This window comes from Dysidea avara, chromosome 3 (genome assembly GCF_963678975.1).
Source record: "Dysidea avara chromosome 3, odDysAvar1.4, whole genome shotgun sequence".
Lineage (NCBI taxonomy): Eukaryota > Metazoa > Porifera > Demospongiae > Dictyoceratida > Dysideidae > Dysidea > Dysidea avara.
Window position 1 is genome coordinate 40,797,199 of NC_089274.1, and position 144,179 is coordinate 40,941,377.

Genomic DNA, 144,179 nt, shown 5'->3' on the forward strand with positions numbered 1-144,179 from the left:
CTGCGTTGCCTTTACAATTTTCAGTGCTAAATTTAGTAGTGATAACTGCTGACTACCAAATTTGATCTCAAAATCAAATTCATAAGGGGCAGCCCTGACAGACTCTCGTATAAGCTGACTCATAGTACCTGAGTGGTGCACAAGTATTCCAGTGCTGGTTCATACTGTACGTAGGCATAAGCATGCTAGTGTGACCCAAATTGATAGTGTATAATTTCTCATACTATTACTTTCACTGTCTGTATGAGTACACAACTGGTGTATAATAACCAAATTTGACAACATACTTAAAGCAGTGGAAAACTTAATTGTATGAAAGTATAATAGTTGCATCTGCTCAACAGTGATTCATTGTGTTTTGTATATAGGTAGTTGTACTGTTGGGATTGCATCAACGTCATTGAGTGAAGAAGATAAAACTGTTGAAATCATAACACGTGAAGGGAAAATCCAAGGTCACGTCTTCTTCCCACAAGTAGGATTCCAATGTGCAGTAAGAATCACAGCTCTGCATGGTATATTCATAATAAAGGATCCTTCACCTGTTTCACTGTACCTTCAATTATGGAGAGATGATGACCCCTGGACACTTGTATGGCAAATTGGACTAAACTTTACAGCAGATTATTCTACTTGTAATAACACACAATGTGTTGTCAACTATTGGTTACCTAATGATTTGCAAGTTATGACCAAGAAGGGAGATTTCTTTGGGTTCTTTACATTTCATAATTTTGAGAATATTGTAAAGTTTTATGCTAAGGGAAGCCAAACTCCATACTTGACACTTAATTCTGATTGTATACATAGAGAGATCCCAAGAGAAAAGGAAAATGTGTTTATTTATGGCGATTCATTTCCACTGATATCCTTTGATTTCGGTACATACATTTTCACTGTATGTGTGCATTGCATACTACAGTATCATACAGCACAATAGAATAGTACTGTATATTTCACTGCTTGAAACTTCTTTGTTTACTAGAGTGGTATATCCCCAGTATATGGAACAGTTAATTGTTTGGTATTTTAGTACTTTTTCAGTAAACCTGCATTCACTGATGTTTTACTGAGAGTTTAAAACTTAGTAAAACAATTATGTTCCATATACTTAAAGCTACTGACACTTTACTATGGGTACAACTACAGTAAAGCAGCTTAGCAAATTAGTAAACTAAGAACCTTCAAGCAGTGTTTGGGTCATGAAGGTTTGAGCTACTCAGGGCCATAATATCAACCCATATCCAGTCTCACAATACCTTTATGGTGCCTTGGCAGTATTGGTGTGGTATAATCAAGCCCAACAGTGTCTACAGAGTGGCAAAAATTGTGATAAGTTACTACAAAATTTTAATTTTTATATTTAGCAGAATTTTATACTGACTGACTAACTACAGTGGAACCTCAATTATCCAAACACCGATTAACCGAACTCTCGATTATCCGAACAACAAATGGACTGCTCAATTAGGGTATTTTGTCAAAAAGTGTATGCTTTATTAGAGTAGTTGAGCAAAGCTCAGTATATAAATGTATGGATATTCGATCTTACGTACTTTTGATTATCCGAGCACCCTTCCCCCCAATTAGTTCGGATAATCGAGGTTCTACTGTAACTGCCTACCTACCTGCCTACCTGATGCCTTTAGACAAGCATAATTTGACAACCACTAAAGCTACAGCCTGATTTTCTGTTAGACATCACTTTAGCCCAACTGGTGCCTTTTGGCATACCACAGTACATACAGTGTATGCTTGATGGACTTACCTGTGTGCTTCTTTGTGTCCCATTTATCTGTGCTGACAGTGCAAGGTGATTCATGGTATAGTGCAGTGCGATAGCTTCCGTATGTAATGAAAATCATCCAAGTTTTTTGTTGTGAGTGGATTGATTGCAAAGGTCCTTCTCATAGTGTTCTTCATTTGTAACACTGTACAACGGGCTGAATATAGTTGAAAACAAAGCATAATGACACTAGCTATTCAGTAATAATTGATGGTTGGAGCATGATGGTTGGTTAATTGATGGTTGGTTGGGGCATTCAGAAGCAATATTAATTTAATGGCATGCCTGGTATCATTCTTCATTTTGATGTGGTATTCATGCACAGATTCATTAGTATAAAAAAGTAGTGGAAGGAATTTTTAGTTTGATTAGGTATCATAGCCATAAAAAGTAGCGAAACAAGTGAGATTGCATACACCTGCAGATTTATTAGACTTAAGTGGACATTTAATCCCTAATTCAGGTATTGGCATAGACTGAAGTAGGGATTAAATGTCCACTAGTATATCTGCAGGTGTACCTAGTTTCACTGCTTTTTATGGGTGTGATCCCTAATCAAACTGAAATTTCCTCCTACTTGTGGTAATAGGGATCATGAATGTTTGGGCTTTCCCTATACCCAATACCATCCTCACTCTTCTTTGTTGACAGCTCAGCAATACTGGGTAGAAGACAATACACACTCGTCTGTCATGTATCCTTACTGCTTTCATTGCCATGGCTGCATAATACACTACCATGTGTCTTGATGCTTTGTAGATTTTGCAGTGAAGAAAAATGGAGTTCCTATTCAAGCTACTGCATGGAGTAAATTTTGTCAGACACATGAAGATACAGACTACTTACCAATTCTCATTGCAACTGTTGTTGCTCTTCTAAGTTGCTTTCTAATAACAGCTTTGATTGTATTAGCAGTAATGTATTGTAAGATTAGAATGAAAGGTGAGTGGTGGAGTATTATAATCCATGCTAAACAGCTAAGCTATGGACCCTTGGGTAAATGTGACATAATTTATTTTGCATACTGAGCTGGTAACAGCTTCTAAACAATATTCCAGGCATTATCTATCTCTTGTAATGCTGGAGACACCATTATCAAACTACAACTGCTGGTATTACTCTTCCTTACAAGTCACAAAAGTCGCACATGCATTAATTTATTAGAATGTTTACAAAATGTGTGCACTAGTAGTGATAGAGGCTATTGTTGTTGTGTAGATTTATTCCTTACTACTTCAGTATTTAGCACTAACATTTAGACTAAGTGGTGAGCCAAGTTTCGTGCCACCTGCCTGCTTAATATCAAAATTATAGTGTCACCAGTGTGACACTATTGAGTGAATACCAATCTGCAGGTGTGTATTCACTAAAAATTATGGCTAAACTGTGTAGGAATAGCCACAAAGCTACATAGCTCCACTACTGTCATAAATAATCTAATTATTTAGTGTAAGGTATATCTGGATACACTATAATGAAATATTATTGCTCTAACACTGTACTCACAAAGAGTTAACACAAACTCAAACATCCATAACCCTGTAAATATATTTGTATCAAGTTTAGTAAGTGAATTCACCCTTTGTGGTACCTATCTCTACCACATTTTAAGTCACTTCAGCTAAAGGAACCATTTAAGAAGAAAACATGAAGCAAAATCAAAAGTGTGGCTGTCCATATCTCAGAAATGACTGGAGCAATATTAGTCAATACCACAGTGTAATGTGCAGAGCACATACAGAAAATTTTAAGAATGCACACAGCCATTATTATCATTAACATCATTGTAGCCATTTCATGGCTGCCACCTTTGATTCCCAACTTCTTTTCACCCAGGATGTTTAAGGCTGCACCCTATTTATACAGTTTGGCTGTTTTTGTGTGGATTCACATACCGTATAGTCGGAAATTTTTGAGGGATGAAACTTTTGCGAATTTCGCGAGTGATCGTAGCTTCTTGAAAATATAATTGTGAAATGTTTCAGTTTATAAACATAGCCATTACCCACTTTCTAGACTTTCATGAATTAAAAAAACGTGAAAATTGTATTTTGCACTGTTTCGCAAAAGTTTCATCCCTTGAAAATTTCCCACTACACAGTATGTCAGATTTCTCATGTACATGTATCACTTGCCATTATACAATATATTAAGCAGAATATGATACTCCTCTCTGTAGCTTATGATGCAATGGCATCATCAGAACTACTGACTACATATCACAGAATGCAGGATTCCTATTCTTTTAGACATTACTATAGACTGCAGTCAGTAGACGAGATGAAACGGGTAAGCAACATAATGAGTTTGAATAACAGTAACATTTTATAATAAAAACTTTGACTTGTTCTTAACGGTCAGTGTATAAATGTATATAGTGTAACCCATATGACATCATTGTGAAAACTTCTTAAAAGCTAAGGTTATTACCATTGGGCATATGTAATTGATGCAATATCATGTCCTTTACAGAAACTGAACAAAGGTACATGATAGCATACAGTGTTTCTCTCAATAAAGACTAACATTATTGTGACCTAGTCTGGAAAAACTGTCCTATTTCCTATTTAAAAGTATCAAGAAATGCCAGTTTAAGTATTTAGTGCGTTGTAGCTCACCAATGGTTGAATCTATGTGTACCAAATTTTCACATGTTTTCTTATAATTCCTTACCTTCCAGAGAATTCACTGTACATGTAGCCAACAGCTAAGTGTCCCACCATTTTAGTAAACTGAGACTGACTCTATCAGGCGAGCTCCAAAAGAGGTGGGTGGGTGGCGGGGGCCTGGAGGAGGGAAGAGTTTGTTAAAATATTAAGGAGAAGGAGTAGGGATGAATATGGCCAAGTTATGGGCCACTCAGGTCTCAAACTGGCTAAAATGACAGGAAACGTACAGTGCAGGTCTTTAATCAACACCACAAAGCTGTACAGTTACATACAGCCATTCCCAGGCTGACCAGAGTTCCATTAAGACCCCAGACTGCACGTATAGACTGCCACCGTGCTGGGAAAAACAGCCAGCAAAAGAAGACCACTCAAGTCTAGCTGATTTTGATGTGCAATTTGATATATAGTTTATTCAAGTGTCTTTGTGTTCTTGATGAAAAATCAAATCTGCTATCATGGGTGATAAGACCGGTTTTCCCAGATCTAGTCACATATATTGAATAATCACTAACTCTGTGCATAGTGCAATTTTATAAAGGATGAATGCATATTAAAATCAGAAGTACTTAAGACTCAGTGAATGGGAATGTCTAAGTGCTGCCTTGGGTGATAACTACTATAGAGCTAGACAGAGCAGCTCTGCTACTCTGCCAAAAATTAGTTATCACCCATACGATGATAAGTAGCTTATCACCCTCTGGCACTCATGACATCATAACAACTGCCAATGGTATTGTTTACAAATGGGGCAAATAGCCAAATATGGAAATGTTATTACAAATAGTCCACCAATACAGTACTTAGACTTGCAAAGTTTACAACAAAATGGTTAATTTTACACAGTGACACCATACCCATACAATGGTTTAATAAATGTCAAAAATTATGTGTTGTTGATTTTTGCTCCAGCAATCAATTCCAGCAGTCACTACACTGAAGAACCTGACAGTCTCTGATGCCATCATTCTAATCATGGACTAATAGTTGTCAGTCTTTTTAGTCATTGCACACCACTCCACCAAACCCAAAACAAAGGCAAATCATACCTGGAAACTTAGGCTTCTCTGTAAAATCGTCCATTGCTGCTTTATAGCCTGTATATAGTGTTTCTCTAGTAGCTACAAAAAGTTAAATCTCTACACAATTCAGATGAAATATTCACAGGAACTTGAAACAGGAACTCACTTTAATATCTGTACACTCTCACACATTGGCATGATATCATTGTTATTAAACTTGTCCTCAGCTTCACCTTGGACTCGTGAACTGAGGTTTCATTAGGCTTTGATCATTGCCACAAAAGGTTGGGTATGCATGCAATCTTGCTAACCACCAAGCGATCATACATGGCATTACGCTCATTCAAACACTGATGTAAATGTCAGTAATGACAAAAATATCACCTTCATAATGGGATATAACTATAACTAGTAGAGATTATAATGAAGGCTTATTTCATGTGATCAATGCTAAAAAGGCAGTTTCACCAATGACTTGGCTAACCCAACAGTGCACTCAAAGCAGCTTGAAATTCTTTCAACAAGTCCATGGATGGATTTTATTAAATTGTGTATCTAATACTTAACTAATTGCCTTGTTAAGGACAATTTTTATTTTTATAGGGAAGCCATCATGTGCTATCTACCGCAAAGTGACACCTTGCGCTGTAAGCCAGAAGAAATGAGACACAATGGTAATTCCGTGATGCACACATTGTGCTGTATGCCAATAAGCACTTGTCAGGCTGAAGCAATCAGAAATCAAGCCTGTAGCCTTGGCTGTTATTGAGTTAATGCTTGTCGGAAGGCATCAGGCAGGCAGGCTAGTAGGCAGTTAGTTATTCAGTCAGTGGAAATACTTCTCATTGTTTTTTAAATTTCTGTGTTAACTTTTTGGAAGCATTCTGGCTGCTCTAAAGACACTTTTGGACTTGATTCTACCTAACCATGACAGCCAAAACACCATGAAGGTATTGTGAGGCTGGTTTCTGGTTAATATTTTCATGAGAAACTGCAAATCTCCATGATTCCTACTATACAGTTACTACCATACTGTATGATACATGTATGAGCTGTGAATTAAAATAATTCCTTTATATGTACAGTGTCAGGAATCAGCTACAACTAAATCTACAGTGAGTATATATTTGTGTACTGACAATCATTCATTGTGTGCGTTGTTGTTGTAGCATTTCTGTGGATCTTACCTGGCTATCAATGAAGGAGTAAGTTCAAAGTGATGTGGATTTACCATGTATGTAGCTATGTATTACGTTCATTGATGTCACTTTGTTGTGTAGTATGATCCTAATGAGGTCCCATTTAGAACACCCTGTACTGATTTGGATGAAATATCTACTCAATTATCTAATTTTGGAATATCTCCAACATCTGTTGAGTAAGACTCTTTGTAAATATGTTTTGTGTTCCATAAGAACTAGAGGTTACAGAAGCATATTTGACTTCTGCTAAGGTTGGGCAAGGAGATTGGGTCAGGACAGTTTGGAACAGTGTTCCATGGAGTATGGAATCATGATGATCAAGTTGAACAAGTTGCTGTTAAGATGTTACATGATGGAGCAACAAAAATGGACAGGATCAAATTACTAAAGGAGGCAGCCATTATTGAACAGTTTTCACATGCTAACATTGTTAAGTTGTGTGGAGTTGTGATCAATGAAGATCCAGTAAGTGTGGGGTACCCACATTTGTAAGTAGACTATGTATATGCTGGACGTATATGTGTTCTGTGCATTTATTTGTTTATACACCTACATGTGTACACATGCACATGTACATGCATAGGGCACACACATAGTAGCTTTCTGCTGCTGTTGGTTGTACCTATCCAGTGGAACACTGAGTCACCCATGCATCACTGCATTACTTGGGTGTTACATGTGAGTCCAAGCAAATTCTTCTGGGGTTTGGACTGGCATTCCCACAGAAGGCTGTTCCATGTCTCATGGGTATGGTTGATTGTGTGTGTGTGTGTGTGTGTGTGTGTGTGTGTGTGTGTGTGTGTGTGTGTGTGTGTGTGTGTGTGTGTGTGTGTGTGTGTGTGTGTGTGTGTGTGTGTGTGTGTGTGTGTGTGTGTGTGTGTGTGTGTGTGTGTGTGTGTGTGTAGATATCTGTGGCTTCTCTGGGCATAAAAATCTACCCAGTTGTGCTAATGGGTATCAAAGTGAAGCCATCCACTGGATGATGTGCTTCCCAGTCCCCACTATTGGTAGTAAACCAAACCATGGCTACCTCTTCCTCCCTCGTGGATGTGTCGTTTGACACTTGTGTCTGGTGATGTCCTGTTGCCTTCGAAATTCAGGGTGGCAAGTTTCACAAATAAATTGTGCAGAAAGAGTGATGTTCTGCACCTTGTTCAGTCCTTTCTGGCACACATCTCTCTACACGTTTCTGTCTTTGGAAAGGTGGTGCCAATCAGCCTCAGCACTACTGAACCTCTTCAAGTCCTGTCTCTCCAACAGAACTTGGCTCCATGTGCAGGCTGAGGCTGTAGCAACCACCCAAATAGCAGTCTCTTAGGGATCCCAACATCATCCATTCTTGTTGAAGATTGAATTGTTCCATAATCGGTGTATGCACTGTAGGACAGACATATAGCAGGCAAATACGAAATCTACTACAGCATGAGGCAAAGCTTAATATATGCTAAATAAAGCTCAAAACATTCCCCTCCAAGTTCTGTGTTTTCAGAGTACAGTTGATTTTGTTTGTATGAAACATTATATATTCTGCATAACTGTACTGTACTTGCCAAAGTGTACTGTATCTACCCATATAACTGTACTGTATGAATAGATACAATACAGTTTAATTGGCCATACAGTATAATGTATGGAAAATACAGCACACATCTGGCCATGGGCAATGGAAATGGGGGAAGGGTAGGGGGGCCATTCCCCCCGCCCACTTGGACAATGCTTGAAAGAAAAGATCGAGATACTCTAATAGAGCAGTCAACTACTCTAATAAAACAGTCACCTTTACATTTCCTTTTAAAACTGTAGGTAGCTAGCTACTTAAGTAGTAGCTAAAAACATAGTAAAATAGTCTAAAATGGGCTTTCTAGGATTCTAAAGTATGAAAATTTTCCTGGGAGCAAGCCCCCAGACCCCCCAAGAATAGCAACATATCTGTTGTATGGTTCAAATTGCATAGGGTAAATTTCATTGCCAAAGTTGGCCTCCTTGCTCTTTGGCCTGCTTCACCACCTCTGCATCTTGCACTTTTATCACCCCAAAACAAAATACACTTATAATGCAGCCCATGAAGCAATGGATGGGCTACTTTGACACAGAAGCTTAAAATAATAATTATTACTAAGAGCCAAGTACATTAACAGAGTAGAATAAAGATTTATTGGTTTTTGGATACCAGTGAATTCTACCCTATGTGCAAATAGTGTGTATGTGTGTGCATGCATACATGTATGCGTGTGTGTGTCTTGTGTGCAATGCAAACATCTAACATATACCAAATCTGTCTCCATTCCAAACACAGTTCTTATTTGGGCATTTTGTAAGGTGTCTAATTCTCTGCTCAGCTTGACCTGCACCCAGTACACTTTTATCACAAAAATGAAGAGAAATGGTAACAGGGTGAAATCCTCAGTCTTTGTGTTACTTAGAGTTACTCTGATAGAGTAGTTGGATAGTCTAACAGTCACTATATAAAGAATTACATAGCTATTGCTTGAATTCCATCATAAACTATTTGAAACATGCATACTGTTGTTATTTTAATTGCTGTATTCATAAGGTTATGATTTTGCTGGAGTATCTGTCTAAAGGAAACCTCTCTAACTTTTTGATTTCTATCAGACCAAAGTAAACTAAATACACTGAAACCTCTCTAATCCGACACCTCTATAATTCAGAATACCCCCATAATGTGGCATCGTTTTGTACATCAAAAAGACTTTTATCATGTAATACTACCTCACATCCTTGCTAATCTGACACGATTTTCTTATCCCAATGAGCATCGGATTATAGAGGTTTCACTCTACATATATACTCTACTTGTGGTTATATTTCTTATACTACCCCCTAGGGAAGGTGAGCCTGTTGGACAGCATATCCCTCAAATGTTGTTGGGATTTGCTCGTGATGTTGGATGTGGTATGAACTACCTCAGTAACAAGTGCTTCATCCACAGAGACCTTGCTGCCAGAAATATCCTCCTCACTGAAAATAATGTTTGCAAAGTGAGTGCATCAAGAGTATTTTATAGTAACCAGTCCAAGAGTATAATGTATTACCCTTTGATTAATGATATCGTAAAGTAACATGGATATTTCATTAATTATTAGTTTACACAAAATGATAATTTGAAATGCATGCATAGCAATGGGCCTTTATTCACCATTAATCACAACAATTGTTGTACAAGGAAAGTGGTATAAGGGCCCAAGATAACTCCAGCTCACTCTTGAAAGCAGTGACATGAATGAGCATGTTTCCACCCTTCAGGATTTACTTGGCAGTGCCAGGACTCAAACATTAGCTTTAACGTTATCATCTTTTCAGTTGGTTTAGCAGCTGAATTAGACTAAATACTAGGCCTGAGCCTATTATGCTCAAAATTTTACCTATTATTCTTTCAAGAATTTCCCAAAAAACTCTCCTATTATTCTTTTTGTTATTCTTGTATCCAACCTATTATTCCATAATTATTCTCATTCAGTATATATCTGTGGCTAGTCGCTTAGTTTTCAAGATGCTGCTATAAGTAGTTTTGTCCGAATTATTAATAACCATATATGAAGCATTCCACCTTACACATCATTTTTCTATCCATAATAGTTACAGCAGACTTAGAATAGCTACGTATCTACAGTAATAATTCAAGTGTACTTAATTATTAGTGTATTATAATAATATGCTGTAACTATTGTATAGCTAAGTTAGGTAGATAATAATGCTCAAAGACTTGAAGAAGATACACTGGTATAAGATGTACAAGTTTCAGAATTGCAGATAATCATGCAGTTAAATCCCTGATGCTGGCTGCAGATTGTTAACATGAAACGATCTGACTGCTCTATTAGAGTATTTGAGCGTTCTATTAGAGTATATCGATCTTTTAGAGGCCTTTCAGCTCCTTTCAGCCAGCACTCCTGTCAGCTTTATATCATTTGTAGTAGCTTAACTCTTTCTTCTAGGTAATCAAGAAGAGACACGCCCTCCAATTCCACCGATTATTCCCGTGGTCATCCGATTATTCTAAAATTATGCCTGTAACCATCCTATAATTCCGGAATTATTCTTACGAAATTGGTGACCTATTATTCTCAAGATTATGCCGGCATAATAGGCGCAGGCCTACTAAATACCGCAATATATAGGCAACTTAAATGAACAATTATTTAAATACCTGTGTTGCTCTACACAATCATTAATCATGGGTTACTACTTTATACTCTTGGTAGTGTGCAGATATACACACATGATACTACATGACAGGTTGCTGACTTTTGCATGTCAAGGGACTTAGAAAATGACCACTATTATGTAACACAAGGTGGATTTGTGCCTTTCAAGTGGACAGCTCCTGAGGTACATACACACCCTGTGATTACTGTCTTTATTTCATTACACCATATTATTAGGCACTTTTATATCGGACATACACAACAGCCAGTGATGTGTGGAGTTATGGTATCCTCTTGTATGAGATGTGGAGTCTTGGACAAAAGCCATATGAAGATCATGACAACACTGAAGTTAGTTGACTAATAATCCCAGTAATAACACGCAATATACAGGTATTGGATAAGCTAGAGAGTGGCTATAGACTACCACCACCCCCAGGGTGTCCACGACATATCTATCGTGTTATGATACAATGCTGGTAAGAGTGATACAGTTGCAACAATGTTTACTTACTGTATTTCCTTGTATAAAAACTGCATTCAAATTAACACCTGGTCCTAAATGAAGGCCAGAGCTTTAATATGAGGAAATATGGTATTTATATTGTCCAAAGCTTGCCATATAACAGAATACATACATACATGCATACATACATACATACATACATACATACATACATACATACATACATACATACATACATACATACATACATACATACATACATACATACATACATACATACATACAGACATACATGCATACATGCCTACATGCATACATACGTACATACATACATACATACATACATATAATGGAAAGTTTATTGTTATTTTAGGAATCCAGAGCATAAACTCAGGCCAACCTTCTCTAATGTATTGCGAGTAATATCACAACCATCCTATGTGTTATTCCACTGGTTTGAGGAGGACAAACAAGCTGCTGGATCTAAATGTGATGTTATAGGAGCTCCAATAGAGGCTGGTCATAGTTTATATCCTGACTTGCAGAATATATACAGATAAATGTTTTGAATGTCTATTTTATTATTCAAGTATGTAAAAAATAATACTATTGTATATGTTACATTAAAAGTATATTTTTAGTATTTATGATACCTCCTCTATCAATTATTATAATTATACGTCTATTGAGTTACCTTAGAGATTTACAAATACCCATGCGAATAGCTACATGAGATTAAGAAATTTAAGCTACGATGTCACAAGAAATGGTGCAAATAGATGTGTAGTAGGTACTGCTAAACAGTGTACTATTACACATGTACTCATGAACAGCACATTTTAAGTTTTTGGTAGGACCTGTAAATCAACTGTCTGATTCAGAGTGCCAGCTACACAAATAATACCTGTTGATATAGATATAAGGTTACTTCACTATCTACCATATATATCTGGCCAAACATACTGTACTTGTCAAAAGCAAGGTCATGAGTTTGCATTTGACAACCGGGACTTATGTAGATTAATTCCTGGTATATAAAAATTTATTTATATACTGACTGTCCCACTATATGCTGGTCCAGTAGAATCTCTCTCTCCCTCTCTAGATCTCTCTCCATACAAGTATACACAATGGATAACAATACATACACTGTGAAAAAAGCTCAGAATAATAAGGTATATAACAGTCTTATTATGTTAGTATTGGAATGAAATAGTACAGCATATATTATTAGATTAGGACTTTACTATAACAAGCTTATTGAATACATTTAAGACAGTCATATATTAGAGATTAAATCACTAGTATAGTGCGGTGTATTATCAGACTATACTAAGCCTATTTCAGCCATATATTGGCTACTATACTACTGTACTTTTTTACTTTCCTATAATCTGTGGCTACCTTAATTAAATAATTTCTACAATTATATTTGTAATGAATTTAATTCTGTAAATATGCTAAAACCACAATAGGTACAGCTAGTAAATCAATGTCTCCTTGGCTGGCCATGACAGTATCAAACATTTATCAGTCTTTATCCAACTGCAGCAGGTAAGACAGTAAATACAATTCACAAATTCCATTACAAATTACCTGTATTATCATCACTATGTAGAACTCTGTGACAATCTGTTAGTCGTCTGGTAGAACTGTCCCCCACAGCTCTAATACAAAGATGGTAAATATAATGTGTATTCTGGATAATCGTTGGACTTACAGTTTGTAACAATAAGAGTCTCATAAAACCACGACTTTGTCTGGAAACCTAGTATTACCAAGTAGAACAGCGGCTAGGTCCCACAACTCTATTAAAGATGGTAAATATAATGCGTATACTGAACAATCATTGTACTTACAGTTTGTAACAATCTTTTAAAACTGAGACCGACAATCCATGTACAACTAAGACAAGTCTGATAAGATCAGGTCTCACAACCCTAAACGGAGGCAAACATAATTCATATTCTGGATTACTTGGTGTACTTACAGGTGTTATCAGTGAGTCTAACCAGACATAAAACGGCCACTTAGTATGTGACTTTGTTGGGCTAACGTGTTACGTAAGCTCACAAGAAGCATCTGATACACTGATAACCAAGTCCAAGAATCTTGTAATCACTAAATACAACTGAAACAAGACTAAATATAATATAATTTGCATACTCTCAGTGAACTTACTTTTGTTAGCAATACGAGCATGGTTAGTGAAATAAGGACAAACAAGACAGAACAGGTTCTTGAAAGCACTCAACTCATTTACAGTGCCAGACGAGGTAGCAGCCATCAGCTGTTGATGAAAAACATGAAGAAATGAGATCGGTTCCCAGAAGAAATGAGACCAGTTTCCACAAACCTAAAGAAGGTAAATATAAATTGTATGCTGGACACTCTCAGTGTACTTACTTACAGATGTTAGCAATAAGAAGAATCTCCTAGAACTGAGACCAAGTCTGTAATTCCTACCCTATTGAAAAGAAAATGAATAAAAATACAATCAGGCTTAATGCACTTACAGCTGTAAGTAATTAGATGGCGTTGAACAACTCCGTGAAAAAAGAACAAAACTGTCCACATATGGTCACTACCAGATTATTTAAAGGAAGCAGCTGCCATTGAAAGAAACTAATACTGCAGATGTTGTACACTGACAGCCTGTAGAACTAAGAGGTTCGACAAGAAACTGTACCTCTGAAAAGATAATATACAAAATCGTAAGAGCAGACCATGCAAACTCTTACTGTTGATGGCTGATGAACTGTGTCCACTCGTCATCTGAGATAACAGGATATAAAACATGTAATAGCTACGTACACAGCAACACCAAAGTTGAATCATTTGCAGGCCATTGTCATGCAATACACAATAAACAATTTAATACGGCTAAACCTATCGTACGAGCTATCATTTTAGTCTAATACTTACTCATCTAGAGCTGTTTTTGATTGCTGCCATCGAAGGAATTGTCCACTTGGCCGCGCCACTTCACCACTACAGCCAGCAGAGATGTACAGTTGTGGTCCATAACTATCATCGTGGCTCATTGGACGATGGCGCCGATCGCGCACACTCTCTCCGCGAGATACGCCGTCGTATCACTCACATTTACAACCTCTGATACAACAATAGTGACAAAGATGGCGACTTAATTGCATCTGATACGCATGCGCACACCACTGACCCCTTCAATTTTAAACAAGCATTACTACGAACTTTTGCAGGTGTGCTAACTGTGCAAGAAAATCTAGATTTGTATGACTCTTAGATTGAATAATTAATTTTACTGGTATTATATGCTTTACCGTATGAAAATGTGTGCGTATGAAATTATCACAACAAACTGAAGCTAGTTAGCTAGCTATAGTGATTAACAGAAGTGTAGCTACTTATTGTAAAATCATCATGACTTTGGTACAGTAAAAAAATCTTACGTCACATGAGATGGTGAAGCTAAAAATGAGACAATAATGAGATCTGATGGTGAAGCTAAAAAGTTATCACATTTGTTAAGTAAACAAAGCCATACAAAGAATGTGTATTAAACTAAAGTATAATCTGTTTCCCATAATATAAGATGGGGTTTATACTAAAGTATAAGATAGTTAGTATAATGCAAGGCTATACTGAGATTATTTGTATAGTTTAAGCCATTAGATATACCATCTTATATTCCTCTTTTTTCAGTGATATTTCTGTGCTGGTCACTGTTAAAACCATAACAAAAGAATATAATAGTAATACAGCTAAAGAGAACACATAGTAGTTGACCAAGTATAGCTACGGATTTTGTCTAGAGTTCAGATTAAGAGCTTTATGCACAAGGTAAGTTTGGTTAGGGTTAGTTTATAACGTATGCTACTGGTATGCATGGTACACACAAGTATCAAGACACACGGTAGTGTGTCGTGCGGCCAAGAAAGCCAGCGACCACACCGTGAGTACACACGGTAGTGTGTCGTGCGGCCAAGAAAGCCGGCGACCACACCGTGAGTATATTTACAGGTTTACAGGAAGAAAGAAAACAGCTTTTTCACGCATGCATAGCTCCATGGCCTCTTCTCCAAAGCACACTAGTTTTGCATTATAGCTGTCCCCCAGGTAGGGTACGCCACACAGCAAATTAGATTAAATTTGCAACAGCCATTTGCGAGATATGGGCGTCCAAAATTTCATTTTAATTTCTTCGTTTTTTTCTTCTTATGCCATACGGGGGGCTACGGGGGCTTCAATTTCTTTTCGCACACTTTGCAAAAATTGCTATAAAATGCAAACGTGTAACTCGATTGCCTCGATCTTTGGCACAAATTAAGAACTTGTAACGGTGGATTCACATACCAAGTTTGTTGTAAGTCTGAGTAGTATTCAAGGAGTTATGGACGTTTATTCACGTAAAAACAGATCAAACTTTTGTCACGGCTACAGAGTAAACCAAGCATAGAAATAACTTGAAAATTGGTGTGTAGATAGGCTGATCATCGTAGCAGTGCCTTTTGATAGTTTGAATAGCAATAGAGTTACAGCGACAAAGTTATAAAGCAAAAACTAAGCAAGTGTAAAATCGCGGGATCGAGATACTTTAATAGAGCAGTCACTACGGGGTAAAAAAGGTGTGCAAAAAATGTCGAAAAAAACAACTTACCAGAGTTCGAACCATGGACCTCCATACCTAACACCTCCATCCTTAACCACTGAACCACTGCTACCTTGACTGATCACCTTACTTAATTTCTGCTTTATAAATGAAATTTCTAGTTGAAATCTGCTTATAGTCAAACGTTTGTAATTTCATAGATCTACCAATAGAAGTTCTAGACTGTTCTAGAACATTCTATGTATGTTCTATTAGAAGTCCTCAAAAAAATGTGCACTCTATTAGAGTATTACAATAATATTATCAAATATTGAATTAAATCATGCAATGAAATACATTTATAAGTCTGTCTTCAATAATCATCATTGTATCTACATAGAAAAGAAGAAATGTGAGTAAAGACAAACCTCAAAGTCAGCCATAGGCTGGTTTTGGGGCCTTGTAAAGTACAAAAAGGAGTGAAATCCACACAAAAACAGCCAAGCTGTGAAAAAATGGTGCGGCCTTAAAAAGCCTGGGTGAAAAGAGTTGTGAAATCAAAGGTGGCGGCCAAGAAATGGCTGCAATGATGTTAATGCTAAAAATTTTAATAATGGCTGTGTGCATTGTTAAAATTTATTAGCATTAACATCATTGCAGCCATTTCTTGGCCGCCACCTTTGATTTCACAACTTTTTTCACCCAGGCTTTTTAAGGCCGCACCATTTTTTCACAGCTTGGCTGTGTTTGTGTGGATATAGTATACAGGTATACACAGATATGCACATGAAAGCACTGCCTATGTACACTTGTGCATACTTGCAAATTGGTGTGTACATACTCATGTGTATATCTGGCGTGTACTTCTGTACTGTACTATACTGTTCTTAAACTTGTGTGTACCTATGTATACGTACCTGTACATGTGTACACCTGACCCTCCCTTTAGATGGGAGGTCTCTGCAGCTACTGCACAAAAGCAATCTAAAAGATTATCATGATCAGTGACTCTGCAGTATAGTCATGAAAAAGTAATAGGCAATAGTGCATCCATGTGCTCGTTCAGCAAGTTGTCAAGAAAAACACACATTTTTGAGCCATTCTTAGAAGAGTCATGGAATGATAGTTAAAGTTTCAAAGCCTCAGTCACTACCCGGCTTCAGTCAATCGTTTACAAAGTTATTTTAGAGCTATACAGCTACACACCTAACACAAATTTTACTGTTAAACTATACCGAATTAGTTAAATAGCTAGCTGTGGATTTTGCAATACTGTGAAAACCTCAAAAATGAAGATCATACACAGATATAACTAACTATGAAATCCACAGTAATAGTTTCGGTAATGATAATTTGAAATTAAAGATTCTGCTGTGGTGCATTCAACAATGTGGTGTGACAAAGAATTTCATTATCTTGATGATGACATCAAGGAGTACCTGTAGGTGCCTGTATTGCAGAACAGTTCAATTAATCCGAACATGTGGCTTAATTAATTATCTGGCCTGGTTGATGTCTGGGGGTGAAACTCTGGAATATATTGATGGTAGATCTGATCAAACTAAACTGTTCCCTAGTGATTCCTATTGGCATTGTACAGGATATTGTATTGACATGATTATGATCATGATTATGATCATGATTATGAATACTGAAAATACAGTTACAAACTGATATATTCACAGCAAATAACAAAACTGATATTAGGCATTCCAGACTGATTTTAAAATTTTGGAAAAACGGGCTTTTTATATGCTCAATAGATAGAGTATTGATTGCCGATCTCAGAAATATATAGTTTGTTGGGTTGGAATTAGCTACTTTGGCATGCACAGTGCTTAAAAACTGAAAAAAGGTACATTTTTTCTCCAGGGCTCCCCATACATTTTACAGGGGAAGATGGCACAATTGAATCAGGAAGCCATTTAGCAATCTGGACTATCTTGAAACTGCAGTTGCTTCTAGCTGCAAGTTTGTACATGTAATGAGAGTAACTTCAGGATCTCAGCGATCTTTGTATGCTTTGTGGTGAGCAAATATGTTTCACCTACTACACACTTCTCAATACAATGGTGTATGCCCATAGGCAAGTGGCTATCTCAAGTTGGTAAAAACATCAAGTTAACAACTTATAAAGGTAAACAACTAAAGTGGAGGTGCCACAATGATGCAACAATACTTAAGGTGGAGTTGTGGTTTCAATTATGGCATTGTTATGCCGACTTTGAAGTGGTTTATACTTTGAGCTGATGACACAACCATCAGAAAATTACTCTGGAGCTGAAAATCGCTAACCCAAGCGAAGTAATTACGCACTTTAAAGTAAGCACCAGTGACTACCTTCCACCCGACCGTGCGTTTTTTAAAGTATTCTACATACATTACAAGGCTTGAAAGATTACAAAACAACACAAAACTTACTTATATGTAACGCGCACGATAAAACTAAGATTTTCATGATGATCAGCGTGTGGAAAAACCCCACAGCGATTTTCACCCTCATTGGAGCTCGGACGACGGAGCAATCCCAAGTTCAACACGAGTTGTCATTTTGTGCCAGGGTTCTATTGGGGAATATACGGAGACTTTTTTTATTAAAAAATCTCGGATACTGGAATGCCTACTGATATGATGTAAATTATGGTGCTTAGGCCTGCCAGCTCGACACTAGCTAGCTGCTACAATTTCACATTCAGGGATTTCTCTGCTAACAAATTGATCATTACATGCAGAGAAGACTCCACCAAATTAAATAGCTGTTGGGAAACAGTATTATTGATCATATGGCTTCACGTGGCTGCTCATAACCATAGATAATTAACGAGATAACACGGAAATACACGGAATCCTATTGAAATGCAATTGTTACTAAAGACGCTCTTGCTTTTGATAACAACGATTTCTAATGGTTAGTACACTGTAGTTGTATAAGATACATAGTGGACATATTTATACTTGTAGCTAAGTGATTCATGTGGCTAGCTGCGAGGCTAGCTGCGAGGCTAGCTGCTAAATACGTACACGCATGGTTGACCCGCAACTCACCTCAGCCGAGTCCTATTAAAAGCGAGGCAATGCTCGACGGTGAGTTGTATCCGAGGTCGTAAATGCGTAGATATAATTCAAGCTACTTATAACTATTAGTCTATAACAGGCACTACAAAGACATGAAGTTTGTGTAGGCAGTGTCCCATAAGGTCATGTGCAATAATCTCGTCAGACCAGCCTGAACTGAAATTATTGGTATAGCCGTTGACTATATTTATTTATTTATTATTGCTTTACAACACCAGATGCAAGATTACAGAATTAAAATGATTGTATAAAAATAGTGTGGTGGTGTTGAGCTGGGTCAGATGGTAACATGTGCCATAACTACCCAAAGGAGTCAGCTATGTGTAAACTTATATTTTTATATGCATCATCACGGCCTTTCTCATTATCACAGTGATAAAAGCTGACAGTGTTTGCATTTATGGACTGCCTGAAAGCCTGTCACCATGGGAAGAAGATTCTATACCAAATGGAACTATAGCATTTGTTAATAATCAATTTACATGTAATGGAATAATCACTCATGTCTCTGTTGGCTATGAAGTTGTCGATGGTGGTTATCACAATAATGAAACAGGTGTGTATTTTGAGCTAAGAAGGGCAGCACAAAATGGCAGCTTTGATGTAGTCCAGTCAATACCATTACCAGTGGGAGAAACTTGGAATGAAACTGATGATCGTTTCATTCTTAATGACTATGAACTGTCTGATGCTATTCAGTTTCAAGAGAATGATTCTATCAGCATCTTTACACCAGTTAATTCTTCTGTTAAAATTCTAGTGGATGTAAACTCCACCAATACTAGCAGATATTTTGTTTGTACTGTTGATCAAACAAGGTGCACAAACTACAGTGGAGCTATGCAAGTAAAGATTAACACTAGTAAGAAACTATTGGATGTTATATAGCATACAACACATGGTGTAGCCAGTAATTTAGCCAAAGTGCATTGCTGCTGGATAGAGTAAATCATTAATGTGAGTAAGGTTGACCAGGTGGGAAATAGAAGGTCTAGGATACATAAGCCCTTCAGAAGTTGTAGCTGCTTTAGTTTTCATGATGATTAACAGGACCGGAGCCCAGAGATTTTGAGTGGTCAGGCCATTCATGGACTGCAGTGGAGGTCATAATAGCCTTGGTGAAAAAGTTGTGAAATCAAAGGTGGCACAAGAAATAATTGCAATGATGTTAATGCTAATGAATTTTAACAATGCACACAGCCATTATTAGCATTAACATCACTGCAGCTATTTCTTGGCCGCCACCTTTTTTCACCAAGGTTTTTTAAGGCCCACCATTTTTTCACAGCTTGGCTGTTTTTGTATGGATTGCACTTTTTATCAGACCCCAAAACCAGTCTATGGCTGACTTTAGGGTTTGATTTTTACTCACATTCTTTTTCTTTTCTATAGATGGGTTTAACAAGAAGGTGTGGCACTATATTACATCATTTTTGCATAACATAATCCAGATTTGTGTAGGGCAAAAACATTGGGAAAGTCAATGTAGGGCAAATGTTTTCGAAGTGTTTCTGAGTACTGTAATGCTGTATCAAGTAATCTCTAGCTGAAATACAAACCTTGTAGACATATTTTATCAATGTATACTTGTGATTTGCTGAAAAAGGATATGGGGTGACTTTTCTGTACAGCTAGTTTATGAACACAAAATTTTAAATTTTAAATTACCTCCTAAAAATTTACTCTAACATCTGAAAGGTAACTTATTTTACCCTGCCTGAGTTTATTAGTGGTTTTAGTCCTCAAACTATCCATTTTTATTGTTGCTTGATTCAGCTGACATCGCATTTCTTCTTTTGCCCTACAAAAATGGCTGATAATTTGCACATGTGGCGCATTTTATGACCACACCTCTTCATTAAACATGTCTATACAGACACAATGATGATTATTGAAGACAGACTTATAAATATATTGTATTGCATGATTTAGTTCAATATTTGGTAATATTATTGCAATACTCTAATAGAGTACACATTTTTGAGGGCTGAATATACATATAATGTCCTATGAAGTGATAAATGTTAATTTATAAGGTAGAATTTTTATTTATAAAGCAGAAATTAAGTGAGAAGATAGCAGTAGTTCAGTGGTTAAAAATGCATGTACTGGTGTGGAGGTCCCTTGTTCAAACTGTGGTAAGTTTTTCCCAACATGTTTTGTGCACCTTTTATTCCCCCCTGGTGACTTTTCTATTAGAGTATTTCAATCCCACAATTTTATGCTTGTTTGGTTTTTGCTTTATAACTTTGTAGCTGTACCATCACAAGGTGCTGCTACGATGATCAGCCTATGTCTACACCAATTTTCAAGTTATTCCCATACTCAGTTGTGGCAAGGATACTATATATCTACTGTACTACCATAGCCCAGAGGCAGATTTAGGGCATGTCTAGTACCCTTCCTCAAGTGTTTTAGTAGTGTTACAGACACACTCTTAAAATATAATTCAGTTTTTTATAAAATCTGTCCCTTGAGCAAATATCTACCAATATCAAGACACACAGTAATTTGTCGTGCATCCAAGGAAGCTGGCGTGTCACACCAGTGCATATATATATATATATAATATATATTGATAGGAAGAACAAAAAAAATGGCATAAGTAGCTCCATGATACCTTTACAAAATGAGATGATTTCTACTATGGAAATTCCCACCTTCAAATACCAAATTTGAGCTCAAGCATTCCCAATATTATATGAACCTTCAAAAATTGGTTTAATTTCTTTATTATTTTTTATCTTTTTGCACACTTGCAAAAGTTACCATAAAACAATAACGCATTATCTGATTGCCTTGAAATTTGGCACACAAAAGGGGGACATAAATGTAAATCTTGGTATTGAATGCGGTTTGAATATGATAATTAGTTACAGAGTTATAAACAATTGCTCACAAAAATAACACCAATATGTTGTCACACCTACAGGGTATACCGCTTATGGTAAGAAGCTACGTAAATAACTTAACTACCAAACCTTAAATGGAGAAAAATACTATGAAGATACAGCATGAAAGCCAACAGTGTGTGACAATCATGCAATCAAGTTTTCTTAATATTTACCACGCCTACCAGGCAAATTTCTTAAAATAATTAGCCAAAAACCAGTATATATGTAGAATAGACTCTTTCCAAAAACAACCGCTATTACAGTTACTATCACCAATTGCAATGCAGTACTAATGATCACCCAGACTAAAATGCTGTATAGTTTCTTCTTGTATGGGCTGGCAAGGAATTAGTGTTGTCGATGTTTTGCACCTTGTTCAGCCCTGATAACCACCTGCTTCTAACCAGAACACTAATTGGCAGCCTCGAAGACTTTCATGGCCTGTCCTTCAACAATACTACTCTGCTCCAGCTGTTTTCACCACCGTATTTCTACATAGTGCAATCATGATTATTGACAGTGGCCCCAATCAAAGTGTCGGAAAGGTTTTGCTAAGCAGTAATGTATTTTTGGAAAGAGTCTATTAACCATCATAGAAAGACCTTTCAGTGGTTCAGAAGAATCAATTTTAAAACCAACGAGTTATAATACAAAAATCAACTACCTGTATCAAGTGCATGATCAAGATACAGTAATAAAGCAGTCACCCTATTGGAGCAGTCAGCTACGCAGTAAGTCACTCTATTAAAGGAGTCAGACATGCTAATAAAAGTCACCATGCACAGAGATCAGCTAGGTAACAAGTCACCTTAGAGGGTCAGCTGTAAACAAGTCATCCTGTAGAGAGTGTAACTACCTTTCAAATCATGCTGCTAACGAGTTAAACTATGTTGCAATTCACCCTTTTATAGTTATGTTACAAGTTACCATGTAGAGAGTAGAGACTAGAGAGTTCAGCAGAGTTGCAAGTAACCCTGTAGAAAGTTCAGCTACATTGTAAGAGAGTACAGCTAGGTTGCAAGTAACCCTGTAAAAAATTACAAGTTACTCTGTGAAGAGTTCAGCTAAGTTACAAATCATCCTGTAGAGGTTTCAGCTGCAAACAAGTCACCATGTAGAGAGTTAAGCTACAAACTTAGAGAATTCAGCTAAGAAAGTTGCCGTGTAGATAGATAAGTTCAGTTACATTAGAATTCACTCTGTAGAAAGTTCAGCTATAAAAAGTCATTATGTAGAGAGTTCAGCTACAAACAAGTCACCCTGTAGAGAGTTCAACTGCAAACAATTGATTCACCCTGTAGAGAATTCAGCTACAAACAGGTCACCCTATAGATAGCTCAGCTACATTAGAATTCACTCTGTAGAGAGTTTAGCTACTGTATAAAGTTACCCTGGAGAGAACTCAGATATGCTAGGAATTATCCTGTAGAGAGTTCAGCTACATAATAGTTAGACGTCAAGAACCAGGGTTCTACGGGATTTAGAAAACTCGAAGGCCCTGGGCTGTAGCGCCCGAGCGCAGCGAGGGCGCTACTAAGGGCCTGAGGGTTTTCTAAATCCCGTAGAACCCAGTGGTTCTTGACGTCTAACTTATTTAGACTAAAACTCGTTATTGTACCTTGAGTTGACAGCTGCTTGTAAATGGGAAATGTATGGCTAATTACTAGAAACAAGCCCTCTACACCTCCCAACATGGCGGGACCTCAGTGTGGCTGTTGCTACCCGTTTAAACGCCCATGCGTTGCCAATGTTACAGGCGCGTGCTATGTATCGAAGTACTGGACTCAGCAAGTGGACTACAACTCATTGTTGCTGTTGCTGTGCCTCGACAGCTGCTTGTAAGCAAGTAATGTAGTGTTGATTAGTGCAAACAAGCCCATTACACCTCCCTCTAATTCAGTACGGCTGTTGCTAGCCATTTAAACGCCCAAGCGTTGCCAATGTTACAGGCACGTAATTATCGTGTTTCGTATCGCCTCAGAGCGTGGTCTCTATTGGACATGACCGTGGCTCTACGATATTTAGAGACCACGTTTTCAGCCAATCAAATTTCAGTATCAAACTTGTTGTAGTCTAAAAATAAGTCAACCTGTACAGTTCATGTGACAATTTCATACTGTATTAAATTTTTTAAACTATGATATTACCCACAAACAAAATGTCTGCTCTTTATCCCTTTCTCCTTTCTGCAGTAAAGAAGAAACATAAGTAAAAGAAGCTCCAAAGCTGGCCATAGGCTGGCTTTGGAGGATACAAATACAAAAAGTGATTTCTACTGTATACCAAAACAATCAAGCTGTAAAAAGGGTGTAGGCCCCAAAAATGCCAGGGCAAAAAAATATATAAAATCTAAACTGGTGGTCATAGGTTCATGGCAAACATTTCAATAAAGACAATTCAGGTGAATTTGGTGCCGAATCCTTGGAAAAGGAACACAAATTCACTTAAATTATTGTCGTTGTAGTTATTAACCTATTATCACAGCCATTTATTGGCTGCCACCTTAGATTTCACATCTTTTGTCAGCCTGGATTTTGTGGGGCCATACCCATTTTTGCAGATGTTGGTAGTCATAGCAAAGCACAAGAAGCTATGCACTTTTAAAAATTAGTTTAGATACACTAGAAGAGCAGTCATATGCTTTAATAAAGCGGTAATTACAAACAGCAAAATAAAATGCCAATTGTGTGTAAAAAGAGTTGCTAACTTCATCTCCATTTATGCAAGTTATCAAAGGATTAACTACAGTGATACATGCTGCTACAGACCACAATATTTTACAAACAAAATAGGCAAAAACATGGCAAATGGCATTTAACTTATCCAAATGTGAGCTACTGCACATTACAAACAAACAAAACCCCTGAAAATGTTGTTATTATATGAATGGTGAGGAGGTGAAGTCAGTGTCTAACGCAAAGTATTTGGGAGTTATTCTGGATGAGCATTTAAAATTTAATGAACATATTAAGAAAATTGTTAATAAAGCTAACCAAGTTAAAGGTTTTTTCCAAAGAAACATTGGTTCTTGCCCAGCTAGGGTGAAAGAAAAGTTATAAATCTATGGTAAGGCCAGTTGTGGAATATTCTAGTATTGTGTGGTCACCGTTTATGAATACAAACATTAATTTATTTGAATCGGTGCAGCGTAGGGCTGCAAGGTTTGTGACCGGTGATTATGGCTTTATGTCTAGTGTCACAGGGATGTTGAACTCACTTGGATGGACATCTTTGGAATGTAGGTGAGAAACTTCATGGGTTATCATGCTTTTTAAAGTTTGCGTAATGAAATTTTCATTCCCTTCCTATGCCAACAACTACATGTACAAGAGGGCACTCTCAAAGATTCAGACAGGTGTCAGCTCACTTAAACGTTTATTCTCACCCTGCCACTATTAAAATATAGAATAGCCTCCCAGCTACTGCAATTGAAGCAAGCAATATAGATGACTTTAAGAAAAAGATTGTAGACTATTATTTTTTGTATTAACCCAGCTATAGACTAAAATGTTGTATGCTTTGTGCTTATGTATGTTTTCTTGTGTGCATCTGTGCTTTATACTCCCTAATGGAAGTCTGCACAGTATCAATAATCAATAAATAAATAAATACAAATTATTTGAAAATGTAAGGTCATACACTGTGCACGCCATATGCCAGTAGTGGTAATTATAAAGTTTCTAATTCAGTGTCAAAATTGTATTTTAAAAGTCTGCATTGCCTTTACAATTTTCAGTGCTATAATTGCTGGCTACCAAATATAAACCAAAGTTTCAAATTTTCATAAGGAGGGCATCCCCCACAGGGCCCATTATAGAGCTCTCATACTTTGCACTTTGTTGAGAAATCCTAGATATGCCCTGTGCTGCCACCTCCCTTACTTTGTAGATGCAAATCTAGTAGGTGAAACTGTATGTGACTACAGGAAAAAGGAACAAACACAACTGGAGCTAAATTGATTCATGGTGCACAGGTGTTTCATAGATATATAGGCATGACCATGCTAGTATGGTAGCTGAAAGCCCTACAATTGCTAGTGTATTAGAAGGTTGTATAAAATTATAATAACTTTCACTGTCTGTATGAGTACAGTACTAATGTATAACAAGAAAATTTGACAACATACTTAAAATACAAGTATGAAAGTATAATAGTTGCATCTGCTCAACAGAGATTTATTATGTTTTGTATATAGGTAGTTGTACTGTTGGGATTGCATCAACGTCATTGAGTGAAGAAGATAAAACTGTTGAAGTCATCACAGGTGGAGGAAAAATCCAAAGTTACGTCTTCTTACCACAAGTAGGATTCCAGTGTGCAGTAAGAATCACAGATCTGCATGGTATATTCACAGTGAAGGCACGTTCTTCTATTTCATTGTATCTTCAATTGTGGAGAGGTGATGATCCCTGGATACTTGTATGGGAAATTGGACTAAACTTTACAGCAGATTATTCTACTTGTAATAACACACGATGTGTTGTCAACTATGAGTTACCTAGTGATATGGAAGTTGTGACTAAGAAGGGAGATTTCATTGGGTTCTTTGCATTTGGTAATCTTGGTAATATTCCAAGGGTTTATACTAAGGGAAGCCAAACTCCATACTTTAGACTTGATCATGAGTCTGATTGTATACATAGAGAGATCCCAAGACCCAATAATACTGAGTTTCTTTATGGTGATTCATTTCCACTGATATCCTTTGATTTCGGTACATACATATTACTCTGTGTGTACATTGCATACTACTGTATGGTCTGTATCACACAGTATGGAACTGTATAATAGGGATCATGAAGGTTTGGGCTTTCCTACCTCAAGCCATCCTCACTATTCCTTGTTGACAGCTTGGTAGAAGACATAATCAAACCCAAATGTACCTTCAGAGCAACCCAAAATGCTTCCAACGAGTTTCTGTAAACTTCTATTTAATTTTTACTCAGCTGATTTTTATATTAACTGACTGACCTGTCTGACTGGCTAACTAATGTCTTCAGTCAAGAACAACTTAACTATGGTTAAGGCTACCTTGATTTCTTCACTGTTCAATGTCACTCCAACCCAAGATATGCCTTATCACCAACTGTAGCAGCTACAATTCATGCATCACAAGCTTACCTTTGTCCTCCTTTTTGTCTCATTTCTTTCTCCACTACCACATGGTTAGCACATTGTAATGTATCATGATAAACAAATCATATAATTTCTTTATTGAGTGGATTGATTGTAGAGGCACTTCTTGCACTGTTCTTCATTTGTAATGCTATATTATAATTGGACTGAACATAGCTTAAAATGAAGCAGAATGGCCACGTTACTTTTCAGTAATTAGTAGTCGAGGCACATGATCAGTTGTGCTGTTAACTTTACCACACAAAAACAGCCAAGCTGTATAAAAAGCATGAAATGGCTGCCACCTTTGATTTCATAACTTTTTCACCCAGACTTTTTGAAGGCCATGCCCTTTTTATACAGCTTGGCTGTTTTTCCGTGGATTTCACTTTTTGTAGGTTAAATACACACAAAGCCAACCATAAATTAGCTTTGAAGTTTAATTTGTTTTTACACTAATCCAACAAGTGAATGTGTTACTCTCAATAGCAGCTTGACGTATGAAATACGTCAAGTGATTAGCCAATAGAATTAGTATCACACTTGTTTGCCAAGGTCCCTTGACAAAAATCTATAATACTTATTTGATTGGCTAAAATAGAAGTAAATGTCCGACTTGACAACTATTGTTACCATAGTGATAGATGCCCCATGGCATAGCAACAATATGGTTGCTTGGCAACAGTTGCTAGATAACCGTTGCTAAGATAACCGTCATTTTGCACCCTAGCAATAGTTGCTAGGCAACATTTGCTAAGTGTGATTACGCTTTTGCCATGATTAATTTCCAAATTTCTGTTGCTTGATAACAGTTGCTAGCACAAAAGGTGGTCGCTATGTGATTAGTAGGCAATCACACACATTAACATGCAATTAGGGTATAATTGTACTCGTAACAGCCAAAATTTCACCCAGCTTTGCCTCGTGTAATTTTGACTGTTACTTATACAATTATCCCCTAATTGCATTTAAATGTGTGTGATTACCTATACAAATTATTGTTCTTCTAATGCAATGAAGATGATATGATCAAACCAGTGTTCTACCAATACAGAAAAATACCTACTGATCTGATACCAAAGACAATTTATAGCTACTGATATTTAATTTATTTATTATTTATACTGAGCAGTCAGCCCTGTTGTTATGCTCAGGAAATAAAAAGAGTTACAATACACAAACCAATTTATCTAAGCAATAATATGATTGTAAAGTGATGCAGAGTCAGAGATTTTGATATAATTTTGTGCTTGCTTGTTCATAGCTATACAAAGTTGTAATGCATATGTAATGCCTGTGTTTATTTGCAATAGTGTTTTGTAACAAAGTAAATTCCTTCCAAGTTAATTAGGTATATAAATCATTCTTCTGGAAACATTTTATTGCTAACTTTAATCCAACCGACTCTCATAAACCTCTGTCCATGTGGTTCCTATATATCAATGAACTTTGATCATATCTATATAGTCCTCTCCCGATTGCAACTTATCACATCTTATTTCTTAACTATTATAAGCTAAGTAGTTATGTTACTGCAACTTTTTAAGTTAAGTAGTCATAATTTTACTTTAATTGTAATTTTAGATTAAGTATAATTACAAGTAATGTAGTTTTTGGGTACTGGCACAGGATGCCATGTAATTTTTACATAATATAGTTAGTTTATTACATGTACAACCTTTTTGTCTGTCACTGCTTTTTACAGTGTAAAGTCTTTAAATAAATAAATAACTGAACTCTCTACAGGGTGACTTGTAATGTAGCTAAACTCTCTACAGGGTGATTTGTTTGCAGCAAACGTATCTACAAATGTAACTGCAATCTCTGTAGGTTTACTTGTAATTTAGCTGAACTCTAGATCTCTACAGGGTAACTTGTGATGAAGCTGAACTCTATAGTGAGACTTAACAAAGCTGAACTCTCTACAGGGTCAATTGTTTCATAACTGAGCTCTAGCTCTCTGAACTCTCTACAGATGACTTGTAATGCAATAGAACTCTCTACAGGATGACTTGTTTATAGCTGAGCTCTAGCTCTCTGAAGTCTCTACAGAGTGACTTGTTTATGGCTGAGCTCTACAGGGTAACTTGTAACTGAGCTCACTACAGTGTGATCTCCCATCTCTCCAGTGGTACTTCACTGGAGATGGGCCATGTTGCTGGCTCTAGGGACTGCTAGATGTCTCCTTCCATTTTATATTCAGTTGTCCATCACTGACACCTGGTTTTTTGGTGCTAGGGATGTAGGAAAGGGCAGTCCATCCAGCCTGGGTAAGCTGAACACTCTACAGGGTGAATTGTTTGTAGTTGAACTCCCTAATAGTGTTATCTACGTAGCTGAACTCTCCAGAGGGTGACTTGTAACATAGCTTAAATCTCTACATGGTGACTTTTTTTTTTTGTTTATACAAGATGACTTTTAATATAGTTGAACTCTTTACAGGGTGACTTGTAGTGTAGCTGAACTCTGTACAGGGTAATTTGTATTTGTAGCTGAACTCTACAGGGTGACTTGTAGCAAAGCTGAACCCCTCTACGGTGAATTGTTTTGTAGCTGAGCTCTCTACAGGCCATGAATTGTTTGTGGTTGAACTCTCAGAGGGTGTTACATAGCAGAACTCTCCCAAGAGTGATTGGCTATCTCAATCACACACTTAGTTGAATTTTGCATTATAATTCAATGGTTTAAATTCTAATCTTTTAAACACTGGAAAGCTTTTCTACAATGATTAATCCACCTATAAACTGGTTTTTGGCTCATTCCTTTAAGTGGTTCATCTGGTAGGTGTGGCAATTAATCATTTTTGTTAGTAAATCTTGATTGCATAACAATAGGGGGAGAGACATGCCCATATGTACCTTTCTAGAACTGCCACTGTTACAAATGCATGAAAGCAACACTTTATATCCCTAACTGTAATACACACTTGTCTGTCATGCATCTTTACCAGCTTTCCATAGCCACATAATACATTACCATATTATATCTTGATAATTAATTTCTTTTTGCAGAAAATGTTGTTAAGAAAAATGAAACTCCTACTCAAGCTACCAGATGGAAAGAAATTTGTCGGTCAACAGATGAAGATACAGGGGACAGTCACTACTTACCAATTGTCATTACAGCTATTGTTGCCCTTCTAAGTTGCTTACTAATAACAGCTGTGATTGTATTGGCAGCAATTTATTATAAGACTAGAATGAAAGGTACATGGTGGTATATTATAATCCATACTAAATAGCTAAGCTGTAGAAAAACACTCAGTTTTCAAAATACTTGGATTTAAAAGGTGTGAAATCATAGGTAATTGATGATATGGCTAATAAATATTAACATTGCCCATCCATGATTAAGTATTAACATTGTTGTAATCATTCCATGGCTGCCACCTTTGATTTCACATTTTATTAACCCATTAATGCTGCTCCTTTTTACAATTTGATTTTTGCATGGATTTCACTTCTTTATCCAACTTGTTTTCACCTGCATATCTTCGTATTTACACGCACAATGTTGATTGTTGAAGACAGAAGTTGTATTGCATACTTTATTTCATTATAATCTTAATGTTTTTGTAAAACTCTAATTAACCACACATTACTGAGGGCTTCTAATACAACAAACATAAAAACAGCGGATTATTAAGGGTTTGGGTATTAGGTATGAAGCTCCCTGGTTTGAACCCTGGCAACTTTTGTTTGACATGTTTCTTGCACCTTTTCATCCTGTGGTGACTACTCTATTTGGAGTATCTCAGCCCCTGAGAATTTACACTTGTTTGATTTCTTTCAAACTACCCAAAGATGCTGCTATAATGGTTTACCTATCTGTATTTTATGACAGTTTTTACATCGTACCCATATGCAATTTACCATATAGCTATGATTTTTCACATAATTAAACATCCATATCATAACCTTGTAAATATATTTGTAGAGTGAATTCACCCTTATATGCCATCTGTCAATTTTGAAGGCAATCCAGCTAACAGTAATAGCAATTTTTGCAAAGTGTGTAAAAAATGGCTTCTATTTAAGATGAAAAAAATGAACCAAGATTCAAAACTTTGGCTGCCCATATCTGGTTCATTACTCTACTTGCATAGTGGGAAGTTATAATGCAAAAAATGGTATGTAGCTGCTCATGGGTGAAAATTGCAATTGAAGGGGTCAGCGGGAAAGGGGACATGTGCCATTTTAGATTTTTTCATCTCTTAAAAATGAAATGGATCATTTAAGGCATGTGAATAATGTTGTTAAGTAAACAACAGAATTAAAAGTTCAAGGCGGTCTCAAATTTATTTTTTGAAAAATTACAACAATTCAATTATGACCCAAAATGCTATTTAATGCCCACCACATGGTCACCTTATTTTTCAAATGGCACTTGTCCCCTTTTGCTGCTGACCCCTTCAATTATACCCACAGAGTGACGTACAAATACACACCACTATGTGTTTTGATATATATTTGTGTGTGTTGTGTGTGTGTGCGTGCGTGCGTGCGTGCGTGCATGCGTGCGTGCGTGCGTGTATGCGTACATGCATGTGTGCGTGCGTGCATGCGTACGTGTGTGTGTAGTGTGTGTGCGTGTGTGTGTGACATACATTCATGAGTGCATGTATGCGTGTGTGTGTGACATACATTCATGAGTGCATGCATGCATACATGTGTGCTTGCGTGTGTATGTGCGCAATTGTGTTATGAATGTGTGGGTGTGGACTGTTTCCCCAGTTTACGTCAAGTCATCATTTAAACAGCTAGGTAGATCAAGCCGTAACCTCAATAGGTACCTAGTGTTAACTGGGGAAGCTCTACATGTTTCAAAACCAGGTGAGGTTCAAGTGGGACTTCGGGTGCTCACACTTCACCTGTGAGCCATGTTACAGCCTCTTACTACTCCAGGATTTTCCAGCACTGACTCTTAGGCACCTGAGTAGTGCACAGGTTGCCCGGTCAACTGAGTAGGCTTGATTGTTTATACAGAAGCTGAAGCTTTGCTTTGTGTGTGCGTGTGTGATTTAAAATGATTATACAGGTGTATATATCTCTTACTTGCTAGTATTGTGTAATCAAATAATATGGTATCTATCTGTTGGCTTTTAAATTGCTATACAAACTATATTTTTACACCTTGCCAAATTGTCCATTGTTTGACATATGTACATATATGAATCATTTTGTTTGCCTGTTTAAAGCTGTTTTAGAACTTCCTTCCCTATTGTACCCCATTGTAGAGCTGTACCAAGCTGCAGCAATGTTCTTCACTATTCACTTCTCTATAAATCTGTAGCTATAACATATGTGAACAATAATTATTATAAAATGTTGAGGCTATACTGGAAAAGGTCACCATGTGTGGGGATGGGGAAGAGAAGGATAGGACATGTACATGATGAGTTAATAGTGCAACGCACAAGGTAATATTATCTACCCTCAGTAGTTCATCACTGGGTACTTTACATCGATGCATGACTTTCTCTGGGATCTGATCGCCTTCTCTTTATTGGCCAGGCTTCTCCAAGCAGCATAATGAAGTCAATGTAGTCCAGCTAACAGGTGCATCTCATTGTATCCTTCTCACCCTGTGACACCAAATAGCATCTAATTATACAACACAGAAAATCTCAGACTTCATTGCTAACTTATGCACACAATGTCAGATTCTCATGTACATGTATCACTTGCCAATATACAATGTATTAAGCAGAATATGATACTCTTCTCTGTAGCCTATGATGCAATGACATCATCAGAACTACTGACTACATATCACAGAATGCAGGATTCCTATCCTTATTACCATAGACTGCAGTCAGTAGACGAGATGAAATCGGTAAGCAACATAATGAGTTTGATTATATAGTAGGAACATTTGTAATAAAAACTCTGACTAGATCATAATAGTCAGTGTATAAATATATAATGTAATCCATATGATGCCATTGTGAAAACCTTTAAAGAGGGGTATTACCATTAAGTAATTGATGTAATATCATGAGAAAATCATGTAATATCATGAGAAAATCATGTAATATCATGACCTTTGTACAAAAACTGTACATGATAGTGTTTCACTCAATAAAAAACTTACATGCAGTAACATCTGTGAAAAATGGTGCGGTCAGATAGCCTAGTATGAAAAGATTTGATATGAAAGTTGGCTGCCAAGAAATGGCTGAAATGGCTGCATTTCTTGGCTGCCAAATTTGATTCACATCTTTTCAAATACCTTATTCAGCCACACCATTTTCACAGATTGGCTGTTTTAGATTAGATATCATTTCTTTTTGTATAGCTATGCTGATTTTTTTTCTACAGGTAAAGAGAGAAACTAGATTTTAAGAGACGTTTATACATTGCTGAACATTACATGTATATAGATCTAACTGCTCTCTTAAAATGCACTTGGTACATGCATTGGTTTTCACTTCATAACTCGTGGATATTAAACAGATTTCCATTACCAAAGGTGTTTATACCTTGATAGTTACCTAAAAAAATTCAACTAAGTGATTTAAGTAGTAAGTGTGACAACAAATTGCAGTGAGGTTGACTGCTCTATTAGAGTATCTCAATGATCACATGACTCTCATGTTACTCCATGTATAGTATAAAAGATGAACACATAATTATTTACAATCATATGTATAATATTTTTTCTGCCAATAATAATATGGTCAATGCTTTAAAAGGTCTCACCTTTCCTTCATGATGACTTATTACATGCCACTCAAGCAGCCTTAAATGCTTTCATCAAGTTCTTTCAATGGACTATTAAAATTCTTTGCTGTGATTGACTAATATTTACCTTCTGATGCCTTCAGACAAGTACAATTTAACCATTTAACCATGTTGTGTTAATTTCTTTACTATGTGATGTTGCCTAAACCCCAGATATATCTTTTCACATGTTCAAAATTGTTCTCTTCTTTTTTCTTATATAATAATTTGCTAATAGACTTGTTCTGTGTGTAGGAAAAGTATATTATTTCTATTCTGCGGATCATGTACAGTGTTAGGGAAGTTACGTTTTAAAAGAAACTAATTACATATTACATATTACTTGCAACTGAACTATTTAGTTACAGTTACATATTACCCAAAAAAATAAAGTAACTATAATAATATTACATATTATATTACTTTGTGTCCGCAGCCTTAAGCTGTCACTTGTGAAACTACCACCTTATCACGTGACATGATTGCGTTGTTGGACAATGTGCAAATCTTGGTTATAAGTAAAAAGCAGCTCAGTCAACAGGCTTCATTACTTCGTCGTGGCTAGGCATTATTCAGTGGATTACTAACGAGATAAGTAACTTCGTTACTTATAGTAATAATATTATGTAATATTAGACTAGCTACAGCAACTATATTACTTAGGTAACGTGTTACATTTGTAAGTAAAATAACTTGAGTTATATTACCTGTTTTTATAGCGTAGTTCATTATATTACTTAGTTACCACAACGCGTTACCCCCAACATTGATCATGTAATGTCCCTAACTTTCATAAAAAAGAGCTAAATTATATGTGCTCCATAAGAAAGTCAATATCTAAGTATCCACACATGTATGATAAAAAATTTTCATGTGCACAGTGTTCAGAGATCGGCTACAACTGAATCCTGTGTGCTGACAATCATTCACTGTGCTGTTATTATTGTAGCAATTCAGTGGATCTTATATGGCTATCAGTGAAGAAGTAAGTTTGTATATATGTATGTATGTATTAATTGATGTCACTTTGTTGTGCAGTATGATCCTATTGAGGTCCCATTTAGAACACCCTGTACTGATTTGGTTGAAATATCTGCTCAATTATCTAACTTGGAAATATCTCCTACATCTGTTGAGTAAGTCTCTTTGTACATGTGTTTTGTGTTCCATAAGAACTAACTATGACGTCTGCTAAGGTTGGGCAAGGAGATTGGGTCAGGACAGTTTGGAACAGTGTTCCATGGAGTATGGAATCATGATGATCAAGTTGAACAAGTTGCTGTTAAGATATTACATGATGGAGCAACAGAAATGGACAGGATCAAATTACTAAAGGAGGCAGCCATTATTGAACAGTTTTCACATGCTAACATTGTTAAGTTGTGTGGAGTTGTGATCAGTGAAGACCCAGTAAGTGTGGGGTACCCACATTTGTATGTAGGCTATGTACATATACACTGGATGTATATATGACCCGTGCATTAATTTATTCACCTACACGTGTACGCATGTTTACATGTTTATGCATGAGACACACAAAAACACAGAGTAGCTTTCTGCTGCTGTTGTCCAGTGGAACACTGAGTCACCTGTGCATCACTGCATTACTTGGGTGTTACAAGTCAGCCCAAGTAAATTCTTCTGGGGTTAAGACTAGCACCCCCACAGGAGGCTGTGCCATGTTTCAGGGTGGTCTATCACCTGTTATATGTGATACATAAACAGTTTGTAGCATTACGTAACACAAGGTATCCATTAGCACGACTGACAACTGCATAGGTTCTACCTCAGTTTATAAACAAGCCGGTATCTACACACACGCACGCACACACGCACATACACACGTGCACTCACTATATGCACCGCACTCACATAGGATATAGGATTTACTGGTTTCCGAAAATCAGTAAACATTTTAATAACAATTAAAGGTGTCATATTACTCTGTTAAAGCACTTGACCCTTATTATATTATTTCATAATTTCTGTCTCAAATCCCATCCATTGCTTCAAGGCCTGAATTATAAGTATGACCAGTACCTGCTATGTCTGCCCCAGTTATATTATCCTCAATCTTTGTGTTAAGGGTACTTTTACATGTATATCTGTCCTAAACTTAACTTTTACTTGCTATGGTGAAATCCTCATTCATAATTTTCCTTGTACTAGCCTGACATGCGCAGTCACTGGTTGCATTTGTAGAGTAAGTAGATGTCCTTTCATGTATACCTGTCCCTATACCTAAAAATTATCTTCTAACAGTGTAGCTGCAGGCCCGTATTGTTTGCCTTCCAATCACAAACCAACAAAGTAGAATTTCTAGAACTACTGATCACTGGCATTCAACATATCCTTGATACTGTTGTTATTTTAATTGCTGCATTCATAAGGTTATGATTTTGCTGGAGTATCTGTCTAAAGGAAACCTCTCTAACTTTTTGATTTCTATCAGACCAAAGTAAACCAAATATGTATACTCTACTTGTGGTTATATTTCTTATACTACCCCCTAGGGAAGGTGAACCTGTTGGACAGCACATCCCTCAAATGTTGTTAGGATTTGCTTGTGATGTTGGACGTGGTATGAACTACCTCAGTAACAAGTGCTTCATCCACAGAGACCTTGCTGCCAGAAATGTCATCCTCACTGAAAATAATGTTTGTAAAGTGAGTGATCATATATTAATAGTGTGCAGATATACACACATGATACTACATCACAGGTTGCCGACTTTGGCATGTCAAGGGACTTAGAAAATGACCACTATTATGTAACACAAGGTGGATTTGTGCCTTTCAAGTGGACAGCTCCTGAGGTACATACACACCCTGTGACTACTGTCATTATTTTGTTACATCATATTATTAGGCACTTTTATATCGGACATACACAACAGCCAGTGATGTGTGGAGTTATGGTATCCTCTTGTATGAGATGTGGAGTCTTGGACAAAAGCCATATGAAGATTATGATAACACTGAAGTTAGTTGACTAATAATCCCAGTAATAAGATTTGTACACACAATATACAGGTATTGGATAAGCTAGAGAAAGGCTATAGACTACCACCACCCCCAGGGTGTCCACGAGAAATCTATTGTGTTATGATACAATGCTGGTACGCATAATACATTTCATCATGTTGCAACAATGTTTACATATTTATACCATCTCCAAAGATTGCCATACAGCAGAATACATACATATATACATAGTAGGGCTGAAACAATCATGGTGTTTTAGTATTTAAGAGTACATACATACATACATACATACGTACATGCGTACATACGTACATACATACATACACACATACATACATACATACACACATACATACATACATACATACATACATACATACATACATACACACATACATACATACTTACATGCGTACATACGTACATACATACATACATACATACATACATACATACATACATACATACATACATACATACATACATACATACATACATACATACATACATACATACATACATACATACATACATACATACATACATACATACATACATACATACATACATACATACATACATACATACATACATACATACATACATACATAATGGAAAGTTTATTGTTATTTTAGGAATCCACAGCATAAACTCAGGCCAACCTTCTCTAATGTATTGCGAGTGATGTCACAACCATCCTATGTGTTATTCCACTGGTTTGAGGAGGACAAACAAGCTGCTGGATCTAAATGTGATGTAATAGGAGCTCCAATAGAGGCTGGTCATAGTTTATATCCTGACTTGCAGAATATATACAGATAATTTTATTCAAGCATGTAAAATTTAGCAAGCACATGTATATCAGTATATTACATATTAAATATGGGTATTGAGTTACCAGGGGATTTCAGTGATTTCCAAAATTAATAGTTAAGCGAGCTTAAGAAATCAATTTTAAGATATCACAAGTAATGATGTGAACAGATCTATAGTGATGCACTAATGATGTTTTTGCAGTTTTCATTTATCTTTTTTGAAAAGCACAGATATAATCATTGCAACAGTACTTGAAATATTATGTGTATAGCAGTAGCTATATACACTTTACACATGTTTACTCATTCAATTTCACTGTAAATGTATTTAATTTAACTGTCTGGTTTAGAGTGTAGCACACCTTGATTTGTTGATATGAAGGGTGTGGTATTGTGTCTACACATTAATGCTATTACATTATTTATCACATATTTATGAATTATAGCAATATGACCAGTCAGTTTGAACATGATTTCCTACACCAGGTGTGGATCCAGGATTTCCCAAGGGAAGTGTTAAGCTAGAAGAATCTATAGTGGGGCCAGCTAAAAAGGTTGATACAACTAGCAATGCAGTGTGAGAAGCGGCACACTCAACATGAGGAGCATGCTTTATCTAGTTCATTTGGGAGCATGCCCTTACAGGAAAATTTTGCAAATTTAGTATCTGGGATTGAATTTGGCAATATTAACTGAAATATATTGAATAAGTATTGTGAGCCATGCACTCTAAGTGAAATCATTATTTTATAGCAGTGGTAACTAGCTTTCATATAAAGGGCACACACAGCATACATACTGCTGCATGGTTTGAGTTCAAAGTTGAAGTTCAAGGGGTGTAGCTAGGAGCTTAATGATGCATGGATGTTCTATTAGAGTAATTTGATTTGTTTGCAGTTTTACCCTTTTCCTGTTGATTCCTAGAAGAGATTACCACTTCTCACTCTTGTACTCCATACTTTCATTGTCCATGTATGCTTTAGCTGTACTGTGGCTTCTACTATCTTTCTAGCTAGTACCACATAGTAAAAATTTGGCAGAGTGCTTCAGCCCTCCACCTTTGTACGCATTATAGTCACAAATCACATTAGTTGGACTAATGATAAACTAGTTAGCCTTGGTCAATCCATACACTTAAATTTGCACCTCTAGGAATTCACTGTTTCCTTGTCACTACTAAGATTGGTGAATGCTCTAGCTATAATAGGCTGGAAACACTCTAATTGAGCAATCAGTTTACTCATGTTTATTTCTGTGACACAATGGCTGAACACAGGCCAGGTATCATAAAGAAAATGAACCTACACAGACCCTGAATATATACTGGCAAAGAATCCATGGTTAGATAGTGTTTCTTACCATAATTTCCAAATTTTAAATCAAGTACCAGGTCTATATCTAGTGATAGAACATGCTACACTTTAAAGTGTGCCTCATAATGCAGAGGTGCTAGGGTGAGTTGCTATACAAAAAACAACAACATATGTTCACATATGGTAAAGGAAAATCTAGGATTGCTGCTTTAATTGGTATGATACCATAAAGACGATTATTGAAAAAGTAAAAACTGACTCAACTGCTGTATCATCATTTATACATATAAACAGTATTCCTTGTGTGTAGTAATTTTAGCATTGCATATTATGTCTTAAAAATTATAAATTAAGTTTTATTTAGTAGTACATTAACAGTAACACAGAGAGTGGATAGTGTGTTAGGGGACTGTTAAGAATAAGTTAGAATTTTTTTTCAGCATTTGGGAAATTTGTGGTATGGAGAACTATACGCACGACCAATAAATGAGACTGAGTTCTCCATCTTGACACACAAGTATGATTTTATTCAAGTGCTAAAGACATATTTGTGTTCATAAAAGAAACAACAAAATCATTGAAAATTCAGTGCAGCAGTCAAATCACTAACAGCATCCTTCATCTCCTCATCCAACATGTATAGTAATCCTAGGGAAGAGCAAATGATGTAACATTATCCACAATAATACATATTTTTTAAACATTGTAAAATTAAAAAATGAAGTAGGGATCTATGCAACAAAAAGTAGTGAAACAAGAGATGAATGATGGTATTACAGCATAGCCCAGTGGGAAAGTCCCTACTTTGGCACATTAGCTATATTTTGCTCAATGCCAAAGTAGGGACTATGCTGTAATACCATCATTCATCTCTTGTTTCACTACTTTTTGTTGCGTAGATCCCTACTTCATCCTTTTTTAAATTTACAATTTTTAAAAAATACTAGTTCATTTAATTTTTGTTGTAGTACAGTACTACAATGTAACTTGTGACTGTTCTATTAGAATATCATACTTGACTGTTGTATTAGAGTGACTGTTGTATTAGAGTATATCTCAAGTCAGCCAATAGGTGAGCAGCTAGCTAGACCAAGGTCATTTTGTTTGCTGTTAAGTAAACAGCTAGATTGTTATGAGGTGTAATCTCCGTACTCTATCACTAGTAGTCCACCTAGGTCTTTAATTGATGGGCAGGTCACGAACAGGATCCCAATCGCGGACTTGCACATACAGTGTATCTAGTCTTACTGTAGCGCCAGAACTGAAGCGCTTCTGAAATCCAGTTCTGAAATAATAATCTCAGAAATAATTCTGTGGCGTCTATATTTTATGTTGCTGAAAGATAGTGTTGATACGGAAAATTAATGCCTCAATATGGTTTCATTGGATGAAGACAAGCAGCCTGATTGAAGATAAAAGAAAAGACAAGGCGCAGAGGGTCCACACTCGTCGGAACCCCAAAAGGCACATCCCACTGGTGAGTTTGTTGTTATTGTGGCGTAAAATGGTGGCCGTGCACTGCTTCGTTGGGCCTCTAGCTTTGCAACTGTGGTCAGTGAGTATGGCAGTGAGATTAAAATTCAAGTTTGGCGATTTTTTAAAATTCCATATCCGGCCACCTGTAAGTGTTTGTTATATTTAATACTGTTTTATCATATAGTACGATAGTACTGTATAGGAGGGACCACAAAGGAGTAGGCGTGGCCCACAGGATACTATCACCCAAAAACCAGCCTCAAGTTTCCCTGACAACGATGGGGCACTATTGGTTAGGTAAAACTAAGCCCAAACAAGTTTTCAGATCAACCCGAAACGCTTTTGACAAGTTGCTACGGAATTTTTTTTAAATTATTTAATGGAATTTTCTACTGATGACTGAGTAACTAACTGACTGATGCCTTCAGACAAGCATAACTCGATAACGGCTAAGGCTATGGGCTTGATTTTTTCACTGTTCGACGTCACTTCGGCCCGAGAGGTGCCTTTTGGCATACCACAGTGCGTACAGTGCATTCTTCATGGACTTACCAGTGTCCTCCTTTGTGTCTCATTCATCTTTGCTGACAACGAAGTGTCGATTTTAGCAGTAGCACATGATGGCTTCCCTTCGTAATGGAAATCGTCTGTATTTTTTTTCATAATGGCTATTTTGATAGCAGAGGTGCTTTTCAAACAGTTTTTGATTCGTACTGCTGTGCAACGGGTTGAACATAGCCGACAAAGAAGCATAATGGATACTTTACTTTTCAGACGATAACTGATATAACTGGGGCGCGTGGCACCATTTCTTTCTTTTGGTATGCGTGGATTGCAGAGGTGCTTTTCAAACAGTTCTTGATTCGAAATGCTGCGTACAATGCGTTGAACATAGCTGACTACGAAGCGTAATGGATACTTCACCTTTCAGACGATAATTAGGGGTGCGGCACCATTTCAGATGCAGTACGCGTGGGTTCACCAGTCATAATAATTATTTACAAAAAAAAGTTTACAAACAAGTACACACAAAAACTTGGAATTTTCAACTAGAGTAGGGACCATAGCACATCAATAAAAGTACTGAAACAAGCTGGAGTAGTGCATGATATTAAATCACAGTAAAACAATACGAAGTGTTATATCCCTACTGTGCCCAAGGTCCCTACTCTAGTTGAGGTGTACTTGTATATTATATGGACTAGTACTATTCCGTAAAGGTGTTTTATTTTTGTTGCGTGAAATGTCTCTAGGATGATTTTTAAAGGCGGAATTTTGGGTGGCGCACGAAATTTTCACCACGATCCCTAAATGATACTACCATACCATTTGATAAATGTTTTGAGCTTTCATAAAATTTCAAAGTAGAAATATTTCAGGACACCACATACCTTGGTTAAATGCCACGGTGTTTATTACTTTAGTTCATAAAATCGATGCAGCAACTATCATACAGCACGGTAGCACTGTATATTAGGGATCATGGAGGTTCAGGTTTTTCTGGTCAAAAATATCACCCTTCATAATACAACCCTGACACCTTGGCAGTATTGGTTAGATATAACCAACCCTAAAAGTGCCTCCAGTATGACCCAAAATACTTCCAATAGATTGTTACAAAATTAAAAAAAATATATATATATATTTGATGGAACTGTTTGCCTTCAGGCAAGTGTAACTCGATAACAGCTAAGGTTATATACGTATGGGCTTGATTTTTTTTTTCACTGTTTGACGTCGCTTCATCCCAAGACGTGCCTTTTGGCATACCGCAGCACATACAATGCACACACCATGGACTTACCTTTGTCCTCCTTTATGTCCCATTTCGTTTTGCTGACAGCCCAAGGTGTCGATTCAGGGTAGCGCAATGCATGGCTTCATTACAAACAAAAAACAGTATTAGAAGCACCTCTGTGATCAATCCAGTCACAATGTAAAATATGGATGATTCCTGTTTACAAACTTAAGGAAGTTTAACAGGCTGAAATTAAGTGGCAGTGGAGCTTTTTTTTAATTTTTACTTGGCAGCCAGTAACTGATAGTCAGGGCATGTGAATTGTCTGTATTTTTCATAGTGACTGAATTGATTGCAGAGGCGGTAGCAGGCTGAACACAGCTGAAAGCAAAGCGTAATTGCCACTTTACTTTCGAGTGAGTAATTGATAGGGAATACATTCAGACGAAAACATTAACTCTGGCACCATCCTTTATTTTGATGCAGTATGCGTGGGTTCACCAGTCATAATAATTTTACAAGAAAGTAAACAAACAAGTATAAGGAAAAAAAATTTGTAACTTTAGTTCGATTAGGAAACATGGAAAAAAAGTAGGGAAACAAGGGAGGTCGCCTACACCTGCAATTTCCATCAGATGGACAAGCTAAAAAATTTCAACAAATACTTTCTTCCCCTAGACCCCAAACATGCATACTAACCACATTCGAGTCAGTGCCCCTCTAACTCCAACTAAAAATCTTCTTATGTCTATGTTTGAATGGTGAAGGCTTCAAACAAAAGGAAAGGAATTATATTACTTCAATACATTACATCTTCTCAGTACATGAAGAATAAAAACTTTTAACATATACTCAAATCTCACCAGTATTAGCTGAACTCTTAGCAATTAGTGTCACTATCACTGGAAAATAGTTAAACTGGATAACCTATGAACAGGATAGTTCATAACATGATATTGAAAATCCTGTTAGCTTACCTGGTGGTCAGAGTAGAATGTTGTTATTCTCTTGTTCTTACCAAATCCAACTTTTCCTGCCTAGAATTATCACCAATAAGGTATACTCTATCATATACTACAGTATGTGAGTACCATGTATAGAGGGAAACTTTGGCGGGATAAACTTCAGCAAATAGTAAGCTAAATTGCATTTGGCAAAATAAACTTTGGCGAAATTCAAGCTCAATCTATAGCTAATCTCAGGCACTACAAGTAATTGGCAGCTTAAACTTTCGTGAATTTGTAGCAAATCGCCAAAGTCCCCCCCCCCCCCCCCCCCCAAAAGTTTCCCTCTATACAGTACTTCCACTTCAAGTTACAATGTCTAGTTTTGCATCGCCAGACATTTTCTCAGTTGCTGTGCCTCACATGATGCCTACATCAATAAGTGTCTCTGACTGGTAATTCAATTATCCTGATATTGTTGCCAGTTTATGTACTGCAGTTGAGTGGGCAATAATTGTGATATTTATTCATGAAAATAATTGTATAACAAAATTAATGGTTACACAGCTGGATATGCACACTAGTCTATTATGCTAATTGCAAACAACTGTTACAGGAAAGTAGTTATTCCAGGAAAGTAGTTATTCCAGGAAAGTAGCTTCAGTGAAGTGACAGGTTACACAAGCAGCTTGACTATGTTTCATGTGGTGCACAAAGATGAAGACTAATATGTGGGGGTGATTTTGTTTATTAACTATGTATATTGCTGGACTGCTAATTTGACGAATGGATTGCCATTACCCACAGAACATTAGAGTCACAGTAAAATGTGGACCTGGGAACCTGCAAGGACAAAAAATTTTCTTTGAGTTTTGTTTACAGACTCCACACTGTCTATATGTCTTGTACTAGATATATGCAACCATCTCAGTTGCCTAGTTCACACAGTGTTTTGAGATAAACAAAATTTTAAAATATTATTGAAATTTTGCATGCTACAAAGAAAAAATATGCAAGGTTTTAATCAAGGAGGGAAGCCAGTCTCAATTCAGTTAAACCTATATACTGTCTTACACTCTTGCTCATGGAGAGTTCTAAAATCTTTGTTTTATTTCTGTAGCCCCAATGGTGTGCATGTTACATGCGTTTGTCTACACTGTGGTAGACGTAAACAAAATTTTGCCATTTCTTCAATAAAACCACCTTCATACATATGTATATACACAAGTGACTACAGGACTGAAACTATACCTTCATTGATTTGTGTGAACAATTTAAACCAACTGTAAACTAATGCAAACAGAAGTTATGGCTGAAAATGTAAGCATCTGTAGTTTATTTTCAGTATAGTCACTGTACAAATCAATTTCCTTGCTCTTCTTACTGTCCAGTATTACAATTCATAAGTACTCAGCATGGACTCATCTGAATTGTTTAGCATATGGCCACTTATTCTTCACACATCCACCTTCTTTGTGTGACATGCAGGTGGTACAAATATGTATGCTTGTGCACACATCTTCACATTGTACTAAACAATTCAAATGTAATGCAAGTTGTTAACTGCAAACTCCATAGTTAATTCCATAAGAATACCATGACTGATAATGCAGTGATTTCACAGAAGTTCACCTCTACAGAACTGGCATACACGAGGTACACACACACGCGCGCATGCGTGCACACTGTATAGCAGGTGAATAACATAGTGTCTGAAATTTCCCACGAAATATAACAGCACGATAAAACTTAGCAATTCTTGAAATTGAGTCTTATTTTTTTTTAAATTATACATGCACACAAATGCAATGTGGCAAACCAAAATGAAGCAAGCACAAACTGGCTGTATACAAGTTTAGCTGAATCCTGAAAAACAGCTAAAAATTTTTAATGGATTTTTTTCTCAAGAGCGTTAACATTTCAGCCAACCAGATGATTAGTGGTGACAGTAAAGGTGTCAACAACAGACACGTATGGTTTGGCTCCATTATAAGTTCGGGAAAAGGCTGTAATGAACACTGCATTTTATGTATGGTAAAATTTTGATTAGCCATAAATATTGTGTCAGACGTTTCAACGAAAAGATTTTGAAATATTTTTAGCAGGTCAAGCAGTGCTGCAAATGAGCCAAATTTCAAGATCATATGTAATTGCATCCATGAGTTATTAAATGTTTTTGAGGATCCAGCTCAATGCGTACATATTATAGCCGAGTGAAAACAAAGCAAATTATGTGTGGATGGCATCATGCATGTAACTGTTACATCACTTTGGCTGTCAGCATTTCGCATCCTTCATTATAAACTAGCCTGCGTGGGTTGGGAGAAGCTTAAAGAGAGACTTGCTGGTGAGCCTGTAGGATAAATTCTAATCATGTTTTGGTTTGAGCACAAAACGTTATGCAGCTTTTCCTATTCATGCCTTTGCTTTGGCTCACATTGCTGGGCACTTCTATAATTACGTAGGACAAACACATCTTCCCTTAAAGTGATGGAGCTTTCAACAGCATGTGACCTTTGCAAAATCATGCAATACACAAGACTAAGGAATTAAACTTTAGTGAATCAACCCAACGCTAAAATCATTGTCTCACCATATAACCTGCAATACAGTGTAAACATAATGAAATTTTGGTCAAATATTAACCAAGCCAATCCTTGGAATTTTACCCATCAAAATGTCCAGCCATATGGTACTGCATATACACAATAATTACCTGATCACTGCATAAAGAAAAAGCTCCAAGGAAGAGAGGCTTGAGAACATTTGGTGGACACAGACCAGTACTGACTGTAGAAAACATACAATAACAGCAGTGAATAACAACACAGTGATCACCTAACCTTCTAGTACAGGCACACCATCTCTATCTGCTACTACTATGCCCTCTAATCCGTCCACTCTGTAAACAGGTCACTTAAAAAGCGGTACTTTCAAAACTACTTACGTTGGGAGCAGTCTTTGAAAGAAAAGCTTTAATTCCTATAGAACAACACTTCATAAACAGCACACAGTGCAAAACGGTATACACTTTACTTCAGTCATTTGCCGTTCTCCTAGTTTCCGCTCTCTTAAATGAAACGATGGGACGAACCTTTAAGAACCAAAAGGCGAAGAAACTGATCGTAAGTTTCGACGAGGAGGCAAGAAGGTTGGTTCACTTATCAGTCACGCACTTAACGATGGTGTGCATTAAAAGGAAACCTTTCAACAAGCCGACTGGATGAAAACATAAGTAGGTTAGGTTTATATGAGGACAAGAAGTTTTTGTAACCTAAAAATATTCCTTTGTGTGCAACCTTTTGAGCACCCAAAAGTGGTTAATGACTCGATCAACAGATCTAGAGTAATATGTACTTTAACTCTTTGCCAGCTATTGTGCTTAATAGTACACTTTTACACATTCACATTTAACACAACGAGGATGTGACTATGCAGCCCATCTGATACCCAAGATAGCCAAAGAAAATTATGTAGACACGAGTGACAACACAGGCACTTGCTGTATGAAGTCCTGTTCTGTCAACGAACTAGACAGGTCCAAGTACTGGAACATTCCTAAGTCATAAGTCCAATAAAAGCTGCTCATTCATGACTTCGATTATATGGTCACAGACCTATATATGCACCTACAGTGTGTGCCTGACACCTCTTGGTGAAGTGGTGAACACTGCATAATGCTTTAATTGACTTGCAGGACACCAGAGTACCTTGATTGTTAGAAACAATAGTGTCTACAAAAATTGGCCACACTTGTATAATTATAATGACGAATTTTGACAGCTTTGTTCACACAGTGTACAGCATGTATGGTAATGTGGTGTTCTACATGTAGTCTTGCGTGACCAGACCACTTTTTTCCATGTATTGGGTGGGGGAAAAAAGGGTCTGGTGCAACTCCAATAGCTGTTTACTTCTGAGCCATCCCCAGACACTGGGAACGCTAATTGAATAACATTGGCCGCAAAGGAGGCGCCGATGACGTCAGTAAGTAAATTCGAGATGGCTTCGGTCTGTTTATCCTTTAAACGAATCTTAATTTGCTCCGATGTCTCTTTTATAGTGTCTTGAAAGTTCATCCTCATCATGTAACAAGACTCACAACCAGAGCAGGAGTGTACAAATACTTCATTGTTTTACTGATGTCATGGCGCCTCCTTTGCAGCCGGTGTTATTCAATTAGCATCCCCAAACAACCATTGGAGTTGCACCAGACCCTTTTTCCCCACCCAATACAGGGAAAAAAGTGGTCTGGCCACGCAAGACTATTCTACATGTGCCTGGCCTTGGTGAAGTACGAAATACTTCCTTGATGCTTGAACTAGCTGGCGTACAACCACAATTTTTGTGCCTGTGAAATAATAATAAAGTCTTTATTATATGTTATGGACTCTTGGTCTAACTATACAGTAACGTACTGCTTGGCACTGTGGGATGTAAAATACCTTATTAGTACCCAGTGCCTGGATTTATGCTGATATTTTGCACATTATTCTTTTTACTACAGGGACTACTTGACTGGTTTTTCTAGGAGAAAGCGACTCAGGAAAAAGTATGCTAAACAAGAAGAAGTGAAAAAAGAGGAAGCAAAGAAAAAAGAAAAACGGGCTGAGGTAAGCCGTTGCTGTCGTTAAATACCATTAAAATCACCGCTCTTTACAACGGCTGTGATAGTATAGTGGTAAGTACTTTGCGTTGTGGCCGCAAAAACCCAGGTTCGAATCCTGGTCACAGCAGAATTTTTTTTTTTCGTTTTTAAAACCTTTTTGGAGCACCTTGTTTTTGACATTTTTTTTTTGTTTTTAATGTTATTTATACACCTTTTTACACAGAAAAAAACGAAACTAAGGGAGACAATGATGAGATACAATTTACTTGATGAAAGTAGTACAAACCAAAATTCATCTTACAGTACACCAGAGCCTACCAATGCTACAACTCAGTACTATAAGGACACCAAAGTTACCATCAGTGACATTCCTGGATTTGAATCAAGATACAATACAAGCACTACTACTAGTTCTACACATATGTAAGATGGTAAATAAATTTAATAGTAATGTACTCATGTGTGTGTTACAGATCTAAGACAGATGAACAAGCACTTAAAAAGAAGCAGTCATTAATCAGTGTGAGAAAACAGAGACAGGCCAAAAGATGATAAAGCATAATATAACCAACTAAATAATACACTGTATGTACATCACCATTTAAATAGTCTACGAAATATGCCCTTCGTAGGTGGTTTTTTATCCTCTCCTGAGGAAACATCAGTTAGTGACATCAATGGAGAATCTGCACCTGCAAGAAATAGTTCATCATCTGACAATCCTTCATCCTTCTTTCCTTTTTGTTTATTCCTTTTACGCAGTGTTTCACCAGATGCTGATTCAAGAATACTTGCGCTCTTTTCAGTTATAGGTTGTTCGCCACTGTATTCTTTATGTTTCCTTTTTCTTTTTTTGCTCTTTTTATCACGTGATCCCTCAGATCCCTTGTGTCCCTTTTTCTTTTTTGCTTCTTTTTCAGTAGATATTTCACTCGACAGAAGTGCAGTATCACTTTCTATACTCTGCTGCTCGTCACTGTGTGATTCAGTATGCTTCTTTCTTCTTTTACGGCGCTTCTTGGATTCTTCATCAGCTTTAGGGCTTGTTTGTTCTTTGTCATATTTGCTTTTTTTCTTACGTTTACGTTGCTCTTTATTGGTGGCACTTCCCTCAGAATTTTCATCACCAAAGAATTTACTTTCTGTAAGATTCTCAATACTAGACAAATTGTCAATTTCTGTGTATTTCTTTTTACTGTGTTTTTTGGTTTTCTTTTTAGGTTGTGTGGCATCAGACTTTTCATGCATTGGACTGCCTGGGATTGCTTCAATCTTATTTGCATCATCATGTTCTTTGTCCTCCGCTTTAAGCTGTTGGTAGTCTCCTTTCTTTACCTTACCCTTTTTGTCATATCCTCTCCAAGTATCATATGTACCAAACCTCTGCTTAAGATAGAACGAACTGGTTTCACTAGAACAAAGAGAATGTCAAAGAGTTAACTGCAAGCCATACGCTCGACTTCAAACAATTTACCTTATTAATGATGCATCAGATACTGCACCACTCTTCTTTTTATTTTCTATGAATTCAACGTATTCACCAGGGAAATACCCTATGACACCATTAAGATTGCCCTGTTATAGAAAAGAAAGCTAGCAGTTATTTAGAAATGTTAAGAAATACTTACTTGCCACCATCCATTCTCTAGTTCAATTACATCCATGATAACATCTCCTTCCCTGATGTTTAGCTCTTCCTCATTTTGTGCCTTATAGTCATGAATAACTTTAGCATGTTTGTACAATACATCTTGGTCTGCCTCTGTGAACAAACAGCACCGATTAAATTCACCTACATCTCAACATATGACATGCATACCTATAGTAGCATTCATGACATGGTAGTGCTCCAACGGTAATTCCCAAATCATAGCATCCTTCATTTTAACATTCTTGTATCGCCGCTCCATATCACTAAACTTGGCATCTTCATTCATTATCTTCCTCAAGTTTTCCTTGCTCCAACACAAGCCTCCCGCCTTGTACAGAGTAGCCACAGTAGCAATGACACTGAATCCCAATATATAAACTGCTATCTGCAAACAATTAAATTGAAAAATACCACAACATGCAGATAAATTCTTACAATTGGTAGAGCTAAGTCTAGAACATCTCTGTGAGTCCATGTCTTTTCTCCCTTCAACACTATCACTACGATAATTTGCTCCGTGCAGTAATTGGGCTCCGTCGTGTCACCGTGAAACACCGTCTCATAGCCACTGTTACACACACATACATCTTCTTCCCAACTTCCGTGGACGCAGCTGTTTGCCAAAGCTAGAAACTGTGTGAGTGAATATTAAAAGCCACACTCAAAACATACACGTTGGTGCACGTGTGCAACATTACACGCCCACTATATTACCTGCTTGGAGAAGGTCACAACTATTGAAAGAAGTATCTTTAGCAGTTGATAGTTCGCCATGAAATAACGCGTCGTTTCTATGGCAAATGAAATGTTCTTTACCGCCATTTGACGTACTCTACCCGCCATATAAAAACCTAGCCACTTTGCACAAGGATGACTTAGCACCATAGATGATAGCACAAGTACCAGATGATGGGGGTTTATATAACAAAAGTATAAAATTATTCGAAAGGTGGCAGAACAGGATAGTATGCATATATCTATTTCTTTGTGGAATGTTCTCGTTCTTTGACCCAAGTCTTGAGGTCCATTGGCGGCAGCAAGTTATCTGAAGAGTAATTTACTAATGACGTGATCTACATTAAATATTATTACCTGATGGCTCGCAGTGTTCTTTCCATTCTACTTGACTTCTGCTGACTTCATTCCAAGCTAAAAATAGCACAACTTGTTACACAAGACTATAGAATTGCATTGACAACAATGACAAGACTTCTAGTAATCATGAAATCTCTAGATCTGCTCCCCCATTGAGATACTCTAATAGAGCAGTCAGTAATCAGCAACAACTCTGACACAAGACTTCTATTTGTAGTATTTTACTAGTATATTCAAACAATAGCTGGCACAGTGGCATAGCTACCATCAAGAGTACATATTATGTACTCTTGCTACCATCGAGGCAACTGCCTTGGTAAAAGTTAGGAGATGGTAATTAAATTGAAGGGAATTAAATTTAGCAAAAGACCGAGATACTCTAGTAGCTAGCAGTCAACTCTAATAGAGCAATCAGGTTTGCTTCGCCTTCAAATATTGTCTGGCTATTTTCTTGGCTTGAAACTAATGCTATTAGAATGCTGACTGCTCTATTAGAGTAGAAGTTGCTATACTGGTTCCTGACCCTACTTCTTGACTATTATAATAAGTGTAACTGCTCTATTACAGTACCTCAATTGTTTTTAGTGGAAGGATCCAGTGAGGCCAATCTTGTATGGCCAGACTGCACAGTTTCATACGTTTTTTTCTCTGTACGGCGCACAATTATAAGTGTAAATTTTAAATATTGTACTGGCCACACAAAGTTATTCAAAAACAATACAGTATTTTGACATACACATTACTTGTCCCTATTTTCATGCTAATAGTGAATTATAGTATGTTCACATTGAGCTGAATCCTGAAAAACAGCTAAAAATTAAAAGTGGAATTTTTCTCAATAGAGTTAATATTTCAGCCAACCAGATGATTATTGGTAACAGCAAAGGTGTCAACAACAGACACAAGCAGTTTGGCTCCATTACAAGTTCGGGAAAGGGCTGTAACAGATACTGTATTTATATGGCTTCCCCATTGGAAATGGGCATTGTGAAAGTTTTGATTGGTCAAACATTTGAACAAAAAGATTTTGAAATACTTTTAGCAGGTCAAGCAGTACTACAAATGAGCCAAATTTCAAGATCGTGTGTAACTGCATACATGAGTTATTAAATGTTTTTGAGGATTCAGCTCAACGTGAACATACTATAGTCATGCATGTGATCTTTTCATGGCTTTACGGCTATATGATTTTGTTCCCAGTTTACCTACTATATGTAAATTACATTGTAAGATCATTATTTTACCACAGAGGCGGTAGAGGCACCATCACATTTTCAAGGTGGATATCATGCCAGCTGAAGGTTATGAGCTATTTAACTGTTAGGGAATTGGGCAGTAGACCACAATGGCTTGGGATCTTCAGACTTGGGATCTTCAGAAACAGAAGTCCAATAGATTAATGATTAATCAAGAGTACAGCTAGGATTCGTATCAAACTTAGTTTGAATATTTTATGTTTCTGCAAAAGCCCAACTTTTATGCCAGCAAAACTGACTACTTCTTTCAAGACTCATCTGTACAAAATGGAATGGAGGCACAAGGATGCATGTACCTTCACGGAGATAAGCAACATAGTCTTGGTGGTCAGGTATGGTATCAATTTTGCCCAAACCAGTAACAGCGGCCTGTGGCATAACACTACCCTGGTTCCTAGCAGTGTCTGTGTTAGGATCAGGTACCACTTCGGGCTCTGCCCTCCAGTTTAAATTATCTGACCCTAGACTGCCCCTACAATTTGAAAACAATTAATTTACAGCAGATCAGAGACAAAATAATAGTACCTTTCAAAAAAGTGGCGCGACCTACCTGTGTGTTACATTTACAAATATAACAAAACGGCATATACGTTTGATATATATCTACCGAACACTCACCACGGCCTCGCCTTGACATGTTACGCAACAGCTGAAGCCCAAGCCGGAAGACCTAAAGACAATTCTATTTTTTTGGTGCAAGGGCCACATGAAGGAAAACGCTGTAGCGGATGACGTAAAAAATATCAGCAGAATTTAGGTGACATTATTTAAACTGTTAACATTATTAGTGTCCATCATTTGGTGGACTATATCGTGATGGAGGTGGACGCTCCCCGAGAGAAACACCAAAAGCCGCTAGTCTATAATCGCTTCCTGCCCTATGCTGAACAAATCGATAAGGAAGCTACTGAGTTTTTGCAGGACATCAAGAAGAACTTGTCTATAGCCTTGCAGAGACGTGAACTGAAGCGTGGTTGTGTGTATTGGACAAACCAATTACAATGGTGGGTGGGTTATACCCTTATGTTGTGTGCTAATGCTGTATTTATTTCTTTGATCTTACACAATGCAGTCTTCATTACTTGCTAATTTAAAAATTGCCTGTTTAACAGTGAAAGGCTCAGAAGTTTTAGTAGATAATTAGGAATAGTGAGAATGGTGGCTGCAATTTTTGAAAGTAAAGTCTGTAATGTAATTCATCAATAACATTTTCTGATCTCCAGCTGTACAAGTGTATTCACTTGTGGGGCATTGTGGGTCCTAGTTAATTGTCTAATTCTGATTCATCCATTTCAATATCAGTATTGTGTTATATTGGGGTTGCACCTGGAACTCTTCTACAGTGTAAGTCTCCATTAAAGCCCATAGTTGGATGCATTTGAGTACCTGCAAGGCTGAAAAGGGTGTTGTGTGAACATGTTATTAACAAGGGTCTTGTTCAAGTGCAATAACAGTCAGCATTTTCCTTTGGTTGTTTTTCAGTCATGGTGGATTGCACACTAAAAGCTGTAAGGTCTCCAATACAGCCACAGCCCTTGAGTGTATGTGTGTTAATAGACACCTCAGAAATTAATTGCTCACTCCCCAAGTGGTTAACCTATTTGCCTTTTCATGGTCAGTTGAGGGAGTGTACTAGGTCAGGTGAGGGAATGTACTACCTCAGGTGAAGGAGTGTACTAATGTGGAAGGTCAGAATTTGAAGTACTCTATGCTATCTTCTAAACTGACTGACTACATGTATATTATTAGCTTATCATCACAGAAAGTCTTCATACCATTGATACAATTTCAGTTCACCCCTTTATTAACACACCTAAAGAACGGCTTATATATTGTACGCTCCACTATTCTGCACATGTTATCCGCAGTCCACTTGTTGAGCAGTAGTGTGAACAAGGGGTGGCTCGAGTTTGTTGACAGTAGTGAAAGCTTGTATAAGCCCTTACTAAATTTCAATCGTCCTGTGATACAGTAGCTGGGATTAATGTGTAGCTAGCTTATTGACACTATGTGGAATTAGGGAATTAGCCAGTGTATTTGTGATGTGGTTCATTAAGATGTAATTGACTGTGTAATGTAGATTTTACCACAACTTTGTCACAAAATATTTCAATGATACAATTTTCTGTGCCCTGGACCCACTTCTTAAAGCTCTGTGTCACTTTTGGTATTCATATGTATGTAACTTGTTTACATTCATGTATCTTAGATTTAGTATTACCCTTTTATGTATTATACATGTATATTAGCTTTGGTAGTGATAGGGTTTTCATCTTAATCATTTCCTTCTGTTTTATTTCTTAGTTATCTGCGCATGTATGGGTACCGATTCTCCAAAGAAGACCATGTGACGTTCATCAAGTTACTATATGACCTGGTTACTATGCCAAGACTGGAAGCACAACTGGTCAGGGCATGGTGTTATGTTCTTATTAAACTATTGAAGTGAGTTAGTAGTTATGTAGTGTATATTGTACATAAGTCTTCTTATCATACAGTACAGTAATAGGGATTATGGAGGTTTGAATACCTTCATGGTGCCATGGCAGTATTGGTTAGGTGTAACCAAGCCCAAAAGTGCCTTCAAAACACTTCCAACAATAAGTTGCTATATATTACACTATATGAAATTGTAGTCTCTTTATTACTGTAAGTGGAATTTTCTGCTGACAGACTAACTAACTGATGCGTTTTAGATAAGAGTGACTCAATATTGGCTAAGGCCACATATGGGCTTATGTAGACATTGCTTCAGCTTGACAGGTATTCTTTTAGCATACCACAGTACATACAGTGCATCATGGGCTTACCTTTGTCCTCCTTTTCTCTTCACTGACAGCACACACTGACAGCACAAGGGGTCGATTTGCAGTAGTGAGTGATGGCTTCCCTACATTTGTAACAGAAATCGTCTGTATTTTTTGTAGTGACTGGGTTGATTGCAGAGGCACTTCTTGTACTGTTTTTCATTTGTAACGCTGTGTAACGGGCTGAACAAAGCTGAAAACGAAACATAATGGCCACTTCACATTTCAGCAGTTGATAGTTGGGGTACATGTTCAGGAAAAGAAATACGGAGCCATTCTTTCTTTTGATACGGTATGAGCAGTCGTAATTATGTTGCAAAAAAAAATAAACAAGTAGTAAGAATTTTAAGTTCAATTAGGGATCATGGATATAGAAAAAGGAAGGTTGCCTACAGCTGTACTAATGGACACTTAGTCCCTAATTCAGTCATGGTGTAGGTGACCTCCCTTGTTTCACTACTTTTATTATCTATGATCCCTAATCAAACTCATTGTGTTGGTATAATATTGCCTAGTTTGTTCATATAGCAACTGCATACGTACGTACGTACAGGTATGTGTTATGTTGAAACTTGTGGAGTACTTCTTTATGCAGATAATATTAATATTGTGTCTTGTGTTATTGTTATTAGGAAACCAAAATTGTTATCAAGAGATGATTTGGTATTACCGTGGCGACCACTGTTTACCCTTGTGAAGGAAGTGTTTTACTCTAAACACCAGCAGTTGGGAATAGTACTTTATTCTAGGTGTGTGTATATGTGTACGTGTACATGTGTGTGCGTGTATTGTGTTGTGTTGTTTTATGTTAAGCAGCATAGCCAAGTAGCTAGAGTGTTGGCCTGGCAATTGAAAAGTTCCAAGTTCAATTCCTGGTTATGCCCTTTGGTGTTGTTATTGTTTCCTTGAGCAAAAAACTTTACTCACATTGCACTCCAGTCTGCCCAGCTGTTAAAATGGGGGACCCGGTGGCCTGGTGCCAACTGGTGAAGCAGCTCATCCAGCTGTAACATCAATGGGTACCTGGTATAAACTGGGGAAGCAAATTCCAACTGCCCATGTCTCATAATAGTAGGGTGAAGGTCCAGGTGGGACTTCAGGTCCCACACCTTCACCTATGAGACATGGTATGGGTTAGTCCTGCCTCAGGACTGTGCTGACTCCTAGCACCTGAGTAATGCCCAGGTGTCCCAGTGCTGGTTCACTGGCATGGGTAGGCGTAACTGTGCCAGCAGCAGCTGCAGTCAAAGACTTTGCTTTTGTTTTTGTGTGTGTGTGTGTGTGTGTGTGTGTGTGTGTGTGTGTGTGTGTGTGTGTGTGTGTGTGTGTGTGTGTGTGTGTGTGTGTGTGTGTGTGTGTGTGTGTGGTGCCACTGTTCTTGTCATGTGCCTTGTAACACATCACTTGTTGGTGGTGTGGCTAATGTCTATACCCGAGACCAGGTAGAGCTAGGGGTTCCTACCCATTGGTCTTGCAAGCCAATGAGGGGCACTTGCACTCGAGCATTCTTTTAGATTTGGACCAGACTGATTGCTAAGGCCCTGCTATTGTCCTAGAGGTTTGTCTTCCCTCTTGGAAATTCACTCACCTAAAAGGTTGTAATCCAATCAGTGTCTTGATCCTGGCTAGCCTCCATAATGGGAGTGAGTGAGGTGACAGTGAAGTGGTGTGTATGTACATGTATGCATGTGTACAATAAATAACACAATGTTTATATTCGTGTTCTTATCTTTTCAGTGGTCTGAGTGAAGCAGTGAATGGTCTGATTAAAGAGGCAAGACTGTAAGTGTTATTCCATGTTTGCATGGTATTAGAAGTTGGTTATAGTGTATGGAATGATGGTTTTAAGCACACATAGATACATTTATGTACAACTTCTAGGATATTCATACGTACCTGCACGCAGGTATGAACTATTGTACAGAACTATCAGTCCCAATATAATCTAATACACATACAACAGAGCCAATTTTTGTATAATTACAGTTTTGATAAGCTTGGTTAATCGCGTGGACTTGCCTAATCTGATGTCCGCAATTGTCAATCTTTATTAGAAATGGTTATGTTTGTACAGCTAGCTGACTATCGATTTTGAGCTGTTTTCCTACAATTAGAGGCCCTGATGTTTAGCTTATTAGCTGTCACGTACATGCACATTTTAGATTGTATAGTATAGATGTAAAGACTGTGTTATACATAATTATGTGTATGTCTCTTGTAGCTATTTCCCAATAGAGACAACCAGGGAGGTGATAGAGGAATGGCATCCATTATTGTGTCCATTTGACATGACCATGTTGGAAGGGTATAATGCTCTAGCAGAATTCCTACCTGTCATCCTTAAACCAGAGGAACTGGATCAGGGATACAAGTGTGTTGTGTTCTGTGAATAGCTTAAGTAGTCGTGTAGTTGTTGATTTGCAGTAACCTGTGATGGCTTCAGATAATAGGTGGAAAACAGCTGAAAACAAAGCAGATTGACCACACTGCTTTCCAGTAATTAATAGCTGGGTTAAGTCGTATGTTGTATGTCTGGCTGGCACTGTTCTTTCTTTTGATGCAATATATGAGTCATATTAATCATGCTCATAAAAAAATAAACAAACAAATTTACTTTTATGGAAATAAAAGCGGTGAAATAAGGGAGGTGCAGCTTTACTAGTGGACATTTAATCCCTACTTCAGTCATTGACTGAAGTTGGAAGGTAGGTGACCTCCTTTGTTTCATTACATTTTATTACTATGGTCCCTACTTTAATGAAAATTTCCGTACACTTGCTATGTATGTGTGTGTTCACTACTCCAGGTTGTGGTTTGATGAGTTCATAAAAATGTGGATGAATATTGATAGCTACCCACCATGGGAAGAAGTGAGCTAATAGATGAGCAAACTACACACCACATACACACAAGGCCGCGAGAGTTTATAATGTATCAGTGACTGTTGGTATCAGTGTGATAAATTTTTTGCCCTCAATTCAGTCACTTACAAAAAAAACTTTACACTTCAAAATAATCCACAACATATGTAACAAGTGACTCTGTAGAGAATTCAGCTACGTACATTACAAGTCACCCTGTAGAAAATTCAGTTACAAACAAGAGAGTTCAACTACAAATAAGTTATCCTGTAGCAGTTAAGACATGATAATAGTACACAATTGCAAAATTATAATAACAAAATAGCTAAATACGTAGACTATACAAATTTAAGTTTAAAATCATTCTCTTCTTCCTGTAGTAAAGGGGGAAAAAACAAGTGGAAAGGGAGCCCCAAGGCGGCCATAAGTGATATCTATACCAAAACAGCCAAGTTGTGAACGAGGTGCGGCCCTCCAATGATCACATTAGCATCATTGCAACCTTCTTGGCCGCCACCTTTGATTTCACAACTTTTTTTCACTTAGTTTTTTGGGAAGCGCACCCTTTTTTCACAGCTTTGCTGTTTTGCTGTAATATCCCAAACTATTGTGCATGTTCTGTAGTATGCGTATACCATGAGACTTTCAAATGTTACATATACGTGAGGTGCATGTATCATACAACATGTATATTACAGTGAGGGAAGCAGTCGTTTACTGTCTGTATGTGTTGTAGTACTTGTTCCGGCTTTTCACTCGGTTGTCATGGGAACTACCTGGGCATGCTAACTGGAACCCATTCATCCCTCAAGTAAGCCATGAACAGTAATTGTGTATTAAAAATATGTTTATATATGCTTTGATCAGTACAAGTGGCAGGATGTGTATTAGTCTACAGATGGGCTATTATTATCCATGTAGATATTCACCAGGATTCTACGTAGTTTAAACATACCCGTTGGGGCATCAGGTTGGAACAGACTACCCAATGACAAGACACATAACTACGACCCTACTGATGCTGCTACTTTGGTTGTGGGAATGATGGTACATCTGTCTGTGTGTAGTATTAGAAGTTATAAAATTTTACTGTATGTCCTGTGTAGAGAAGGTGATGCTCAGTAGTATATACATGTAGACTACATTTGTACTTGTTAAAAGTAACGTACAATACAAGGCTTGCACATGTTACATACATACATTGGTATGTGGTGTATCATTTAAGAATTTAGTACCTTGGTTATACAGTATGTACATTTACATGTACTATTATACACTACAGGGTGGTGATAGTGAGGCATTGGAGTGCTTATCAAAGTTGATGTTGTCACTAGACTCGTACTACCATCCCTCCAACCATGGAAAACACACAGTGAGTGGCAACATCTCTACTTTCACTGCTTACAGTATTGCAGTGTTAATGTTAGCATACAGCTACATAGTTATGGCGTTTGGTTTCTTGTAGCGTCATGTTCTCTCGTTCATGAAAGAACTAACTGAATGTTTTGTGGAAAGACTTCATCGGTGAGTATTGTAGTTGTACTGGACAACTCATTACACTATTACATATGTATGTGTTACTATTACTCTGCTGCAGTTTTAGATAGTGTTTATTTATCCTCCTTGTTACTGTAATACACATATGTATGTACCTTTTTTAGTGAGAGATTTGCTAAACCAGATTGGAAACCTCGGGTTCCAATTAATGCTCGCCTCACTGAGAAAGACATTGACAAATTTGTGGACTGCATGTTGCCCTCCCTACAACAAGCCATGTTTGCTAAGGCATACTTTGTCACTGCTGCTGTCTCCATGCAGAATCTAGCACTGTTGAGACCAGAAAGGGTATTACCTGACCTGCTTGACAAGTATGTATGGTTGTGTGTGTATGTGTGTGTATGTCTCTCTCTCGTCTCTCTCTTCTTTATTTCCCACATACTTACACTGAATATTCATTTAACAAAACTCTTCTGTTTACATCACTTCCTACATTGCAGTAGTGTTCAGTTGTACATAATACAGCATGTACAAGCCTGTAACTCTATTGTTCTGCCCATACAGGACATATATGGCACTAGAGACACTTACAGAGCCTCATCAGTTGGTCTCCTCTCTACAGTGCATGACAGCAGTCAGTCGTACACTGCTGTCTAACAGTGAACGGTTCCCAGAGGGACGCAGCCATTTCTTCACTTTACTGTTCTTGTGTCTGCCTGGAATTGACCCCAATGACTTCAGGAAAACCCTAGTGAGATACCATAGTGTGTTCTGTAGTGGGGTGATGATATGTTTGTACCTCTTGTCATTTGTGTGCAGGCAGTTGCAGTGTTCCTATCAGCTACCATATCACTGGTTCCACTAGTGGACTGTTCTCAGTGTATTGACCATCATGATCTGACTGAGGTATGTTATTTAGTGTGTAGTGTAAGGTGCATAATGTGCATATGACAAGTGTGGGTTGCGTGCGTGTATGTGTTGTGTTTGTGTGTGTGTGTGTGTGTGTGTGTGTGTGTGTGTGTGTGTGTGTGTGTGTGTGTGTGTGTGTTGGTGTGAGTGCGTTTGTGTGTGTTGGTTAATGTTGGTGTGTAGTGCATATGTGTGGGTATGTGCCTGCATATTTACATGCATGCTTGTAATAAGCCTTATTCCAAATGATGTCACACAAATTTTCTACTTGGGAACTCTTTATATTTTATTTTTGAGTATTGTTACCAATGGTGATCAAGATTTTAAAAATCAGTAAGATGATTAGCAAACAAGATATCAAGGCGAAAGTACCAGATGTGTGCTTTAATTATTACAATGAAGAAACAATACTATTTCTACTCATCTTAGAAAACCAGCTGAAATTCTAACCCAGCATTAAGGAAGATATTTTATACCCTTATATGTATAGTTTTAAGTTGGTATCTTCTCCCAGAATTGAATAGCCAATCGATTCTTACAAGTACACAGAAAAATTTGGAAATTTCAACTAGAGTAGGGACCATAACACATCGATAAGAAGTACTGAAACAAGCTGGAGTAGTGCACGGCATTAATTCACAGTAAAACTATAAGAAGTGTTATATCCCTACTGTGCTCAAGATACCATAATGGAATGCACAGTAGTGATATAACACTTCTTATAGTTTTACTGTGAATTAATGCCGTGCACTACTCCAACTTGTTTCAGTACTTTTTTATCGATGTGTTATGGTCCCTACTGTAGTTGAAATTTCCAAATTTTTCTGTGTACTTGTTTGTTAACTTTTTTTTGTAAATAATAATTATGACTGGTAAACCCACACATACCACATCTGAAATGGTTCCGCGCGCCCCAATTATCATCTGAAAAGTGAAGTATCCATTACGCTTTGTTGTCAGCTATGTTCAACCTGTTATGCAGCATTTCGAATCAAGAACTATTCGAAAAGCACCTCTGCAATCCACGCATACCGAAAGAAAGAAATGGTGCCGCGCGCCCCAGTTATATCAGTTATCGTCTGAAAAGTGAAGTATCCATTACGCTTCGTTGTCAGCTATGTTCAACCCGTTACACAGCAGTATGAATCAAGAAGCACCTCTGATATCAAAATAGCCACTATGACAAATATGAACGGTTTCCGTTACGAAGGGAAGCCATCACGTGCTATCACCAAATCGACACTTTTCGCTGTTGGCAAAGATGAATGGGACACAAAGTAGGACACTGGTAAGTCCATGAAGAATGCATTGTACGTACTGCGGTATGCCAAAAGGCACCTGTCGGGCCGAAGCGATGTTGAACAGTGAAAATATCAAGCCCGTAGCCTTAGCCGTTATCGAATTACGCTTGTCTGAAGATATCAGTCAGTCAGTTACTTACTTACTCAGTCAGTAGAAAATTCTGTTAAATAAATTATTTTTAAAATTCCGTAGCAACTTGTTGGAAACGTTTCGGGTCGATCTGAAAGCTTGTTAGGGCTTAGTTTCACCTAACCAATACTGCCTGATCGTTGTTGGGGGAAATTGAGACTGTTTTTTGGGTGATATTATTTCGTGGGCCACACCTACTCTTTTGTGGTCCCTACTATACACTACTATCGTAGTGTATGATTAAGTCCCATTAGAACTCACATAGTCTCATATCACAATTTTTGCGCTAAACTTCCATATGGTAGATATTTTGTGCAGGGTACGCAAAATTACTCCTATAATATAGATGCATGCAGCACAGTATAGGTCAGCACAGTTATATAGGTACTCCTCTATTGTATAGGGTGTGTAGGGGTACCCAACATTACTCCTGAGAGTGCGAATCTAGTTAGTGTAATTTTATCTTTACTCAGAACGCCCAAATAGAGCATCCGTTTACAATCTGTGACATCATTTGGCATAAGGCTTACTGCCTACTTGTATGCGTATGCATACTGTTGCATAAATAAACAATTGATCTGTTTCATTCTCACAGACTGAGAAGGAGCTATGTCTACTATCAAGGCAATTTGAAGACTTTGTGGTGCAGTTTTTGGATCGTTGTTTTGCTTTGGTAGAGAACAGCAGCTTAGAACAGACCAATGGACTGGACAGAACAATGTCCAATAATCACAAGAACACTCACGAGACACTGATGGGGACCAGTGTGTCTGGAGCTGTACAAGGTGTCCTAACCCAGTGCTCTCCACAAATCTTCCAGGTATGTACGTATGTATGTATCTGTGTATGTAAGTATGTATGTTATAGGTATGTACATACATACATACAGCCTGTACATACTTACTCTATGTGCACACATACATACTTATGTACATCATAGCAGATTTTTACCATTAATATTCTGACTCCTTGTATTTTGCATGCTTTAGCATTCTCATTGGCCTGAAATTCTAATGCTATAACTTTTAAGTTGTACAACTAGTCTGCTAGGATGGTATATTTGTAACTATAGGTTATGCATGTAGCATTCAAATGTTCCAAGATTCATTGCATTGCAAAGACTTATGTGGCCACCTGTAGAGGAAAAATACACACACACACTCACACGCACGCACACGCACACAGAGGAGGTAGGATGTGTGTAGTGTAGTGTGTGATGCTAAAGATACGTATGTACTTGTTTGTTGTGTACAGATTGCTTTAGACAAAATATTTCGATTTGCCAGTTCTCATGTATTTGAGAATGAAGTTGCTGGATTGCTTTGTGCTGACTTGTGCACTGCAGCTGGAAAGGTATTGTGTGTGTACCCTAGTGTGTGTGCCTTCATGTGTCATCAATGTGTTGTACTGATGTATTGTATTGTCTTTGTGTTGTATAGGTGAATGCTGCAAAGACACTTCAGTTGTTTATCCCTCACTGTACATCTGTTATCAATGGTATTGTTGAAGGTGTGTTTGCGTGTAGTGTGTTTGTGTGTGTAGTGTAGTAGTGTGTGTGTGTGTGTGTGTGTGTGTGTGTGTGTGTGTAGTGTAGTAGTGTGTGTAGTGTAGTAGTGTGTGTAGTGTAGTGTAGTAGTGTAGTGTAGTAGTGTGTGTGTAGTGTGGTAGGACAAGTGATGGTAGTCTCGTTCGGCTGAGGCCCCCACCACGGCCTATGCTGACAAGTTTAGTTCATCACCCATAAACTGATGTCCTACCATACTGTACATGTATGTACAGTGGACTGTTATTCAGTATATACTATATAGTAGAATCATAATCTAAGGGTGATAATTTAACCACCTATCTCAAGCCACAGCAAATTTTGTATAGTGTATGTGTCCACAAGTATTGTGATCAACTATTCTATTGAATGATAACACTAATGGTAGTTTATTTCATATCATGAACCCAGCATATAAAACTGTTGTGATTGCCACATGATATTATTGTGATTCTAACAATATAATGCCCAGATATACAGTGTATGTATATTCATACATACAAGATTCACAATTTAAACTCTTCCAAATAATGCTCTGCTTTCAACTAAAGTCTTCCATTCATAGACACTGAACAGAGAGAATCAGAACATCCTGATAGTGACCTTATTTGGAATCTTCAGCTACTAGCCCAGGTAATGAGTAGATAATATTATGTACACACTTCATGTTGATGTATTGCGTGCACACGCACACACACACACACACACACACACACACACACACACACACACACACACACACAAATTTGTCCACATCTACGTATGCATACTGTACAGTGAACTCAGTAGCTCTATAATCGCATTACCCCTTTTGTGCTTACAAGCCCCCATCTAATCTGGTCACCTAAGGAGGTGGCTGGATGTTTGATGCATAAATGACCAACCAACCAACTGGAGATTAAGGCAACTGTTGGTATACTGTATTGTACATACACATTCTATTCCAATGATTTATGTACTCCATTATGCAGTTACTAGGGACCAGGGGTGAGGCCTTACTATCACATGCTGACAGTGTGATCAAGTGTCTACTGAAATGTGTTGACCTCAAGAACAAGACTGCTGCTGGCTATGCTGCTAAGGTGAGTATATTGTGGTGTAGTCAATGTGTCCTAGTGTAAGGTGAGAGATGTTTTTCTACTATACAGTTGAAACTCAACTCTTATCTACTCTATAAGGAAACCGGTACATTGTCCTTTTAATTGCACAGATCGTGCTTTTCTGAAAGCTATATGAAAACAGTTTTGAAATACAAATACATAGATTCAAAATTATTCATTTCACTGGTTTATTACAATTCCTAACTGGGCTCGATTGTACTGTTTCACTAGCGTGTGTGTGTGTGTGTGTGTGTGTGTGTGTGTGTGTGTGTGTGTGTGTGTGTGTGTGTGTGTGTGTGTGTGTGTGTGTGTGTGTGTGTGTGTGTGTGTGTGTGTGTGTGTGTGTGTGGTGTAGTGTGGTAGGACAAGTGATGGTAGTCTCGTTCGGCTGAGGCCCCCACCACGGCCTATGCTGACAAGTTTAGTTCATCACCCATAAACTGATGTCCTTACCATGCTGTACTGTGTGTATGTTTGTACCAGTTGTAAGGTATGCGTTTGAGAGTGACAGCAAGTTCTCTGAAGTTTATGTCCTTATGAAAATTTGTGCTGTATGTAATACAGATTAGTATACAAGACTTAAATGTGTCATTAGTTTGTGTGTGTCTCATTACACAGGCCCTAAGACATGCCATCCACACCTTGTGTCAGATCTACACTATGGAAGGAAGAAGTATAGATGAAGGCTTTGACCTGCCACCTCAAGAACATTGTTATATTAAGGCAAGCTAAACCACATTGATAACTACCAAGAAAATGGCCATCAGAAAGTACATGTCACTTAGAGTGCAACAATATAGTAAAGAAAGCTGTTTTAAAGCTTGAAGTAGTCGTACCAGTCATGAATTTCCTGCCAGGCTTAAATCACATTACCATGTTTACTGCAGTGAATGGGTACAAAAGTCAAGGTCATATTGTGTGTGTGTGTGTGTGTGTGTGTGTGTGTGTGTGTGCAGGACTGGGCTAAAGCTGGTGATATTAACAAACTGGAGATGCACTGGCACATTCCCAGTGTAGCTGAGCTGGAACTGGTTGATCGTTTCCTGGAAGAGTTCCTTGAACCAGAGCTAGTCAGACTAAGGGCCTTCATGAATGGCGAAACATTGGATAGGTAAACTATTTTATGTGGACATAGTAGCCCAGATGTTTTAGATGGATTCAACCCACAGATATTTATTTTTGTTCTTATCAAACAGATGCATTGTACATAAATAATGCTAATAGAATTTCGCACACTTGTTTACCAATAAAGTATTGTACAAATATTTTACAACAGATTTGTTGGTATACCCTCAGTATTAAGAAGAGTGACATCTCTCTATTCTAATAGAGCAGTCAGTTTTAGGTGACTATTTTTGTATTGTACAGGGAGGATCTCAATAGAAGACTATCCCTTATGCATGCCATCATTGGAGGTGCCTCAGCCTACCTACCGCAGTGGGAGGGAGACCAAATACTGGAAGGAATGTAAGTGTTGTTAGTCAGAATAATAGACTTCCTTACTGTGTATTGCTGGTGCCCTATAGCACACCTAGTTGTGTTCCCCTTACCAGAAAGCCATTGATATGTAGAACATTGGGTAATGAAGTTTTGTAAGTGATACTGTTTGTACGTGTGTATGTCTGCTGGTATGTAGCTAAGGAGCCAGTACAAAAGTTTAGTAGGAAAGTACTCTCAGAATTTTTCCATGAAATAACTGGTAAGTATTTATGTACACTGTATGTAGTTAAGTGATATGTCCCTATATTGAAGCTGTAGGGGTGTATATATGTATGTAACACTTTCACACCTCAGATCAAAGGAGCCGCCCGGGCTACATACGAAATGTAGACCGGACTACAACTGGGCACTGATTATATAGACGTAGATACCGAAATCGATTGTGGGGATCGAATGATACTCACGTGATTAGGATGCACAACTTGGATTTCACCGTGAAAGCCACACAGATGGAGAGCGTTTTGTTATCCTCGCCATCCTACGAGTTGAAAAACGTTGGGCTAAGGTGAAAACTAGTGCTATAGCTTATTCATTTGATCGTTTCCACACGTTTTTGAATACAGACACACACCCATCACGAAGCTACCACTCTGCACGGAGTAACCACTCTACAAGCAAGCTTACTTGTCTAGGCCTTTAGTGAACTGCATAGTTTTCCCATAAACGATTCAATAGCACTGATTAAAACATTAAACTCACTTAATGGAAATTCTCCGTGATATCTCTAAGATATGTCTGTTTATCATAACCGAACGTAACCAGAACATACTAGCTGCTGACCCATAATCAAAATTTTAGGTATGCATATATAATACATCCAGTGGCTGCACTCGTATTGGCTTGGGTGATTGATCACTCTGTACAGGCTATCAGTCTAATAAGTGTTACATATTAGCTGTAACACGGGGCATTCAGGCTTTGCCTGATATGTATGCCCTCATGCCCGTGTTGCAACTATTACATGTATGTACAGGTGTTTTTGTTACCTAGTACTGATGCACTGTTCTGTCTTATTTAGAGTATGTACTGAAGCACTGTGAAGATGACACGATTAGTCAGTTAACCATTGTGAAAGTGAGTATTTGTGTGTGTGTGTGTTTGTGTATGTGGAAAGTATGAATGGCATGTGTATAATCATAGATAATAGAGTAAAGGGATAGGAAACGCAAGCGATTTCCGGTTTGATTTCCGCTACGCGTGACTTGAAAGGACAAGACAGTTTTGTGTTCAAGCATGGGAATTAGTGTTCTAAGCAGCGTAAATAGTAATCCAACAGACTACAGCAAGTATTTAGGCCTATGTGAGAGATTTTGGCGAGAGAATTCAGACCGTAGATTTTGTAACAAAGCGTATCGCATTAACCGTGATTGTTACACGCTGTCATACTTTCGCTCATAGTACCTTCATGCCTCGTCGATACCGCTTCTTTTATAGCTGGTTCCACTTTCGAATCTTGTGGTAAGCTAGGCGTGTCACCAACACAGTCTTTTACCGTTGCGTTGTACTGCAAGGTGGTTTAAACTTTTGGTAAAAAATGGAAGATACTTAAGTCATTTCTTCAAGCAACAGTTCCTGTTTTGCTCCGATATTTCCTCTGGTTCCCTCTGTTAAATGGTAAGGAATAGGTTTATCACAGTTAAAAGGATAGAATATATTTACGAAGAAAGTTAAGTGGTTTAAAGTAATTTTTGGGCCGTTTTTTTTCACTTTCAATCTCCTTAAATTTTGCGTATAGCTTCCTTGAGGGTTGGTACCATCCTAGTTCCCTCGATTACTTACTTGAGTTCACTGTAGCGAAGTTTCACAGTCGTTGGTTACAAAATTCTGTCGTTACAAGAATTTGTTTCTCTTTGATACAAGCGCAGCAAGCGTAACGAGTATGTTCGTGACGTACTACACGGAATTCCAATAGAAATGTACATATTTTGTGACGTCACGTTATTGCGTTTCCTATCCCTTTTAAGTACTCTATTATCTATGGTATAATACAGTATATGTTTTGTGTGTGGCTAGAAGTACAGTAGCAGAGAGAACTTAGTGTAATGTTGTATTTTATCTTGTGTTAGATAATCAAGGTGTTGTTGGGAGATTTTGGGATACCCAAGCCTGACTTGGACAGTAGGTATGAATATTCACTGCATGTTCCTCTTTAAGTTATGTACATGTATGATGTTTGTTTTCGTATATAAATATGTCCAGTGATGACAATATCACTTTGTTGTGATTAGTCGTATTGAGATCAATCATCAGTTGTTCATTTCTGCATTGTTGATTTTGATTGTATTGGCAGTGACATTGCTCTACACGTACACTTCATCTGAGCTTTTATCCCTTTTGATACTGCAATGCAGCAGCGCATTTTATGAATATATCACAGAATCCCACTGATACACTGTTAACTTCCATTAGTCTTTCAGACTTACAGATCAACCCAACAACAGTATGAATGTACAACAACTATCATTTTGCTTCTAGATGATGGCTAGTAAAATAGTACAAGAACTAGCGATTGACCTGCTTTGTAAAGCAACACTGAAACTATTGTGCACCACTAAAAATCACAAGCAAAGTTGTGCACCTTTTCAAAACGCTTCATACGTTGTTTTCTGGTAGTCCAATTAAAAAAACGGTAAGTTTCGATAGATTCATATTAAATTCTGCACCTGGTGATCTATAATGTTGCATGATATGGTTGCACAATCAAACATGGTGACCAAGAACATTCTATTGCATGATCACGTGAATACATAAAATGCTTGTACATTTGTAAGATGAAATAAGACAGGAATAAAGCATAGATGTTCATGCTATGATCTGATGGATAATTCTTCTCGAGCATATACTATGAGCAAAGTAATCCAACAGGTGAGTTTGAACAATAAGGAATGTGCACTTGCTTTATGATGTGGTTTTATTATGGAAGTAGAAATATATGCAGTATCGAAAGGGATCAATTCTCTACGTATACATGGTTTTTCTGTTACCCATCAACTATCATGTGGATATTTTGAAATACGTTTGTGAGTCTCTCTCGTACTCACTGCAGGCTATTAATGGATCTCATTCAGCGGCTCGGTAAGCCAATCCTGGGGAGACCGATGGTGCGAAAAAGTTCAAGTCATAGCAAGAGATTTCCATTGCTGTTAGCATGTTTGCTTACTTGTGTATTTACTATTTAGAGTGTACTAAGACATGCAGTCTCGAATAGTAACCACTGTTTAATACATTCCCTGAGTTAGGTTTCTTCATCAGTGTTGTTTATGAAGGTGGCGATCAAGTGGTCGCCCACAATTGTAATGAACTTTTTTGAAGCGCTGTATCTCTCCCCATGTACAGAGTTAAGGGAAGGCCTTCCACTGCTACCAGAGCTAACAAAGTCATGTGAAGACAATTATTTCAACTTCGGTGCTATGTATGTATAAATTGGTTTCAGAATATTATCTGAAGCAAGTTTATAAACAAAGGCGAAGTGATAATTGCCACTACCACCGCCCATCCTTTGGTAACCAGCGATTCTTTGTGGTGTTCTTGCTCCAATGAATTATTGCCAAATTAGGTTAGATTAGCTATGCTGGCTAGCATGGTGCTGTTAATCATTAGAATTTAGAGATTGTAATTACCCCTCAGTAAAAGCTCTTGTAGAATAGAAACTCTCTGTTGAATGCACCATTGTGAAATCTGATTAACTTGCACAATCGAGTGAGTTTTCTACCACTAAACCTGTTGAGCAGGTTTTCCACAATGGCCTATCATCACAGACAGGCCAAAAAGTTTGAATGCTAATTGTGCATAGCTTCACAAATGTTGTCTATTGCACTGCGGTTTGACATTTTAACATGCAGTAGAGCTGTTTTTTTTTTTTCCAGGCTTAGTATGTTATCATTGCACAACAGCTCGCTTTCATAGGTTATAAAGTTTCTGATACAACAAGAGTTATTATATGTTATCTGCTTGACTGCCTCCTTAAGATTCTAGCTGATGTTTACTAGAAAGTTAATCTACAACTTCACAGGCCACGGGGTTCTATTCAAGTTTGTATGTGACTTATTATGTTTATGTGTTAGTGCATTGTTTTTGTAGTGTGTGTGTGCTCATGGCGTGCATGTGTACTTGGCGTGCATGTGTGCTTGTGTTGGTGTACATGTTTGTACAATGTACATATACAATGCATACTTATATGCATGTGTACTTGGCGTGCATGTGTGCTTGTGTTGGTGTACATGTTTGTACAATGTACATATACAATGCATACTTATATGTTCAATACACACTTGTACATTTATAGATGGAATTCATATCGTGCAACTAAACGTTCATTAGAAGACAAGGTCAGTACTAACATGTAGTAATAGCATAATATAACATCATTATCATCCACAGCTCCATGGTAACAAGCGTCACATCAGAATGTTACTAGTAGCCAGAGTACATATTCAACATGAGGTAGTGTACAGTATTTGTCTGTACTGATACAATGCACATATAGTACCCACGTTTAGAATACAGAGACAGGATTGGGTCCAGAAATCTAATTTGGGGGACCTTAACTTGTGTGTGTTTGAATTGAATGTGTAATGGTTGATAATTGGCGATGGTGACTAGTTGGTGCCAACCACTGTTGGTACATCCCTGCATGAGGTATTAAAAATGTTTGACTTTATTCATTTATTCTGAGTAGCATGCATTCAGAATAAAATGAATCTGTTATTTGATTTATTTTAATCTTGTTACTGTAAATAGCTTATCATGTTTTGTTGTTTAGATGCGTATGAGTGAGCACTTGTTGTCTACAATGACTCAACTACACTTTGATCTGGTGTTGGACTTGTTTAAGATGTGTACCAGTCATTATACACAAGTGAGTGTAACAGTTATTGGTTGCTATCACATCACCCATGTACTAACATGGAAGTGGGTGCTCTATTAGAATAAGATAATACATTGCTGTACACACATACAGACCACGCACATTAGAATATCAAGTCCAAATGTACATCTAATACAACATGTCTATTGCAGAATGTATGCGTTTGTGTGTTTGTTACCCCATAGATTAGGATAAGGGCTCAATATGCTATGTCCAACTGTGTGGACTACTACTTGTACTCCTGCAGAATATTGATGCCTCATGTGATCCCTCTACTAGCTAATGATTCCTCCATCAGTCATGAACAGTTTAAGGTGTAGTAGTAGTAGTAGTAGTAGTCATTGTGTTGTGGGTATAGTGGGACCTCCTTTATCTAAGTTTGATCACAAAATTACAAGTCAATTTGGTCAGATAAATGAACCTATTCATTTATACATTGCTGCACTCTTACTATTATAATAGTCATAACTAGATCTAGTCATACCTTACCTGTATATTTCACATTGTATATACGTAGTGTTATTTATTCTTTTGTTTGCTATATACTAGTGTCCGTTCATGTCTTTTCTGTTGTTATGTGAAATTATGGGATGGTCGTTATGTAGGGAGCACTGTATGTTTTGATCCTGCCAGCATTTTCCAGTATGGTGGTACACAATGCTAATATGATGGAAATGGTACTGCCTGTTATTGCTAAGGTATGTTTGTACAGAGCAACCAACTCATACTGTTTTGAACATATAGACAGAATTTCAGTGTACATACATACTGCTTATAATTCATAGCATAATGTTTATCTAAGTGCAGCCCATTGAATTCAGCCACTATAGAAAATTTAGTGTACTGTATTAACTTTTACAACAGCAACAAACATACGTAGTTGAGTACATGCTTGTACCACTACAGGCTGATCATTCAGAGAAGAGAAGTGTCATCAAGTTGATTGGAATGATCCTAAACATTTATGCTAAGAAACATGATAGCCTCTGTCTTCGACTTGAGGTAGTGGCCATTGTGTGCATGCGCGCGCGTGTGTGTGTGTGTGCTTTGTGTGGTGTAGTGTTTGTTTACTGTATACAGTGCTGTGTGCGTCTGTACTAAACTTACAGGCAATCTCTGGTGTTAAACTTGTTTCACGTTCCATTTCATCATCAGGTTACTGACAATATAATCAAGTCAGCAGCGAGATTGTATCAACAGTTAAGTGATGATGAGATACAGGAAGGAGTGAGGTTGATGGACGAGGGTAGTGAGAAACGTCTCCAGTGAGTACATTAATTGTGTTGTGTGGGTATATAGTGGGTGTGTTTTGCTGTAGGGCTTATTATAACACTACTGATGCTCTAGCTGACCTGAGTGAGAGTACTGAACTGTAAGTGTGTGTAGTGTAGTGTGGTGTAGTGTGGTGTAGTGTGGTAGGACAAGTGATGGTAGTCTCGTTCGGCTGAGGCCCCCACCACGGCCTATGCTGACAAGTTTAGTTCATCACCCATAAACTGATGTCCTTACCATACTGTACTGTGTACATGAATGCATGTATCAAACAGTAGTACATGTGTATTCTGTTTATTTCAGTCAGTGGAGGTTTGTGGAGATAGCTACAACATTTCTGGTACTCTCCATTCACCATCAAGAGCCTTTACCAGCTCGTGCCGTCAAGGCAATAACTAATGGACTAGTCCATGATGCTCTAGCTGTCAGAAAGGTGATGTATTCCAGTATGTTATTTGTACAGTGAAACCTCATCAATTGGGCCACCTAGGGGACCAGAAATTGTTACCTTGGTAACCAGCTGGCATTTTGTCCGTACTGAGCTCTAACGTTGTGATTAAGAGTTACTGCAGAGCCACACTGGATCCTAAGTTTTGCAAGTTCCACAATTCTCAAACTTTAATAAGTGTATTTGCTAATTTCTAAGAACACAGGTGTATATATTACCGGAAATCTAATGTTGACATTCTAATTGTTTAGGTATGCATCAAAGGTATGGCATGTATCCTATGGCAACAAAAACGGAAGACCAAGAGGATACCAGTTGATTTGCAGAAACAAGGAGGTGAGATATCCCATCATTCTCTTAGTACACTATTCTATTGTATGTGTATTATACAGTTAACATCAGTGATCAGATGGCAGCAGTACAACCAGGAGAAAGGGAAGATACAAAATGGTTAGCTATTCATTTTGTACTACATAGGTCATACTACATAGAGTCATAGACATTTAGAAGTATAACCTACAATTAGACATGCATACCCATCCAATCCATACTGCACCCGGTAGTTCATGTACAAGTAATCACATGATCCAAGTTGCTACTTAGTGTTAACTAGTACAAATAATTGTGCAAATAATTTGTTGTCAATGGTGTTACCCAATTTTACTGCTAATACTACAGGTTAATTTATGATCGTGATAAGGTGCCTCGTACTGCACTGGAGTGGGACCAGTTTCCATTTGTGGACAAGACTCACTGGGGCTACTACAGTTGGCCAAAGTATAGTGGAACGCCATTGTATTCCTACTACTGTGTTAATTTATGTGTCTCGCCATGCAGAGTGCTGTATACTTATGCTCCTTTTGCTGAACAACCAAAACTGGACAGAACAACAGAAGAAGTGTCTGAGGTATGTAGCTTGTATATACGTAGTGTACTGACTAAGATTGTGTACGTGACATGTGTATGTATTCCTTAGTGTTTGTGTGCAGTATGTGTATGTATGTGTGTATGTATGTATGTATGTATATATGTATGTATGCAGGTCCTTTTGTTTTTTTTAGATTGAGAAACCAATTTTCGAAGCATTTCAATCCAAGGAATTTGTCGACAAGCTTGTATCATTCTTATCACTGGAAGAGAACAAGGGAAGAGATGTTTTTGACAATGACAGATATTATGTCTTTAAGGTGTGTGTGTGTGTGCGTGCATGCGTGCGTGTGTGTTTAGTTAAATGGATGCATAGTCTAGTAGATGTGTATTGCTGACACTGAAATCATGTGCACAATATGTCTTTGTAACTTTTAGAGACTCTTTAACAACTTTGGTGAAACGTTTTTACCTAATTTCAAGTCACATTTGGAGAAACTGGCAGTAGATAATCAAGTGAGAACATAACAGTGTTCAGTATTGGTGTGTGTTGTGTGTATTGTAATACTACATACACACACACGCACGCACACACACACACACACACAAACACATGCAATTAATTTAACTATTATTGTACGTGTGTGGATACATGTTTTGTGAATTTTGCAAGGAAAGCAACCAAAGATGTGCTTGTGAAATTATCGCTGGACTTGTCAGTGGCTCAAAACACTGGAGTTTTGATATGGTAAAATGTTGTACTTGTGTGATGCACATCAAAATAAATATATACCAAAGTTGTGTTTGTGTTCAGATCTTATATTGCATCATGCCATTCTCCGTATAGGTTTGTAAACTGAAGGAATTTTTGGAACCTCTATTGCGAGAAATCATGAAGGCAGTCACTGTTGAAACAATTGAGGACTGGGCTAAATTTGCCTACTATGCTTCTGTGAGTTACTAACACTTGGATAACACCAAGAGTTAATATTAGTATTAACTCTTGGTTGCACCGATATTCATATTTTCACGTTTACCAATATCACATGTTCATTATCATCTTTACTGATTGATTATGGGCTTTGGTTAATTGACGTAGAAGTACACCTCTTTACAAGTATACAGTCACTGTGAATTCATTATTGTATTTATTATCTTGAAGAGATCTCAGTGTAATTCTCTTCATCCTCTGTTGTAACTTGATACCTTTCAGCCATATTTGACGGTGGATGTGGTTTGTGGTTTAACATACATGTACATGTATGCCATACTGTATACTGTGTGCATAATTATGCTGTGGTTCAATCTATTTACTTTAAAAAGTATAGTATTGAGTAAACACAGGAATACAACGGTGTTTGCTAATGAGCTAAAAACATGGGGACTTATGGGGTAAAAGGATATTTTTGAACGCATAAAAAAGTGTCAGACTGCGTTAGTGGCCACCAGGGGAATCGAACCCCTCTTTAGAATTTTGGGAATCCTACTGTACCAGAGCGAAGTAACCACTTGACTTAGCTGACAGCCTTTGTGTATTGATTTTTCCAGTTATAAACACGTTTCCATAGAACCAAGGGATGGAACTGACTTGCGATAACTAGTGTTCTGTAAAGGTCAACAACAGTGCAATCCTTAGAGTATCAATGTGTAGTCCAACAACTCTTTGAAATGGATTCTGACCTAATTTGAGAGCTTCTTCCTAAATCCTTTATCAAAAGTTAATGAACCTTTTAAAACCTGAAAAACCTACATGCTACATAACAGGAGCACTTATGGGCTATGAATGGGGGAAATGAAAATGCCTTTAAATGGAAGGTAATTTTAACCAGGCTTAGGAAGGCGGTTGATACCATTATTATGACATTTATTATCAAAAATACTGTCTGAGCTAAAACCATTGCACAATGTGATGGTGGCTGGAGCATTTGGTAATCTGAAAAAAAGAATGTCAGACTGCATCAGTGGACACAGCAGGGAATCGAACCCCACCACAGAATTTCAAGTTCTATTTGCTAACCAATGCACGAAGTACCCACTTGACTTAGCTGACAATTCTATAGTGTCATTTTTTGCTGTTATAAATCCTCGTGTACATAGTAGTTAGTATATACAATCAAAACAGCTGTAACATCATTACAGTTGAGCATACTACATTATGACTCTTGAAATCCTACAATGTGCAACCCATTTATTGACTTTAGATGTTGAACCTTTGCTGTTTATGGATACAAGGACTATAGATCCTAGTAGAATAACCCTTAGTAATGATATTGTTTAGTAGGACTCTATGCAAGGTAATGGTTTAGATAGACTTTGTGAGACCTGATGTAGTCAGCTTACTGAGTTTATAATTATAACAAATCAGTAATGTTATTGTCACAAAGTCAAGTGGGTACTTTACGTTTTGGTTGCTTACAGAATTCATGCTTCTGCTAATGGGGTTCAAATCCTCGTTGTGTCCATTGACGCAGTCTGACTTTGTACTTACTAAATAGTCCACGTAAGTGTATGGTTTTACCTGTGTGGTCATATCCCATGAATGTGTGATTTTTGTTTGCTTATGTTTTGTGAAAGACTTGGAGTGGTAATTGTAACATTTCCAATAAACATTACGTTGTGCACTACACATGACGAGCCCTGGTGTACATGTGTACTAACTTGAAAGTGATTGCACATTGTAACGATTGTGATCCTTGTGGTTATCATTTGGGAAAGTTTGTAATACCTATAATTTTTACATGAAACATGAGGTGTGAACATGCCATGAGCTGTTTGTGGCTGGCTGTGAGCACATAGTTGATTAAAACTGCAAAAACCTATTCTGTCTCATAAAACTGCTCTCCTACATACTGTAATGTTGAATAACCACAGCATAGCTTAGTCCTTTTAAGGAAAAGGGATTGTACTAACATGCATTGTAATGCTATTGTAAGGTTTCACCATAGATAGACTTACATGGTATACAGGCATAGCCCTTAGTGTCAGTTACAAGTGTTGTAGTAGTTACTTCATGTTATTGAGTAGAACTACTAAGACTCAGAAAACTTACAGTAGAAAGTTCACAACACTGTGTTACTCACACTTGATGTGTGTAAACTACATTCAATTTCATCTCTAAACTTACAAGGTTCATGCTACTACATCATTAGTAGTTGGTGAGGAGAGATATTAAGTATACACATACCTGGCATATAGTTGGTTTTACTATTTTGCATTCATGAACTTTCTACTATGTTATAATTTAATAGTAATACCCAAAATGTCCAGATATACCTTTTAGTCTTATTTTGATAGTGGATGTGCTTATATGGTTTACGTAATAGTTGTATCATGTACCCGAGTGATTTGCCTGATATGTACACCCAAGCTCAAGGACAATCAGGCCCGAGAGCGTGGGTGTAGATATCAGGCAAATCACGAGGGCACATGATACAACTGATATGTACCATGCTAATGCAGGCTAAGAGCCTGTGGGCGATTAATCACCCAAACCAATACAGTAGAACCTCTGTTTAACGGACACTTTGGGACCAACCAATTTTGGTGAAATTTTACTGTTATAAGGAGGTTGTCCTCTTTCAGAGGTAAAATTGTATTGGTAAAGGTCTATAGGGACCTCAGTAACTGTCCTTTATAAGGAGGTTAAATGTACAGTGTCCTTTACAGGGAGGGTCCATTAAAAGAGGTTCCACTGTATGAGACCGACCACCGAATTCATTATATAGACCAACTTATGAAATTTGATTATGGGACAGCAGCAACCAATGTTGTGACTACGTTTGTTAACACGAACGGGCAAGTCCTAAGGGTATCACGGAAAAGTTCAATTTAGCGATTTTACAAGTATTTTAAAGCCGCTGCATTGTTTTACAGACTGTTTACAACATTTACTAAACATCTATAGGGGTAAGCTTCGCTGTAGAGTGTTTATTTCGTGTTACTCAAAAGTGGGCGTGTCCATATTGAAAAATGCGGCAAACTGCTTGTGAATATATGCTATAGCACTAGTTCTCACCTTAACCAATGTTTATTAATGCATAGGATGGCAAGGGTGACAAATTGCTTCTGTCTGAGTGCTATAGGATGCAAAATCAGACAAATGGTTTTCATCAAGTGACCAATAATAAATTTCCACAATCGATTTCAGCTTGAGTTTTTATATAAGGAAATTGGCAGTACTGCTCCCATATTAAGGCCATGGTACTACCATAGCCAGCCATGGTTTAACTTAAATGTACCATGGCCAGCCAGGGTTTATGAGATATGTACCCTGAAATTTGCCTTTGAAGTTAGGTGGCTTCATGGTACATATACTGATGTTGCTTAGTCGTTCAATCCCATATATATAAAGGATTGATCATTTATCGATAACAAATATTGGTTTATATATCACTTTGTGTGGGCAGATCAAAGGAATTATTGGGTATACATATCTGATATTACCCTGTGGTCAGGGCATTATCTGTATAATAGTGTCCTGTGGTTAGGGAATTATTTTTATAATGCCCTCTAGTTCACGAGTTAGTAGTACTACCCAGTTTGTTTTATAAAAGCTTAGACTGAAATCGATTATGGGAATAAATTAATGCTCATGTAACTGTTATCACAAGTTGAAGTTTGGCCGCAAGAAGCACTCAGATGGAGGCATTTCAGTATCCTTGCCATTATACAAGTTGGGAAACATTGGTTGAAGGTGAGAATAGTCTTATTGCACATATACAAGTGTTTAGGCACATTTTCGAATATGAAGCACACCCACGTTACAGATAACATGAGTTAGCCATGCTACAATGAAACTTGCTTACGTGATATTATGAAGCCACCGCATACCATAGTCCATGTAAGGAAATTGGTTGTACAAACATTCTAACCAGTGTGTTTTCCTAATGTGTGATTAAGATATGTAAGTGATGAATCCTTTGTTCTGAGTTTATCTGTGTGGTCAGTTTGGTGCCACCTATATCAATTGACTACTTCATCATATCATCCAGTTATACATTACACTCAACATTCTTGCTCCAAAAGGACATGTAACTGCATTGCTATGGGACCATTTCAGCATGTTCCATGGGGCAAACTGCAGTGTATATTGATTTATAACACTTTCACACCTCAGATCAAAGGAGTCACCTGAGCTACATTTGCAATGTAGCCCAGTTGGCAACTTGCCCGGGCTACAACGTCACAGCAGTTATATAGACATTAAAGCCCAAAATCGATTGTGGGGATTGATTAATACTCACTTGATTAGTATGCACAACTTCCATGAAAACCACTCAGACAGAAAGCGTTTTGCTATCCTCTCTATTATGTACTCTTGTCGCTATCCTACGAGTTGGGGCTAAGGTGAGGACTAGAAGTCTTTCCATGCGTTTTCGAATATGGACCACACCCACAGTAATAACACAAACTACATACCACTCTACAAACAAGTTTACCCATCTAGGCCTTTATTAAACTCCGTAATTATGCCATAAATGATTCAACACACCACTGATAAAACATTAAACTCTCGTAACCATAATTCTCCATGTCATCATAGCCAGACATTGCCAGCTAATAATATATCCAGTGGTTGCACTTGTATTGGTTCTGTTGGGTGATTGATCACTTGATGCGGGCTACTGGATGTGTACATATTAGCTGTAGCACGAACATTCGAGCTTTTACCTGATATGGATGCCCTTATGCCCGTGTTACAACTATTACATGTACCCATTGCCTCCAACTACACACATGATATGGGTTTCACTTATTCATTCATTTTAGGATTTTTAAATTTATTTCTTGAGCATACTGTAACTATCTTCAAACATGAGGTATGAGCATGTCATGTAGTTATCAATCTGAATTTTGTGAGCAGTAGTAAACAGTGTGCTATTGTTTATTGCAAACACTGTTAGTCTGTTCATAATTTAAGCGACACATGTTAAGGCTGATTTTCAGCTTCAACTGTGCATGCGTAAACATTATCAGCTTGCTTAGTGTATAAAAGCAACAAATAGCAGTGGCAGTTGTCAGCTAAGTCAAGTGGGTACTTCGCGCGATTTTGGTTTCAAACAGAATTTACACTTCTGTTGGATGGGGTTCGATTCCCCATTGCACGGTCAATCCACTGACGCAGTCTGACTTTTTTTTCTTCAGTTCAAAATTGCCCACACAACTCACTCAAGCGTATGGTTTTAGCTGAGTGGTCATGCATACAGTGTATATGTGTTTTAGTGAGTTTTAAATGTAATGTGTTACTGATGTTTTGCATGCATTTATAAGCAGATGCCACCGCATACCATAGTCCATGTAAGGAATTGGGTCATATAAATATGTACTGTAATGCGGGATGGTATATTTAGCGGAATGGCGGAAACAGCGGAATTGGTGGAAACAGCAGAATCATTGTTTACAGATTATGGACAGCCTTAGAACACCCACTTCCAGTTAGCTACTCACTGTTACATATATAAATACAGCTACATAGAACTCACCATAATTGAAACTCATAGTCTTTTTGATTTCTGTCTTCTTGCAGCTTAACATCATCTGTGGCACTCTTTAGAGTGTAGTCATATCTCAACCCTCACACCCCGTATTTTGAAGCATGTGTTACTAGAAGTGCCTTCAAGGTAGGGCTGAGCGATACTGCCATTTTAGTATCACGATCGATACTAAAACCACTATTCACGATACTGAATAGTTCACGGTACTTATAAATAAGTCAATCATAGCTGGTGCCACATAGTGTATTGCTCAGCATTCCTGCAGGAAGTCCTTATAGGTGATAGCAAACTAGCCACTATCATCCTTGTTTACAGTAACAGTTATTGTAACACATGCTTTGAGGTTGTTATGGTGTTCACACCTCTCTGCAGGGGAAACCAGATGGGTGGACTTTATCATTTACTTAGCCAAGTACTGCATTACAAATGGATTTTTAATGACTGTAATGTACAGGCATGGTATCACGATAGTTAATAACAAAATATCACGATATTGATATTTTAAAAATATCGCGATATATCGCTAAAACGGTAGTATTGCTCAGCCCTACTTCAAGGGGGGTGCTTATAATTGAAAATCTGTAGTAAACGCCATCCCAAGAAAATAGAGTATGGCCACCTAAAACTAAGCCTGACCATTCAACACCAGTTAAAGAACATTCTAGAATGCTCTTATCACGTGTTTGGTAACTAGCTATAAGGCACTTGTGAGTTCTATATAGCTGTTCTATATGTAACAGTGAGGAACTAACTGGTAGTGGATGTTCTAAGACTGTCAATAATCTGTAAACGACGATTCTGCTGTTTCCGCCATTCCGCTAAATATACCATCCCGACTACATCATATCAATTACACTCAACATTCTTGCTCCAAAAAATTGCATACAACATAATTAAAATTATAGTAATTGCTATGGGACCAATTTAGCATGCTCCTTGCTGCAAACTGAAGTGTACATACTGACACGTACCTGATTGTTGTATTGCCTGTTCCAACTACGTACGTACACGCATGTCTACTGTAAAATGAATTAACTTACTCAGTCATGTTAGGAATTCCAAAAAACTCGACTTGTAGTTTGGTTTTTGGGTTTTGTTGTTGAAGTGATTGTCTGTTTATGTGCATATTTTTTAGCATTCATGTTGTTGTTTTTTTTATAGTTTCAGATATCTCAGAGAGATATCTGATACATGAGTGTTAAGTAATGCCTGAATTAATGATGATGTACCTACTTGGATTTTTGTTAGAGATGACATTTACAATAACTTCATATCATACAGTACAATAGTATTGTATAGTAGGGACCACAAAGGTGTAGGCGTGGCCCATGAAAAAACATCACCCAAAAACCAGCCTCAATTTTCCTTGACGATGATGAGGCAGTATTGGTTAGTTAAACCTAAACCCACCAAGCTTTCAGATCAACCCAAAACGCTTTCAAGCTGCTACAATTTTTTTTTTAAATTATTTATCAGAATTTTCTACTGACTGAGTAACTGACTGATGCCTTCAGACAGGCGTAATTTGATAACGGCTAAGGCTACAGGCTTGATTTTTCACTGTTCGACGTCGCTTCAGCCCGAGAGGTGCCTTTTGGCATACCACAGTACATACAATGTATTCTTCATGGACTTACCAGTGTCCTCCTTTGTGTCCCATTCATCTTGGCTGACAGTGAAAAGTGTCGATTTGGCGGTAGCATGTGATGGCTTCCCTTTGTAATAGAAATTGTCCATATTTTTCATAGTGGCTACTTTGATTGCAGAGGTGCTTTTTTTCAAACAGTTCTTGATTCATACTGCTGTGTAACGGGTTGAACATAGCCAACAATGAAGCGTAATGGATACTTCACTTTTCAGCCAGACGATAATCGATATAACTGGGGTGCGCAGCACCAAATCTTTTGGTATGTGGGGATTGCAGAGCTTTTACGAACAGTTATTGTGTGTAACAGGTTGAACAAAGCTGACAACGACACATAATGGATACCTCACTTTTCAGACGGTAATTGGGGCGCGCAGCACCATTTCAGATGCGGTGTGCGTGGGTTCACCAGTCATATAAAATTATTTACAAAAAAAGTTAACAAACAAGTACATAAAAAAAATTGGGATTTTCAACTAGAGTAGGGGCCATAGCACACCGATAAAAAGTACTGAAACAAGCTGGAGTAGTCCATGATATTAAATCACAGTAAAACAATACGAAGTGTTATATCCCTACTGTGCATTTCCATTTCGTTATCTTGAGCACAGTAGGGATATAACACTTCTTATTGTTTTACTGTGATTTAATATCATGGACTACTCCAACTTGTTTCAGTACTTTTATCGATGTGCTATGGTCCCTACTCTAGTTGAAAATTCCAAATTTTTTTGTGTACCTGTTTTCACTATATAAATCCACTCCTGCAAACAACAAACCACTAGTTGTGAAAGTTACTATGTACATAGTGGTACATACAAAGCAGTGATGTGTGATAGTACTTTTGCAATTGCATTGATTATCATGATGCTTGTATCACAATATGATAGCTTATCACGATAGTAGAACCAAACAATTAGATCCAATTTATTTATACTATGTCATAAAAATTCAGCAAAGAGCAATCTTGTGAATTAATCAGAAATATTAGTTGAAATAAGCCAACATTATGCCTCAAAAGTTACCAGTGATAGTGTAAGCATTTTAATTCTGCAATGCACACATGTGTGTACTGTACATGGTTGCATATGGATTTGTAATGCGTTGTGCAATACAGTTTTTTAAAACCACAATATTTTATGCAAGTGAGCAAAAACCGTTTTTGTTTGCTTCCTGGATAGAATAGTTTGGCATGGAGAAAAAAAATGTCAGACAGCGTCAGTGGACACATTGGGGAATTGAACCCCAAAGGGCAGAAGCGACAGTTCTGATTGCAACCAATAGCACGAAGTACCCACTTGACTTAGCTGACATTTTTCAACTTCTGATTTTCATGCTTTTATACCCAGCTGACTGTACAGTAGTATACTGTTTACAATTCGTTTATATGCTTGGAAAAAAGTATACTCATTATTTGTAATACATGACTTAGCATGTTGACATGCTAGCCACATAATTGACCTCAAGATGACCTCACTCATCACTGACCACAAAGTAGGTTCCAATAAGAATAAAGGGATACTACTGTAGCTACATATAAACTGCCTACAAAACTCAGGCTTATACATACATACATACATACATACATACATACATACATACATACATACATACATACATACATACATACATACATACATACATACATACATACATACATACATACATACATACATACATACATGCATGCATACATACATACATACATGCATACATATGTACAGTAACCATACATTGTACCTGTACTTTTATTTTCACAAGCATATGCTCTGCCAATACATGCAGGTTTAAATTATTTGGGAACAAAGTGATGCTTTTTCTTAGAGGTAATGTAATCACAATGTCTATTTCTTTGGAATGCCATTTAATACAGAGAAGGTAGGGCATGATGTCATGATAATTGCATGACGTATCCGTACTGTACATTTAGCCATAGGGTTTAGCTCTAGTAAACCTTGAAGTTTAGCGCTGTGTTGATTTTCAGAAATTGTACTTTACTAGTGTAAAAATAGCTTTATTTACTAAGCCCCAACGATATTACAGTGAACTTTGCAATAGCGCATTATTTAGAATAAGTTCTGATCATAATTTCAAATACCTGTGTTATTGTTCGCTGCATTCTTAGTCACTAGTAGTAAATGCAATCGACTTTGGCATCTATAGTGATGCAAGTAGCTAGTACAGTACATTAGCTTTTCATCATGCAATTATCGTTGGAACTATACATGTTGTGACATCACGTCCTACCCCCCTGATTTTAATAGGCCTATTTTGTTACAATATGGCTTTATAAATGCCTTACCTTATCCAAGCTAAGTCATGAATACACCTGTAGCTTGAAAGGGAATCACAATTTGTACAGTGAAATGTGAGGAGGATGAAGCCAAAAATTAACTGGCAGATAGAATAAAAGAATATGGAATTTGTCTGTGAGTGTGGACATACTCATCATTAGAAATCAAACATTATCGCATTTACATGTTTGGTGCAAATGATATGATAGTTGTATTCCCAAATTATTGGTGTTGGATTTTTGTGTGATTATGCACCCCCATTGGTATCACCATCATTGGTTTAACAACATGCATGTGTATATAGCATGTGTATATAGCATGTACATGTGTGCACATGTTTATAGGAATCCAGGTACTCAGCCTATGTCTGTCAACCCCTATGTGTAGCTGTTGTGTTCGGAAGCTGTAGGGTACCACATGCCTGATTTATAACCAGTGGCATAGTGAAACCAGAGCTGTGGTCCTAGTAATCATACCGGTAACTGGAGCTCAGTTTAAGTACAGGCAGCCCTGGTTAAGACAATCAAAAGTGTGGTAGCCCTGGAATTCATGAAAGGCTCACTAATTTAACTGTTTTTAATGTACTGTAGTAAAGTGAGCTAAAACCGTGTGCATTAGTAAGTTGGATAGAATATTATTATACTGAGAAAAAATGTCAGACAGCGTCAGTGGACACAGTGGGGAATTGAACCCCAGAAGGCAGATTTTTCAGTTCTGATTGCACCGTTGCTCGAAGTAACCACTTGACTTAGCTGACAATTTAAACTGGTGATTTCCTTTGCTTATATATCCAACTGTGTATACACTATTCTTTTTCGTGCATACACTTTTCTGTTCACTACTACTCTTTTATCTATTGACCTTATTGGCCTCTTTTTATATTTCCTAAAGACATTGATGACCTTAAAATATTTGACACCTTGACCAAACTTTTCCCACAGATGAAGTATCTAAACCACACCAGCAACCACAACTAGACATGGCAAGATTTGTAGTGCCCATTCATACTGTACACATTAGTAAATTGTATTGATGCTGATGTAAGCGATATCAAATATACAAGATTTGTGTGATATTGTAAGTTGTGACCACCAGAATATGACAATGTATTTGTATGCTTGTGGAGAGTAGTTAAATACACAAATAATGTTGTTATTATAGTGTCAGCTAAGTCAAGTGGGTACTTCGCAACGTTGGGTAGAACAGTAGTTCTTGGGGTTCAATTCCCCATTGTGTCCACTGATGCTGTCTGACTTTTTCCCTTGTTATAAAGTAGTTGGTATTGTGAAGTTGTGTGGTATGATTTTAGCTCATCAGGTTTGCAAGCTTTATAATATACTTATTAACCCTTTGGCTCCAAACTCCACTCTAGTGGCTTTGGTTCTTAAAAACGAATATTATTTTATGTAAAATACGTGTTTAACATACAACACTTGGGCTCCTGTTAATCCGTCCCATGGTTAGCACTAAATTACTCACAATGACTAGATCTACAATATCATACAACTTTTACTAACTCTTCTTTATTTCTTTCATCCGTTGTGACAGGTAGTATCATTGTAATTATTATCTTAGAAATGGCGAAAATTCTTTCCAATGCAGATTTGCCTTATATCATGCTACAACGTTTGGATAAAGCTTAAGAAAAAGGCTATTAACTGCAGAGCAATGTGGTACAAACCGTTTCCTCAAAGGATATTCCGTTTATGAGATAGATACGTTTGAACACATGCATGTTGTGAGAGCCACTATAGTGGCATTCACATTTAACAAAATACTTATAATTAACTTTGAGGCCAAAGGGTTAAATATTCACTGGATTGCAGCCGCAGGCTGATTTTTGGGTGTTGTGTGCTTAGGAAGCAAGCAAAAGGTGCAAGGGCTTCAGTTCAAAATAGTTACAGCTATCTAGAGACGTAGAGGCAATGTTAGATACTTACAAATGATTCTTATGTAGATACAAAAATGCTACACAATATTGTATGACACTTTGAGGCAGGACACAGAAATAATCTCTTCTCAACTTCTGTGTGTATCAGTATGAAAAACCAATGTATGTGAATTTGATAAATATGTACTACAAATGGACAATGCATAATCATGAATACTTCATTTTGAATTCAAGAAAAGTATGTTAAAACTGGGACACTGTTTAATATACTAAGTGAGCTAAAATAGTACACACTGATGTGTTGGGTAGAACAGATCTCTAGTGGAAAAAAGTGTCAGACTGCGTCAGTGGGTGGGTTGGGGAGTCGAACCCCGGTGACAGAAGTAGCAGTTCCGTGTAGCATCCAAGCGAAGTACCCACTTGACTGAGCTGACAGTCTTAATGTTGATATTTGATGCTTATAAACCCAAGCTGGCTAATAACTCTGTGTGTGCTTCTGAAAAGGGCAAGTGATATTGAAAATGATTGTAAGTTGCAAGCTTGAAATTTGCTTGTTGCTGACCTTTAGACTCGTGTATTTGCTGTGCGAGTTTACATACCTGCTCCCTACGCATAAATGCTAAGGGTCGATTTATCATGTCAGACGTTGTAATTAGTAAAATGGCACCTTAACAGCAAGAACAAAATAAACTCCAAAGTACATTTTATTCCTTACTCACACATTGTCTTGTTTGACTCTACTACACTGCATACCTCAACCCATGAATATACAGGAAAGATTCAGTAGTGCTGAGTAATGTAAACTTGGTAGATATCAAGTATACAGTTTAACCAGATATGGACATGAGTTATGTGGGCTCTAACCATTGTAATGTGACTCCTCCACTTGCACAGCTATCTCTATGTTATCACTGTAGTGTACTTGTAGTAGTAGCAGTAGTGTGTGCTTGCTTGTTTTGTGTGTGTACATGTGTTACTACATATTCAGCTGATCAGAAAGAGTGTGTGTTGTTATTATCCATTAAATTTTGACTTATTACATATGTAACTATTCACCTAACCCTCACTCAGTTCTTTTCTCATTTGTTTCATGTGGTGCAAGCAGGAAGATAAACTAGTGAATGTAGTACTAGTGATGTTTTAATTCACAAGTGCACATTTATAAGCATCTAAAATTACCTCAGTGGTTGTCAGCTAAGTCAAGTGGGTACTTCGTGCTATTGGTTTGCAAACAGGACTTTCACTTCTGTGGTTGGGGTTCAATTCCCCGCTGTGTCCACTGATGCAGTCTGACATTTTTTTTGGTTCAAATAACTGTTCTCCACAATTCAATAACCCAGACGATTTTTGCCTAGCTAACATATCTGAAGAATCAGTCATGAAAGTTCATTTTTTTTACTTGGTCAGTGATTGCTTGCATACAGATTGGCTTCTCATGTGATCACTATGCATGACTTGGATATGGCCATGAAAACCACTCAAGACAGAAAGCATTTTGTTATCATTACTTGAAAAATGTTGGGCTAAGGTGTGAACTAGTGCTATAGCTTATTTACCAAGCGTTTCCACACATATTTGAATATGGACCACACATCCCATTACTGATAACACGAAATTTCCACTCTACATGAACCCATTTAAGCATGTATATAACACATCCAGTGGCTTGAGTGCTTGGGTACTTACATACATCATATTGGCTTGGGTGATCGATTGCCTGCTTCGGGCTATTAGCCTGATACACTACGTATTACATATTAGCTGTAATATGGGGCATTCAGAGTTTTGTCTGATATGTATACCCTCGGGCCTGTGGCCCTCAGGTTGTCGGGCATGCATACCAGGCAAAGCCCTCATGCCCGTGTTACAACTATTACATGTGCCCACATTACAACTATTACATGTGCCCACATTACAACTATTACATGTGCCCACACTACAACTATTACATGTGCCCACATTACAACTATTACATGTGCCCACACTACAACTATTACATGTATGTATTATGTAACAATAGCAAGGATGCAGATGACGGGTACATAGATTATGCACACCCAGGGATGTGGTCACTGCCCAATTACTGTATTTGGTACAGATGTTATGTTATAGTGGTATAGTGGGTGATGACATCACAAGTAGGGTATTGTAGTGTGTGTGAGTATCACATGTCTCACATGAGAATGAATTCATTTGTAGTCTGTATGTGATTTTGATTTCTAAAGTACAGTATCAAGAAGTTAGTGCACTTTCTGTATGTGTGCTTGTATTAAAGTAAATCATGTATTGATAAAGTGCAGGTACTGTTGACATAAAGGATTACATCCAGTGTTTATTGTTTTTGTCTATGTAGGCTAATCGTGATCCCAGGCGTATATCTTGGATCCTAGAACTTCTAATGGAGTCCCCACTAAGTGGAAATGTCAGTGCTTTTCATGACACAAGGTAATAGCATCTCTTGATCACTGAGAACAGACTTGTATGTTCAGCAGCATTGTTACATAGTTGGCTATTTGAATGACAGGCTTGTTTTTAGGCTGCTTACGATTGGAACAAAAGAGTCATGACACCATTTTGATGAATGAATAGTGTACATTAATAATCTCTTATGTATGATATAAAGTATGTTGTTTAAACAAAAGCATTTTATAATCTGCAGAACTTTATGGCTGTCAGTATCTAAGAATGTGGTTATCATTCAGATACAATATTATAACAGATGATTTTGATTTTGCATAGTAACCATGTACATGCCTATCAACTTTTCAAGTTAAGATTACTAGTTTGCAAATCTAATACAATAAATATCCTTTATATTCCTAAAGGCGTCACACTGTAATCCTTATAGTGTTACAATATATTTGTCTCTTTACCCAGCCGACTGTACATACTACAATCAGCACTGGCCCAGCAGGAATGGCGGGTCAGTAGTCTGCAACACCAGCTGTTAGACTACCTCAAGACACACATCTCTCACCAGTTCAAGAATGTTAGAAACTCCATTGGCAGGTTAATTTACAAAAACTATAGTATAAGTGTACAACATTAACAAATTATTAATGCAGCATTCTCCAATACACTACGTTCTATGACACTCCCGTGTGTCTGCTGTCCTACAATGTGAAAGTCAGTAATGTTGTGGATATGTTTATGGACAGTGCACACAGAGCTGTGTCACTTCTACATGAAGACCCTGAAAATAGCAAAGAGGCTATAAGAGCTTGTAAAACAGGTTTTGTTTTGATGTACAATATTCTGCAAGTATGTAAGTGTGTGTTTTGTTTAGCTCTTTGTTGGATTATTGAAAAGTTGCGCAAAAGTTTAATACAAATTACACCAGAAATGATCCAGATATTTGCTCTAGTGAGGGTGATCATTTTGTAAAAGCTTCTATAATGTATTTCTTATACAAATACTAGTTACTTTCTCTTGTCGTTAAAGAAGAAGATGAAGAATTAGTTCTACTGCTCAAGCAAGTAAGCATCACAAATTTTAAGACATCATACAAGTAATATGACCATTACAGGGAGCACGATTGATATCACATACAAAACTGACAGATGATTGTATCAAGACTGTGTTGCTGGTGACACATCAACTTGTTGAACAAGATGTGTGGAGGGTCACTGTAGTCACCCTCAATATACTGCAGGTATAGCTAAATTAACTGTATACAACTGATGTTACAGTTGACCTGTTATCCATGAGCTGTTGTATTGTTTGCAGGTTCTAATTTTTGAAAATTTGTTTATATTTCAATCGTACATTGAGGAAATCACAAAATTGTTACTGAGATTGCTGCAAGACAGTAGCATTGAGGTGGGCGTGTACACTTATTGCAGCTTGTCTGTCAAGTGTATATATATATCAAAGGTGAGGGAACTGGCAGCTGCAACCATCAGTGACTTGGTGAGGTGTAAGTTCATCCATTCTGTTGATCAACTACAGGTATACTTGTATTATTTGTACATAGCTAGTACTTGTATATCTCCCAAAGAAAATCTTCGTAAAATTATCAGTTAATAAAGTACAGAAAAGAAACAAATCAATGGACAGCCCTGATGCATCAGAAGAACAAGGTAAGATTATTTATGAATACAGATATGGTTTGTCTAACCTACCACAGGACAGTTAGTTAAGAGACATGCTGGAGTGTTGGGCCTTGCAGCTCTTATCGGAGCTTGTCCCTATACTGTGCCTGAGTGGCTACCAGATGTGTTGGACCACATCACAAATCATCTGAGAGATCCTGCTCCAATTCAGGTAGAATGCAGTAGCTGGTTTAGTGTTTGGTGCATGTTATGTTCTAAAAAATGCAATACACATGGGATGGATGTTAAGCAAGTATCAGTCCACTGCTGAGTACACAGCACCCTAAGCATCTTGTCAATACTACAACACAGTAGTGACATGTACTACTACATGTTTGTAATGTTGACAATTGCTCTTACAAAGGTATACCAATCTACACAATTATTACTCTAGGAATAATAGTTACATACAGTGTTAAATTTGACCATTGCTGTCAGCAAGTCTGATTGTGTGTACAGGACATAATAGGCTGAGTATAATATGGCCATACAGCATTCCCACCCTCACATCTCTATGAAATGAGTCCTACTGTATTATTAGGAGTACATACATATTGTTCCGTTTGTTATAGGCAACTGTTAAAAAGGTGATGTCTGACTTCAAGAGAACTCACCATGACAACTGGCAAAGCCATAAAACTAAATTTACAGGAGAACAGTTGACGTCACTTAGTGACCTGCTAGTATCACCATCTTACTATGCATAATTTATTTGTAAACTGTTTATTTTAATTTAATTATTTAATTAATTACGTGTGTGAAACCATGAGTCCATGACACAGTCATACATTTCCTATGGGGAAGCCGTAAAATGGACTGTCCATTGTGGCCTTGTGATAGAGCCACACCGCATACATCTGTTGTTGACAACTATTACTGTCACCACTAATCATTTCATCCGGTTGGCTGACATCGACTTAAAAATTTTTTTTTTTTTTAATGCTGTTTCAGGGTACATACTTTAGTTTAGTACATACAGTATTACTTTTATGTTGTACTTTTGTAATAAAACACAATTGAAAAACAATGAAATATTGTGTGCTGTAAGGAAAAGCATAGTTCTTAGTGAAGCAAGCCATACACTATCTTGTTTACTGATAGTTGAATTATCATTGTTTTGTTTCTGTAGCCTAAAGGGCATGTGTATTGCATACTTGTAAATTCAGGGCCCTGGTGGAATTGCTGATTCATAGATTACAGCCAACACTGAGCCAAATCCCATGCATCTCTGTACACTAGTGTACACTCCAAGTTACTAATGGCTGCATGTTTACTGTCTGTATATAGTTTATTTTCAGTGTAGAGCTCAAGATTCAGCAATGGTCAATTTATGGCAAACTTTTACATTTATATCGTAATTTGAAACATACTACCACATAAGGTGTGGTCAGAAACTACTGTAATGATTACCTTCTCTGTTACAGTTTAGTGTTTAAAATTACATCCTTACTCGTGTTATATAGAAACAGAAATTTGTATGGCTAGCGGTTGTGGGAGTTTAGTTCCCAAGTACAGCTGTGTATGTGGTCTACTTAACCTTACAAACAAACATGTAGGTGTTTAACAGATGCCACATGGCACATACTTTTGGCATAGTTTACAAAGGGGGTGTATTCTCAGTAGCCATCTACTGGGACATTGTTCAGAATGATTGCATGGTAGTTGTACATGTGAGAATATCAAAAGGCATGAAACAGCAGAACACACACAGTATAAACCATGCTGTATTAGCACATAATAGGTTAGTATGAGAAGGGTACTACCTAGTAGTGGGAGCATGTTTGCAGATGCTTTGATCGGAGGTTGTGTAATGATACTCTGTTGTGACTGAATAGTAGGAATTGAATACAATTATGCTATACTGATGGTGCAGGTATTTCTGCATGTATGTACATGTGGTTCATAAATTTGAACTACATATTATCAACACAACATCCCACTCATGTGGTAAACATGACCTTAAGGAGAACTATACATAATAGTAGGTGTAGTGATGTGTTTGCAATAATTATTTCCTGTATATGTATGGTCTGGATGACCTTACAAAAGAATTGATTAATTATGGCAATGGCTTATGCTTTATATTGATTGACTCAGAGATGTACACTACATGTGTATGTTGTATATGCATTAGTCAGCCGAGCTTTACAAGACTAATGGCCTGGCTGAAAATAAATTTGTGTACATGTTTGACTCTTTATGTCTATGTGCATGTGTAATCAATTGACCTATGCTTGTAAGTCTTGTGACTTAAGGTATTTGCTGGCAAAACCCTTAAGGAATCCTGATATGGCCGCATTAATTAGACAAACTGATCTCTAGAAACTGTTCCTATTAATGTGTGTACATCAGTTGGAAGTGTTTATACTTTTGTAGGAGGAACTATTCCATGCTTTGTGGTAACCCTATATATCCTACGTACATAAATGTGTGTACAAAACTTTGGTGGAAACTTGTTTCCAGCTCAAAATAACCATGACAATGCAAAGTTGGTTATAAGGTTATTGTGTATACTGTTAACTATGAAGTGGAGCAGATTCCATTTTGTGTCATTGTTACTTATATACATGAAGAGAACACAATAGTTTAGCCACTCGTGTAGATTTAATTTTCATCATACAAAGTCATCTCCTCCATGTATATAGCCTTTCACAATTTCTGCATAACAACTAGTTATTTTCCACAGTGGTTTTTTGTGTAGGTGATCAATAGGAAATTTCTGATGAGTTAACCTTGTGTATACAAATAGTGGGAATGAAATGTGTGGGAATTTGTTTTATCAGAAACTGACACTGTAATGTTAATTGAGATCATTATGACTAACTGTACAAACATTAGGTGTGTCATATCATACCACTTTTTGACAGTGTTGTTCATTCCTGAAACAATACTTGAAACATTAACGTTAGCATAAGTATAGATACCCATTAAGGTAGAAGTAAACCCTAGAATGCCAAGCTTGTTTTATATATATGAAGATTATGTAAAAAGATGTATTAGAACAATTAGTTATGCATAAATATATTGTGGGTGGGGCTCCATAGTGCAGATACGCTCATTGGAATGTTGCATTTCTACTATCTTCAGCTTAAAATTCTGCCACAATGATAAAGCATAAGCTACTACCATTGTTTTAGTGAATGGCCACAGGCATTATGAACGATCCTACACTTATTAATCTGTAGGATCTTTCATAATGCCTGTGGCTATATATTTTCACTAAAGCAATGGTAGTAGTTTATGCTTATCATTGTAGCAGAACTTTAAGTAAAAATGCAACATTCCAATAAGTGTATCTGCACTATGGAGCCCCACCCACAATATGTTTATGCATAACTAATCATGTTTTTACATAATCTTCATATATATAAAACAAGTTTCAACATTCTATATAGGGTTTATTTCATTGGTATGTATGTCATTGCTCTCTAACTCAGTAAGGGTTACTACCACTTGTCATTGTCATGTCCAGCAAAGCTATACCTATTTAACTCAGAGTTTCATGTCAAGGTACTGACTTCTCCAAGAAGTTTCCTAGAATAAACACTGGATTGCTTCCTTCTTGTAAGTCCCTTCTACCTTAATAATTAAATACAAGTTACACTTATCAGACTGCACCAATAAAAGATAAAGCCTCGGGTATAGATGATCTCCCTTGTTTCAATGCTTTTGTTTCTTACACTTGTTAAAAATATATGTGATAACCATATGCGTTTACATAACCGTTGTACTGCATGTATCAGTCTGTGATCAAACTTCATGAGCCACTCACATGTTTGTATGATCATTATACTTTGAAGTTGTACAATGCAATGTGTAAGAAATAAATATTCAGCCTCCAGAATTACACACAGTTACATAATATAGTCTAAACATTGTCACATTTACATAATTGTAGCCAGGTCTGACAATACCATGTACGGAAATATGTAAATTACAGGTTTTCCATTTACAATGTGGAACCAAATATATCACATGATATTTTGTTTGTATCTTTACCTGTGGCTTTTAAATTAAAACTTTGTTTGCTAGTTAATTGTCGCTGTTATAGCTATGTCCGCATATTAATTCATTTCGTGTTGCCTTGTGTAGATTTTAGCTTTTGTATATGAGCTATATATAATGCCTGAGCTGAAACTTTGCTAACCCATTTCTTGGACACTATAGATTGATAATACTTCTCTATTCAATATAGATTTGGCAAATGGTACAAGTTTTTTTTTGTTTTGTTTTTTCTGAGACAGTCACATTTGTGCCTTTAAGTTTATGTGTGCAGTTTGTAACAGACCACATACCACATAAGTGCTGCATTGAATCAGAAACCATGCACTGAAATAATTAGTTTAGCATTTAAAACTCACATTATAATAATAATTTCTTACTCATATGTTATAACATGACCTCACCAGTGATAAAGAGAAATTTGTATACAACAAGTAGGTGAAGTGGTTGTAGGCGTTTATTAGTTCCCACGTATACTGCTGTACATATGGTCTAGATGAAGGCTACAAACATGTAGGTGTTTATCAGATGCCATCTGGGAGCAGCACAGGTGCATAATGCTCCACTCTGTTTATTGGCATATAGTTTACAAGAAGCTGACCAGACCACTTTCTTTGTCATTGCATGTGTAGGGAGAAAGAGTCTCCAATAGTTTATGCAGTGTTGTCCAAAATCATTGTATCATTTATTGGTAGTCATGAGACTATCAAAAAACATGAAACAGCCAGTTAGATTACAACACATAGTTTACTATAAGCCATGCTGTAGTATATATTCAAACTCAGAGCAAACCGGACAAATCTTAGCATAGGAGTGAAGAGTTCACAGTATGAGAAGGGTCTACCCAATAATGTGGTTGGAGCATGAATTAAATTGTTTGTAGATACCTTGGAGGTTGTGAAGATCTGTTGTGAGAATCCTATACTAATGGTGCAGGTAAAAGTTAATTGCTGCATGTTGCCATGTGCACATGGTCCTTACCAATATTTCATTAGAACTATGCACCACAACATCCCACTAGTGTGGTAAACATGACCTCAAAGAGAACTATACATAATAGTAGGTGTAGTGATGTAGTTGTGGGAGTTTGTTTCCTTCTGGATGACCTCACGAAAGATATTGAATAATCATAATAATGGTGAAGTCTAGGTATTATACTGATCAGGGTAATGGATGATTGTATGCTGTAGATGCAGTGGTCAGCTGAGCTTTATAAAGATTGTCTATCTACTTTCAGTCAAATTCAGGGTGTAACAAAGACAACACTGATACTGAAATAAATTTGTGCTTTGTATCGCTTGGCTTCATGCCTACGTGCACATGATGTCAATTTGTACCTATGGCTTGACTATAGGTCTTTACTGTAGAGCCCTAATGAAATTCTCATAAACAGGTATAAACAGGTTGGCAAAAGCATAACCAACAATTGCAGGAACTGTGTATATCAGTGGAAAGTTTTTGTAGGAGGTGCAGGTTCCACTTTATGTCGTTGTTACTAATGTTAGTGTTCTAAATGAAGAAAACATACTAGTTAGCTCACTCCATGCAGAGAGAATTAATTTTACATCATTTGTCATACATTTATGAAATCATTTATCCTAGCAGCAACTGGCTATTATGTATAACCTTTCACAATCTCTGCATATTAAGCAATATTAAACACTAATTATTTTCCACAGTGGTCTGTTGTGTAGGTGATTAAAAGGAAATTTCTGATGAGCTAACCTTGTGTATACAAATAGTGGAGATGAAATGTATGGGATATCAGAATACATGTACACTGTAAGATCATTTCTGCTTAACTCACTGTACAAACATTGAGTGTGTCATACCATGCAGTGTTGTTTCTGAAACATTTAGTTTAGCATAAGCATAGTAAAATAACATGTGCTGGCCCATTGCCTCATTGGCATGCCTGTCATAATTTTCTAGCTCAGTGAAGGTTTTGTGCACCATCATGGCCACTTTCATGTCCAGTGTACATATGTTCAATGCTTAATTTCAACTTCTTGATCAAGACACACGGTAGTGTGTCGTGCGGCCCAAGAAGCCGGCGCGCCACACCGTGAGTATATTGACAGGAAGAACGAAAACGTCATTTTCACACCTTTGTATCTCGGTGATCACTTATCTGATTGGAACCAAATTTGCTACACAGTTGCCCGCCAGCCAAGGGAGTCTACATTCCAAATTTGAAGGAAATCGCTCCAGCCATTTCCGAGATACGAGCTGCCAAAGTTTCGTTTTTTTTTCTTCGTTTTTTTTTTCTTCTTCTTCTTCTTCTTCGTCTTTTCGCACACTTGCAAAAATTGCTATAACAAGCAAACCCGTACTCCGATCGCCTTGAAATTTGGCACACAGAAAGGGAGTCCAAAGGCGAATCCTAGCATCAACTTTGGTACAAATCCGATGAATAGTTCAGAAGTTATGACCGATTATTCGCGTAAAACAAGATCGATTTGTTGTCACGCCTACAGGGTAAACCGCTTCATGGAATGAGTTGAAAATTGCTATGTAGATGGAGTAACCATCGTAGGAGTGCCTTTTGGTGGTTTGAAAGGAATCGAGATAAAGACCACGGAGATATGACACAAAACCGAACCTGTGTCACAAATACGCGATCGATTTTTATGAATAAAAAAGTATTAGTTTTCACGCCTACTAGGCAAACCGCTTAGAGCAATGAGCTGAAAATCGGTGTATAGCTGGAATAATCTTCATAGAAAGTCCTTGCAGTAGTACAGAAGAATCGGATTACAAACCACTGAGTTATGATTCGAAAGCCAACTCCGTGTAGCAAATGCGAGATCGAGATACTCTAATAGAACAGTCACCCTAATAGAGTATTCGGCTAATTTATTTACTCCATTATAGAATTTTATTACATCACAAGTTATTCTGTAGGGAGTTCAGCTGCAAACAGTTAATCTTATAGACAGTTCAGCAAGAAGACAGTCACCATGTGGAGAGTTAAGCAAATATACCACTATGGAGATTCAGAACATTACAAGTCACACTGAAGAAAGTTCAGCTATAAACAAGTCATGCACTGTGTAGAGAATTCAGCTACAATTAAGTCACTCTCTAGAGAATTCAGTTACACAGAATTCTGCTACACACAAGTCACTGTGGAGAGAGTTCAGCTACAAACAAATTACCCTTTAGAGTGATCAGCTACAAACAAAACACTTTGCAGGGTGTTCAACTGCAACAAATCAATTACCTTTAGAGCGATCAGCAATGAACAAATCAACACAAATCTACCTGTAGAGAGATCAGCTAGAAACAAATCACCCTGAAGAGAGTTCAGCTACAAAAAATCACCCTGTAGAGACATCAGCTAGAAACTAGACACAATGTAAGGAGTTCAGCTACAAGCAATCACCCTGTAGAGAGTTCAGCTAAAACAAATCAACCTGCAGAGAGATCAGCTACAAACAAATCACCTTATAGAGAGTTCAGCTACAAACAGATTACCTGTAGAGAGATCGGCTACAAACAAATCAACCTGCGGAGAGATCAGCTATATACACACAAATCAACTTGTAGAGAGATCAGCTACAAACAAATCACCCTGTAGAGAGATCAGCTAGAAACTACACACAATGTAAGGAGTTCAGCTACAAACAAATCACCCTGTAGAGAGATCAGCTACAAACTAGACACAAAGTAAGGAGTTCAGCTACAAGCAAATTACCCTGTAGAGAGTTCATCTACAAACAAATCAACCAGTAGAGCAATCAGCTAGAAACAAATCACCCTGAAGAGAGGTCAGCTACAAAAAATCACCCTGTAGAGAGATCAGCTAGAAACAAATCACCCTGAAGAGAGGTCAGCTACAAAAAAATCACCCTGTAGAGAGATCAGCTACAAACAAATTGCCCTGTAGAGAGATCGGCTACAAACAAATCAACCTGCAGAGAGATCAGCTACACACAAATCAATTTGTAGAGAGTTCAGCTACAAACAAATTACCCTGTAGAGAGATCGGCTACAAACAAATCAGCCTGTAGAGAGTTCAGCTAAAACAAATCAACCTGCAGAGAGATCAACTACAAACAAATCACCTTATAGAGAGTTCAGCTACAAACAAATCTCCCTGTAGAGAGATCAGCTAGAAGAAGTTACCTTGTAGAGAGTTCAGCTTCAAACAAATCACCCTGTAGAAAGATCAGCTAGAAGAGGTCACCTTGTAGAGAGTTCAGTTACAAAAAAACCACCATGTAGAGAGCTCAGCTACAAACTAGTGACTTTGTCGAGACATCAGCTAGAAGAAGTTACCTTGTAGAGAGTTCAGCTACAAAGAAACCATTCTTTAAAGAGCTCAGCTGCAAACAAACTACCTGTACAGAATTCAGCTACAAATAAATCACCCTGTAGAAAGATGAGCTAGAAAAAGTTACCTTGTAGAGAGTTCAGTTACAAAGAAACCACCATGTAGAGAATTCAGCTACAAACTAGTGACCCTGTAAAGACATCAGCTAGAAGAAGTTACCTTGAGAGAGTTCAACTACAAAGAAACCATCATGTAGAGAGTTCAACTACAAACAAATCTACCTGTAGAGAGATCAGCTAGAAGAAGTTACCTTGTAGAGAGTTCAGCTTCAAACAAATCACCCTGTAGAAAGATCAGCTAGAAGAGGTCACCTTGTAGAGAGTTCAGTTACAAAAAAACCACCATGTAGAGAGCTCAACTACAAACTAGTGACATTGTAGAGACATCAGCTAGAAGAAGTTACCTTGTAGAGAGTTCAGCTACAAAAAACCATTCTGTAAAGAGCTCAGCTGCAAACAAATCACCTGTACAGAATTCAGCTACAAACAAATCACCCTGCAGAGAGATCAGCTAGAAGAAGTTAACTTGTAGAGAGTTCAGCTACAAAGAAACCATCATTTAGAAAGTTCAGTTACAAACAAATCTCCTTGTAGAGAGATCAGCTAGAAGAAGTTACCTTGTAGAGAGTTCAGCTACAAACAAATCACCCTATTGAAAGATCAGCTAGAAGAAGTTACCTTGTAGAGAGTGAAGCTACAAACAAATCACCCTATTGAAAGATCAGCTAGAAGAAGTCACCTTGTAGAAAGTTCTGTTACAAAGAAACCACCATGTAGAGAGTTCAGCTACAAAAAAGCTACCTTGTAGAGACATCAGCTAGAAAAGTTACCTTGTAGAGAGTTCAGCTACAAAGAAACCATCATTTAGAGAGTTCAGCTTCAAACAAATCACCTGTAGAGAGTTCAGCTACAAAAAAATCTCCCTGTAGAGAGATCAGCTAGAAGAAGTTACCTTGTAGATCGTTCAGCTACAAACAAATCACCCTGTAGAGAGATCAGCTAGAAGAAGTTACCTTGTAGAGAGTTCAGCAACGAAGAAACCACCATGTAGAGAGTTCAGCTGCAAAGAAATCACCCTGTATAAAATTCTGCCACGAACAAATTGCCCTGTAGAAAGATCAGTTAGAAGAAGTTACCTTGTAGATAGTTCAGCTACAAACAAATCACCATGTAGAGAGATCAGCTAGAAGAAGTTAACTTGTAGAGAGTTCAGCTACAAAGAAACCATCATTTAGAGAGTTCAGCTTCAAACAAATCACCTGTAGAGAGTTCAGCTACAAACAAATCTCCCTGTAGAGAGATCAGCTAGAAGAAGTTACCTTGTACACCCTGTAGATCGTTCAGCTACGAACAAGTCACCCTGTAGAGAGATCAGCTAGAAGAAGTTACCTTGTAGAGAGTTCAGCTACAAAGAAAACACCATGTAGAGAGTTCAGCTGCAAAGAAATCACCCTGTAGAAAATTCTGCCAGAAACAAATTGCCCCGTAGAAAGATCAGTTAGAAGAAGTTACCTTGTAGAGAGTTCAGCTACAAAGAAACCATTCTGTAAAGAGCTCAGCTGCAAACAAATCACCTGTACAGAATTCAGCTACAAACAAATCACCCTATTGAAAGATCAGCTAGAAGAAGTCACCTTGTAGAAAGTTCTGTTACAAAGAAACCACCATGTAGAGAGTTCAGCTACAAACTAGCTACCTTGCAGAGACATCAGCTAGAAAAGTTACCTTGTAGAGAGTTCAGCTACAAAGAAACCATTCTGTAAAGAGAGCAGCTGCAAACAAATCACCTGTACAGAATTCGGCTACGAACAAATCATCCTGTAGAGAGATCAGCTAGAAGAAGTTACCTTGTAGATAGTTCAGCTACAAACAAATCACCCTGTAGAGAGATCAGTTAGAAGAAATTACCTTGTAGAGTGTTCAGCTACAAAGAAACCATCATGTAGAGAGTTCAGCTGCAAAGAAATCACCCTGTAGAAAATTCTGCCAGAAACAAATTGCCCTGTAGAAAGATCAGTTAGAAGAAGTTACCTTTTAGAGAGTTCAGCTACAAAGAAACCACCTGTACAGAATTCAGCTACAAACAAATCACCTGTACAGAATTCAGCTACATACAAATCACCTGTAGAGAGTTCAGCTACAAACAAATCTCCCTGTAGAGAGATCAGCTAGAAGAAGTTACTTTGTAGATAGTTCAGCTACAAACAAATCACCCTGTAGAAAGATCAGTTAGAAGAAGTTACTTTGTAGAGAGTTCAGCTACAAAGAAACCATTCTGTAAAGAGCTCAGCTGCAAACAAATCACCTGTAAAGAATTCAGCTACAAACAAATCACCCTGTAGAGAGATCAGCTAGAAGAAGTTACCTTGTAGATAGTTCAGCTACAAAAAATCTCCCTGTAGATAGATCAGCTAGAAGAAATTACCTTGTAGAGAGTTCAGCTACAAAGAAACTATCATGTAGAGAGTTCAGCTGCAAAGAAATCACCACTGTCCAAATTTCAAGGCAATAGCTCTTTCCAATCTGAAGTTATCAATTGTCAAAGTTGGCAAATTGGATGTGTGTGGAAGACCCCTTTTCGCAAATCCGATCACATATGTATTATATATATAATTTGTACATTTACTGATAAAATATTTAAAGTACATCTACTTCATCTTTTCGTCTTCCTGTAGTAAAGAAAAAAAACATAGGTTAAAAAAGTCCCAAAGCTGGCCATAGGCCGGCTTTGGGGTATACAAATACAAAAAGAAATGAAATCTAATCCAAAACAGCCAAGCTGTAAAAAAAGTGTGCGGCCCTTGAAAAGGCTATGGTGAAAAAAGATGTGAAATCCAAGGTGGCGGCCAAGAAATGGCTGTGATGGTAGGTTAATGGTAAAAATTTTAATAACGACAATTCAGGTGAATTTTTGTGCCGCTTCACAAAATTTACCTGAATTGTCATTATTAAAATTTTTACTATTAACCTACCATCACAGCCATTTCTTGGCCGCCACCTTGGATTTCACATCTTTTTTCACCATAGCCTTTCTGAGGGCCGCACACTTTTTTTACAGCTTGGCTGTTTTGGATTAGATATACTTAACAACAAGAAAATTACATGCAAATACACAGCTGAAGTATACATTGATTGCAAAGGAAATTCTTGATCCTGAGCTGAGTGTGTACTAGTTGTCTGGGTGGTCAAACTATATCTTTGACTAGGCATTCAATGTAGTTTCACATCAAGCTAGATTCTGACTCTGAGTTGCTTCTTGTAAGTTCCTCCTATATATTGTCAGGCTGCAGTGCAGCACCAATCAAAGCAATTAAAAGCTGATCGTGATAGCTTCATTGGTATGATCTCTTGTAAGATTTCTGATTTTTCCTTACATTTGGTAAAAATACAAGTGATAGCCATGTGAATTTACATAAGTATTTGTGATCAAACTTCATGAGTCATCACATGTGATTGTATAATCAAACACTTTGAGGTTGTGGTATGGTACAATACTTCATGTGTAAGAAGTAAACATTCAGCCTCAAGCTACTTATTAGTCCACATGGATGGGCATGTTCCACTGATGGAGGAGGAGGCTATTTTGCCACTTACATTTGTATAATATTACTATTTACACACACATGGAAACAATAATAAACATTTCAGGGCTGATAACTTTAAACTTTGTGCCTTTTGTGATACCATGCACTAAAGAATCAAACAAATTTATTTTTAGGCAAGGAAATTGTTTGCCATAATTAGCCCACTTATTTTCATAAAATTAACAGATCATAGCTCATGTCACGCCATGTGGTCATGGTTTGTACAGTATAAAAGGATGTAGTGTTCTTTGCAAATTACACATGTTCACAAAGCTAAGATGATTCTGCTCAAGTTTAGTGTGACAATTTTGGTACTTGCTGGAATTGTGGCAAGCTTGTCTACTTGTCCTTCAAAAGAAACTGTGGGAGAACGGATGGAGGCAGTTGCAACAGTCCAAGGAACCGTTCGAAGTACATTCTCTAGGGTACTCAATGATTCTGCTATTGCTAACAGCTCCCTCACAAATATGGAAGTGTATGAGCACATTGCCAGTAGTATTGGAGTGACCACCACACCATCTGGGTTTGTGCAGTTTCAAGAGGCCATCAGTGAAATAGCTGCAGCGACATTTGATGCTTGTTCTGCACCTGAAGAGTCCAGAATTGGACCAGATGATATTCCAGAACTCACAGAAAGCTTCATCAGGCTAACAGATGATGGTAACATCACTGAAGCTAGAGAGGTTTATGGTCAGCTGCTTTGCTTGAGGGACCTTTTGTCAGCTGAAGATGCAGACAGTAGGAAACGACAGGGAGATCCTCTTGAAGAGTTAGAAGCATTCTTTGACTCTCTTGATGGAGACCGTGTAGCTACAATATTTGGAATTGGTGATATATTCAACCCATCATCACCAACTTTGGCTTTTGTTGTAGATGACACCGGAAGCATGTCTGGTGAAATCAGTTCAGTCCAGAGACTTATCCGTTCCTTCATCAAAACTGAAAGATCTGACCCACTTGCTTACATCTTGACTACCTTCAATGATCCAGGTATGTTAATATTAACTTCGACTAATTGCTTTGCATATACGTACACTGTACTGCATAATATATTTCTTTGTTACAGATGTTGGAGTTCCACAGATTTATTCTGCTAGTAGTGTTGCTGAATTAACTGCACTTGAGACAGCAGTTAATGCAATAAGAGCTAGTGGAGGAGGTGACTGTCCTGAACTTGGCATGACTGGTATCCTCAATGCTCTCAGTCTTGCTAATCCTGACTCCAATGTCATTGTACTAACTGATGCTTCTCCTAAAGATGTAAACAGGACACAAGAAGTAATAGCTAGAGCTACTGAGCTACGTAATTCTATTCACTTCTTCCTCAGTCGTTCTGGTTGTGGTGACTTTAGCCCATATTTAGAGGTGGCCAATGCAACATTTGGTATTGTTGTAAATCGTATTGATGACTTTGAAGCTTTTGCAGAGTTTGCTGACAGTGCAGGCAGATTCTCCTTTGACCTTGTAGACACTGATGGTGGAAGCAAGAAGAAAAGACAGACACCACAAAACTGTATCACAATTTCAACATCAACATTTACTCAATCCATAAATATTCTCTTTTCATCAGTTAGTTCAGCCATTACTATAACAAGTCCTTCAGGTGTAGTAGAGACAGTAACAACTAGTGGAACTATTGCCACGTACAGTAATGATGATCCAGAGGCAGGAGTGTACAGCGTGTGCTCTGTAGGAACATTTGAATATTCTCTATCAACCACATCTGATCTAGATTTCTTTGTTGATTATGTTAATGCTGATATTTCAAGTACTTCACTACCCGTTCCAGGTGCGTTCATAACAACATACAATATTATTGCTATCCTAGTGAGTATTCTAATTTATTTGTTTATTTATCTGCAGGTACTCCAGTCAGGATATTAGTTTCTTCATCAAGAATTGATGATATTTCTGCTGATCAAGTATTTCTTAATCTTGTATTGACTAATGGAATTGTTGCAACAAATGCTTTATCACACTGTGGCAGTCTGTTTGCTGGGGTGATCATTGTTCCAAACGCTCCTTTCCGATATCAACTGCAAGGCTACGATGCTGATGGCAACACATTTACTAGGACTAAAGACATTTTCATTGAGGCTAAAATTGAAGAGTGTGATATTGCTCCGACATCCACTTCGGTGGCTCGTACATCTACTCGAGTAATCTTGTCTACTTCAGTTTTCCATACTTCCTATGTGGCTTTGTCTTCAACAACATCCAGCACATCAACCATCATTCCTACTAACATCCCAACAAGTACACCATCAGGATGTCCTGAGGGATTTACTGGGCCTGAGTGTAACATAGGTAAGTAACTTTATTTTTGTGTGTAATTTTGTACTTTTGTCATTAACAGTTGTTGCTCTTGAGGAATGCCCCATTGTTATAGAAGAAGATTACGTAGAACCAAGAACTGAAGCAACAGAGACAACCAAAGAGTCAGTTAGAGAAGTCTTTTCAAGAATATTAATGGAGCCTGCTCTAAGTGATGACGATTTATCTGACATGGAAGTATATGAACAAATCACAGACAGTTTGAAAGTGTCCAGCTCACCTGCAGGATTTAGACGATTTCAAGAAGCTGTGAGTGAAATAGCTTCTGCGACATTCCGAGCTTGTGCTGCCCCAGAGGAGTCCAGGGTTGGACCAGATGATATTTCAGATCTTACCAAAAGATTTTTTACCTTAACAGATGCTGGAAAAATTAACAAGGCAAGAGAAGTATATGGTAAACTATTGTGTCTAAGGAGCTTGTTATCACCAACTGATGATGATTCCCGGAAAAGAAAGAGACAAGGAGACCCATTCGATGAGCTAGAGGCTTTTTTTGATTCTCTTGATGGGGATAGAGTAGCTACCATATTTGGGGTTGTTTTATTCACTCCAGTACCCCCAACCTTGGCATTTGTTGTGGATGACACTGGTAGTATGTCTACAGAAATCAGTTCAGTCCAGAGGCTTATCCGTTCTTTTATCAAGACTGAAAGATCTGAACCACTAGCATACATCTTAACAACCTTCAATGATCCAGGTATGTTTTGACATTGTCTAGTGTCAGCAGTAACTAGTATACTATTTTGTTTACTACAGATGTTGGAGTTCCACAGATTTATTCTGCCAGTAGTGTTGCTGAATTGACTGCACTTGAGACAGCAGTTAATGCCATAAGTGCTCATGGAGGAGGTGACTGTCCTGAACTTGGCATGACTGGTATCCTCAATGCTCTCAGTCTTGCTAATCCTGACTCCAATGTCATTGTACTAACTGATGCTTCTCCTAAAGATGTGCATAAAAAAGATGAAGTAATAGCTAGAGCTACTGAGCTACGTAATTCTATTCACTTCTTCCTCAGTCGTTCTGGTTGTGGCGACTTTAGTCCATATTTGGAGGTGGCAAATGCAACATATGGTATTGTTGTAAATCGTATTGATGACTTTGAAGCTTTTGCTGAGTTTGCTGACAAAGCAGGTAGATTTACTTTAGGAGGTGATGATGAAGGTAAACGAAAACGAAGAGCTGTCCCATCATCATCGTCATCACAATTCTGTGTTACATTCTCTACTTCAATATTCACAACTTCAGTCAACGTTCTGTTCTCTTCTGTCACCAGCACTATCAATGTTACTAGTCCATTTGGCCTATCAAGTTTAGTGTCTACCAGTGGATCTATTGCAACTTATAGTAATGATAGTCCAGAGGTTGGAGAATATTGTATGTGTTCATCAGGACGATTTGGGCGCACTGTATCCATGACATCTAATCTGGATTTCTTTGTTGAACATTTTGCAGATGACTTTGAAATCCCAATTCCAGGTAAATCCTACCACATACATTCAACTTAATTTCAGTAAATGTTGTGCTACTATTATAGGTAGTGCAGGAATTGCTGTTGTGTCATCTTCTCGAATGGAAAAAATAACAGTGACCGACAGTGTCAGACCAGTGATACTGAAGTTTGTTTCAACAAGTGGTGGTCGAGTGCTGAATGCAACTCAGCTACTACCTTGCAGTGGATTTCTTATTGGTGAAATCACAATTCCTAATGAATCGTTTAGATATGAGTTAGAAGGGTATGACTGTGAGGGAAACAAGTTTTCTCAAACAAGTCTGACAACACCTTTCACTTTCCCTGACCCTGTAACCCCAACTCCAACCAGTATAGTTCCCACCAGTACTAACAGTGTAGAAACAAGTACATCTACTGCGGTTATTACTAGCTCTCCAATTCCCTCACCAACTCCTGATTGCCCTTGTCTTAATGGTGGCAGATGTGTAACCATCATACGCTTTGGCAGTAGCAGAACGGTTTGCCGTTGCCGCAGTGGTTATACTGGCTCCCTATGCCAATCCAGTAAGTACCCTCATTATGTTCCATAATCACTTTTAACTTCACATTTTATTACCATTTAGTATTGCCTTGATGAAAGATTATTGTCTACCTTGACTGAGTGCTATAAGTGCTATTCATACACTGACATTAGTATTGGTCATATATAACATTGTTGTACCATATACAATTGAATTTAACATTTAATTTCAGAGATGATTATAAAATGCACTTTAGAATCTGTTATGAAGGGGGAGAGGGTATAAAGTTTATTAGCGTGCAAAATTATACAAAACTCTACATTATATTTGGGATTCTGGGAACTGTGGCTTTACTGAAGCTTGCAGACATTCTACATATAGCTGAGTGGTCATTAACAATAAGCATGGTATCCAGGAGCAAAACAAAGACGTTGTGAGGTGGGTTGCCAGTAGTAGGATCTGGGTAGCTATGTGTGCCTGAGTATGTGCTAGAAGAAATAATGCGGATGTAACCATTGATTAATTGTGTAATTATGGTAATTTTTTTAACCAGTTTTCTTAAGTGGCTGTGTATGTATATATATATAGTATACATGTAGTGTTGATTCTATATTGCACATGTGTACTCTACCAAATATGTGCTTTACATGTAGTGACCATATTTTGGAAAACCATATAATTGGGCACATGCATAGGAATACTCAATTGAATTTTTTTTAATTAATTAATTTTTGTACATTTTGATAAAGCAACTATTAAGCCTTCTTCCTGTGAAATTTCAGCTTCTTTTTTCTAGGAGATATACTCAATTATATCAGGCCATGTAGTAGTTTCACAATGCGTGGGACAGCAATTAACTTAGGGTGATTTGTTCATTCCTAAAACCAAAGTTTTTCTTGTCTTTAGACCATAATACATTTGATTCGATTAATTGGGGAAAAGCACTAAGAACACATGATTAATCTCTCGAGAATCTCTTTTATCCATTTTAGATTGTGAGAATGGAAATCTTTGTCAACACAGTGATTCGTCATCAATTTGTTACACCTAATCACTATACAGTAGTATATATAAACTGATATTGAAAAGTTAGTTTGTTATGTATTGGACAACAAATTAGCCATATCTTTGGAATGCTTCAGTGTATCATCACACAATTTTACCACAAGGTAGATAACCACTCAGGGCTTCATTATAGCTATAATTTGACCCATTGTGCCCAAATGTATGGTTTTCCAAAATAGGGTTATAATACAGCAGCTACCAAGCAAATCCATATTTTGCACCTATAGCCAGTTTAGTACTTCAGTCAACTCAACCAGAATACCAAAAGTTCAACCAACAAACAATCCAACTATGCAGAATATCTGCCACCATTTAAATTGACAACCAGTAGCTAAATCTGCTTTAGTTGCTACTTATTCTCCAACTTGTACAACAGAAAATGAAATAATTATAAGCTAGCCTTGACATTATTAGCTATCAAGAGCTGATATACTTGTACTTATGTTTTATGATAATTACTATATTTTAAATTTCTAGGAAACTATTTCTGAATGAATTTGCAACAAAATTCATACCATACACCTTGTGAAAATATTTCGTAGCATGTTCCAGTCAACTGATTAGCTAGCAACAACGGATTGGGAATCACAATGTTGGCTAAAAACCTGTCACTTATTTGGCTCACATTACCAAGGCAAGTTATGCTAGTAATATGCATTACCTCCATGTACATTTTTTATGTGTTGCCTGTGGTACTGCATGCAGCACAAAGATTATATATAAACAACTGTAAAGATGGTGTCACTGCTGACAGGCAGAGCTTGTTACATGGACAACCAACCTTGGTTATGAGCAGAGTAGGTGACAGTATGAATTCACCATGTAAAACACAAAATGAACAGCTAAAAGTCTGAAGTCCATGATCATGTGCCACATTTCTTCATCAAACTTTAATACCAGCAGTCCAATGCATGGGTGTATATTGAAGGCTTTCTAGTTAGTAATTTGCAACTTTTTGATGTATACAAATGCATCAGTAATTTGTCTATAAAAGGTGTATACAAGTGATTCACCTTATCCCAGCTCATGAATTCATAAAACAGAGTTTAATGTCATAATGCTGACTCTCACTTTCTATGTAGCAGGGATGTGGGTAGGGGAAGGTTCTTGGGGTCCTGGAAATTCCTTTGCAATTGTACTTGCTTGTGGACTTGCCAAATATCAATGTGCTTGAACCAGAAGAGTCAAGAACACTAAATATATAGTTAACATCTGATTTCTTAGGGGTGTATCCAGAGAGAAAACACGGGTACATATTTCCGCAAGAAAAATTTGTGTAAAGATTGAAATACTCTAATAGAGCAGTCCAGTGTACTCCAATAGAACATCACACAAATGCAAATTCTGTTCCTCAATGGGGGTATATAAGATGAGGTATAAATTTGAGAAACAAGATAATTGAGTTTTTTCTCTGTATTACCCAAAGATGAGAATTTGTTTTACATGTGTTTGTGTGAATCAGAAGTCACTTATATAGATATATGAGAATCACTTTAATAGTTGCAGTACAAATCCATCTCTTTGCTATTCCTACCATCTAGGGTTATAATTCCTAAACTATGTACTTATCATAACAAGATGAACTTTGCTGACCCATTTTTAGGCATTATAGATAATAGTGAGGGTAATATAAATATTTGACAATGGTACTAACTATGCATGTTTTCACTAAGACAGTTACATTTGCACAGTAAAAAATAAGTAGTGAATAATGTGAGAAATAGTGAACGTCACTGGAAATTCTTAGTGGGGCAGTCACTAAAATGTACAGTGATGTTCACTATTTGCCACAATATTCACTACCTATTTATTACTGTGTGTGCCTTGTGTGTGGTTTGTAACCGTCCACCATATAAGGTATACTATATATGTACACAAGCAAAAACAGCCAGAATGATTACCTTCTCTGTTTAGTGTGTAAAAGTAGTTTTACGTATAAAAATTTCTCCCACTCACATGTTATGATGATCTCAAAAATGAGTTTGTATTTGGTGAAGCAGTCGTGGGAGCTTAGTTCCCATGTACTGCTCTACATGGGAAGACACAACATAATTATGTTTAACAGATGTCATGTGGGCTAGCAGTGGTGCTGTATATATGCTCACTGTTTATTGATATAGTTCTCATGTAGCCAGAACACTTTTCCTATTGTAGGAAAGGGCCTGGTGTGTTGTGCAGCATTATCCAAAGTCTGCATGGATATCAGTTATTGCCATTCTAAAAAATGCAAAAGCCAGCTATATATCTACTCAGCAATCATAGCATCTAGCTATAGATCACTTCAAGTTACTGTCTTAATGGGACTTTTGTAAGATGTTGACACCAGTCATCATCTCCAGAATGACTTGCACAAGATGGCCAAACATTTTTTCCTGACTTGGCCATGCGCAACTAACAAGAAGCAAGGTGAATTAAAACAATCAGCTAGACTATAACACACAATAGGAGCAATCTAAACAAGTCCTGGACTATATACCTTTGAAGAATTAATAATAGAGGAGGCACTGAGAACAAAGAAATATGATGGTTAATACTATCTTCACCTATAGAGATATTTGCTAAGAGAATCTTTTGGCTCACACAGAATCATTTGTAGATACCTTGTGTACTCTCCTCTATTATTTTCTTGTGCTACTTACAACCTCATATGAACTCTTAGTTGGTAGTACAGGTGTAACATGAATTTAAATGTAGATGTCTCAGTGGTTGTGTGATTGAGTACCATATTGGTGGGTATTGACTATAGTAATACAACTGTAACTGAAAATTTACACATAAGCTATACAATTATGCATTTAGGTGTATAATGATGTCCACTTAATATTTGTGTCAGAGGATCAATGTATCAGATTTGAACCATGGTCAGTTTTAAATATTGGTGAGATTGAATTGGCTAATAATTGCTGGGCCTGTACATCTCTGATCACACAGAATTGCACTGTGTGACTATAATTATAATGCCTTCAGCTGTCACATGACTAATGCTGCTGTCTTCGATTTTATAAACAGCTATAGACCAACACTTGAGTCCTACATGCCTTACACATACCACAGGAGATATGTACGTGTTTTATTGATTTATCTTTCATTCCACTACTTCAATGACTAAGTTAAAGGTGCTGATTTATATGTAGCCTGTCAGTGGATTTCATAATACCATAATCATGTCAGAAGAAACTCATAAATTTCTGTAACTATAGTTAACTGTATTGTCTGACATTGTTTACCATACAGGAACATGCTTACCATATATGGACATAAATGGCCACTTCATATTCTTGGTAATCAACACAACAATAAGCATGTAAAGAAAGCATATTATAAACCATATGTGCACACAAACACAACAAATGCACAGCTACTAAAACACATAGCATCATAGTGTATTGTGACTGAAGTAGGAATTAAATGTATAATCAGATACAGGTAGCTATATATGCTAATATTTTGTTCAATGTAACTGTGTATATGCATTGTAGCAGCCTAAAAGAGTTCACATCACAAATCTATTTAAATTATTAGACCATCCACCCTAAATCACTTACAAATACAGATATATGTACTTTAAATATAATGTGTTATGATAGGGAGTCTGTTATGAGCGGCACTGTAATAAAGAGCTGCACATAATGATTTTATGTAATAGTTATACCATGGCTGCGAGGGATTTTGCTGATATATACACCCAAAGCACGAGGGCCGCAGGCCCGAGGGCTGCGGGTGTATATGTCAGCAAAATCCCAAGCAGCCATGGTACAAGTGATATATATCACTTGGGGCGCACTCACCTAATAGGTGAAAGAACTAATGAGAACTCATCCCATTTGTTTTATACAGTAGCATCTGAAGATCGATTGTGGTTTTAATAGCATGGGCTAATAGCCATCAAAACGTTGTCCATACGTTAAAACGTCATTAATACGTTACTATGCTTCAACACGCAATGTTAGAAAACTTGCGATTGTGGGATGGAGTTTATATTGTTATCATTTTTGTACTAAGTTAAGCCAACTAACTTCGCTATTGGGACAGTAAGTAAGTTATTATATTAAGTTAAGTACTTAGAACTGTAAGTTACTAACCTATTTCAACGTAGCAGTAGTAGCTTTGCTGTTCCATGGTCTGTTCAAAGGCTGATACGCGGTGGGTAGAAATACGCATCCACAATCGCCCAAACAATTATCTTGTGCCTTCATTATCCTTTAGTAACAACCAACTACTCTATCTTAGCCTATGTACTAAGCTTAGCAACCTCTACAAAACCGAGTCCCACAATACAAAGCTCTATGTCGCTCAATATAACGAGTCAAAGCGCATCGATTCTTTGAACTGGCTGGGTATCAAAGTCATTGGCAAACCGCTTTCCCATGATATTGCCCGGGCAATATGCGAGTTAAACACCGAGCGGCGCCTTTGAACGCCCACGCTAAAGTGGTATATAGTGACTTAAAACATTGCACTCATATGGTTAATATGATCTCAATGAGAACTTGATAGAGGTGCAGTGGATGAGGGAGTATAGTTCCCACATATATGCTCCCGGATGTATTAGCCTACTTGAAAGTAACATAGACATACAGCAGATGCATGGATAGGGTGACTTCACAAAAGATTTAATAATAATAATAATAATGTATTCTTTCTGTATACAGTAGTCAGCCAATTACAAGCTTTACCAAGATTATCAATCTGATGTGTATGTGCATATGCTCATAGCTAAGTGGCTATAGCATCAGCCTGGTAATCAAGAGGTTCCAGGTTTGATGCCCAGCTATGCCAATTTGATATTGTTGTTTCCTTGAGCACGAAATGTTACTCACATTGCTCCAGTCTACCCAGCTGTATAATGGGGACTGTTGTCAATTGGGGAAGCAACCCACCCAGTTGTAACATCAATGGGTATCTGATGTTTACTGGGAAAGCAAATGCCCAACTCTCCTTGTCTCATTTAATTACTGATGTTGGGGTAGTTGTGAAACATTGAATTCGGGTTCTGCGACCTCTCTACGTGAGACTTGGACAGTCCTCTGTGGGTCACTAGTACTGGATTTGTGTAAGTGTCTGAGTCGTGTACAGGCATCCCAGTGCTGGTTTGCTGGGTGGCAATAGCTGTGTTTCATATGGCTGCATAGGCTTTTTACTCATACCGCACATGTACAGTGCACCTTTGTAGTGTATTTCAATGATTTATCTCAAGTTGCTGTTCTGACTAACCACTAGCTGCTTTTTATTTGCTGACAATACTAAAGTATAAAGTCATGTGATAGATGATACTGATATTTGTAGATTGCAATAAGATATTGATAATTTAGTTGTATGGTCTGGCAAACTTCAATAGTGGTAGCAGGGTATGATAATAAATTGCTGTGCACTCTGTTGTTGTTGTTGTGACTCAAGGTTAGTGATGAGTTCACAAGGTGCTTGTATGGATCCTGATAAACAGGTTACTCAGCATGTCTGCATTAGACAAGCTGATCTCTGCAAAAATCTGGAACTGCTCCTATAAATGTACAGCTGTATAATAAATATTATATATATGTGTGTGTGTGTGTGTGTGTGTGTGTGTGTGTGAGTGGCTCAAGTAAAATCCATGTATTATTGCCATATTTTAAATCTTTTTTAAAAAAATACAATTACATAATTTAGAATGTTATATCAACACAACAAGTTATTTTGATGAATTTTGTGCATGGTGAATTCATAATGATGATGTCATAATCCTGACATCATAATGCAAAACTTTAAGTGGAATTTTTTTCAAATTTGTTTAAAGGAAATAATATTTGGATTTTAGATCTTACTTGTACCACCCACATATATACTACTGGAGATATTTGTCCATGAAAATCCAATGAAAAAATGTTCAACCTGTGAAAAGTAAAGTTGTCATTGGGTGGCCTCAATGAAATTTTATTTTCATAGCATTTTCATGGGACAATTTAATGAAAACCCAATGAAAAATTACCATTGAAAACTCTGTGAAACTGCTTTTAATGGAATTTTCATTGGTAACTTTTCAACCTTTGTGATAACCTATATTCCTAGATCAAGTTTTTGTAGGACAATGAATTTTATAATTATCATTGCTCCTCACAGAGCTTTGTTGAGGACTTTCTGTCAGCTCAAAATTATATAGGAACTATGCATGACGTAAAGTACATGTGGTCAATTCTTAATTTCAACTACTTCAAAATCAACAACAAAATCAACATCTATCAACATTTAGTGTGTACATTGACTGCAAAAGAAATGGTTGTGAGCTGAGTGTATAGTTGTCTGGGGATCAAGCTAGGAAATCGAACAGAGCTTCATATCATGGTTCTAACTCCCTGCAAGAAGGGAGTTTCTTCTTGTAGGTTCTTATTAATTAAACAAGCTACACATTAAGTTACACAAATATAATTTATCTAAAAGAGCTTAATATAAGTATATGTGATAATGACATGGTATGTTCTTAATCTCCATGGTAACTATTATGTCATCCATGATGTTGGTGAGTCAGCTAACTATGTTGGCAAATAATCAGGTCAATGCACTATATTAGTTGACCTTGTTACAATTTGTTTTGGAGAGCTGTTAAACATACATACATAGTATACAGTACCTCTATGCAATTTGGTGCATAAATAATGTGATTTAAGTTCACATGTGTGGGTGAGTGTGGCACACTGTGGTTAACAGGTAAGCTAACAACCCACACATTATAATATTATATGCTAAGTGACCTCAAAGTGTATAGGTACCTAACCCAGAACAGATGCAACATCTGTTTCCTGTTTAGTTCAATGGTCAGTGATGTAATATGTATTACTGCTTGTACCAAAGAACTTTCTATCTTTTATTAAGGCTTTACAGCACAGGTGCTAAATGTCTGTAGGACACCTGGTCCTACAGCCTGTTAAAAGTTGTTACAGAAAGTGTGCTTGAAAAGGTGGAGAAAGGAGAAAAAATCCATGATTGGACCTGTAAATAAATAAATAAAAATTAAGTACATGTTGAATCAAAGCAAAAGAGCATGTTTGTACTAATTAGCTGCAGGTACAGTTACATACAGTTACATAACAATGTGCATCCTTTTATTAATGATAAAAATGTCACATGGAAGTACACTATTATAACCTTACTAGCTACTGTATCTGTGACCAACTTCAAGAGTTTTTACACATCTTTGTGTAATCAAACACTTTGAATTTGCAGAACAGTACAATTTGTAAGAAGAGAATTAATACTGAAACATTCATGCACTACAGCTACATATTAGACTAGGACGGGCATGTTCCACTCGCGGTTGTAGAAACTTTGTCTCTTATACTCTTAGTCATGTTAGCATGCTACTACACACACAAGAAAATACAGGACTAATTACTTTGAAATGGGCACACATGTACATATATAGACACACAAGTACGCAAAGCCTCCGGCAGCCGTGCAAAACACAGCTATTGCTGCACGCACACACACACACACACACACACACATGGATAGCTTTACATGAATTGCTGCACCAAACTTGCTACAATTACAACCGTTTCATTCAGGCCAAAAGTTCTTGTGCTACCTATTTCACTGCAAAGCAAAAAATTAATGTTTTAAACTTAACTAACAAGTGTTTGTACCTTTCTGATACTGGATTCCTTTGGAAGCTTTTAAAATACATTTGTAGTCAAGGAAATAGTTTTCCAGTATTAGCCCACTTATTTACATAAAACTGACAGATCACAGCTCATGTCATGCCATGTGGTCAAAGTTTGTACAGTATAAAAGGAGGTAGTGTGTCTTGTGAATTACATATGTTCACAAAGCTAAAATGATTCTGCTCAAGTTTAGTGTGACAATTTTGGCTCTTGTTGGAACTGTGGCAAGCTTGTCTACTTGTCCTTCAAAAGAAACTGTGGAAGAACGAATGGCGGCAGTTGCAACAGTCCAGGGAAATGTTCGAAGCGTATTCTCTAGAGTACTCAATGATTCTGATATTGCCAACAGCTCCCTCACAAATATGGAAGTGTATGAGCGCATTGCCACTAGTATCGGAGTGACCGCCACACCATCTGGGTTTGTACAGTTTCAAGAGGCCATCAGTGAAATAGCTGCAGCTACATTTGATGCTTGTTCTGCACCTGAAGAGTCTAGAGTTGGACCAGATGATATTCCAGAACTCACAGAAAGCTTCATCAGGCTAACAGATGCTGGTAGCATCACTGAAGCTAGAGAGGTTTACGGCCAGCTGCTATGCTTGAGGGACCTTTTGTCAGCTGAAGATGCAGACAGTAGGAAACGACAGGGTGATCCTCTTGAAGAGTTAGAAGCATTCTTTGACTCTCTTGATGGAGACCGTGTTGCTACAATATTTGGAATTGGTGATATATTCAACCCATCACCACCAACTTTGGCTTTTGTTGTAGATGACACCGGAAGTATGTCAGCTGAAATCAGTTCAGTCCAGAGGCTTATCCGCTCCTTCATCAAAACTGAAAGATCTGACCCACTTGCTTACATCTTGACTACCTTCAATGATCCAGGTATGTTAATATTAACTTTGACTTGCTTTGCATATACACTGTACTTACTGCATAATATATTTCTTTGTTACAGATGTTGGAGTTCCACAGATTTATTCTGCCAGTAGTGTTGCTGAATTAACTGCACTTGAGGCAGCAGTTAATGCCCTAAGAGCTAGTGGAGGAGGTGACTGTCCTGAACTTGGCATGACTGGTATCCTCAATGCTCTCAGTCTTGCTAATCCTGACTCTAATGTTATTGTACTAACTGATGCTTCTCCTAAAGATGTAAACAGGACACAAGAAGTAATAGCTAGAGCTACTAAACTACGTAATTCTATTCACTTCTTCCTCAGTCGTGATGGTTGTGGTGACTTTAGTCCATATTTAGAAGTGGCCAATGCAACATTTGGTATTGTTGTAAATCGTATTGATGACTTTGAAGCTTTTGCAGAATTTGCTGACACAGCAGGTAGATTCTCCTTTGAACTTGTAGACACTGATGGTGGAAGCAAGAAGAAAAGACAGACCGTGGCACCACAAAACTGTATCACATTTTCAACATCACTGTTTACTCAATCCATAAATATTCTCTTTTCATCAGTTAGTTCAGCCATTACTATAACAAGTCCTTCAGGTGTAGTAGAGACAGTAACAACTAGTGGAACTATTGCCACGTACAGTAATGATGATCCAGAGGCAGGAGTGTACAGTGTGTGCTCTGTAGGAACATTTAAACATTCTTTATCAACCACATCTGATCTAGATTTCTTTGTTGACTATATTGATGTTGATATTTCAAGTACCTCACTACCAGTTCCAGGTACGTAACAACATACAATATTATTGCCATCCTAGTGAGTATTCTAATTTATTTGTCTATTTATCTGCAGGTACTCCAGTCAGGATATTAGTTTCTTCATCAAGAATTGATGATATTTCTGCTGATGAAGTATTTCTTAATCTTGTATTGATTGATGGCGTTGTTTCCTCTAATGCTTTAACACGATGTGATGGTTTGCTTGCTGGAGTGATTGTTGTTCCAAACGCTCCTTTCCGATATCAACTAGAAGGCTATGATACAGATGGCAACAGGTTTATTAGGACCAAAGATGTTCTGATTGAGGCTGAAAGTGCAGAGTGTGAAGTACCAACACCTGATACCACTTCTACTGTAATCCCAACTCCAACCAGTATAGTTCCCACCAGCACTAGCAGAGTTGTAGCCAGTTCAGTGTATTTCAGCTCAACCAGAGCACCTGTTAGCTCATCCAGAGTTTTCACAACCAGTTTAACCAGAGTACCTATGACCAGTTCAACAAGTACATCTACTGTGGTTATTACTAGCTCTCCAACTCCCTCACCAACTCCTGATTGCCCTTGTCTTAATGGTGGCAGATGTGTAACCATCAGACGCTTTGGCCATAACAGAACATCGTGCCGATGCCGTCGGCGCTTCACTGGCTCCTTATGCCAATTCAGTAAGTTCACTTCATGTTCTATAGTTACTTGTGACTTTATTTTATTATATATAGCACGATGAACAAGTGAAACAAGATGACCTACCATGTCAGAGTTGCTACATATACACACTAACACTTGAGCTGCATAATATTAGTTTAGTTGGTAAATACTGATTTGTGTATTGTTGTATCATGTAGAATTTCTCAACATTTAAACATTGAGCATTTGTTTCATCTACGTATATAGCAATAAAAGAAAAGGTTGCTTAGAGAGGGTAAAGCTTGTTTAGGGTGAGCTTTGGTGAAAATAACACAGTATTAAGATATATAGATGCCATGAAATGTCCTTGATTTATACAATGACTCTCATGAAATGTGCCATTAAAGTCAAATCATAGCCCATCAAGTATATTTCATGGCAATTTCAATGCTATAAAATACCCATAAGGATTAGGAGTTTCATGGTACTTTTCATGGCACTGGGAAATACTGTCTCATGGGAGCATTTAATTTCATAGTAGTTTACTTTAATGCAGATGTGTATTCAACTAGTATAGTATTAGATGTGTACTCAACTGCTTGACTAGTATTAAACTAGTAGCTACATTAATGTGATAGTGCAGCTGCACATACAGACATGAATCCACTGGCAATCAAAACATTATTATTTTCAATTTCTAACTACAGTAAAGTGTATCAAGGATGTGATTGTACACTCAAGTGTATGATATAACAATCAGGTCTATCTTTCAACAACATCATTCATGATGTGCATAATTGAGTATGAGTTTATATTGCTAGTCTGCAGTTTTGGTGAATTTAAACAATCAGCTAGACTAGAACACACAGTAGGAGCAACTCTTGGTATAGTCTTGGTATAGGAGTCAAGAATTCATAATATTACAAGGCTGTATAACTATCAAAAGTTAATAACAGAGGAGGCAGAACAAAGAAATGTGATGGTTAATACAATCTTCACCTATAGATATAGTTTTGCTAAGACAATTCTTTTGGCTTACACATGCAGAATCATCTGTAGATGCCTTGTACTGTACTCTCCTAGTTGGTAGTACTAGTATAGTAGCACAACACAAAATCGTGTACTTTTTCATAAAAGCATGAAACTTTCCACATATGCAGTACTCCTCATGACATAAATTTTGTGATATAGTGCCATCGTAGATTTAACCTTTGGTTACCTTTATGGCCATTTTTGCCCAGAAATTTGATCATTTTTGTCTTTATCTCCCTGAGGCATTAATTAACTTGTTAAAACATGGTGCCACACTAAAGATCTTGTTGAACGAAACAACTTAGTTTTTATTTAATTTGAAGTCAATAGGTGATTTCATTCCAAAGTTATGATCATTTATACTACCCATGAATTTTGAGATAATTTTTACCTCCCCATAGATAATTTACACCCCAAGGGTAGGTAAACTCAGAGAATTTTACGGTTTATAAAAGTGATCATAACTTCAAAATGGAATAACCTATTAACTTCAAATAAAACCAAGTTGTTTCGTTCAATAAGATCTTTACTTTAGTATCATGTTTAACATGTCAATTACTGCCTCAGGGAGTTAATTATAAAGACAGAAATGATCAAATTTCTGGGCAAAAATGGCCATAAGGTCACCAAAGGTCAAATCTGTGATGGCACTATATCAAAAAATACATGTCATGAGGAGTACTGTTTGTGTGGAAAGTTTCATGGTTTTATGAAAAAGTGCACGATTTGGCTAATTTGGGGTGCTACACCACTATACTATACAGGTGTAACATGAATTTAAATGTAGATGTCTCAGTGGTTGCGTTATTGCCATATTGACAGGTACTGACCACTATAGTGTGCAGCTGTAAATCTGATCCTAAGTTACAACAGATCTGTGCTAAACATCAGTAATGTCATTGTTGCAGTTGTCAAATAGCTTCTTAAGGAAGAGAGTTCCAGATGTTCACTATGCTGTGTGAAAAATCTAACTTATTTGAACAATTTACAAGAGTGCCACCTAACTGTTGTTTATAATTATGCTCTTGTAAAAAGGTAGTTTCATCCTTTTTCCATGTTGACTGTACTGTACATACCTCATTAAGAACTGAAGAATACATGGAATCTGATTCATCTGAATGTGTACCCAACTAGCTACTATACACACGTGCATATTATCATTAAAATTGGAATAAATTTTATTGCATGGGATCATAAGTATACACTGGTAATACGTAGCTATAGGCAAATTCCATTCAATAATAATTTATGTATGTACATGCTATGTCCCACTTAGCTGTTTTATGTGTAGGGTGATGATTACAGTTTTATATACTGCATGGAGGTTCAGGTTAGAAGTGAGACAAACATCACATACAAAATGTACACAAAGACACAGTATAGGTTAATTGTGCAAACATCTAGTTCACTAATGGTTAATCCTTTCAAAGCATTTAGCTTCATGATCTGTGCCAGTAGCATGAGGTAGCTATGTATAAAGTTAATTCAGGCACAGTTTTCCATAAATGTCTGTTTTGAGAGAAACACATGATAACACTGATGTATATGCTGTGATGAACCTTAACTAGAAACATGCAGTGTTTGTCTCCATTATATATAGCTAGGCCTGGTATATGACCATTTGCAGAGCTAGCTGTGGACCACTACATATCTCTCAACAGTCAGCATAAAATCTATGTCTTATCTAAAAGGTCAGAGTAGTTATAACAAGTTAAGGTTGATCTGAACCTTCACCTTTGTTACTAATAGTTATGTTACTATTAGTAGAGTGCTTATAGTGATAAAATGGTTAAATTTTTGATACAATCACCAAACTTGGTAAAATACTTTTGCATGCCGTTTTGTTCGTACTATTGGCTAGATGGGGTGCCACTAAAAATTATAAACAAATCATATCATGCACACACACACACACACACACCCACACACACACACACACACACACACACACACACACATACACACACACACACACACACACACACACACACACACACACACACACACACACACACACACATACATACACACACACACACACACCCACACACACCCACACACACACACACACACACACACACACACACACACACACACACACACACACACACACACACACACACACACACACACACATAACCAACAAATGAAATGTATGGTGGAAGCCACAAAAGTACTTAATAGTAATTGAATTTGGCATCTTAATAGGAAAGCAAAGGATAGTCAGATTTTTAAAAAAGCTGATCAAGGGAGGTAGGTTATTTGGTTGCAGGCTTAAGAAGTGCATGCAGAGGGTTATACTGTGTTGGATTGTGCCTGTACTGTTGGCACCTTTAGAAAAGAGTAACCAAAACAGTTTATTTTACCACATTTTTGAAAGAGTTTCTGATTGGGTCTATTAATTTAAGATATGCAAGTTAAAAAATTGAATACATTTGTGTGGCTTCCTGGTTAGAAATTATAACCTGGTCTAATAATTTCTAAAAATGCCCTTAGGAAATGATTTTTGAGGTGGCACCATATCTCAAATCATCTAGCATACCTTACTTAACCTCCACAGAAATTTTGGTGCTTTTATCACAAAGTGAATTATTTTTGTAAAATTTTTCGTTTACATAGCCACTCTACTATATATAGATAGTGTAGTGTGGGGAATAGCTGGCAGCACTAATGAATATCACAACGTGTACAATACAGTGTTCTAATTATACGAAAGTCCTTATTCTAATCAATGCCTGACATTATGTCATATTTTACACTAATACTATAGTTACAGTCCTTGTTACAATAGTACAACTTGTGATCAATTGTAAAGTGCATAAGTGTGTATGCTCATGAACATGTAATCCTTAGCCTGTAAATGTATTATATTATAATTATGATGGTGTAAAGTAGGACAGAAATCAATTATAATGATATCCAAGTTCAACACCCTTTGACATTCTGGGTTCAGTCCTGAAATTTATTTGTGTCCAGGAAAACATTTTATTATAATAAGCTAGTTATTTTGACAAACTTTAACAGGTCATAGCTCAGTCAGCATGTGGTCAAGAACTACATGTGCACTATAAAAGGAGGTAGTGCTACTTTCCAATACTCACTGAGCAAAAATGAGTATGCTCAAGTTTTCTGTGCTACTGTTGCTCTTGCTGGAATTGTGGTAGGCTTGCCTACTTGTCCATTAGAAGAGTTTGTGGAAGAATGGATGAAGGCAGTTGCAACAGTCCAAGAAACCATCCGAAGTGTATTCTCTAGAGTACTCAATGATTCTGCTATTGTTAACAGCTTCCTCACAAATATGGAAGTGTATGAGCACATTGCCACTAGTATTGGAGTGACTGCCACACCATTTGGGTTTGTGCAGTTTCAAGAGGCCATCAGTGAAATAGCTGCAGCTACATTTGATGCTTGTTCAGCATCTGAAGAGTCCAGAGTTGGACCAGATGATATTCCAGAACTCACAGAAAGCTTCATCAGGCTAACAGATGCTGGTAACATCACTGAAGCACGAGGAGTTTGTGGTCAGCTACTTTGCTTAAGGGAATTGTTGTTAGCTGGAGGTGCAGACTGTAAAAAACGACAGGGAGATCCTCTGGAAGAGTTAGAAGCATTTTTTGACTCTCTTGATGGAGATCGTGTAGCTACAATATTTGGAGTCGGTGACATATTTAGCCTGGTACCACCAACACTTGCTTTTGTTGTAGATGACACTGGAAGCACGTCTGGTGAAATCAGTTCAGTCCAGAGACTTATCCATTCTTTCATCAAAACTGAAAGATCTGACCCACTTGCTTACATCTTGACCACCTTCAATAATCCAGGTATGTTAATATTAACTTTGACTTGCTTTGCACATACACTATACTGCATAATATATTTCTTTGTTACAGATGTTGGAGTTCCACAGATTTATTCTGCTAGTAGTGTTGCTGAATTAACTGCACTTGAGGCAGCAGTTAATGCCATAAGAGCTAATGGAGGAGGTGACTGTCCTGAACTTGGCATGACTGGTATCCTCAATGCTCTCAGTCTTGCTAATCCTGACTCTAATGTTATTGTACTAACTGATGCTTCTCCTAAAGATGTAAACAGGACACAAGAAGTAATAGCTAGAACTACTGAGCTACGTAATTCTATTCACTTCTTCCTCAGTCGTTCTGGTTGTGGTGACTTTAGCCCATATTTAGAGGTGGCCAATGCAACATATGGTATTGTTGTAAATCGTACTGATGACTTTGAAGCTTTTGCAGAATTTGCAGACAGAGCAGGTAGATTCTCTTTTGACCTTCTGGACACTGATGGTGGAAGCAAGAAGAAAAGACAGACACCACAAAACTGTATCACAATTTCAACTTCAACATTTACTCAATCCATAAATATTCTCCTTTCATCAGTTAGTTCAGCCATTACCATAACAAGTCCTTCAGGTGTAACAGGGACAGTAACAACTAGTGGAACTATTGCCACATACGGTAATGATGATCCAGAGGCAGGAGTGTACAGTGTGTGCTCTGTAGGAGCATTTGAATATTCTCTATCAACCACATCTGATCTTGATTTCTTTGTTGATTATGTTGATGCTGATATTTCAAGTACTTCACTACCAGTTCCAGGTACGTGCATAACAACACACAATATTATTGCTATCCTAGTGAGTATTCTAATTTATTTGTTTAATCTGCAGGTACTCCAGTCAGGATATTAGTTTCTTCATCAAGAATTGATGATATTTCTGCTGATCAAGTATTTCTTAATCTTGTATTGACTAATGGAATTGTTGCAATAAATGCTTTATCACACTGTGGCAGTCTGTTTGCTGGGGTGATCATTGTTCCAAATGCTCCTTTCTGATATCAATTGCAAGGCTACGATGGTGATGGCAACACATTTACTAGGACTAAAGACATTTTGATTGAGGCTAAGATTGAAGAGTGTGATATTGCTCCGACATCCACTTCGGTGGCTCGTACATCTACTCGAGTAATCTTGTCTACTTCAGTTTTCCATACTTCCTATGTGGCTTTGTCTTCAACAACATCCAGCACATCAACCATCATTCCTACTAACATCCCAACAAGTACACCATCAGGATGTCCTGAGGGATTTACTGGGCCTGAGTGTAACATAGGTAAGTAACTATATTTTGGGTATAATTTTGTACTTTTGTCATTAACAGTTGTTGCTCTTGAGGAATGTCTCATTGTTATAGAAGAAGATTACGTAGAACCAAGAACTGAAGCAACAGAGACAACCAAAGAGTCAGTTAGAGAAGTCTTTTCAAGAATATTAATGAAGCCTGCTCTAAGTGATGACGATTTATCTGACATGGAAGTATATGAACAAATCACAGACAGTTTGAAAGTGCCCAGCTCGCCTGCAGGATTTAGACGATTTCAAGAAGCTGTGAGTGAAATAGCTTCTGCGACATTCCAAGCCTGTGCTGCCCCAGAGGAGTCCAGGATTGGGTCAGATGATATTTCAGATCTTACCAAAATTTTTTTTACCTTAACAGATGCTGGAAAAATTAACAAGGCAAGAGAAGTATATGGTAAACTATTGTGTCTAAGGAGCTTGTTATCACCAATTGATGATTCCCGGAAAAGAAAGAGACAAGGAGACTCATTCGATGAACTAGAGGCCTTTTTTGATTCTCTTGATGGGGATAGAGTAGCTACCATATTTGGGGTTGTTTTATTCACTCCAGTACCCCCAACCTTGGCATTTGTTGTGAATGACACTGGTAGTATGTCTACAGAAATCAGTTCAGTCCAGAGGCTTATCCGTTCTTTTATCAAAACTGAAAGATCTGAACCACTAGCATACATCTTAACAACCTTCAATGATCCAGGTATGTTTTGACATTGTCTAGTGTCAGCAGTAACTAGTATACTATTTTGTTTACTACAGATGTTGGAGTTCCACAGATTTATTCTGCCAGTAGTGTTGCTGAATTGACTGCACTTGAGACAGCAGTTAATGCCATAAGTGCTCATGGAGGAGATGACTGTCCTGAACTTGGCATGACTGGTATCCTCAATGCTCTCAGTCTTGCTAATCCTGACTCCAATGTCATTGTACTAACTGATGCTTCTCCTAAAGATGTGCATAAAAAAGGTGAAGTAATAGCTAGAGTTACTGAGCTACGTAATTCTATTCACTTCTTCCTCAGTCGTTCTGGTTGTGGTGACTTTAGCCCATATTTAGAAGTGGCCAATGCAACATATGGTATTGTTGTAAATCGTATTGATGACTTTGAAGCTTTTGCAGAATTTGCTGACAGGGCAGGAAGATTTACTTTAGATGGTGGAAATGAAAGAAGAAAGAAGAAAAGAGCTTTACCATTATCAGGATACTGTATAACTTTCTCAACATCTATATTCACAACTGCAGTTGACATTCTATTTTCTTCTGTCACCAGCACAATAAATGTTACTAGTCCCTCTGGCAAGTCAAGCTCACTGCACATATACTAATGAACACCCAGAAGTGGGAGAGTATCATGTTTGCTCATCAGGATGATTTGAGCACATTTTATCATTGTCATCTAGTTTGGATTTCTATGTTGAGCATTTTGCAGATGATTTTGAAATTCCAGTACCACGTAATGTTTAATTTTATCACACTAACAGAAGTATATAGTATCCATTGCATTTCTATTACAGGTAGTGCAGGAATTGTTGTTGTATTGTCTTCTCAGTTAGATAGAATAACACCGACTGACAGCAGTCGGCCAGTTGTTTTGAAGTTTGTGTCAGCTGATAACCGAGTGTCAAATGCAACTGAACTGATATTCTGTAATGGATTTCTTATTGGAGAAATCACTATTCCTAATGAATCATTTCATTATGTGCTAGAAGGATATGATCGTGATAATAATAAGTTTTCTCAAATAAGTTTGACGACACCTTTCACCTTCCCTGACCCTGTTACCCCAAGTCCCACAAGTGTGGTTCCCACCATTACTAGAAGTGTAGTAACCAGGTCAGTATTTGTCAGTTCAACTAGAACACCTATTAGGTCATCCAGAATATTTACAACCAGTTCAACTAGAGTACCCACTACCAGTTCAATCAGTACATCTACTGTAGTTGTTACTAGCTCTCCAACTGTCCCACCAACTCCTGACTGTCCGTGTCTAAATGGTGGCAGGTGTGTGACTGTCACACGCTTTGGTCGTAAAAGAGTGTTTTGTAGATGCAGTAAGGGCTTTACTGGCTCCCTCAGTAAGTGAATTATATTTCATATACTTTAACATATAAATTTGTTTCTCAATAGAATTACCTTGAATTAACAGGTGGAGAAGAGAAATGTGTGACTATATTCTGAACATGCACTATGCCTATAACACTTAATCTTTGTGCATACAGATTATACTTTTAAGCATATACATGGATTTCTATTCTGCAACCAAAGATCTGAAACAAAATTTTTGATGTGTCTTAATTCTGTCTGATTTTACAGCCTTTTGTTTTTGCATCAAGGTAAATATTTGCAATGTGGAAACATAATTGGCTGGTATGCCAGCAACTACCTGGGTTCTATCAGAGCACTATTCTCTAATAGAGCAGTCAGTGAAAAACAGTACACAGCACTCAACTACAGTTTGTTTGCCACAAGTGGGGATTCGGGGGGCTAAGGAAGCTTAGCACACCAAGTTTCATAGGATTTCTTCAAGGGCTGTGTATTTGGCAAGGCATTAAGCCAATGTCCAAATTGTATGACGCTTTGGCCAAAGTTTTGATTTTCGGACTGCACCGGGCCTCACAAAGCAGAGGAAATGCCAAATGTAAATGTGCATGTAGCTAGGGTAGTTGCTCAAGCACTACTAGAAGTATTAGCTTATAAATCAACACAATGTCTCAGCAATTATTAAATGTATAAGCGCATGGCCAATCAAATTTTGGTCATTCATTGATACATATAATGTAACTACAACTGCTGATGGAATTTATGAGCAAATTTAACTGTTTTACACCATAAACATCAAACGTGATCATTTTGAGTGTTCTGCAGTGTGTAAAAAGATAATTATGTTTCTGTAATGAAATTTAAATGAAGTTTTCAAGAAATATATATATATAAAAGTGTATCACAAAAATTGTCACAATTCATGCAAATTTTCTGAAAGGAATTCGATACATTCCTTTACATATATTACTAAAAAGTTAAATAATCATGCCTATTCTTTTCACAATTCCATTTACATTTCCTTTAATCCAAGAATTTTGCACATTTGGACATTTTCTTAAGGAAACGTGAAACTCAGGGAACACAATTTTTTGTGCAGTACAATGTGTCTTATGACAATCTGTAGCTGGGCAGCTACCAAACTAGCTATACACGAAGAATCAAGAAGATTTGATGATACAAAGCCACAAGCAAAACGCTAATAATAATAATAAGCAAACCCTTTTCAGTTGGTTCTGCACACTTTGGCATATTTTATGGGTAAATTGCCTTTGTGTACAAAGGGAAGATTTTATGTAGATGTTTCTTTTGTTTGTAAAAAGAAGATTTCATTCCAAGGTCACCTTTGTGTACTTAATGAGAAGATTTTAAGCAGAGTAAGTGATGTAAAACCCAATCCATGTAATTACATAGTAAGTGCTTACTAATGGGAAAATTTTATACAAACTGTCATTTAACATAATAATAGTGAAATTGCTACTTGAGCACTTATTGAGATCACATGACCCAGCTCAGAGTGATGTATTTTTCATAATCAATAGTATATAGGTAATACTTTGGTAGCTAGTGTTTGCGAGTACTCAATCGTTAATTCTAGAGAGTAGTCAAATGCTGATAGTCCATGATAGTTTCAGCCCTAGCAAAAATTTAAAGCTAGAGATCACAAACAAAGAAAAATCAACATTATAGAACTACAATTAACCCTTCTAATACCCCAGCACTTCAAGATGTTCCCATCAGTATACAGATAATGATGCAGTTTCCTCTAATTGGACACATAAGCTTTATTAGCATTCACTTGTGCAGCTTCTCACAAGTAGAGCTCTCAGTAGCTAGGTGAAGGACCTTAGAATGGATATCACCCATGTCAAAATGCAATGTATACAGTAACTCCACTCACCTATATAATAACAAATTGTATTTGTATCATGGATCATACAAGCCCTTGGAGACTGCCTACATCTGTAGCTACACCAGCTAGTGAACATTTAATTCCTACTTTAGTCATCATACAGCCTGTCAATAGTATACCCATGGCCGGAGTAGAAATTAAGTGTCCTATAGTAAATGTAATTCGCTTTATTTTCGTGTAAAAAAATTTTCGTGATAAAAAGTTTTGTATAAAAATATTTTCGTATGATTTACGTAAATGACTGCTCTATTAGAGTAGTTCGATCTCAGGTAAAAATTTTCGTGTAAGAAATTTTCGTACGAGTTTTGCATACGAAAATTATTTTACAACGGAAATATAAGCAATTACAGTAGATGAAGTTGTAAGCTGTCTCCTTTTTCCATGGCTTTATTCTATGATCTCTACTCATGATAAAACTGCCAAGTTGTTGTGAAGGATAATAAGGCAAGTTTGATGCTGGTATTATGGCAGGAGAACATAAATCTCTGTGATACCAATTCACTACTATACAGTACTACTGTACTTTATAATAATTAGCATTGTACATGTGTAGCATTGAAAAGTTGTATAATACTTGTATTGACAATTCATTATTATTCTTCTCAGTTATTTACTACATGCAATGCATGTTACTGGTTTAAATCTTTGAACTACAGTATATAGTAATAGTTATATAGACCAAGGCTGTGAGAGATTTTGCTGATATATACACCCAAAGCAGACCCGAAGGCTGTGGGTGTATTTATCAACAAATCCCAAGTATAAGTGATATATATATCACACATTCACCTATTAAATGAAAGGAGTACAGAACACTCATCCTGTTTACTTTATACACTGGTATCTGATGATCGATCGTGGTTTTAAACACATGAGCTAATAGCCGTCAGAATATCATTATGCTTCAACACAATGTTGAAACTTACAATTGTTGGTTTGAGTTTTTCATTTTTAGTTTTTGTACTACATTTAGGCTACCAACTTTGCTACTTGGGTGAGTTGCTATCTTATAAGCAAAATACTTAGGACTATATGTAAGTTACTAAGCTATTTTCAATGTATGTAGCAATCTTGTTCCGTGGTATACTCAATGGTTAACACATGATGCACAGCCATGCATTGTCCAAACGATTATTTATAGATTGTTTGTCTTGTCACAATTTTGTGTCTACACTCAACCTGGCTAAGAAACTAATACTGAATCCCACAATGTAGTGCTACGTGTTGCTCAATATAACGAGACAAAGTGTATCATACCCCTGAACTGGTTGGGAATCAGAGCCATGAGTAAACCATGTTCCCATGATATTGTCTGGGTTAAACTGCCTTTGAATCCCCTAAAGTGTATAGTAATAATACAACCTACTAGACTGATTTGTGAACATTTTTCAAAGTGTCATTTAAGTTTTTAATAGTCTTATCTATGAGTATAACCTTTACTTGTGGTATACATCTAACTTTACACTTTACATAGTAGCGTAGAATGAGCTGCATATCAAGCAAAGAACTTGTATTTTTCATGAAGAGACAGCATTGCTGTATACAATGATGTTCTTTGATCACCATTCTTTGCAAGTGAATTTGTCTGCTCAATTTCTTTAGTGTTTTGTGGAGCTCAGTCCCAATCACTTGAGGTCATATTTGTAAAGGATTTGCAGATGATTTAGCCTGGTACACCAGAAGATTTTTGCTGTTTGGGGATAACCGTGTCAATTTTGCACTTATTCATCTCCTTGGATAAAATATGAATAAATTCCATACTGCAGCTGCCAGTTGCCTGCAATGGTGCATCAGAATGGCTTTTACAATTGTTTCTACAAATGCTTTAAAATTTGTGATATAGCTTGCTTGTTATTGTTAAATCTTGAGCATATATAAGTAGTGGCCTTGTCTATTGCACTCAGGGGGTGTGCACTGCTCAAATTTCCCTGACACCATGCAATTACCGTGCTAACTTTATTGTTTAAAATGCAAATGTAATCCCTTAACCAAAAACATGTGACCTGTTCTTCCTTTTTACTTGGAAATATGACATAATATGTGTATAGTGGAACCTCAGTTATCCGAACCCCTTGGGACCAGGGGTGGTCCATAAATCTGAAAAAGTCCGTATCTCTGAAACTATGTATAAATAACCATAAAAACCTTCAGTATTATCAACTACCCTAATAGAACAGTCACTACTGTAATAGAGCAGTCATTTCCATAGTTCGGTTAACCGAGAATCCGGAGTCCGGATAACTGAGGTTCCACTGTACATTGACATGACATGTAGCCTGGCCTGCTAGGTCAAAGACCATGTATACTGTGATGACCCACAATGAAATATTTAACTTTGGAAAATAATAGGGTAATTACACAAATTGCAAATCTTTTTAAAACTATAAGCTAGCTAGTGAACATATCCTGATACGTGCAATGAAAAAGGAAATTCATTCCTAAATCAAAATGGACATCAATGAATTTGCAAGTGAAATGACATTTCTTTACAATTACTGGTAAGAGACCTCTAATTTTTCTTTCAGTGACTGGGTTTATTTGATACATCCTTTATCCTACATCCATTATCAATTGAATAGGTTTAGTCAACCATATATAATTGCATCTTTATGTTGATTCATTCCAACCTAAGGCCATTTTTTGTTGATCTTATGCTTCAGATCCCCTGCCCGCATTGTACATCTCACTGCCTAAATTTGGCAAGTTTTCACCATTATTCCATCATCTCAATGTTTGATGATTGTATGGAAATAATACAGTAACTATGTAGCTGTGTATATTAAACTATCAATAAGTGACCTTATCATGAATAGCAACAAGGCAAGAATTAGTATGCAACTACACTACTCTAATTTGTATAGTTTAAAACTTTGTTTATGTGGCAATCCTCAACACTCATTTGAAACGCAACACATGCTACAATCCTTTGTCAGGGAAATGCTAAAATTACACTCAGTTTCTATTGTAATTGGACCAGTGTCACTGTATGAATTTTTTCTGCACATTGACCAAGGTACCAACATGCAACCCAGTAGCTACCTACACAACAGAGAAAAAGTTATACTGTATGCATGCAACAACACTATAGTACTATCACAATTCTCAGAGTTATATTAGTAACCAATTTATTTATTAAATATATTCCTTTAGGGACATGCTAAAAGGCTACAGAAAGCCTGTCAACCAGGGAGTCAGAAGCCTGTCAACCAGGGAGTCAGAAGCCTGAAACCAAACTATGCTGAATACAAAAAAAAATCCCTGATAGCTAATTTGATGACTTATCAAATTATTATACATGAAACCATTGATTAAAAAATTATAATTTGAGATTAAAAGTGATTTCCTGTTGTATTTCACTGTGAAGTCATGGAGTTGAGACTTATCCCACTGCGTCTTATGGAAAGACTACTTCGGTTCAGTGTTGATGTTGATAGTCCATTGTGCATTAATTGTGAAGGAATTGAGTTTACTGAGTCAAAGAATTTCTTGTAGAATTTCTGTAGTTGGTCTCCTGCGACTTTTCGTTCTGATGTCAACTGCTCATTTTCTGACTGAAGATTGTCAACTTTCTGTTCCAGTTCTTCTCTATGTAATCTTTCCTATAGGATTACAAGATGGATATATTAGTGTAATTTTACAAAACAACCATATATAGACTGCAAAGTCACTACTAAGATTACAAATGTGGTGCATGGCCAAACTGCTATGGTTTTTGTTGTTTAGAAAGTGCCACAATGCATATAATGAAGACAAAACTGTACACACTGGGAGCCATATGTGTGTCATGTAGCTAACATTTCACAATGGTAATTAGGTAACTAGCTAGCAGCTATATGTTACAAACTATTTTCCTACCTTGTGTAATTCTTCTCCCATCATTCTGACTTGGTCCTCCAACAACGACAGTCTTGCCAACATTTCTGCAGCGTCAGGCCCGTGTGGTGGAGTTTCTTTATCTTTCTTAAGCTTTGACGATCTGTTGAAGGAGAACGCCTAAAGGAAGACAGAAAAGCAATCGATAGCAATCAATAGCATCTCAGGATGTTTGCTTTAGCTAACAGCTTTGCTGAGGGGCACCTGCCTGCCCATTGAACCCTGGGCATGCTGTAGGTTCTGTGTAGGTTCTTTTCTGTAGGTTATAATTAATTTTTCAAATAGTTTCTTAGCATTCTAGACATGTGCGAAAAAATTTTTTTAGTTAACAACACACTGGCAGTACTCGAGCCGGTACCGGCTCAGTGAACATGCTTAGCTATAGGTCATAGCTATGTACGCCGCCTATACTGAATACGATACGTATAGACTATACGAGGCTATTCTTTTCAGCTCGCTTCAGTGTTTCATCGTGCATAGCTATACTGAAGTGTTGTGCGCGAATTCTTACCTTTCTTACTCGGCTTCCAACTTTTTTGGTTTGTTTCTTTTCTTCATCATGCTCAGCAGCAGAAAATCCGGTATCGTAGTCCGAAGTTTTTGTCCTCAACCGCGGGACAGTGTGCGCGGTACTGGTTGGCACTTGATTGATTGACCAGTAACTCTCAGCACCGTGTGAACTGGACAAACTCTCCATTGAGCTGTATATTGAACTTAGCGAATTCTGCCTCCCGTTTACGCTCAGATTTCGAGCTAGGCCTATACTCATTGCTTAAATCACCGATAAAGCGTACAACCGCTTTGATAAGTTTTCTCTAAAGGCGCCGCACAGTAAAATGATCTTGTGAGAACCATTGGCGGTTTGTTTTTTATGCGTTGGAAATTGGCGTAGTTTTAATTAGACGGCTTCTGCTACACGAAACTTCCGGTATAGCCAGCCCTGGTGCGGCCGCCCCTTCCTATACACGAATGGGCAGTGGCGCCGGACAATATACCCTACCCATAGATAATATTTTTCTGTAGGTAGATTCCTCTTCTAGTTTGTTTTATGTGGGCGGAAGGGAGTATCACCTATACCCTATAGACCCCAGAGGTTCAGCTTGACCCATCTGTTTAATGTGTTTATTTTATTCTGTTTCTGTTTAATGTGTTTAATATATGGCTATACTTATAGCTATGTATATCCAAGTCAAGTCATGCAACGTGGTAATGCTACAGGCATTGGTAGCAACAATTCAGCGTTACAGGATTTGGCAGAGTTTGCTTCTCTGCCCACAGTTTGAGCAAGGCAAAGACTTTCCTTTTTTTTTCTTTTATTTAATTGAAATGCTGTACTGTTTGTATATTATTTGTGGTCGCATGCTGCCCTAGGACTCGTATGCTTTTTGTTTTGTTTTTGTCTTGTCAGCTTGTATACGCTTATTGTTTTGTTTACATGTCTTTTCATCATTAATGATAGTTCTCTCTCTTAGTCACGCAATGTGTCTACTATCTAAGCTGAAACTGATCATGAATACAACTCAACTATAATATTCTCTTGTCTAACACATTTTTACTAGCTATGTATGTAAATATTAAAACTATAGAAATGAGTGGAAATCCCAATTTGGATAACAACCACAAATTGTAGTTATGATGCACGTATATAGGGTGATTTCTGTAAATAGTGAAACAGGAAATGTTATGAAATAAAGATGTATACCTGGTACTAAAAAGCGAGAAAGCCTTACAGTAACAAGAATAATGGTATGAAATAATTGAAGACATATCAGGTTTAATTGGAAGACCAGATTCACGAGAACTGATATATGCTCAGCAATGGAGGGATTCTGGCACATAACTTAGTAGCTATACTGAAACAGGCACTTAGAAACCACTAAGGGTGTGCATTGAAATATATTTAATTAAGGCACTCCTTTCACCAACCATTCTAAGATTACCAAATAGCTCTAAACTCATGTGATACTCATCAAGTTAGCTATATATGCATGTGCTGTCCCACTAAAAGGAAAAACATTTCGTCTGTGTATATACGTAGTGGACATATGCATGTACATACATATGATTCAAGGTTAGATATAGCTAGTCATATCAATCTTTTGATGGCTTTGAAAATTAGACTAAGATGTGGATGTTCTGGTTGTAGAGATATGTAGATTCTTCTGACCCAACTTTCTTAAATGTAGTTTACCTTTAGTAGATAAAAGAGGATGAAAATATTCACATGACCAGCCTTGTCATCATACATCAAATCATAGGATACAAATTTCATGAGTCCTAGCTGTTTGCCAACTTAACATCCTGGCATTCAGTTTATGGCATTCACATGCACATGTGCCTACAAAATCAATGAACACATTCACATAAAATGTCACTTAGGTTCTCAATATGGAATGGCAGTACATACTGGCTCACAGCTAGTATACACACTGGAAACCATTGTGGTGGAAATTTATAATGATTCACTACAGGATGGCTTAGGAAAGTTTGGTAACATATTTAATGGTCATCAGAGTAACTTGATAAAGCTTAAAAGGCCTAACACACTTCAGTAACACATTGCTTATTCATATAAACCTCCTCCATTTGGTCATAGACAATATCTGCAGAGGAGTACGCTCATCATTACAGCAATAATTAATAACATAGTTATAGCTATACAGTAGGTCAACAAGAACTATGAAATTAAACAAGCGTCTTTGCATATACAATAAAGTGGAACAAATCACCAGCTAGCTACACAAAGAAGCATAAACCACAATTGTTGTTCTAATCACTCTGCAGATACCTACACATATACAGCAATCAAGGCTTGATACAATTCAGTTGAGTGCTGATACTCAAACATGGACTGAACAATGTTTGAAGCTTTACTAGCTGTTTAGAACCTTACAAATACTGGTAAATAGCAACAATACTCCAGATCTTTACCTTATAGACAGCTATTACCATCAATTGTTGCTGATTCATTGCTAGAATTCTTTGAGGATCAAACTACAATGAGTGACTAGTATTATGACTCACCTACAAGATAGTCTATATATGTACACATACATACAAAGTAAACAAGTGGGTGGTGGTGGTGTCTATCAGGTGACAAAACAACAACAGCATGAAGGTATTAGTTCTTTACCTATCATGGTATCTAAGGTAACCTTCCAGTAAGTGTGTTTATAAAACTTACTGCTTCATTTAGGAAACAATTATACTCCCTAAACTACACAAACCGCATACTGAAGTGTGGGGTCCTACACTATTGTAAAACAGATCTCAGTTCATGAATCTGTAGCTACGTAACTTCTAATTCCAATGGGTATCACGCCTCTGTTTCTTTCAGAGTCTCTGTCTCACCAACTCACTCACTCGTTCCCTCACTCACTCACTCACTCACTCACTCACTCACTCACTCACTCACTCACTCACTCACTCACTCACTCACTCACTCACTCACTCACTCACTCACTCACTCACTCACTCACTCACTCACTCACTCACTCACTCGCTCACTCACTCACTCACTGTGCGTGCATGCACACACACATATTGTAATGCATTTCACACACACTGCACGCTGTCTTCATACATACAGTAGTATATACCCAATAATTTTCACCAAACCATTCAATGAATTACTAGCTACTCACTCTGACATAGTACAGAGGTACATAAAACATGTGACAGAGATGCTGTGTGCCTGTTCTAATGTTTTGGTTACAGCAGAGAAAAATATTCCATTACCACTGAGTAAGTAAACATTTCTCAGGATGTGCCCATTAACTGATGGGCTGAAACAGCAATGCATATGGTATTTTAAGTGTAAGGAAAACATATACATAAATAGTTTAGCCTGATGCTATTATACAGACCTGAACAATTGATAATATCAACAACACTACACAGAACCACAGTGGCAATGAAACCAATAGACACATCCCGTTACTGACATCGCAATATTGAGTTATATCAAATAAAACCTTTTGAGACAGTACAAGCCATCCAATGCTACATCCTCCATAGATGGCTTACTATCATTTTGAGGTGATTCTTAGTCTACCTTGTAGTGGAGTGTGCATGTAGCTACATGTATTATGAGGAAAGATATCTATTGAAAATTAATGATTCACCAACAGAAGACATATATAACACACTTGGCTTCAGTGAAGGAATACATGGTCACCGATGCAAGTAAAAGTAACTGACACAATAACACCTGGTTATTCTGGTGGAATTCAGTCATTAAAACATTTATGAAACTAACAATATGCTAGTACATTGCTAAAACACTCTAAATTTTTGTGAAATGTTATTATAATAAGTTAAGTTTTAAGAAACCCTAAGTTAAACATACATTTTTTTTCATATTCTGTAGCCATAATCTTGCCACAACATACATTCTATAGCTACCATAGGCTGATGTATATATTGTGACACATGTGTTGTACCAGGGTTTAGAATACTACATTGCTAACCTTTCTTTACTTAAAGCAATAGCAATAATAGTGACTCATAAGGGTACCGGTATTGACCGAACTAAAAATGTAAACACATTATATACCATTTCACAACAGAGAAGGTACCTTTTCCATTCACAAGCACTATATGTGACTTGCTGAATAACACACAATGTGGAAATGGGTAGTAACAAATAAAAGAAAATTTATTTACAATATAGTGCACACATAATAGCTATATCCATGCATGCATAGACTGTGATGGGCAATGCAACTTTTCCATAATATAACCATCCACTGATCTTTAGCAAATCACTATTTTGACAATGTTAGAAACCAAAGCTCTATATAAGTGAAAACAGTTTAGTGAGAGTTGTATAGGCTTTCATAAAGACATTATGTATGGCTATGTCGTGAACTGTTTGTGTTTTAGCAGACACCTGCATGTTTATAATTAAACCTGAAAGCTTTGGTGATAATTACTGGGTTATGCCAATCCAAAGATAGTGGTTGTAGACCAGCAGGTTCCACTGTATATATCTATACAATGATCTACATCCTTGTGGTAGGTGCAGCGTTTATTCAGTGGAGCTAGGTGAGTTAAGTACATGTGCATGGCTTATCCTGTTAACTTAGTATCATGGTAACAAGAAGTAATTCAAAAGACCATGCCCAGGCACTTATACATTAGTTTGATAACACAATAATGTGATTTTGAGAAACTTGAGTGTGAAGTTCATAACTGACATACGACAAGTAGTTCAATTGTTACACATGTGTATTTGCACAATGTTTGACCATGGACAAGTGTCCTGATAAACAAGCCATCCACATTTCAAAGTGTTCTTTTAAGGGTAATATGTAGCTAATGCACATAGTGGGTCACTTCAATGTCCTGAAAAATTTCTGTCATCATTTTACAGAAGATGTATTGTGCAGATGACAAATCAAATTAAAGACTTTTTCTGCAAAGCATAACCTGGGCTGGCAACAAGAACTGAGAAATAGATAGCAGTTGGCATCCATTTATGCTCACCGGCACTGAATAGCATTGTTCAAGTATCATGGGTCAATGCAGATACATAATGTGTCATTAGGTTTGATGATCATCACCGTCTATTGATTCATCTGGCAGACTCAGAGACCTTTTCTATCACCTTAGCAATGCCTAGCCATTGATTCCATTGGTGTAGCCAACATAGCTATAGCTATACATTTCACACAAAAGATTATTTGATGATGGTGCATGATAGGGGAATAAAGTTTATTGGCATTGCATATATTATGTGTACTCGTGTAATTAATACTACCAGTACAATGGAAGTGATGACTGCATGAGTTTATTGTAATATTCATATCCCATATAGCAACAGAACGATTGTCAGAATTAACTAACTGAAATCTCTGCCTCAATGGTACTGAAAGTACTGCATCAATATCATTGGATGTTCATGATGCAATCACAATAACACAATCAGTTGTAGCTATTGAAATAATAGACACTTCCCAAAATGACACAGTATGCAAATGCTCAACCTCAGCAATGTTTCAGCAATACTATCTCATAATAAGATGTCTTCAAACATATACAATGAGTAACAATGATAAGATAGGGAATTATATATCTATTATTATTTATCTTTCAACTGAACTAAGGATATAGTGATCAAATTATAAGCTGAGTTTGCATACATGACTTGATTGGTGTGTTATTGACTTCATCAGGGAGACAAGTGAAAGGTAAACACAGCTTGTACAAGACCACAAACAGCATGGCTTGATTTATAGCCAGCCACCTGGATACCTGCCAAGCACCACGTTTACTGGTCGAACAAAGGCCACTTAAGAAATAAATTATGTACATGGTTTTATTAACTTGCAGGTACTGGAAGGTGAGCACAAAAGGCAAAGCACTTAACACTTAATACATCAACATGCTGTCAGTGCACACATACGCCTGTAGCATTATACTTCGTGTAAAAAATGTTCTCTTTTCATTGCTGTATTTTTGTTTTTGCAATTTGTATGATAAATACATTGTAATATTTGTACTTGTAGTAAGCACACACACCTACACACACACACACCCACACATACACACACACATATACGCACGTATGCACGCGCACACACACACATACACACACACATATACGCACGTATGCATGCGCACACACACATGCTATAATCATCACTAGTAGAATATTACCACCTGAGTCACAAGCATACGTAATAGAAGCCTAAACTGTCCGTGGCTTAAGTTTTCCAAATCTTCACCGCTTCTATGACAATCATGTGGTGTCACAAATAACCATCAATTGGGCTGTTCAACATATTGAACATAACATGAAAAACTTAAAGCACTATTAGATGTCATACAATACATTTATTCAATAGAGAAAAGAACTCTACATAACTGATCACTAAGATACAGCAATATACACAGTTCAATTAATACTCTTACTGTAGAATAACAAATAATTTGTGTTTATTTTTGTTGATTTTTATATGCAAGAAGATAACTGGTATTTCAGTTTACTAGTAACTTAAGGTCAGAACACTACCCAATCCACTGAGTTGTCACATACAGACAACTACAAATTATGCTTTTTCATCAAGCCCAAAAGTAGGGGGTTTTGGGAGTTCTCACTGAAAAAACATCCACAAAATTAAAAGATTCACTATTTCAATATAAAAGTCCAACCTAAATTTTTGTGTGACTATATTGTCACCAAAGTCAGCCTTTTCATAATATTTATTTTCAAAAAATTTCCTGGAGAGACATGCCTCTAGACCCCCTAGCTTCAGTGCACTTCTCACACCCTGATGTAATCTTCATCACACCACACAAAAGGCCTGCACTTTTCATTTAAAGAACCTACCCAGATATAAGTCTGACTACAGCCCTGTATAATTAGGATAGCTGTGGCTCAAAGCGTTTGTTTGTGTTGCCATATATGCAGATCATCTAAATTTAAAAAATATTCTTACCTTAAACTGATTCAGATTTTTAAATTAGCTATATTAGACCTAAATCACATCAAAATGTGTTCAAAATTTTGTATGTGAACTAGTTACAGGTAAATCATGACATCCATTGTTTATATCTTGCCATAGTACCCATTGAAAAGGAGTGCTTTCATATATGCCCAGTGAATGGTACCAGGTGTTACTCTTTTTTGTTGCCGGTTTTTATATGGCTTATATACAAACATAGTCTACCTCAATATTGACCATTACAACACTGTATAACTGAGATCACTATAGTAACACTGCTATGGTGATTAGCCACACAATGATACCCTTCCAATATTGAAACTTAATTGACTACAAGTTGTTATTAACTGGCAGTGTATTGTGTGTAGTATATAACAATACAAAGAAGTTAGCATTTATCTAAATAGTGGTATCCACAACGTTAATATTTGAAAAGTCCATCACAAAAACAGCAGAAAATTGTACATTGTATAAAGCACATTATCAAGAATTTCAATCCTTTCAGCCCGCAATATATATTGTTGTGTAACTGCATTGTTCATCTTGTCAATATGTATGGCTTAAGATTTAGATTTACGTATTGTATATATTGGGTATATAGTCAGATCAACTGATGAGACCCAGATGGCAAATAGCCACAATGCACACATTACATACACATATACATACATTCTACCTTTAAACAAAAGATCCGATGTGGAATCTGATGAAGCTATGTTCAGCATATTTTCGAGCATGCAGTTCTCAAGAAGTAAGCGGCGTAAGCCTATCCACATATCTCTTCTATCAGATTATCTTGTTACACTGTACTATTATAAAGTCATGCACCAGTACAGTAGGAACACTACAAGCATCACATGGATCACATGTTGTATAGTTGGTAGCGATAGTAGTAACAACACTGCCATAGTGTGACTAATACCTTTGGGTGAGGTTGTTACATGTTAGTTGTTCCAGTTAATTTCATTTCACTATGAAATTCATTTAGGCATGCAAGACCTTCACATTATGTGTATACATTAATGTTATTATTTATGTACAATGTCACTTTATTATATCCTGAAACAACTCATGACTGTAAGATTGATGGATGACTGGATACGGTCATGGGTCATGGTTTTACGTGTGAATATTGTTGCAAAGTTACAATTTGAAAACAAGAAAACATAAACTGCAAGACAGGTCACAACATTTGAAGTGTTGTATAATAATGTGGTACATACTACCTTAAAAATATAAGTATTTTTCACATGTTATACTTGGCTGGTTTCTGTTGAAAACACATGTGACACTAGTACCAACAGAATTGATGGGAACACATCCCTACATTGTGACTGTTAGTATGTAAACACTAATATTGCATAATATGACATGGTCTGTTATCATGAAGTCATGATTATGTCTAGGTGATGCAACCTGTAAGCCAGTATAAGCAACTACATTCAGTGCTGTGATGCTACACAGAAGCATGCACGCTACGTGTATATGTGATTACTGCATGCAGTACTCTATATTGCAAACCACACTCTGCTTAAATCACAAAAGCCAATTATATTCATAACTTGAACTCAGTTGTTACAGGAAGTGACAAAACACAGAGGATGTCCTATCATCTCTCTCCAATTCTCAAGTATGTCATACTGATGCACCACCCAATGATTAATTTCAATATAAGGATTACTTGAATAGATGCAATCTATAGTTGTAATACTTCATTCATCTCTATTTAGAGATCAGGTGGAGTATGCTTGATTTTATCTAGAGGAAGACACAATAGCATTTTCAGTAAATGTGCATTTGTAAGGTATAATTTTCCTGAATAGCTAAGATACATTGCTTCTTCACCTGATCATCGGTACCTGCCTCACATGGATAACTAAGAAATGCAGAATAAAACTGAAATTAATATAGCTTGGATTGTATACTATATTATATTGTATATGAAACACTAAACAAGTATTTTCAATGGGAATGATTATGAATAGGAACAAATAAGAAGGTGTTCAGATGAATTCTCCCCAGCACATGTCTTTCCTTACTACAAGTATGCAAACAGGTAGTGAAGCCATAGACACATGACATTATTAAGGTTCATATCCAGAATTTGAGCAGCAGTGAAACCTAGCTCAGCATTGCAGCCTACACATCACCTGATGAATTTGAACACTGCACACAATACATGTATATACAGTCAAAAATGTGAAGAATTTGTAAGGAGAAGGAACAGGTGACTCTGAAAGTAATTATATACGTAGTTACGAATATAGCAATGCAAGCTTTATTAGATCTGCTGCATACATGTATGTACATGTTTGTTTGAATATCTTGTGTTACTGGTGACAGTACATAATACTGGAACACACATGGTATAGAAACAAATCTCACTGCTAAATAGAAAATAAAAGAACGTAATACACAGGTATGTATATACAACACTCCACAACTTGCAGTGATCTGTTGTAGCAGTTATGTACACTAAGCCCTAATAAAGTTTACTGACATACCATATACACACTACCATACAACACATCTAATGCAGTACCAGTCACTGTAATGCATTCCATTCAATACTAGACAGACATACACATGCATACACACAGAAGCACACTTGATTCAAATTTCAAATTCTTCAGGAATAACAGGAAATCACAGATATTGTTTTGTCACAATAACTGACAGTCTAACTTAATATCTGTGTATACAAGAATATACAGATAAATGCAAACCTGCAAGTTTTTAAATTAAACAAGTATATGACTAGGAGCAGCCAGCTTTCTTCTAGTAGGTTAGATAGGCCAAGTCACTAACAAAACCCAAGTTCGTGTGTTGGTCATGCAGTGCTCCACCAGGCTGTCCCCTATATCTATATATATATATAACCAAGTGTAGTTGGGAGGCAATTGGGATTGGGTTATCTTCCCGGTGTATTGGCTCTATAGCGTACAAGTTTATGAGTACAGTTTTGTGATATCTATCTGTACTTATTATATGAATCATGTACAGTACACTATACAATATGTACATTGTTACTAGTGTGTGGATTAAAGTATCCTCTGTAGATATATGGTCATGGGTTGTAACTAATGTAGAAACTTACAATGATGGCTTAATTGAACTATTTAACCTATACCAAGCGAAATCTTTCAACAAGGAGTTATATATGAAGGAAATGGTATAAGCAAAAGTTCAAGGTTGACATCTTCAAATTCTTGAAACAGGAAAGCCCAAAGGGTCAGAAATTCTATCAGTGTCACTATACATGTACATGTAGCTACAGTAGTATAGGATTGTTGCCATTTCACTTGTGTATGACAGGTAGCTAGTGACTCCCTTATTACTTGCATGTGCTTCCAACAAGAAACAAAATATTTCAAGAAATTAAATGAAGTATGTAACTTCCCAACAGTAGCTACAAGATTTCATATCACACTATACTAAAACACATGCTATACACTAACATACATCCATACACAGATGCATACAATACATATGCAAGCATATTATACACTACAAAACACATCGAGTGTTATATCCCATGCATACTTTAGACACAACCACACTAAATAATACACACCAGCACTGTTATGTACTGTGGCTATATGTATGTGTATGTATGTACTACATGTGAGTATTTATACAACTCTCATGTACATGTATGTTAAACAAACCTAACCACATTGAACTTAAAGACATGGCTAGCTGTAGCATTTGATGACTATACCATGCAATTAGTCTTCTCTGTGTTTGCTGGGACTAAGGAGTGTTAGTAAACTACTTAAAGCTGTTGCCAAGCACACTATACTGAAGTTGTGACTATAACAAGCTCTTATCTGCTTTGATAATATAACACACCTACAACAGTGATAGTAGAAACTCAGTTTTATCACATGTACTAGCTAATGTGTATAGGTTTTCCGGTACTATTCTACTGTGTTCTGTTTGCTGAAAAAAATTTAAAGCTGGTGTAGTTAATCATTCACTAACTTTACTACACCATGACACATGCCTATAGACTGCATGTTGCTGGGGATCAAGTCATTATATTCTAAGACACATGTACAGGAATCTATACCCAAGGTTTCATTCTTGAAGACTTCTACTTGACTGGAGAAGGAGGAAGTTAATGTAGTTTCCTATTCATCACCGATGATGACAGGACTCCTTAACCAGCTCTTACTTAGTGGAAAGCAAATGCTTTCACAGAGCCTCAAATAGAAAGATCATATAAAAGCAGGAGTTCATCAAGTACTCGGACTTGATGAGCTCCTGATAAAAACCAGCACTACACAAGTAATTTATGTATGTTAGGGAAATACCCCACAAAGCCTGTCCAAGCACACTATCGTGTGTTCTAATTCACACTAACTGACTGACTTTGGCTGTATAAACCTATGCATTGCAACTGAGTGACTACTGACTGTTCAGTTAGAGTAATTGATGTACTGGCTGCTTTATTAGAATAGTTTTCATTTGCATTATTTATTAGACAACTATCCCTCTAGGGACCTGCAAGGAGGCTAACAGCAAGCCTGTGAAGCAGATATTGTTCAGAACTGAAGTATGCTAATGCAATAAGCGAGTAAGTGATTATCACAACAAAAATCTTGTTTGACAAGCAGCTAAAGTTATTATATCCAATTTCATTGTGAGTTTTTGAATAGTACTGAAGCATACAGTGTATAAAATCCAATCATAACTGCTCCTAAACCTAATCATTTTCTGACCACTTTTAGTAGTTGGCTGGCCAATCAAATCCACTTAGTTGGACAAGGATGTTAATAATCAGGAATACAAGAAGTTCTGACAGCCAAAAATAGCTACCCAGTTTCTGACCCTTATTTTCATCATTGAGGATGAGCGTGACATTATCAAGACACACGGTAGTGTGTCGTGCGGCCCAAGAAGCCGGCGCGTAACACCCGTGAGTATATTGACAGGAAGAAAGAAAACGCAATTTTCGCACCTCCGTAGCTCTGTGCTTCCTTGATGAAACAAGACGATTTTTGCTGTGGACATTCCCTCCAACTGCAGCACTCCACATTCCAAATTTGAGCGAAATCGCTTCGCGCGTTCCCGAGATATGCGACTTCAAAAATTGGCTCAGTTTCTTCGTTTCTTCTTCTTCTTCTTCTTCTTCTTATTTTTCTTTTTCTTGTCGCACACTTACAAAAATTGCTATAAAACTCGAACGCCATATCCGATTGCCTTGAAATTTGGCACACAGAAGGGGGATGTAAAGGCGCATCTCGGTACCAACTTTGGCTGGAATACGATAAACAGGCAAAGAGTTATGAGCGATTATTCACGAACATTAACACCAATATGTTGTCACGCCTACAGGGTAAACCGCGTATGGGAAGAAGCTGAAAATCGGTGAGTGAATAGGTTAACTATTGAACCTCAAACCTTTTGTGGTTTGAAAGAAATCGAGCTAAAAAACAGGAAGATACAACGAAAAAACCAACAGTGTGTAACAATTACGCAATCGAGATTAGCTAATAAAAATAACGACTGCTTGCCACGCCTACCAGATAAACCGCTTGGGGTAATGCTTTGAAAATCGTTGTACAGATGGAGTAATCATCTTAGAAAGGCTCATCAATGGTGTAGAAGAATCAGACTTAAAGCCACGTAGTTATAACACGAAATCCAACTTGGTGCAGCAAGTGCGAGATCGAGATACTCTAATAGAGCAGTCATCCTAATAGAGCAGTCATCCTAATAGAGCAGTCACCCTGAAGAGAATTCAAGAGATCAGCTAGAAACAAGAAACATGTATAGAGATCAGCTACACACAAGTCACTCTGTAGAGAGATCAGCTAGAAGAAGTTACCTTGTAGGGAGTTCATGCAACTATGGAAATGGATAGTTCAGCTAGAAAAAATCACCTTGTATAGAGTTCAGCTACAAAGAAACCACCATGTACAGAGTTCAGCTACAAACAAATCGTCCTGTGGAGAGATCAATAGAAGAAGTTACCTTGCAGAGAGTTCAGCTACAAAGAAACCATCATGTAGAGAGTTCAGCTACAAACAAATCTCCCTGTAGAGAGATCAGCTAGAAGAAGTTACCTTGTAGAGAGTTCAGCTTCAAACAAATCACCCTGTAGAAAGATCAGCTAGAAGAGGTCACCTTGTAGAGAGTTCAGTTACAAAGAAACCACCATGTAGAGAGCTCAGCTACAAACTAGTGACTTTGTAGAGACATCAGCTAGAAGAAGTTACCTTGTAGAGAGTTCAGCTACAAACAAATCACCCTGTAGAGAGATCAGCTAGAAGAAATTACTTTGGTGAGAGTTCAGCTACAAAGAAACCACCACGTAGAGAGTTCAGCTGCAAAGAAATCACCCTGTATAAAATTCTGCCACAAGCAAATTGCCCTGTAGAAAGATCAGTTAGAAGAAGT

The 144,179-nt window shown here is 37.3% G+C and overlaps 11 protein-coding genes, 2 long non-coding RNA genes and 1 other non-coding gene across 27 annotated transcripts in view; 10 read left to right on the top strand and 4 right to left on the bottom strand.

Moving 5' to 3' along the window:
• LOC136251003 (uncharacterized) overlaps positions 1-11,978 on the top strand; it is a 19,776-nt gene extending 7,798 nt beyond the window's left edge. For 3 of the 7 annotated variants that reach the window (XM_066043374.1, XM_066043372.1, XM_066043375.1), the window contains 13 exons: positions 369-881; positions 2,546-2,728; positions 3,966-4,075; positions 6,560-6,589; positions 6,644-6,679; positions 6,755-6,852; positions 6,928-7,141; positions 9,231-9,298; positions 9,525-9,678; positions 10,937-11,029; positions 11,083-11,196; positions 11,239-11,324; positions 11,685-11,977. In XM_066043374.1, coding sequence (XP_065899446.1) covers positions 369-881; positions 2,546-2,728; positions 3,966-4,075; positions 6,560-6,589; positions 6,644-6,679; positions 6,755-6,852; positions 6,928-7,141; positions 9,231-9,298; positions 9,525-9,678; positions 10,937-11,029; positions 11,083-11,196; positions 11,239-11,324; positions 11,685-11,871 — 1,886 coding nt within the window. In that variant the 3' untranslated portion in view covers positions 11,872-11,977. Of the gene's footprint in view, positions 1-368; positions 882-2,545; positions 2,729-3,965; positions 4,076-6,559; positions 6,590-6,643; positions 6,680-6,754; positions 6,853-6,927; positions 7,142-9,230; positions 9,299-9,524; positions 9,679-10,936; positions 11,030-11,082; positions 11,197-11,238; positions 11,325-11,684 lie in introns of all 7 variants that reach the window. The other 4 variants (XM_066043370.1, XM_066043369.1, XM_066043373.1 and 1 more) reach the window with 3 other exon arrangements.
• A 756-nt stretch (positions 11,979-12,734) lies between these two features.
• Positions 12,735-16,412, bottom strand: LOC136251001 (uncharacterized). Of its 3 annotated transcripts, none has more exons than XR_010698878.1 (10): positions 14,237-16,412; positions 14,053-14,086; positions 13,828-14,002; positions 13,722-13,778; positions 13,493-13,601; positions 13,302-13,442; positions 13,171-13,251; positions 13,032-13,119; positions 12,908-12,978; positions 12,735-12,856 (listed from the first exon to the last, which is right to left on the bottom strand). It is a non-coding gene; the product is annotated as an uncharacterized lncRNA (long non-coding RNA). The 3 variants fall into 3 exon arrangements; XR_010698876.1 differs by having other exon boundaries at positions 13,493-13,667; XR_010698877.1 differs by having other exon boundaries at positions 13,493-13,667; positions 13,718-13,778.
• A 2,304-nt stretch (positions 16,413-18,716) lies between these two features.
• On the top strand, positions 18,717-37,597 carry LOC136251005 (ephrin type-A receptor 2-like). 2 transcript variants are annotated; one of them, XM_066043376.1, is made up of 14 exons: positions 18,717-18,789; positions 19,330-19,818; positions 26,046-26,564; positions 29,977-30,171; positions 32,697-32,800; positions 34,637-34,672; positions 34,726-34,823; positions 34,884-35,097; positions 36,078-36,145; positions 36,201-36,354; positions 36,411-36,503; positions 36,557-36,670; positions 36,721-36,806; positions 37,308-37,597. In XM_066043376.1, the coding sequence occupies exons 1-14, from the start codon at positions 18,738-18,740 to the stop codon at positions 37,492-37,494; spliced, it is 2,409 nt and encodes an 802-aa protein (XP_065899448.1). In that variant the 5' UTR covers positions 18,717-18,737; the 3' UTR covers positions 37,495-37,597. The 2 variants fall into 2 exon arrangements, with proteins under 2 accessions (XP_065899448.1, XP_065899449.1); XM_066043377.1 differs by lacking the exons at positions 18,717-18,789; positions 19,330-19,818 and having other exon boundaries at positions 26,090-26,152; positions 26,205-26,564; positions 37,308-37,594.
• A 1,709-nt stretch (positions 37,598-39,306) lies between these two features.
• On the bottom strand, positions 39,307-46,181 carry LOC136251009 (ragulator complex protein LAMTOR3-A-like). Its single transcript, XM_066043387.1, has 7 exons — positions 45,995-46,181; positions 45,906-45,940; positions 45,802-45,860; positions 45,675-45,748; positions 42,992-43,051; positions 42,878-42,941; positions 39,307-39,448 (listed from the first exon to the last, which is right to left on the bottom strand). Exons 1-7 carry the CDS (start codon positions 46,001-46,003, stop codon positions 39,375-39,377), a joined length of 375 nt encoding a protein of 124 aa, XP_065899459.1. The 5' UTR covers positions 46,004-46,181; the 3' UTR covers positions 39,307-39,374.
• On the top strand, positions 45,950-48,245 carry LOC136251008 (nucleolar protein 12-like). Its single transcript, XM_066043386.1, has 4 exons — positions 45,950-46,109; positions 47,466-47,571; positions 47,791-47,990; positions 48,041-48,245. Exons 1-4 carry the CDS (start codon positions 46,042-46,044, stop codon positions 48,117-48,119), a joined length of 453 nt encoding a protein of 150 aa, XP_065899458.1. The 5' UTR covers positions 45,950-46,041; the 3' UTR covers positions 48,120-48,245.
• On the top strand, positions 47,623-47,694 carry Trnah-gug (transfer RNA histidin (anticodon GUG)). Its single transcript has one exon. It is a non-coding gene; the product is annotated as a tRNA-His (tRNA).
• LOC136251007 (uncharacterized G-patch domain protein DDB_G0278987-like) lies at positions 47,804-52,307 on the bottom strand. Of its 3 annotated transcripts, XM_066043382.1 has the most exons (10): positions 52,188-52,307; positions 52,095-52,119; positions 51,866-52,041; positions 50,311-50,367; positions 49,933-50,263; positions 49,654-49,851; positions 49,387-49,603; positions 49,196-49,329; positions 49,042-49,142; positions 47,804-48,978 (listed from the first exon to the last, which is right to left on the bottom strand). In XM_066043382.1, exons 5-10 carry the CDS (start codon positions 50,101-50,103, stop codon positions 48,162-48,164), a joined length of 1,638 nt encoding a protein of 545 aa, XP_065899454.1. In that variant the 5' UTR covers positions 50,104-50,263; positions 50,311-50,367; positions 51,866-52,041; positions 52,095-52,119; positions 52,188-52,307; the 3' UTR covers positions 47,804-48,161. The 3 variants fall into 3 exon arrangements, with proteins under 3 accessions (XP_065899454.1, XP_065899455.1, XP_065899456.1); XM_066043383.1 differs by lacking the exons at positions 51,866-52,041; positions 52,095-52,119 and having other exon boundaries at positions 52,188-52,269; XM_066043384.1 differs by lacking the exons at positions 49,933-50,263; positions 50,311-50,367; positions 51,866-52,041; positions 52,095-52,119; positions 52,188-52,307 and having other exon boundaries at positions 49,387-49,599; positions 49,654-49,910.
• On the top strand, positions 52,209-89,849 carry LOC136251006 (proteasome activator complex subunit 4-like). Of its 3 annotated transcripts, XM_066043379.1 has the most exons (54): positions 52,209-52,326; positions 52,358-52,573; positions 53,874-54,014; positions 55,009-55,125; positions 56,114-56,158; positions 56,598-56,747; positions 57,183-57,246; positions 57,974-58,048; positions 58,159-58,284; positions 58,520-58,609; positions 58,703-58,761; positions 58,899-59,105; positions 59,299-59,485; positions 59,554-59,640; positions 61,670-61,894; positions 62,329-62,427; positions 62,514-62,583; positions 63,183-63,250; positions 63,589-63,699; positions 64,336-64,440; positions 64,674-64,828; positions 65,086-65,184; positions 65,244-65,296; positions 65,354-65,416; positions 66,236-66,291; positions 67,284-67,339; positions 69,503-69,545; positions 69,598-69,660; positions 69,980-70,075; positions 70,270-70,398; positions 70,690-70,782; positions 70,991-71,086; positions 71,240-71,349; positions 71,403-71,456; positions 71,660-71,789; positions 72,056-72,140; positions 72,197-72,254; positions 72,483-72,581; positions 72,642-72,711; positions 72,866-72,991; positions 73,110-73,187; positions 73,345-73,419; positions 73,519-73,623; positions 87,349-87,440; positions 87,873-88,004; positions 88,061-88,227; positions 88,282-88,358; positions 88,415-88,471; positions 88,522-88,647; positions 88,722-88,814; positions 88,869-88,943; positions 88,993-89,074; positions 89,122-89,258; positions 89,659-89,849. In XM_066043379.1, the coding sequence occupies exons 2-54, from the start codon at positions 52,386-52,388 to the stop codon at positions 89,791-89,793; spliced, it is 5,379 nt and encodes a 1,792-aa protein (XP_065899451.1). In that variant the 5' UTR covers positions 52,209-52,326; positions 52,358-52,385; the 3' UTR covers positions 89,794-89,849. The 3 variants fall into 3 exon arrangements, with proteins under 3 accessions (XP_065899451.1, XP_065899450.1, XP_065899453.1); XM_066043378.1 differs by having other exon boundaries at positions 52,234-52,573; XM_066043381.1 differs by lacking the exons at positions 52,209-52,326; positions 52,358-52,573 and adding an exon at positions 54,497-54,668 and having other exon boundaries at positions 53,882-54,014.
• Positions 89,850-101,281: 11,432 nt separating this feature from the next.
• On the top strand, positions 101,282-105,560 carry LOC136251010 (uncharacterized). The gene is made up of 7 exons (XM_066043388.1): positions 101,282-101,997; positions 102,074-102,796; positions 102,871-103,314; positions 103,364-104,038; positions 104,098-104,820; positions 104,879-105,358; positions 105,418-105,560. The coding sequence occupies exons 1-7, from the start codon at positions 101,286-101,288 to the stop codon at positions 105,426-105,428; spliced, it is 3,768 nt and encodes a 1,255-aa protein (XP_065899460.1). The 5' UTR covers positions 101,282-101,285; the 3' UTR covers positions 105,429-105,560.
• An 8,593-nt stretch (positions 105,561-114,153) lies between these two features.
• On the top strand, positions 114,154-116,579 carry LOC136251011 (von Willebrand factor A domain-containing protein 7-like). Its single transcript, XM_066043389.1, has 4 exons — positions 114,154-114,899; positions 114,973-115,701; positions 115,772-116,359; positions 116,414-116,579. Exons 1-4 carry the CDS (start codon positions 114,188-114,190, stop codon positions 116,419-116,421), a joined length of 2,037 nt encoding a protein of 678 aa, XP_065899461.1. The 5' UTR covers positions 114,154-114,187; the 3' UTR covers positions 116,422-116,579.
• Positions 116,580-120,411: 3,832 nt separating this feature from the next.
• Positions 120,412-121,798, top strand: LOC136248515 (uncharacterized). The gene is made up of 3 exons (XM_066040290.1): positions 120,412-121,174; positions 121,244-121,746; positions 121,790-121,798. The coding sequence occupies exons 1-3, from the start codon at positions 120,412-120,414 to the stop codon at positions 121,796-121,798; spliced, it is 1,275 nt and encodes a 424-aa protein (XP_065896362.1).
• Positions 121,799-121,854: 56 nt separating this feature from the next.
• On the top strand, positions 121,855-122,796 carry LOC136251012 (uncharacterized). Its single transcript, XR_010698879.1, has 3 exons — positions 121,855-121,966; positions 122,038-122,481; positions 122,530-122,796. It is a non-coding gene; the product is annotated as an uncharacterized lncRNA (long non-coding RNA).
• Positions 122,797-122,829: 33 nt separating this feature from the next.
• On the top strand, positions 122,830-123,779 carry LOC136248517 (von Willebrand factor A domain-containing protein 7-like). Its single transcript, XM_066040291.1, has 3 exons — positions 122,830-123,201; positions 123,261-123,707; positions 123,772-123,779. Exons 1-3 carry the CDS (start codon positions 123,099-123,101, stop codon positions 123,777-123,779), a joined length of 558 nt encoding a protein of 185 aa, XP_065896363.1. The 5' UTR covers positions 122,830-123,098.
• A 5,929-nt stretch (positions 123,780-129,708) lies between these two features.
• On the bottom strand, positions 129,709-131,182 carry LOC136251016 (uncharacterized). Its single transcript, XM_066043395.1, has 3 exons — positions 130,838-131,182; positions 130,309-130,446; positions 129,709-130,052 (listed from the first exon to the last, which is right to left on the bottom strand). The coding sequence occupies exons 1-3, from the start codon at positions 131,093-131,095 to the stop codon at positions 129,807-129,809; spliced, it is 642 nt and encodes a 213-aa protein (XP_065899467.1). The 5' UTR covers positions 131,096-131,182; the 3' UTR covers positions 129,709-129,806.
• Positions 131,183-144,179: the final 12,997 nt, after the last annotated feature.

Coding starts and splice junctions, on each gene's coding strand:
- LOC136251016 (XM_066043395.1), bottom strand. CDS start 131,095: ATGAGTATAGGCCTAGCTCGAAATCTGAGCGTAAACGGGAGGCAGAAT. Junction 130,447..130,837: donor TTGGAAGCCGAGTAAGAAAG/GTAAGAATTCGC, acceptor GTCTTCCTTTAG/GCGTTCTCCTTCAACAGATC. Junction 130,053..130,308: donor TGGGAGAAGAATTACACAAG/GTAGGAAAATAG, acceptor GTAATCCTATAG/GAAAGATTACATAGAGAAGA.
- LOC136251010 (XM_066043388.1), top strand. CDS start 101,286: ATGATTCTGCTCAAGTTTAGTGTGACAATTTTGGTACTTGCTGGAATT. Junction 103,315..103,363: donor TGGGCCTGAGTGTAACATAG/GTAAGTAACTTT, acceptor TGTCATTAACAG/TTGTTGCTCTTGAGGAATGC. Junction 104,821..104,878: donor CTTTGAAATCCCAATTCCAG/GTAAATCCTACC, acceptor CTACTATTATAG/GTAGTGCAGGAATTGCTGTT.
- LOC136248517 (XM_066040291.1), top strand. CDS start 123,099: ATGTCTACAGAAATCAGTTCAGTCCAGAGGCTTATCCGTTCTTTTATC. Junction 123,202..123,260: donor AACAACCTTCAATGATCCAG/GTATGTTTTGAC, acceptor TGTTTACTACAG/ATGTTGGAGTTCCACAGATT.
- LOC136251006 (XM_066043379.1), top strand. CDS start 52,386: ATGGAGGTGGACGCTCCCCGAGAGAAACACCAAAAGCCGCTAGTCTAT. Junction 52,574..53,873: donor TGGACAAACCAATTACAATG/GTGGGTGGGTTA, acceptor TTTATTTCTTAG/TTATCTGCGCATGTATGGGT. Junction 64,441..64,673: donor AAGAACATTGTTATATTAAG/GCAAGCTAAACC, acceptor GTGTGTGTGCAG/GACTGGGCTAAAGCTGGTGA.
- LOC136251008 (XM_066043386.1), top strand. CDS start 46,042: ATGGGACGAACCTTTAAGAACCAAAAGGCGAAGAAACTGATCGTAAGT. Junction 46,110..47,465: donor TTCGACGAGGAGGCAAGAAG/GTTGGTTCACTT, acceptor TTTTTACTACAG/GGACTACTTGACTGGTTTTT. Junction 47,991..48,040: donor ACTACTAGTTCTACACATAT/GTAAGATGGTAA, acceptor TGTGTGTTACAG/ATCTAAGACAGATGAACAAG.
- LOC136248515 (XM_066040290.1), top strand. CDS start 120,412: ATGTGCACTATAAAAGGAGGTAGTGCTACTTTCCAATACTCACTGAGC. Junction 121,175..121,243: donor GACCACCTTCAATAATCCAG/GTATGTTAATAT, acceptor TCTTTGTTACAG/ATGTTGGAGTTCCACAGATT.
- LOC136251005 (XM_066043376.1), top strand. CDS start 18,738: ATGCAATTGTTACTAAAGACGCTCTTGCTTTTGATAACAACGATTTCT. Junction 26,565..29,976: donor ACTGATATCCTTTGATTTCG/GTACATACATAT, acceptor TTCTTTTTGCAG/AAAATGTTGTTAAGAAAAAT. Junction 36,146..36,200: donor TTGATTTCTATCAGACCAAA/GTAAACCAAATA, acceptor ACTACCCCCTAG/GGAAGGTGAACCTGTTGGAC.
- LOC136251009 (XM_066043387.1), bottom strand. Junction 45,749..45,801: donor TGGTGTGCCTGTACTAGAAG/GTTAGGTGATCA, acceptor TGTTTTCTACAG/TCAGTACTGGTCTGTGTCCA. Junction 39,449..42,877: donor TAAGAGTTCAGCTAATACTG/GTGAGATTTGAG, acceptor GCTCTTCCCTAG/GATTACTATACATGTTGGAT.
- LOC136251007 (XM_066043382.1), bottom strand. CDS start 50,103: ATGGTGCTAAGTCATCCTTGTGCAAAGTGGCTAGGTTTTTATATGGCG. Junction 49,330..49,386: donor TGTCATGAATGCTACTATAG/GTATGCATGTCA, acceptor GTTTGTTCACAG/AGGCAGACCAAGATGTATTG. Junction 48,979..49,041: donor TCTGATGCATCATTAATAAG/GTAAATTGTTTG, acceptor TCTTTGTTCTAG/TGAAACCAGTTCGTTCTATC.
- LOC136251011 (XM_066043389.1), top strand. CDS start 114,188: ATGATTCTGCTCAAGTTTAGTGTGACAATTTTGGCTCTTGTTGGAACT. Junction 114,900..114,972: donor GACTACCTTCAATGATCCAG/GTATGTTAATAT, acceptor TCTTTGTTACAG/ATGTTGGAGTTCCACAGATT. Junction 115,702..115,771: donor TACCTCACTACCAGTTCCAG/GTACGTAACAAC, acceptor ATTTATCTGCAG/GTACTCCAGTCAGGATATTA.